At 45.4% G+C, this 120,675-nt stretch overlaps 1 protein-coding gene and 1 pseudogene across 1 annotated transcript; both read left to right on the top strand.

The window, feature by feature from the left end:
* Positions 1 to 1,682: 1,682 nt before the first annotated feature.
* LOC139229692 (butyrophilin subfamily 1 member A1-like) lies at positions 1,683 to 36,099 on the top strand. The gene is made up of 9 exons (XM_070861219.1): positions 1,683 to 1,748; positions 2,134 to 2,225; positions 6,530 to 6,611; positions 9,034 to 9,381; positions 17,664 to 17,948; positions 18,913 to 19,032; positions 32,731 to 32,757; positions 33,660 to 33,686; positions 34,793 to 36,099. Exons 3-9 carry the CDS (start codon positions 6,554 to 6,556, stop codon positions 35,317 to 35,319), a joined length of 1,392 nt encoding a protein of 463 aa, XP_070717320.1. The 5' UTR covers positions 1,683 to 1,748; positions 2,134 to 2,225; positions 6,530 to 6,553; the 3' UTR covers positions 35,320 to 36,099.
* A 2,298-nt stretch (positions 36,100 to 38,397) lies between these two features.
* LOC139230648 (zinc-binding protein A33-like) lies at positions 38,398 to 65,652 on the top strand (annotated as a pseudogene).
* Positions 65,653 to 120,675: the final 55,023 nt, after the last annotated feature.

Below are 120,675 nucleotides of genomic sequence, written 5' to 3'. Positions count from 1 at the left end.
GGCGCGGCCCTGGATAACGTGGACCATTTCCCATACCTCGGGAGCCTCTTATCAACAAGAGCAGACATTGACAACGAGATTCAACACCGTCTCCAGTGCGCCAGTGCAGCCTTCGGCCACCTGAAGAAGAGAGTATTTGAAGACCCTCAAATCTGCCACCAAGCTCATGGTCTACAGGGCTGTAGTAATACCTGCCCTCCTGTATGGCTCAGAGACATGGACCATGTACAGTAGACACCTCAAGTCGCTGGAGAAATATCACCAACAATGTCTCCGCAAAATCCTGCAAATCCCCTGGTAGGATAGACGCACCAAGGTAAGTGTCCTCGGCCAGGCCAACATCCCCAGCATTGAAGCACTGGGCAGGCCACATTGTCCGCATGCCTGGCACGAGACTCCTACAGCAAGCGCTCTACTCGGAACTCCTTCACGGAAAACGAGCCAAAGGTGGGCAGAGGAAACGTTACAAGGACACCCTCAAAGCCTCCCTGATAAAATGCAACATCCCCACTGACACCTGGGAGTCCCTGGTCAAAGACCGCCCGAAGTGCAGGAAGTGCATCCAGGAGGGCGCTGAGCAGCTCGAGTCTCATCGCCGAGAACATGCAGAAATCAAGCGCAGGCAGCGGAAAGAGTGTGCGGCAAACCAGTCCCACCCACCCTTTCCCTCAATGACTATCTGTCCCACCTGTGACAGGGACTGTGGCTCTCATATTGGACTGTTCAGCTACCTAAGGACTCATTTTTAGAGTGGAAGCAAGTCCTCCTTGATTCCAAGGGACTGCTTATGATGATGATAATGGGAAAGCTGTGGAATACAGTACCTGATTGGCTGAGCAGCATCTTCTGCGTTGTATACTGCCGCAGTATACAACTAAAGTCAGTGGACAGCTTCAAGTACCTTGGCAGCACCATATCAAGTGATGGGTTCTTGGACAAGGAGACTGATGCAAGGATCTGCAAAGCCAGTCAGGCACTTGGTCGCTTGCGCACTAAGGTGTTGAGTCACCACCACATCCGACTGTCAACTAAACTGTTGGTGTATAGAACAGTCGTTCTCTCATCTCTCCTTTATGGATATGAGACCTGGACACCCTACAGGCGTCACATCAAAAAGTTGGAAGCTTTCCGCAGTCTCAGATCTATACTCCACATACGCTGGCAAGACCGGGTGTCAAACTTTGAGGTTCTGGAGAGAGCACAATCAACTAGCATCGAGGTGATGATCATGCGAGCCCAGTTCCGGTGGGCTGGACATGTCATCCGCATGGATGAGTCACGGATCCCTCGTCAGCTTCTTCACAGCAGCTCTGTGAAGGTCGAAGACACCAGGGGCACCCCCACAAGCGCGACAAAGATTGCATCAAGGCTAACCTCCAGTACTGTGGTATCCGACCAAAGGACCTCAAGAATACAGCAGCTAATAAAATCCAGTGGCGAACCCTCACAAGGACTGCCTGCCAGACCTTCGAAGGCAGCCGATGTCAACGCCTGCGGGGCATTAGAGATAGACGACATCAGGTGGCATCAGACACATCGAACTTCCCTTGTCCGACGTGCAAGAGAGTATGTGCATCCAGAATTGGCTTATACAGCCACTTGAAGACACATGCCATTGATGATTAGCACATCAACGTCTTTGTTGGATACCACAGACTACCAAGATCTTCTGCGTAGGAACCCTCCCGAAGGAAGTTCGCTGGAGAAGGCCTTCCCAACGGAATCCAGGGCGCTTCAGAAACCACCAGGTAAATTCGTAAAAATTCTCCGGTCGGAGGCAATTGCCCGAGGGAAGCCTCCGACCGGAATTTCAGGGCCAAACATCACCTGGAGACTGGTACAGTGAAGAGAATGATGCACGGGCTGAATATGGAGCTGCTGTTGATTTGCATTGATTCTGAACTTGAGCAAAGAACGATCTTTCAGGTCGTTCTATAACTAAATATGTCCTGTGATTTCAAACATTTGCCATAATGTGCCGACCAATCCCTTGCAAACTTTCACTCTCTCGGTCTCGCCCATTTATTGTATCCATTTTGTGGAATTACTTTCGTTTCTCCCCCGAGCGGCTGCTGTTCCCCCTCCTGTTGTGTACATTAACTCCACATTATTACAAATTGTTCCTGTGCGCAGGTTACAAATTCACCGAAGACGAGCGGGGACAAAGTGCCGGCAGAAAATTCTGGGCCAGGAGGGTCCCGGTGAGAGGGAAAGCGGCTGTTCAGGTCAGTGGGCTCCGGAATATTTACCGCACCGTTGGTGAGAATCACTGGACCAAAGGGCTCACTTTAGGATTTAACACCGGGAATCAGTGAGCGTGAAACCCGCTGCCCTGACCCCCTCCAAATCTTGTGGGTGGAATGATTCAAAAGATAATTGCGGATGATTCAGCACATCTTAGGCAACTATTCAGAAAGAAACCGGAATCGTTTCTTAAATAGCTTCTGGGTTTTCGCCTCCACTACCTTACCCAGAGGTCCATTCTTTCTGTGTGAAGAACTTCTGACATTACTAAAACCGCTATTTAGTATAAAAGACTTGCTTTTCTTTCATGGCCTCAACATTTCGGAGCTTTTGCAACCAATGAAGTATAGTACATCTGAAGGGCTGTTGTAATGTAGGAAACAGGCAGCCAATTTGAGCACAGCAAGGTCCCACAAACAGCAATGAGATAATGACCAGATAATTTTTTTAAAAACTGATGTGATTGAGGGATAAATATTGGCGTGGACACTGGGAAGAACTCCCGTGCTCTTCTTCAAAATCAATGGGATTTTTATGTCCACTTGAGAGGACAGACGGGACCTCAGTTTAACATCTCATCTCAAAGATGGCACCTCCAACAGTGCAATACTCCCTCAGTACCCTGGGAGTGTCAGCCTGGAGGTCCCGTGCAGGGCGTTCACTGGCTTTTATTTAAAGAAACCGCGCTTGTGTGAAAATTTGGTTGGGTTGTGCAGCCAATTAAAGGGTCCGCGAACAAAAAAAACCAGAGGGAACATTGGTCATCACCCCCTCAACCAGGATTCTGTCAAGACCACGATGTCTATGCAGTTATTCACAATGAGCTCGTGGATGACAATGACTTTATTCACAAGGGATCGGACATACTGGAGGGAAATGCGGAGAGGGGCGGTGATAGCTGATCCGCTGGCAGCGTCCACAGGGTCAGCATTGGGAGGGATAAGTGGGACGGGGAGGATATTAGCAAGATTAGCCCCCAGCGGGTGCGTTGAGCGGGAAGGTCAGCAAGAGAGTAAGATGGAGCAGTTGATATTCTTAAAGAGGCAGTGACAAGTGCCTCAATGGGCCCTTTGGAGGATGCTAAAAGATGCACAGCGGGAAGCAGTAGGCTTATCTAAAAGGGAGTCAAGCCTGGGAAGGCGGCAGGAGAATAGGAAGATCAAGGAGTACTGAAGGATTGGGGTAGGGATTTGGGAGGGCAGAGTAGACGAAAAGGGAGAAATGAAAGGAAGCATGACAAGAGGAGAGAGGGGTCTAGAAGAAGTAAAAAGAAAGGAAGAAAAAAATGGGGAAATAGGAGTGGTGGGCTCGAGTGTGGAGCGGCAGCCAAAATACGTATGTAAATGGACAGAGGGAATATTCAACTTACATAGTCCTGGTTACATACAATTATTAGGATACATATATCCTGGTACTAAATGGGGATTAGAGAGAGACAATAGGAGGGAGTCAAGAGTTAAAATCAGAAGTGCTGTGGTGGTATAAACTTGACATAGATAGGGTGGGGTCGGCATGGAGCATTAACAAACTGTTGTCCAAATTCGGTGACAGATGCAGTGGGAGAGTGAAGTCCAGAAGCTATTTGAAGGGTAGAGGATTGGAGGACGCACTGATGGAGGTACTTCCATGGGAATGAAAATCCAGGAGGTGTGCAGAATTGGTTGCAGGGCAGAAAAAAACCTATGGCAAAGTTGGGGGTCACCATAAGATCCGGAAGTAGTGGAGAAATGTACTTTGGCTCAGGGGAGTGAATCTCTGGCCAGGAACCAGAGTGTAGCTGAAGTTGAAAAACCAGTAGAACCAGTTGGCCAGACACAGCCTTGGCTGGGAACAGCAGCAGTGGGGGAAGGGCTGTAAGCCTCCTTAATAAAGTGCAACATCCCCACTGGCACCTGGGAATCCCTGGTCCAAGACTGCCCTAAGTGGAGGAAGTGCATCCAGGAGGGCACTGAGCACCTCGAGTCTTGTCGTCAAGAGCATGCAGAAAATAAGCGCAGGCAGCGGAAAGAGCAAACCAGACTACCCACCCACCCTTTCCTTCAATGACTATCTGTCCCACCTGTGACAGAGACTGTAATTCCCATATTGGACTGTACAGTCACATAAGAACTCACTTTTAGAGTGGAAGCAAGTCTTCCTCGATTTCGAGGGACTGCCTATGATGATGATGTAAGCAATGTTCCCTTTGGGCAGCATGGGCCAGCCCACATTGCGATATGTGTGCGCACTCAGCAGAACTGGTCTCCAGTTAGTCTTGGGTAATCCTTGCCACTGGACCAAAACCTAGCTATGTCAAGCCCGTGTGGTGGCTGGTGTGCAACTGCCACCACACGTTAAAAAAAATCAACGCACAGGCATCTTCCACCCTTCACGATGTAGTTCGGGACCTGGAATATTAGGTCCTTCATTGAAACACCTGTGAACTCATCCTTTTTTGGCGTGGAAGCAATCATCCTTGCTTCAAAGGATTGCCTATGATGATGATGATGTTCCCTTTAAGCTGTGCGGCTGCATAGCGCTCTGCAGGCCCTGCGCAGCTGGTGAGCTGGCTTTTAAATAGAAAAACTGCCCTCACACAGGATTTTGAATGGCCTGAGCAGCCCATTAAAGGTGCCGCTTGGCCAAAATAAATTAGAGGGAACATTGGCTGTAAGCTGATCAAAATTCGTTTAAAACGTAAGCAACAGAGACGCAGATCAGAGACACAGCAGCTCAGTTTTATGGTGTAGTCCAGTGCAAAAGTGTAGTCTTGATGTCCAGAGAAATCTAGGAATTTGGAAGCCAAATTTAAAAAAAGATCTAGTGCTCACTAAGGAAATCACAGAGCAGGCATTGTTTGGGGAACGGGTTTAAACTAGCATTTAACTTGTAGTTAGGGCTAAAATGCACCCACTATTAAAGCCAGGGGAACTTAAACAGTGGAATTGAGGAGAAAGGGCAATGGATGGCAATGGATGGCCAAGGGTAAAGGTGCATAGTAAAGAGCTCCCTAGGAAACTGACTGCCAGGAGCCATCTTCATGTGCATCCATATTGTTGTTGTTTTAAAATGCAACTTACCATTTATTAAATTCTTATACACAAAGGCCCAATTTGAAAACCAGTGATGCTGATCCAACCAAAATGTTGCAATAGTGCAGCACACCATTCTGATGTTGTTAAGAATGAAGTGGAAGTTGACCATTTTCAGAAAGCTCATTGTTCTGCATGGCTTTAGTGTGTACTGAGACCAGAAGCAAGTGAAAGGTTTTCTCTATTAAAATGGGCTGCAACATTCTATCACTGGGTAGTTGAAGGTTTTGTCGAACACTGAATTAGGCGACAAATGGAGCAGAACGTGCTTGAGAAATTTTGTTCTTCTACTGTCCCACTGCCATTACCACTTGTTTGCTGCAGTGCCAAACAGATATAGTTATTTCTTGCCACGCAATCAGCATTTCTGTTACAATAACATCATGTTTTACAGTGAATGTACATTTTGCGAACACATGATTCTGTTTTCCTCTCCCTGTCTGTACTTATCCTTCCTAATCAACGATTAGGGTTTTTTCCATCAATGTTCTCCCTTCCCTTGTTGTGATGTAGTTGTACAGGTGCCAGTCACATCTCACCAAAATAGCCATTATTTATGTGCATTCCTTGAAGGCGAATTTCAGCAGGCTATTTATTTATGCAGATATCACAGCCAGATCTGGTCTTGTTCTCACCGAGAGTCCACAAATGCACTTCTAGCATGAAGATATTGATCAGGAATGGAAACATTGACTGGTTTTCCGCTCATTAATGTAAGACTAGTGAGGCTAATTGTGGTGCTGCACTCACAATCCTGGCTGAGATTAGACAACATATTGCAGGCCTGGGGTTCAGGTATGTGTGGTCACTGGATGAAGTTGGTGTTGAATGTTGAGAATGTGATTGCGGTTGCAGTAATATTAGAACAGTATGAGATTACAAGAGATGCAATAATAGCAGCAGCTTGTTATTCTTCACCTTCTCGATCACTGTGGTAGGTATATTGTATTACTGAGACTAATGGAGGTGAGGTGGTTGGTGAGATACATTGTGTATGAGGAAGGGAGGACTAAGCATACATGGAGCAAGGGAGATGGGAAATGAACAATCAAGGCTTATTGATCTTAAATGTGTTGCAATTCTGCTGAAAAAGCAGAGAGGAATTTCAGAGATTGCATTAATCATTCGTACATTAGCATCCTACAGTTAATTTCAGGGTCACTGATTATTTTAGTAATATCTCTTCAAAAACAATAACTAAGATTTTCTTTTAGGTAACAAATCAATTCTTTACAAAGATGAAAAGAAGATGCTTTGGTATTTTGTTCCTACTCTCTCTTCAAACTGCAATACCAGGTAAGAAATGGCACTTTTACAATAAATCTTACTGATGCCTTATTTTTATACTTGTCATATTTACCAGCGTAACCAAATTAGAGCATAACAGTTTTGGGAACAGGAAAGGATCATTAAACCCAAAGAAAATCATCCTCTTTTGATAGATCAATCTCACCAACCTATAGTCGTATTATATACCTCAGCCTGTTCTCTCTCCAGATCTACTTTTTATTCTGTACTGTCTGCTTCAATGGCCTTCACTAATCATTTATTCCCCGAAGGATGAAAAAGTTCCAACTGACATTCCTCCTAATTTCCTAACTACCAACTTGTGTTCTCTAATATTGAAGTCCTTCAACATTTGGGAACAATGTGCCTGAACTAAACTTCAGGTGCGTAAGCTGTGTGCCCAAATAAATCTTCATATGTTCAGAATTCCAAGACATGCAAAAGAAGGACTTATTCAGTGCATGTTGAAGATGCATGGCCAAGCAGTGAGGTGCAATAGTAGCATTAAAAAATACAATGGAGCCTGCAGCCACACTGTGTCTGGACACTGTGCTGGGGAAGCTGGCTTCACGGTGGGCATATCACTTTGTCAAAGCCCCCAGATGACGAATAGATTAAACATTTGGTGATGAGTAAACCCAGCAGCTGGCATGTGTCTACTTGCCATGGGATCCTTTGATTACACTGCCGGTAAATGTCTGTCACATTGCCAATGAGGAAACACTTGGGATCATTATCATCATCATTATAGGCAGTCCCTCGAATCGAGAAAGACTTGCTTCCACGTCAAAAAGTTCACAGGCATTTCAATGAAGGACCTGAAATTCCAGGTCCCGAACTAAATCGTGAAGGGTGGAAGATGTCTGTGCGTGTAGTGGACGTTGCACACCAGCAACCACACGGACTTGACAGAGCTAGGTCTTGGTCCGGTGGCAAGCATTTACCAAGACAACTGGAGACCAGCTCTGGTGCATGGACCTGAATTCACTGAAGTACCTACCTTTTGTAAGAAGTGAAGTCCGCACCAACTAGAAACAGGTTCAGCTCATGCCTGAAGTAATTCTATGAATCACTGCCCACTGCACGAAAGAAAGACTTGCATATATATACCGACTTTCACAACCTCAAGATGTCCCCAAAGCACTTTACAGCCAATTCATTACTTTTGGAGTGTCGTCAATGTTTAAATGTAGGAAACGCAGCAGCCAATTTGAGCACAAACTGCAATGTGATAATGACCAGATAATCTGTTTTATAGTGATTTTGGTTAAGGGATAAATATTGGCCAGGTTACCGGGGATAGAACTAGAAAGAAAGAAAGACTTGCATTTATATAGCACCTTTCATGACCTTGGAACATTCCAAAGTGCTTTACATCCAATGAAGTACTTTTAAGGGATAAATATTGGTCAAGACACCAGGGATAACTCCCCTCCTCTTCTTCGAAATAGTGTCATGGGATCTTTTACATCCACCTTAGAGAGCAGATGGGGCCTCGGTTTAACATCTCCTCCAAAAGGCAACACTTCCAACTGTGTAAGTCTAGATTTTTGTGCTCAAGTCTCTGGAGTAGGACTTGAACCCACAACCTACTGATTCGAGGCGGGAGTGCTACCCACTGAGCCAGGGCTGACACTGCTCTTCTTTGGAATAGTGGCCGTGAGATCTTTTACTTCTACTCTGAGTACGAGTCTGAGATGGATGATCCGAATGTTTCTTTTACATACCTGCTTTTTTTACATAAAAATTCCACGGGTTCTTCCAGTCTCCCGCTGTAACTTTGGCAGGAAACTTTGTAACTTTGGTGGAATTCCCAGTACAATGGCAAGAACAGCCATTTACACTGTTTCTCTAGACGTTCCATCAATCTCCTGCCAAAGCTATGGCAGAAGACTAGGGGCAAGTCTGGTGGGAATCTTAAGGTCAGTGCACTTACTGTGCAAGTACTTGTGTAAATAATACACAATGTAATGCAGGATGAACCTCCCTTATTCCGGCACCCTTGGGAACTGGCCTGTGCCGAATGAGGGATTTTGCCGGATGCGGGGAGGTCATCGGCCTGAGGGGGTGCAGGGGGGAGGGAGGGGAAGAGGGTCGCCTGAGGTCGGTGGGGGGAAGGTCGCCCGAGGTCGGGGGGGGGGGTGGTGACGGGAGGTTGGCAGCCCCAGCGGGCCCAAGAAGTGTCTGCGCATGCGCCACCCGGCAGTCAGGAATGGTGCTGGACGAGGGGTGATGCTGGATAAGGGAGTCCTGGATAAGAGAGGTTCAACCTGTAGTTATAATTTTTATATTTCTTCCCTTTGCAGTTAATCTAAAGTAAACATCCAAAAATAAATTTCAGTTATGTTTCACTAAATGTTTTAAAGATGTTGCAACTAAAATATTTCAATGGTAAGACTGCTGACGTTGCTGAAATGTTTTATTTTACCAGAAAAGTTTAATGTCATTGGACCAGAACGTCCCATCATAATCTCTGTAGATGAAGATGTTGTGTTACAGTGCCAACTGGAACCAGGTATGTCTCTGGATAACCTGGAGGTTCGATGGTTTAAATCAGACTTTACTTCACCAGTACATTTATACACCGGTGGACAGGATCAACCTAATGTACAGGACAAAGCTTATCAAGGGAGGACGGAACTATTTAAAGAGGAGTTTCCCCGTGGAAATGCCTCTCTCAAACTGAAGAAAATAAAAGCATCAGATGAAGGGACCTACACATGTTTCATTGACTCCAAATCAAACTATGAGGAAGCTGTGATAAATCTGAAAGTTGGAGGTTAGTCTGCTTAGTTACAATATTCATAATAGCAATTTTTAAAAAATCATTAAAGAAGAAGTAGCAAGCTCAGAGACTTAGTTAAAAATGAAAGATTTTTGTTAATAAATCAGTGTTATCTTTCGTAGCACAACCTGGAAATCTGTGCTAGTGTTCAATGAAAATTATTAGTTGTATTATTCATAGTGTAAATACTTTTTAATTTACCTGTATTTTATTTTTTTTCACAGACAGGATTTAGGAATGAGTTATATTTAAGTGCTATTTTAAAACAGTGCACTTGCACAGGATTAGAAAAAAGTCTCAGGCATGCAACATGTACATTAAAACTAGTTGAGCCAGTTTGTGGAATTTTATCAGCTCACTATCTGTTTCAAATGAAAACAGTGAGTGCCAATTGATTCATCTCAGTCAATTAAGCCAGGATGACCTCATAAAATCATAGAAATTTACAGCACTGAACGAGCATTGTGTCTGTGCCGGCCGATCGACCAAGAGCTAACCAGCATAATCCCACTTTCCAGCTCTTGATCTGTAGTCCTGTAGGTTACGGCACTTTAAGTGCACATCCAAGCATTTTTTAAATATGGTGAGGGTTTCTGCCTCTACCACCCTTTCAGGCAGTGAGTTCCAGACCCCCACCACCTTCTGGGCGAAGAAATTTCCCCTCACATCTCCTCTAAACCTCCCCCCAATTATTTTAAATCTATGCCCCCTGGTTGTTGACCCCTCTGCCAAGGGAAATGGGTCCTTCCTATCCACTCTATCCAGGCCCCTCATAATTTTATAGCCCTCAATAAGGTCTCCCCTCAGCCTCCTCTGTTCCAAAGAAAACAGACCTAGCATCTCCAATCTTTCCTCATAGCCAAAATTCTCCAGTCCAAGCAACATTCTTCTAATTCTCATCTGCACCCTTTCCAGTGCAATCACATCTTTCCTGTAATATGGTGACCAGAATACTCCAGCTGTGGCCTAACCAGTGTTTTATACAGTTCAAGCATAACGTTCTTGCTCTTGTATTCCATGCCTCGACTAATAAAGGCAAGTATTCCATGTGCCTTCTTAGCCACCTTATCTATCTGGCCTTCTACTTTCAGGGATCCGTCGAACTGCACTTCAAGGTCCCTTTGTTCCTCTACACTTTTCAGTGTCGTACCATTTAATGTGTATTCCCTTGCCTTGTTAGACCTCTACAAATGCATTATCTCACACTTATCTGGATTTAATTCAATTTGTCATTGTTCTGGCCATTTTATGACCACCTTAGAGAGCCTTGGTTTGACATCCTATCCGAAAGACAGCACCTCTGACAGTGCAGCACGGCTCCCTCAGTACAAGAGAGTCAGCCTGGATTATGTGCTCAAGTCTCTGGAGTGGGACTTGAACCCAACACCTTTTGGCTCAGAGGCTACCAACTGAGCCACAGCTAACATGGTTGTGTCAATAGTGTTTTGTAAGGGAATGGACACCAGATCATAAAGGGAGAGATTAGTAGAAGTAACCTTGATTGAAATGATGGAGCGAGAGGAAAGGAGGCAGATGGGGTTATAGAGGAACTAGTAGAGAACAGGGCTGAGGGGGCTGTGGGCTCTGCCACCAGTGTTTGGGCAGATGCATGAAGCCTGGGGGGAGCGGGAGAAGATATAAGGCTGCAAGGTGCTGCAGAGGTAGATGGAGAAAGGTCATGGGTGGGGGGGGGCGGATTTGAAAGCAAGGAGAATTATTCTAAATTTAATGCACGTAGGATTTGGAGCCAGTGTAAGGTATTGAGGATGGGGGACTGATTGGAAAGTGTGAGTTAGGGGACTGATTGGAAAGTGTGAGTTAATGCGGGACAGGACATATCACAGTGTTGGGCCAGTTGGAGTTTATGCAGAGTTATGGAGGCCAATGGGGAGAATGTCCAGAGAAATCGTCTCAAGGTGACAAAAGTGGGAATAAGGCTTTCATACATGAATGGGAAGAGGTAGGGACTGAACTAAATAATGTTGTGGAGTTTGAAATAACTGTTTTTTAACTTAATTGAAATGTTCCAAACAAGACTCCCACAAAAGTTGTATAGATTGCACCATATCATTATTTGTCAACTAGAGGGTACTAACTTTGTAAAAACAAATCCAAATTCATGGGCTATTTTTTCATCTTTTTGTCAACTTTAGTGAAAAAATGGATGTGTCAATAAAGCAAGGAACACTACTTTATACTTAATGTTAGGCAGTGGCTCAGTTGGTAGCACCCTCACCTCTGAGTCAGAAGAATGTGGATTCAAACCTGTTCCAACTGTCAGATGCCAACTTTCAGATAAACCGATAAATAAACGTTAAACATTTGCTCTCCCAGGTGGAAGTAAAAGATCCCATGGCACTATTTCAAAGAAGAGCAGAGGAGTTATCCCTGGTGTCCTGGTCAATAATTATCCATCACAAAACAGATTATCTGGTCATTAACACATTGCTGTTTATGGGAGGTTTATGTGCACAAATTGGCTGCCGCATTTCCTAAATTACACAGTGACTACACTTCAAAAAGTACTACACTGGCTGTAAAGCGCTTTGGAACGTCCGGTTGTTGTGAAAAACGCTATATAAATGCAAGTCTTTCTTTCTCTGGTCTAGTGTTTTCCGGATGACGACAAATTGGCAGTGTTTGCTGTCATTTTGCCTTTGAAACTTGACTGCAACTTCAGGATTTAGCAGATGCACAGCCAAACGCCAAAGGCTGTGCAGTGGGCATTCCATCCTCCCCCCACATCCGCCAGAGCTGGCAACCTGAAATCACTGATCTGATGGAAAGTTCCCGTTTTCTGAACAAATATCGCTGTTAGAAACCATATTAAAAGTTAGACTCATTCAAATGAGGTATAACTGGGTTTTTAATGGCAATCTGAGTAGTAACTACTGATAAATAGCCATTTTGGCCCTGAAAAACTAATTTTATATTGGTGGAATGTCAAATTTCTCCTTTAAGTTAAAAAATTATTCGATTATAAAATCAGTAGTTTTTTAAAAAGTTTGTTCATGATATTTCAGCTTTTTCCTTAACCCAATGTATTTAAAAAAAATCTTCATTTCACTCTCTGTAAATTTTTTTTTAAGTACTTAATTATTAATGCTTTCTATTGCCTGTTTCCTTGTCTGTGCGAATTCTGCAATGTGATTGGCAGCTTAGACAGCTTGTTGATGTCACAGCAGGTCAGACTATGGGAATCCCACGATACTACACTGAAGTGCAAATCAGAAAGGCCAAATCTCTTGCCACAGAGATTGCAAGAACTTTGTGGGAAGTTTACTTCGGGGCCAGCAGCGAACACCTTTGCTTTGCTGCTGACCGCAAATTACGGGTCATTAAGAGAGTAATAATTTTCAATGATCATGTAAACTTAAATATAGTACTTGTAATGAGATAATGTATAGCGCCCTCTAGTTAGGAGGTATAGGGAGCTGTATTGAGAGAGAGAGAGTCTGTGAAGGAACGCCATCTTAAGCTCCACATGACTGTCTGAGATCTCCCAAATAAATAGAGTTAAGTTGAACTAAGAGTGTTCAAGAGGCTATAAAATACATGGTGTCAGAAGCAGAGACTTCCAATCTTTCGTCGAACACATCTACGACCAAAATATTGGAACTGTAAGACTTTTTCAAGCCAATTGAAATTGACGTTAAGCAGTGCAGTGCAGAGCGTGCTTCCTACACATTGCGCATGGATCCCTGAAGGGTGATGAATAGTCATAAGCTTGTAAAATAATCTAGAAGCATTAGTAAAGTAAACTTGAAGTGGCAAAAGCTATTGTAGCGCCTCGATTGTTAAAGTATTTCTACAAATACATAGCCATGATATTTTACTATTAGACTTGTTCTAGTCCTCTGGGTATTTGAATTGTATACATGTATGTGACAAATTCAAAGTCCTAAACTGTATTGAGCTACCATGGCCACTCCTGCCAACTCCTGCGCACATTCTTCTCCCACCTCCATTGCAGGTGACTGCAAATTTGAAAGCCAACTGGAAAAAATTCAAACAGCTATGGAACAGCTATGAAATTAAACCGAATATTGTGGAAAAATCAGATAGAGTTAGGGTCGCAATGTTTATCACTGCCATTGGCAGCGATGCCCTAGATATCCACAATAATCTTCCCTACAAATCAAAGGAAGTAGAAATTGAGACTATTTTGAAGCTGTGGGAAGAGCACCGTAAAGGTAAAACCAACATCATCTATGAACAGTATCAATTTTACAACTGTGTACAAAAGGGACGAGCAATTTGACAGGTATCTCGTGAAAGTGAGAGAGCTAGTATCGTCATGTGATTTCGGCAATTTGAGGGATGATTTCATCAGAGACCACATAGTCTGCAGAATATCTGATAACACTCTGCGTAAGAGCTGTTGCAAGAATCAAGCCTAACACTCGATAAATGTGTGACTCTCTGTAAAGCTACAGAGGCCATAGTTGCGCAATGAAATCAATAAAGCTCACTAAACAGACTCCGAAGATGTCAAAGCTGTCAGAAATAAACCCTGACCCAAAAAGAAAGAATTCACAGAAAGAGTTCATGAACAATTGCAGATATTGTGGCAAAAGACATAAGCTGTCAAAAACTAAATTCCCAGCAAATGGGAAGCCCTGCAAAAGTTGCGGCAAACTAAATCACTTCTCTCAAAAGTGCAGACAAAGTGGATCGAGGCAGAAGGTTACACATAACCCTAAATATAAGGGCAAGTCAAAAGTTCATGCACTATGAAGAGAGTTATGGTTCGGATTTTGAAGTCACGACTGTAAAGATGCTTGGTAAAGTTAATCGCACAATCAAGTACAAAGCTGACAGAAAGTATCCGAACAAGATTATGGCTACCTTCTCCATTAAAGGCCAAATGGTAAAAATGCAAATAGATTGTGGGGCCACATGCAATGTGCTACCTCTTAGATATTTACCTAAAGGCTTAATGATAAAAGAATCTTAGACAATACTGTCACTATATGACAAGCATGCAACCATTCCAGTTGTAGGGACTTGTAATGTGCCACTGGAAATGACAAAAAACAAGCAAAAGTACGTTGTGCCCTTTGTGATCATTGAGGGTCAAAGTGCACCACTGATTGGCTCACGCACAGCTCAACAGCTACAACTGATAAAAGTGCAGCATCAGAATATCACGGTGGTAAATGAACCACGCGAATCGCAAACTACGAACAAGGCAAACGTCTCGCTAGCGTCAAAAACTGATGTCAACAATGCGTGTTTAAGGGACTTGGACACATGCCAGGGACAGTTCACCTTGAACTTAATGAATCAGTGACGTCAGCAGTAATGCCACCCAGACGGGTGCCAATAACGATCAAACAAATGCTGAAAGACGAACTCGATCGTTTGGAAGAACGACAAATCATCATAAAAGTCGTTGAACCGACGGACTGGGTATCCAGTCTAGTGACTGTACAAAAACCAAATGAAAAGTTACGAGTATATATCGACCCTCAACATCTGAACAATGCCCTGAAACGTGGACACTGACATCTTGCCACAGATGTCAACTGTAAAGGTCTTCACTAAAGCAGACTGCAAGTAGGGTTTCTTGCAATGTGAACTAGACACAGAGTCCTCCTACCTCACGACCTTCCAGACTCCATATGGACGATATCGATATAATAGAATGCCATTTGGCATCAGTCCTGCCCCGGAAATCTTCCAGCAGAAACTAGACTAGAACCTCAAGGGTCTAAATGGAGTCTACAAGATTGCAGGTGATATCTTAATCATTGGACACTGTGAGACACTTAAAGAGGCCAATCACGATCATGACACAAACTTACTCAAATTCGTGCAGAGATGCAGAGAGTGAAACATCAAACTAAACTTCGATAAGTTCAAATACAAGAGCTCCCAAATGAAATGTATGGGTCACACACTGTCTAGTGATGGGACTCAAAGCCGACCCAAGCAAAGTTGTCATAATCAACGAAATGCAGAAACTGCAGGATGTCACAGGTATACAATGATTTGTCGGCATGACAAAGAGCCTCACAAAATTCTTGCCAGTTCTTTCCGACCTCAGTGAGCCTCTGCGACGGCTTACTCATAAAGATACGGTCTGGAAATGGACTGAAGAGCAAGACAAAATGTTTGAAGCTATCAAACAACGCGTGACAGATTCTCTGGTGTTCAGGTACTTTGACCATAAACTTGCAACTGAAGATACTTCAAGCAAGGGTCCTGGGTTCGTCCTTCTGCAACGGGGAAAACCAATTGCATACGCAAGCCGAGCGCTCACTCCAGTAGAAACACGATACTCTCAAATCGAAAAGGAGCTGCTTGCTCAAGTCTTCGGAATGGAACAAAACCATCAATATGCATATGGTCGCAAGATCACTCTATGGACAGACCACAAACCTTTGGTTGGTGTACGACGCAAGCCATTATCTATAGCACCCAAGTGACTACAACGTCTGCTCATTCGGCTCAACCAATGAAGTCAAAATAAAATATCAACCAGGAAAAGAAATGTACCTACCAGACACCCTCTCGCGCACATACCTCAAACGTGATGAGATCACTGACAGAAATTGCAGTGGAATGCATCCAAATGGTGGACTTTCTCCCACTCTCCAAACAAGAACAGACTACCATACAACGCACAACTGCAAGCGACTCCATACTATAACTGGTCATGCAACAAATCACAACAGGATGGCCAGAAACGACACATGAATGCCTGCCTGAAACACATGCACACTTCAAAGTACATGACGAACTCACAACGCAGGATGGCATAGTCTTCAAAGGCTATCTCTGTGTCATACCAAAATCCCTGAGATCCGACATTCGTCAGCGACTTCATGTAGCTCATACTGGCGTCGAGAGCACTCTTCGACGTGCCAGAGAATCTGTTTACTGGCCAGGACTGAACAGTGACATAAAAGACTATGTTTCAAAGTGTGAAACATATAACACCTATCAATCGAGCCAACTAAAAAAACCATTGATCAGTCACAACCTCCCTCAGAGACCGTGGGAAAAGATTGGTTGTGACATATTCACACTTGATGGCAAAGACTACTTATGCACTGTGGGCAACTACTCGGACTATTTTGAGATAGACAATCTGCATCGAAAGAAAGATGCCACTGTCATCATCAAACACCTCAAGAAACACTTCTCTAACCATGGTATTCCAGACAAGGTTCAATCCGACAGTGGACTTCCCTTCAACTCACAACAGTTCACAAACTTTGCCACAGAATATGGATTCGATCACGCAACAAGCTCACCAGAATATCCACAAAGCAACAGAAAGGTTGAGAACACGGTTAAGCTCGCAAAGCAGTTAATCAAGAAGAAAAAGAAAAAGGTGACTTCTACATGAACCTTCTCATCCGGCAAAACACACCAATTGAAGGCCTTAATAGTTCGCCAGCAGAACGCTTATTCGCTCGCCGCACAAAGACAGATATCCCAATCGCAAATGAACTACTCAAACCAAGAATCATACATGACGTCATCGTCAACAAAGAAAGGAATCATGCCAAACAAGCACACTATTACAACAGACTGCAGGATGGGGAAACAGTGAGACTCAAACACGAGAAAGCAAAGAGTGGCAAAAAGTTCAGGTTCAGAAACAAGTTGGTATTTGATTATATCAGGTCATTACAGAAGATGGTCATATCGCAGAAATGGGAAACATCTGAGAGAGAACGCTGAGACATTCATCGAAACTCCAGAGATCTGTGACACCCATACATGATCCGCTGGCTACGCAGCCAACTAACACACGAAACAGCACATCGACAACATGTGAAAACAGGGATATGTTGCCTGATATTTCCCCTCAGAGCACTGATAAAGGGACTAAAGCTATCAGTGCACAGAACACCATTGAAACAACCAGTTTGAGGCAAAGCAACAGAATCTGCACAACACCAAAATAACAGGAACACTATGTACAGAAATAAGAAATCATGGACACTGGACACTTGGATAAAGGATGAATAAGACAAGAGTTTTGTTGTTGTGTGTTAAATTTGAAGTAGTTTAATACATGTATTTATAAACTACCCGTTTATATTGAAGCTAACTTTAATTCATTTTTGTTTCTTATGAAAGAAAAGGTCTAACAAGATAATGTATAGCGCCCTCTAGCTAGGAGGTATAGGGAGCTGCATTGAGAGCGTCTGTGAAGGAACGCCATTTTAAGCTCTATATGGCTCTCTTGAAATCTCCCAAATAAATAATTAAGTTGAACTAAGAGTGTTCAAGTACTGATAATTACATTTACATTGTAGGTATTGGACACCAGCCTTGGATTCATCTGGAGGGAATCAATAATCAAGGAGTTCATCTTGTGTGTAAATCTGATGGGTGGTATCCTGAGCCAGATGTACAGTGGCTGGCTGGGAGTGGACAAGTTGTGACACCACAATCTGTAACAACACACAAGCGTGACTCCAGTGGCCTATTTACTGTTTTGACTCAAATTGATGTAACAAGTGATTCTGTGAACAGATTCTCCTGTCTAATACAAAACAGTTTATTGAACAAAGAGGAAGAGGCCCACCTTCAGATATCAGGTGTGTGAGCAGCCTTTCATTGCTTTATAACAAACCTTCTGTGAAAATTTGTTTCCTCCTGTCTTGAAGGTACTGACTCTGACTGGATATGGTTCCACAGGCATCAGTTCTCCTCTGGTATGTTTTGCTGATGTTATTTGTCATATGTGAAGCCCAGACAGTTGGCTAGTCAAGTATTGGAGTACCACAGCTGAGCCCAATCCTGTCCTCTTCCGGCATCCACAATCCAGCAGAGGTCACAGGCTAGCAATCCACATTAGAAACATTGGCTAACTTTCTTTTCCTCCTTGGGCCAATTGTTTTGCCTCCCCTTCTGCTGCCCTGGCTGTGACCTGCTCACTCAGTGGGAATGAGAAATGGAACCTGGGATCTTCTGGTCGTATGGGTTGCTTACACCCTAGTTTCATCAGTTAAGCCATTGGCAAATCAGTTGCAACCAGCTTTAAATGTAATATGGCCTCCTTTGTGCTCCACAGTTCGGCAGCCATGGTAAGCATGGAAGTCCTCCCTTTCTGTGGAATTTCTTCACCATTGTTTTTTTCCCTTTGTTTTCCTTCCTCATATTTCCCCATTGTAATTGTAATTATAAATACATGGTACTCTTAAGTCTGAATGGTGTCAATTGGCACCAACCTTCAAATCTCCATTGAGGTTGTACTGTTTAATTCCTTACATTTGATACCTAGCCCACACTACTTGTAAGGATTATGTAACTCCCATTGATCTGGTCACCTGAATAAACTGATTTTCCATAAACCCTCAACCCAGGATGAGCCAATACTGGAACAGATGGCCATCCAATTTATGTAAATGTCCTGACCTTAGGACTTCTGATGGGGTTATGGGTGCCTTAGGCTAGCCAGATGGCTCTGAAGACGCCAAAGTAATTTGTGGCACCAAGTTCCATTCCACAACGTTGGGCAGCACAAACCAGACACTGATTCTGTTTTCTTTTACTCTACAGAGGCATTCTTCCCCAAGGTTAACACGTGGCTAGTAATTTTCTGGGTGGCTGCAGTCCTTGTGATTACGGCTATTGCTCTTGATATAATATTCCACAGAAGAAAACTTAGAAAGATTAAAGGTAGGAGAATAAGTAACAGTTCACCATTATTCCAGTAAAAAGGCTGTTAAATGCTTCATAAGAAAATCCTTGGGGGTGAAATTGGATATGGGGCGGAGACGCAAAACAGGCGGTTCCATTGACTTCAATACAACTCAATATTAGGCGTATGGTATGACGGGCAGCAAATACAGTTCTGTTTTGCGTCCCCAAACATGCCCAATTTCAGCCCCTTTGTGTCTGACACACCTAGTGTCCAACTATTAACATAAAGAAAGCCAATTCTTGTTTTTTTATATGATCTTGATATGCTGGATCTCCCCAAGGGCATGAGTCAGAAATAAGCAACAACAACAACGTGCATTTATATAGTGCCTTTAATGTAGTAAAACATCCCAAGGCAACTCACAGGAGTGTTATGAAACACGTCACATAAGAGAGTAGGATAGATGACCAAAAGCTGGTCACAGAGATTGATTTTAAAATAGGGCAGAGAAGTGGCGAGGTTTGCGGAGAGAATTCCAGACCTTTGGGCTTAAGCAACTGAAGGCATGGCTGAAAATTGTTGAGTGTTTAAAATTAGGTTTGCCCAAGAGGCTAGAATTGAAGGAACGCAGAGATCTCGGAGGAGTTGGAGGGCTGGAGGTTACAGAGATAGTGGGTGGTGAGGGCATGGAGGGACTTGAAAACAAGGATAAGAATTTTAAAATAGAGGCATTGGTGGACCGGAAGCAAATGTAAGTGAGCACAGGGGTGATGGGTGATTGGGACTTGGTGCGAGTTGGTATATAGGCAGCAGAGTTTTGGATGAGCTCAAACATATGGATGGTGGAAGATGGGAGGCCGGCCAGGTGAGCATTAGATTAGTCCAGTCTACAGGTAACAAAGGCATGGATGAGGGCTTCAGCAGCAGATGAGCTGAAGCAGGGTTGGAGATGGTCGATGGAGGTGGAAGTAGTCAGTCTTGGTGATGGTGTGGATATGGGGTCGGGATCTCATCTCAGAGTCAAATAGGACGCTAAGATTGTGAATGGTCAGGTACAGTCTCACACAGTGACTGGGAGAGGGATGAAGTCGGTGGCTAGGGAATAGAATTTGTGACGGGGTCCAAAGACAATGGGGCCGAAATTCAGTGCCGACAAAAAGCTGGCACACTTATCGCCTTTTTCCCGCGCTTATCGCCACTATGGTTGCGGCGGGCAATGGATTGATTTTTTTTTGAAAAATGGCATCCAGCGGTAATTACCCTTCTGAATTGGTACTTTGCAGCGGTGTGGATGGGTTAATTGGGGCGCTATTCACATGGGGAAATTCATCCTTATGGTGATTTACAGTTAACAAGCCAGCTGCTCCCTGGCCTTCTTAAAGGCCAGGGTTTGCAGCTAGGCCCTGAGGAGGGAAGGCCTTGCATTGAAGGTCATGGCTGTGCGAAGGAGGGCAACCCGATTTTCGGACATGGAGCTGGAGACCACCATGCAGGGAGACCAAGTCTTTAGTAATGCCTGGAGGGAGATCGCGGGTGAGGTGTCAGGGACCTCCATCTATGATCGGACAGTGACTCAATGTAGGAAAAAGCTGAACGACATCATTCGTTTGAGAAAAGTGAGTACCTGTTCCATCAACTGCTCATCTTACAACTGCGAGCCTCTCCTTCATCCTTCTCTTAATAAATATATATATATATTTATTATGTGTGTGTGTTCGCAATGGAGGCCCTCTCATCTTACATTTAGAGTTGAATGTCAAGGACACAAATTTGTGCTCTCATTTCTGATGCATCATCACGGTGCTGCAAACCACTCAATCTTTGTTTTGCAGGCCAAAGTTACTCATAATCGAATGGAGCAAAGAAGAACTGGTGGTGGCGAGGATGACCTTCAAATCCTCCCACCTTTGGAGGCGAGGGTCGAGGCGCTTGTCGGCAGACATGGTGCCTTCCCTGTGGCCCACGGCACTGCTGATGTGGGTAAGTGAAGGCCCTTCTTTAAAGCTATCTCTCCCTGAATGCTCCAGCACTTTCTCTGAAAGTGTACTAGTTGCAAGCTCCATTCATTAATTCCCCACCTCCCCCTCACGGCAGTCCTTCTGCCATTTATGTTTGCAGATGAGCACCAACCCCCCCGCCCCCGCCCCTCCCCCATGGCCTCCGATACTGGCAATGCCGATGTGGACAGCATGGGTAAGTGAAGACCTTCCTTTAATGCTAATTCTCCATGAAAACGACAGCGCACACTATGCCTTTCCTTCTGAGAATGTGCTAGTTGCAACCTCCATGCTTCAATCCCCTACCTTCCCCTCATAGCAGCCCTTCTCCCATTGATGCTTGCAGGTGAGAGGCCGAGTGGCAGCCATGACGAGGGAGATGCTCCTGCTGAGACACTGTCGCGAGGCCTGGAGGAGAGCATTGGGAGCCAGGGCGAGGGAGATGCTCCTGCTGAGACATCGGCTGCTGAGACACCGTCGCAAAGCCTGGAGGAGACCCTTGATGACAATGAGACAGATGAACATCCTGACACCATAGAGGACATTGAGGGATCCAGCCTTGCTGACACCCTGGATCTCACTCCATCCTTTGGGTATATGTCCCATGAGGAAGAGGACACTGCTCGCAGCACCGCGTCAACCCTTGCATTCACACGCGCTAGCTTAGATACTAGGAATATGCGGTCTGATCTAGTTCAAAAAGTACAGGGGTCTGCATTGGGTGTTGCACCGGGGCCTAGCGGGCTGCAGCATGGTGACGGGGCTAGGCAACCTTGGGTGTCATCTCTCCGGGGGGATCGAGTCCGCACCGGAGTTCTGCTGAGGAGGACTCCGACGAGCCCATCAATGTTGCAGCTTATGAAAGAAGGGTGAAGGCCTTGCATTCCCAGATGTTGGGGGCTCTGGCAAGGGTGCCAGAGAGGCTGTCGGAAGTGGTGAGGAACATGGAGGTGTCCTCCTCCCGCATAGTCGACAGCTCTGCGCACTCTATGGAGCACATCGTTGCCAGCATGCAGGCGATGGTGGACTCCCAGAGAGACTGTGCGGATCCAGCTGTGAAGCTGCAACTCGCAGGTGATGTGGCAGCTGCCATTACAGCACACGTGCAAGGGAACAAGCACATCAGTGCTGCTTTGGAGAGGATGGCCACGGCTCTGCAAGAGTCGATAGAGCGTCTGAGTGCTGTCATATCTGGTAGCTTTGACACTCTGGCTGCTCGCATGCAGTCTCAGGTCGATGCCACCCGACACCTTGCTTTTGCCTTCGCGGCTGGGTCCAACACAGGCCACTGGGGACCTTCCGGTGTGCGCCATAGCACCGACCTGACCTACCTCAGATTGGTAGTGGTGGCCTCGTGCCGCCCCCAGTGAGTGACTCAGGCTCCTTGGACCTGGATACGGATGATGCGCTCCGTCAGGATCGCAGCATTCCTGGCCCCAGACCTGTCACTCCGCCAGTGCCTCCACGCATGGCCTTGCCCGAGCCAAGCCAGACTGAACCCTCCCAAGAGTGTGCTGACCAGTCTGCAGCTAGGTCTTCCAGGCCCAAAGCTGGTCGAGGGCATCCTAGAAGGACATCTACAGCTTCTACACAGGGAACACAGCAGCCTTCCCAGACCCATGAGGCAGCCACAGGGAAGACACTGAGGCGCAGTAGTAGGGTAGGCACACATAAGAGGGATTATATGGAAATGCACAAGGGTGGCAAATGATGTATTTCTGTAACTTTTCTGCACTGATTTTTGTTGTGTTAGTTGTTTGGAGTGAGTTTGATGATGTATTAAATCTTTATTTTTGGCACCTATATCTGGGCAGGTGTATAATGTGATGGGCAGTTATGTATCAAGGCACATTGGGATGGCCATGGAAAGTAGAAGCTGAAGGGTCATGTGGGGATGAAATTATCTGAATCGAGCAGCAATCATATGTGTCTGCACTTCCCTTGTAGGGTTGGGATGGCGAGGACGCGCATCCTGGTCCTCCACCTCCTTCTCCTCCTGCGATGGTATTCCTGGATCGACCTCCAGCTGCTGTCCCCTCATGACAGCCAGGTTATGCAGCATGAAGTAGACGACCACAAAGATAGATTCCCTTTCAGACGAGTACTGCAATGCGCCACCAGAGCGGTCTAGGCAACGGAACCTTTGTTTTAGCATGCCAATGCAGTGCTCAATGATGCACCTGGTGCCAGAGTGAGCGTCGTTGTTGGCATGCTTGGCCGCAGTCCTAAGGTTGCGAAGTGCCGTGAGCAGCCAAGTGGACAGGGGATATCCCTTATCCCCAAGCAGCCACCCATAGTCCTGGCTTGGCCCAGTGAAGAGGGCGGGCACACTGCTCTGGTACAGGATGAAGGCATCATGGCTGCTGGCTGGATACCTCGCATCAACTGCTAGGATCCTTCGCTGGTGGTTGCACACCAGCTGCACATTCAGGTAGTGGTATCCCTTTCTGTTGATGAATATTTCTGGATGGTGTTGTAGTGCCCTCATCTCGACATCTATGCAGTCGATGGCCCCCTGCACCCTAGGGGACCCTGCAATCTGGACAAATCTGGCCTCCCATTCCATCTGTTTCTCCCTGGCCATCGGGAAGGAGATATATTGGAGTCTTCTCTTGTGTAGCCCATGGTGACCTGCCGGTTGGAGCGATGGGCGGAGTATTGTGAGATATTAGATATGTCTGCACTTGCAGACTGGAACAAGCTGGTAGAGTAAAATTTCAGAGCTATGGACAGATTTGTCTCCACGCTCAGAGCTGTCCTCAGCTTTGTGTGAATCTTCAGATATGGCCGTTGGACATTGGAGAGCTCTTGTTGCTGAGCTGAGGAAAACAGCCACCGGTACACCCTTAGACGGTAGGCCCTCCTTGCCAGAGATAAGAGCTGGGCCCCTCCCATGCCAGCTGGCTGAGCGACTTCTCCCTCTTCCTGTTGATGTTGCGGAGCCTCTGTAGGCCCACTATCCGGTGCGGGGTGGTCAGCGTATCTCACCCTCCACCTCATGCCATCGCCCTCCTACCCAGCCTCTGGACGTTAATGTCTGCGGCCATCTGCAGGTCGTTCTACATGTTGGGCAGTTATGGCTGCTGCCTCCCTTGCCCACTGCCACAGGACCCATTGGTGACGGTGATGCCTCCTCCTGCATGCCTCCCTGCCTCTGACAATGTGAAGTCGGTGTTCCCCTGCCGACACTGAGCCCATTATGGCTCAACCCTCACTTGGTGACCTCTCTGGAGCAGTGAATGACGTCCACTGGCCACGACTAATGAGTGAGAGTGAAAAAGGTTTGCTCACTCTGCAAAACTTCTCACAAGTCTGCGACCGTTTTTCAAAGTTGCACAAGAATCCACCAATAGTTCTGAGCACGAAGAACCCAATCACCCAACATGCACCATCTCCAACGGGTCTCCAACGATGCACCGACCCAAAAAGCTGGCGGGGGCACATCACAAACCAGCCAGCCTTTTTTTATACTGAAAATGGGATCCAGAGCGGAGGAGCAGCAGTGTGCACTTTGATTGCGTCATCACTGCCACAAACCCCATACCGCCGACAGGGCGGAAGTGGACACCGCCACAAAACCTCCTGCGCCAAATTTTGGTCGTGGCGGCCATTGGATTCTGCCGCATGGCCACCGCAAACGGAACCCTTAATTTTGGCCCAAATGGCTTTGGACTTTCCAATGTTTAGTTGGAAGTAATTTCTGCTTATCCAGTAAGTAAATAAACTTGCTGAGAATTGAACTATCCATACAGGTAACTCCAGGATGTTTAGTGAAATGCCAGTGGTGGATCTTTTGACAATCCGATTTGTATATTGGCTTGCAGTTTTCAATTGCTGTTCAATCAGGTTAAAAAGGATACTTTCTTATTATCACAATTCTATCTCATTTCTATTCTTCATGAGTGAGACCTCAGAGCATCTAACAGTGGACAGTTCAACTGGGAGTCTTGATAACAAATCCTGTTCCTCTTGTAATCTGACATTCATACGTACTTGTTTTTTATTCGTACATGGGTTACCCATCTCTAATTGCCCTTGAGAAGATGGTGGTTTGCCACCTTCTTGAACTGTTGCAGTCCTTGAGGTGAAGGTACTCCCACAGTACTGTTAGGAAGGGAGTTCCAGGATTTTGACCCAGCGACGATGAAAGAACGGCAATATTCTTCCAAGTCAGGATGATGTGTGACTTCGAGGGGAACATTCAGATGGTGGTGTTCCCATGTGCTTGCTGCCCTTGTCCTTCGAGGTGGTAGAGGTCGCGGGTCTGGGAGGTGCTGCTGAAGAAGCCTTGGCGAGTTGCTGTAATGCATCTTGTACATAAGAACATAAGAATTAGGAACAGGAGTAGGCCATCTAGCCCCTCGAGCCTGCTCCGCCATTCAACAAGATCATGGCTGATCTGGCCGTGGACTCAGCTCCACTTACCCGCCCGCTCCCCGTAACCCTTAATTCCCTTATTGGTTAAAAATCTATTTATCTGTGATTTCAATACATTCAATGAGCTAGCCTCAACTGCTTCCTTGGGCAGATAATTCCACAAATTCACAACCTTCTGGGAGAAGAAATTCCTTCTCAACTCAGTTTTAAATTGGCTCCCCAGTATTTTGAGGCTGTGCCTCCTAGTTCTAGTCTCCCCGACCAGTGGAAACAACCTCTCTGCCTCTATCTTGTCTATCCCTTTCATTATTTTAAATGTTTCTATAAGATCACCCCTCATACTTCTGAACTCCAACGAGTAAAGACCCAATCTACTCAATCTATCATCATAAGGTAACCCCCTCATCTCCGGAATCAGCCGAGTGAATCGTCTCTGAACCTCCTCCAAGGCTAGTATATCCTTCCTTAAGAAAGGTGACCAAAACTCACGCAGTACTCCAGGTGCGGCCTCACCAATACCCTATACAGTTGCAGCAGGATCTCCCTGCTTTTGTACTCTATCCCTCTCGCAATGAAGGCCAACATTCCATTCGCCTTCCTGATTACCTGCTGCACCTGCAAACTAACTTTTTGGGATTCATGCACAAGGACCCCCAGATCCCTCTGCACCGCAGCATGTTGTAATTTCTCCCCATTCAAATAATATTCCCTTTTACTGTTTTTTTTCCCAAGGTGGATGACCTCACATTTTCCGACATTGTATTCCATCTGCCAAACCTTAGCCCATTCGCTTAACCTATCTAAATCTCTTTGCAGCCTCTCTGTGTCCTCTACACAACCCGCTTTCCTACTAATCTTTGTGTCATCTGCAAATTTTGTTACACTACACTCTGTCCCCTCTTCCAGGTCATCTATGTATATTGTAAACAGTTGTGGTCCCAGCACCGATCCCTGTGGCACCCCACTAACTACCGATTTCCAACCCGAAAAGGACCCATTTATCCCGACTCTCTGCTTTCTGTGAGCTAGCCAATTCTCTATCCATGCTAATACATTTCCTCTGACTCCGCGTACCTTTATCTTCTGCAGTAACCTTTTGTGTGGCACCTTATCGAATGCCTTTTGGAAATCCAAATACACCACATCCATTGGTACACCTCTATCCACCATGCTCGTTATATCCTCAAAGAATTCCAGTAAATTAGTTAAACATGATTTCCCCTTCATGAATCCATGTTGCGTCTGCTTGATTGCACTATTCCTATCTAGATGTCCCGCTATTTCTTCCTTAATGATAGCTTCAAGCATTTTCCCCACGACAGATGTTAAACTAACCGGCCTATAGTTACTTGTCTTTTGTCTGCCCCTTTTTTTAAACAGAGGCGTTACATTAGCGGCTTTCCAATCCGCTGGTACCTCCCCAGAATCCAGAGAATTTTGGTAGATTATAACGAATGCATCTGCTATAACTTCCGCCATCTCTTTTAATATCCTAGGATGCATTTCATCAGGACCAGGGAACTTGTCTACCTTGAGTCCCATTAGCCTGTCCAGCACTACCCCTTCTAGTGATAGTGATTATCTCAAGGTCCTCCCTTCCCACATTCCCGTGACCAGCAATTTTTGGCATGGTTTTTGTGTCTTCCACTGTGAAGACCGAAGCAAAATAATTGTTTAAGGTCTCAGCCATTTCCACATTTCCCATTATTAAATCCCCCTTCTCATCTTCTAAGGGACCAACATTTACTTTTGTAACCAACATTTACTTTAGTGACCAACATTTACTTTAGTAGATAGTACACACTGCAGCCACGGTATGTCGGTGATGGGGGGAGTGAATATTTAAGGTGGTGCATCGGGTGCCAATCAAGCGGGCTGCTTTGTCCTGGATGGTGTCAAGCTTCTTGAGTGTTGTTGGAGCTGCACTCATCCAGGCAAGTGGTGAGTATTCCATCACTTTCTCACTCCTGACTTGTGCCTTGTAGGTGGTGGAAAGATTGGGAGTCAGGAAGTGAGACACTCGCCGCAGAATACCCAGTCTCTGACTTGCTCTTGTTGCCACAGTATTTATGTGGCTGTTCCAGTTAAGTTTCTGGTCAATGGTGACCCCCAGGATGTTGATGGTGGGAGATTTGGCGATGGTAATGCAATTGAATGTCAAGGAGCAGTGGTTGGACTCTCGCTTGTTGGAGATAATCATTGCCTGGCACTTGTGTGACGCGAATGTTACTTGCCACTTATCAGCCCAAGCCTGGTCGTGCAGATCTTGCTGAGGAATTATGAATGGCACTGAATGCTGTGCATTCATCAACGAACAACCCCACTTCTGACCTTATGATGGAGGGAAGGTCATTGATGAAACAGCTGAAGATTGTTGGGTTTAGGACACTGCCCTGAGGAACTCCTGTAGCAATGTCCTGGGGCTGTGATGATTGACCTCCAACCACCACAATTATCTTCCTTTATGCTAGGTATGACTCCAGCCAGTGGAGAGTTTTCCCCCTGATTCCCACTGACTTCAGTTTTACTAGGGCTCCTGATGCCACACTTGGTCAAATGTTGCCTTGATGTCAAGGGCAGTCATGCTCACCTCACCTCAGGAATTTAGCTCTTTTGTCCATGTTTGCACCAAGGCTGTAATGAGGTCTAGGGCTGAGTGGTCCTGGTGGAACCCAAACTGGGCGTCGGTGAGCACGTTATTGGTGAGTAAGTGCTGCTTGATAACTGTTGACGTTATCTTCCATCACTTTGCTGATGATTGAAAATAGGCTGATAGGGTTGTAATTGGCCGGATTGGATTTGTCCTGCTTTTGTGGACAGGACATACCTGGGCAATTTTTCCACATTGTTGGATTGATGCCAGCTTGGCTAGAGGCGCAGCTAATTCTGGAACACAAATCTTCAGCACAACAGCCGGGATGTTGTCGGGACCCATAGCCTTTGCTGCATCTAGTGCACTCAGCTGTTTTTTGATATCACATGCAATGAATCGAATTGCCTGAAGACTGGCTTCTGTGATGGTGGGAACCTCAGGAGGAGGCGATATGGATCATCCACTCGGCACTTCTGACTGAAGATGGTTGTAAACGATTCAGCCTTGTCTTTTGCATTCACGTGCTGGGCTACGCCATCATTGAGGATGGCGATATTCATGGAGCCTCCTCCTCCCGTTAGTTGTTTAATGGTCCACCACCATTAATGACTGAATATAGAAACATAGGGCAGAACTTTACTCTGATCCGTTGCTAGTGGGATCGCTTAGTCTTGTTCATTAAATAAATCTGGAATAAAAAGCTATTGTCAGTAATGCTGACCATGAATCTTCCAGATTGTTGTAAAAACCCATCTGGTTCACTAATGTTGAGATTTGAACTTGTGTCTCTGGATCATTACTCCAGGCCTCTGGATTAATAGTTCAGTGACTTTACCACTATGCTACCATTTCTGGGTATTCCTATGGGTGCCACTGCATAGTGATCAGAAGAAACACTACCCAGTTTTGCTCCCCCCATCTTATTTGAAGATGTTGAAATCAGCAAATTCAGTAAAGGCCAGATACACTACAACATCTAGCATTTATATTACATAGAATTACATAGAATATATGACATAGAATCAGACCTTTTGGCCCAACCAGTCCATGCTCCACTCGAGCCTCCTCCCATCCTTTCTCATCTAATTCTATCAGCATAACCCTCAATTCCCTTCTCCCTCATATGTTTATCTAGCTTCCCCTTAAATACATCTATACTATTCGCTTCAACCATTCCCAGTGGTAGTGAGTTCCACATTCTCACCACTCTTTGGGTAAAGAAGTTTCTTATGAATGCCCTATTTGATTTCTTAGACTATCTTATGTTGATGGCCTCGAGTTTTGTTCTTCCTCACAAGTGGAAACACTCTGTGTCTACTATATATCAAAACTTTTCATAATTTAAAAGACCTCTATTCAGTCACTCCATAGAGAAAAGAGACCGGCCAGTTCATCCTTTCCTTATTTGTATAACCTCACAGTTGTGATATTATCCTTGTAAATCTATTTTGCACCCTCTCCAGTGCCTCTATATTTTTATAATATGGTGACCCAAACTGTACACAGTACTCCAACTGTGGTCTAACCAAAGTTCGATACAAGTTTAGCATAACTTCTCTACTTTTCAATTCCTTTTAATGTAAACCTAACTTTTTGAGGTGCTTTCCTATGGATGTACATAAGGAAACAAACAGTGGATCATGGAGCAGATTAGGAATGGTAGCCAGAAGCTTATTCAAAGCATTTCTGCTGTTAAGTAATGACATTATTTTACATTTCATAATCTCAGGAAAACTAGCTTGTAAATGTTTAGATAAGACAGGCTGATCCCTTTATAACTAGTGGTAACTAACAGTGCTGCACAGTAACAAGATTGAACACAGATCTAGTCTACAACCTGTTGACACAAATATACTTCCATTTGTTTAAGATACTGTAATACTGTCTGGCTATTATGCCCAGTTCATTTCTCATTAAACCTCGATTCAAAAATTTAATATCAGTAACATGCAACTAAACTATTATCCCAACATTCCCCATGTTTGATCTGAATTTTACATTGATGGTGTCATGAATTGAACAGAGATTGAGAGTTGTATATAAATTTTACAGAAGGCCGAGGGTTCAAGTCCCACTCCAGGGAATTGAGCACATAGGCTGATACTTCAATGCGTGCTGCATTGTCAGAGATGCCATCTTTGGCGTGAGACTTTAAACCTGCCCTCTCAGGTGGATGCAAAAGATCCCACAACCACTATTCATAGAAGAGCAGGGAGTTCTCCTCGAGTCCTGGCCAATATTTATCCCACAACCAATAGCACTAAAAAACAGATTATTTCATTGCTGCTTGTGGGATCATACTGTGCATAAACTGGCTGTTGCATTTCCTACATTTCAATAGTGACTACACTTGAAAAGTACTTCATTGGTTGTAAAGTGCATTGGGGTATCCTGAGGTCATGAAAGACACTATAGAAATGCATGTCAGTTAGATTAGATTTGTCCCCAGTGAGTCATATGGGATAAGTCTCAGATTCCAAATTTAATGAGGGTTTACACTCCAAACGGTGACTTTTCAAATGTTGGTGGAGCTGATGTGTTTTCCCAAGTTTGAAGTTTTAAATAATCCTAGCAGTATGTTAACAACTCACAAAATGTAACACAACATAAGAGCCAGCATGGTTTTATGAAAGGGAAATCATGTTTGACAAATTTTCTGGAGTTCTTTGAGGATGTAACGAGCAGGTGGATAAGGGGGAACCAGTGGATGTGTATTTGGATTTCCAGAAGGCATTCGATAAGGTGCCACATAAAAGGTTACTGCACAAGATAAGAACTCACGGGGTTGTGGGTAATATATTAGCATGGATAGAAGATTGGCTGATTAACAGAAAACAGAGAGTCGGCATAAATGGGTCATTATCCAGTTGACAAACAGTGACTAGTGGGGTGCCACAGGGATCGGTGCTGGGTCCTCAACTATTTACAATCTATATTAATGACTTAGATGAAGGGACCGAGTGTAATGTCGTCAAGTTTGCTGATGATACAAAGATGGTTGGGAAAGCAAACTGTGAGGAGGACAAAAAGCCTGCAGAAGGATAGAGTCAGGCTAAGTGAATGGGCAAAAATTTGGCAGATAGAATATAATGTGGGAAAATGTGAAGTTGTCTACTTTGGCAGTGAAAATAGAAAAGCAAATTACAATTTAAATGGAGAAAAATTGCAGTATTGCAATACAGAGGGACCTGGGGGTCCTTGTGCATGAAATACAAAAGTTAGTATGCAGGTACAGCAAGTAATCAGGAAGACAAATGGAATGTTGGCCTTTATTGCAAGGGGGATAGAGTATAAAAGCAGAGAAGTCCTGCTATAACTGTACAGGATATTGGTAAGCCCACATCTAGAGTACTGCGTTCAGTTTTTGGTCTCCGTATTTAAGGAAGGATATACTTGCATTGGAGGCTGTTCAGAGAAGGTTCACTAGGTTGATTCCGGAGATGAGAGGGTTGACTTATGAAGATAGGTTGGGCCTCTACACATTGGAGTTCAGAAGAATGAGAGGTGATCTTATCGAAACATATAAGATAATGAGGGGGCTCGACAAGGTGGATGCAGAAAGGATATTTCCACTGATAGGGGAAACTAAAACTAGGGGACATAGTCTCAGAATAAGGGGCCACCCATTTAAAACTGAGATGAGGAGGAATTTCTTCTCAGAGGGTTGTAAATCTATGGAATTCTCTGCCCTAGAGAGCTGTGGAGGCTGGGTCTTTGAATATATTTAAGGTGGAGATATGACAGATTTTTGAGCGAGCGGGCAGGGAAGTGGAACTGAGTCCATGATCAGATCAGATCTTATTGAATGGCGGAGCAGGCTCGATGGGCCAAATGGCCTAATCCTGTTCCTATTTCTTATGTTCTTATGTAAAACGTTAAAAAGTACACAAGAACAACTAACAGCAATTTTGTTTCCGGTATAGCAGATGGTTGCAGTAGAACAGTTCTGGTAACAAAATTACACTTTCAGAATTTTAACCGATGGTCTCCCACAAAGGGGCCATATATTGCATTTAATTTATAATATATCTTCTATGAACAAGGCAACTTGAAGCTACAGATAAACCAAGCAGATACAAAGGTTACAGAGCTACTGGCACAATCTAAATCAGAGTTAGTTAAGTTTCTAAGACCTAGTGAGACCATAGGCAGGTACTCAGGACTCAAATGGTTGTGGGTTCGGGTCCCGCTACGGGGACTTGAACACAAAATCTCGGCTGACACTCCAGTGCAGTACCGAGGTGCCGTCTTTCAGGTGGGACGCTTAAACCGAGGCCCCATCATGTGAATGTAAAAGATCCCATGGCACTATTTTGAAGAAGAGCAAGGGTATTCTCACTAGTGTCCTAGCAAATATTTATCCGTCAACCAACATTTGTAAAATATATGATCTGGTCATTATCACATTGCTATTTGTGGGAGCTTGCAATATGCAAATTGGCTTCCGTGTTTTGAAGTATAGTTACAACAGTAACTACACTTCAAAAGAACTTCATTGGCTGTAGAAGTGCTATGGGACGTCCTGAGGTTGTGAAAGGCGCTTACAAGTTCTTTCTTTAGTCAAGATTTTAAACATCAAGCAAGTTAGAATTTTAAAATGTAATCAATTATTTGTTAGAAGTTTCAGAAGTTAATCTTTAGGATTTGTTTCATATCTATGATGAGAATTATATTGTGTGCTGAACGGGAACCCAGTATTCCTTTACAGGGTGTGACCGTAGCTGCAGAATCACACACTAACACATCCCTGTGTTCTTGACTTTCAGAATTACAGCTGTTTTGCGCTTTGGAAGGTAAGGTATCTCCCAATCATTTCAGACCCCTGATTTATGATGTCTGAATCAGAAAACTCTGCTTTTATTACTGAGAATTTGGGGAATTTTGAGGAACAAATGCTGTGATTCCACATGGTTTCACACATACTAAAAGAAATGATAGAACTAAAGTGGAAAAGGCACCGTGTCCTGATGGCGCGCATCCTACAATTGCTGAGGGAAGTCCGGAGGCCCTAATCACAATCTTTCAAACATCCTTTTGTATGAAAGTTGTGCCAGAGAACTGGGGGGGCTAAATGCTCTTTTCAAAAAGAAAGAGATAAACCAGGTATCTATAGACCAGCTAGTCTAACCTCAGCAGTGGGTAAGCTGCTAGAGTCCATAATACAGGATACAATGAATACTCACCACAAAATATTTGGGTTAATCAAGCTTGGCTAACATGAATTTGTAAAAGGCGAGTTATGTCTGACAAATTAAATATCAGGCATATGGTATACTAGAGGGATGTAAAGAGTAAAGGCTCTTGGGGTCAATGTTCAAACCATGCACAATTATCAAAATTTGCAGATGACACAAAAACGAGAAGCATGGTTAACTGTGGAGAGGACTGTAAATAACTTCAAGAGGTCGTGGAGGGGCAGTTTTTCCTGTTCCTGCACTTGTAGTCATTCGTTTGCTTGGACACAATGAATACAGGATAATTGGACGGAGAGGAGTGAATGCCCACAGGGGGAACCTGCCCTTAAATTAGTGGACAGAGATCACACAGGCTCAATTGAATTTTAGTGTTGCCATGACAATGCAGACTTGTGAGGGGAGAACTCTCTTGATTCCTAATTTGCAAAAGTACAATTGAATAAATTTATTTGGCGATCAATGAGAACTGCAAAGTATGAAAAATGTTTTTTTACCTGCAGGTTATGGCGACCTGAAAATAGATTATGGTAAGTACAGAACTGTAGTACAAAACAACAAAAATTTGTATTAATATATATCACTTTTAATGTAGTAAAACGATCGCAAATGCGCTTCACAGGAGTATTATCAGAGATGAATTGACACCGAGCCACATAGAGTGATATGAGGACAGGTGACCAATAGCTTGGTCAAAGAGTTAGATTTTAAGGAGCATCATAAAGGAGGAGAGAGATGGAGAGGTTTTGGGAGAGTACCAGAGCTTGGGGCCCAAGCAGCTGAAGGCACGGTCATCAATGGTGAGGCAATGGAAATCAGGGATGCGCAAGAGAACAGAACTGGATGATTGCAGGGCTGGAGGAGTTACAGAAATGAGGGCGGGTGGGTGGGGGGGCATGGAGGGATTTGAACACTAGGTTGAGAATTTTAAAATTGAGATGTTGCCAACTGGGAGTCACTGTAGGTTAGCAAGGGCTGCAAATGCAATTTTCTTCAACCTTCTGACTTTGGCCTACTGCACATTCACCCACGCCCGCTCCCTCACCCCGTAAATAAATGAACATCTTTTACTATTCTTCTTACTAACTGTCCTAACTCCTTCCCTCTTCCTGCTCGGCTGCTTTAGGACTTTCATTGCACTTTCATGGTGTCTTTCATACAATCTACTGTTGAAAACACACAAACCGCTGAGTGGTATTTAATTGTAAATTGAGGCGCTTTTGGGCATTTTATTATTTGTAACCCCATTAAATGTCACCGGTTTAAAACCATGAAAATACAAAAAACGTGACACTTCAACCAATCTTTCCCTGAGACTCTGGATGGAACGTTACCCACCTTGTTCGGTGTTCTCCTGTTGTCGGATTTTCATTTCATTTCCCCATCTCGGTCGATTCCTTTTTTGTCTTCAGAAACTGGAAATCTGTTAGAAACACCGCACTCGGTGAAAGAACTGAAATTGCCCAATCCCTGGGATTGAGACCGACAATCTCCAGCCAATTCGAGAAAATGAATTAAATGGGAAGTTCAGATCACAGCAAGCATTCTGTAGCTCTAGATATTGTTGCTGGATTTATTTAATGTATAAATCATGAATGAATCTCTCTAATCTCTAATTTTGTCCTTTCCCTCACAGCGTCTGTGACCTTGGATAAGGAAACAGCCCATCCAGAACTCGAGGTGTCTGAGGATCGGAAGCGTGTGAGATGGATCGGGACAAGTAGGAGTCTCCCAGACACCAACACAGTCTGGCCCTGTGTGCTGGGATCGGAGGGATTCACATTGGGGAGACACTACTGGGAGGTGGAAGTGGCGGAGAATCGCGAGTGGAATCTGGGATTCATTGCAGAGTCAGTCGACAGGAAGGGACTGATCGAACTGAAACCTGAGAATGGATTCTGGGCCATTGGGTTGCTTGGAAACCAGTTTGTAGTAAATTCCTCCAATCCACCTGATATCTCTCTCCACGATATCCCCAGGAGGATTGGTGTTTACCTCAGTTATAAGTCGGAGTCAGTTTCATTTTACAATGCAGAAACAAAGTGTCATCTCTACACTTTCCCTAAGAACACATTCACTGAGAAACTTTATCCTTTCTTGCATACTTCGAAAAATGAATGGCTTAAAATCTGTCCCAGTTCAGTAAAAGGTTTCTGGCATTAAAGTATTTGAAATCTACAATTTAACGTATAAGGGGTGAAATTGGGCATGGGGCGGGCATGCAAAACAGGCGGAATCATAGCGGATGCCCGTTATATGTTCCGCTCCATAGTCAGTTCCCTTGACTTCAATAGAATTAAATATCGGGCGTGTGGTATAACAGGCAGCAAATGCGACTCTGTCTGTTTTGTTTCTCCTTCACCATGTCTAATTTCAATCCCATTCAATCAAAGGAACCCATAAAATTTCTATAAGAAACAATTAAATGCAGAGCCGCATCAAGAATTTGTTGGCTGTGCGTAACAAGAATATTTAGGGGCCTCCTCCTCACCCACTGCACAATATTTCCCATGTCTTCGCTGACATTCTTTCCACAGTCAAATGATGGAACTACAGGACAGGAGCTAACATGGTACATTGGTGGGTTTTTGGGTGCATGGTCTTAAAATTTACAGTGGGATCTCGGTTATCTACAAGAAAGGCAGGCTGGGTTTTCATCAAGTGAGTAAATACAACTGAGTGTAACTGATTTCCCACAGATCCCGGGTTATTGCTGGGTCACTATTCATTTTTACAAAATATTGTTCTCTGGCAGTTTAAAAAATTAGATTTCCTGATTCAACTGGGTGTTTGTTATGAAAATATTACCACGAAAGCGATATGGTACTTTCTACTTATTTTGTTTTCTTTAGAAAGGTAAAAGGTAAGGATTTCAAACCTTGCTCCCACTATTGGATCATACTGTGTTTTCTCCCATTCACTGAATGTCTCCTTTTTGCATATCAACTACTTTAATCATAATTGATGTAAATATTGTAAAACAAATTGTTTTTTACTAAAAATAAAACTATTAATTAACTTTGCTAATTGTAATCACACTATATATTAATAACGAGTCTATTTTAAGCTCCCTGTGATGTATGAAGGTTGGTTGAGTAATGGGTGTTTTAAAAGAAAAGAGGAAGTCATTAGATTAGAGCTGTATCACACACACATTGTAAAAACCAGGTTAATTCATGTTTGCTGCATAGCAACGCAAAAGCTAGATCGCCATCCAATTTTATGGGGTTACTGGCTTACCCAGGTATATAGATGGTACCCACATTACTGGGTAAACCCATACATTGAACCCCCTCAACAGAAAGGTTTCCATTCGCTGAATGATCAGCTTGCGTATGACAATATGCAAAGGATCCTGCATGTCAATTCACCCTGCACTCTTAAAGGAAGAAAAGGATGTCAACGAACAGCTTGTCGGTGATACGAATAATAGCCCCACTACAAGTTGCATGAATGGTATTGGGGGAGTGCTACAGAGGCACATGCCTCTCCCAAAGGCCATTGAGAGGATCAGTATCATCAAGGATTTAAATGGACATTTTTTTCTGTGACAGGTCAGGAAGGGCTGTGCAACATGTTTCAGCTCGTGTGTCCCACAAAGTTAAGCATAACTTCAGCATCCATTCTGGGGACGTGATCATAGCTGCTTTGAGGCAGAAGTATATGATAGAGAGCATCAGGGTGCCTGTCACTCACAGAACTACTCTTGATCAATGCTCAACCCACTCCCTCCCCATTTCTCTCAGCCACCCCCACTACCAACACTCCATGGACCTTCAAGTCCCTGTCTGAGTTTAATTATTCCCCTTCTGCACTCTAACCCGGTTTATCCTTTATATTGCTCCAGGTTTTGCCTCCATGTGTAAACAGCGATGGACATAGATTAGCATATAGTAATAATTCCGAGTATGCAATGAATTTAGTCAGGAAATCATTGAACTGCTGGGACTCCTGGTCAGCCTCCCATCTTCTACCCGCCATAAACTTAATCTCATCAAAATCTCTGCTACCTCGTATCCAAAGTAGCACCAATTCCCGTTCACCCATCACCCCTGTGCTTGTTGATCTACATTGGCCCCTGGTTAAGCAACTTCTTTATTTTAAAATTTTCATCCTTGTTTTCAAATCCCTCCATAGCCTCGCCTCTCTGTAACCTTCTCCAGCTCTTTAAACCTCTGAGATATCTGCGCTCCTCTAATTCTGACCTTTTGTGCTTCTCTAATTTTAATGGCTGCACCATTGGCTGTAGGGGACCTAACCCCTGGAATTCCATCCCTAAACCTTTCTGCCTCGCCTCCTTTAAGACGATCCTTAAAACCTTCCTCTTTGAACAAGCTTTTGGTCATTGAAATTTACAGCATGGGAGGAGGCCATTTCGGCCCATCATGTCTGCACCGGCCGACCAAGAGCTATTCAGCCTCATGCCACTTTTCAGCTCTTGGTCCGTAGCCCTGTAGGTTATGGCACTTTAAGTGCACATCCAAGTATTTTTAAAATGTGGTGAGGCTTTCTGCCTCTACCACCCTTTCAGGCAGTGAGTTCCAGATCCCCACCACCCTTTGGGTGAAGACATTTCCCCTCATATCTCCTCTAAACATCCCCCCCAATTACTTTAAATCAATGCCATCTGGTTGTTCAACCCTCTGCCAAGAGAAACAGGTCCTTCCTATCCACTCTATCAAGGCCCCTCATAATCTTATACCCCTCAAACAGGTCTTTCCTCAGCCTCATCTGTTTCAAAGAATACAGACCCAGTATCTCCAATTTTTTATCATAGTCAAAATTCACCAGTCCAGGCAACATTCTTGTAAATTTCCTCTGCTCCCTTCCTAGTGCAATCACATCTTTCCTGTAATGTGGTGACCAGAACTGCACACAGTACTCCAGCTGCAGTCTAACCAGTGTTTATACAGTTCAAGCATAACGTCCTTGCTCTTGCATTCCATGCCTCGACTAATAAAGGCATGAATTCCATATGCCTTCTTCACCACCTTATTTACCTGGCTTGCTACCTTCAGGGATCTGTGGACCTGCACTCCAAGGTCCCTTTGTTCCTCTACACTTTTCAGTGTCGTACCATTTAACGTGTATTCCCTTGCCTTGTTAGACCTCCTCAAATGCATTACCTCACACTTAGCTGGATTGAATCCCAATTGCCACTGTTCTGTCTACCTGATTAGTACATTGATATCTTCATGTAATCTGTAGCTTTCTTCTTCATTATCAACCACACAGCCTATTTTGGTGTAATCTGCAAACTTCTTAATCATACCCCAAATATTCAAGTCCAATTGTGATATATACCACAAAAAGGGACCCATCACTGAGCACTGTGGAACCCCATCTGACCTAATACCTCCTTATGTGATTTAGTGTCAAATTATGTTTGATAACCCTCATGTGAAGTGTTTTGAGATGTTTTATTGCACAATTACAAGTTGTTGTTGAACTGAGGGTGTTGGCAGCACACTTAAACTGAAAGTGGTTTGAATCAGGAAATGCTGAGTGTGAACATGGTTTCCAGACAGCAAGCTGAGAGTTGGACCGATGAGACAATTTGTCCCATTTGTCTTGATTTCTTCACCGATCAGGTAATAATAGAATGTGGGCACAACTTCTGCCGCTCCTGTATCACACGTTGTTGGGAAAAGAGGAAGGCAAACTCCTGCCCGGAATGTAGAGAGGAGTTTCCGGAAAAAAACTTCAAGGTTAATCGGGCCTTAGCGAATCTGGCCGAGAAAGCTCAAAAATTAACCCTGAATCCGAAAGAGAAGGAAAGTAAACTTCACTGTGAGGAACATCAGGAAGAACTGAAGCTGTTTTGTGATACTGACAAGAAATTGATCTGTATGATTTGTAGTGATACGCGGGAGCACAAATCTCATAACTTCATGGCGATTAAAGAAGCTGTTGGACTCTACAAGGTAAAAGGGAACAGATTTGATCACCTGATTATTTCATCACCTTTTTATGGTATTGTTATTCTGTGATTTTTCTCTCCCAATCCCAGGGTCAGGTGAAATCTTCCTTAGATTCTCTCACAGAGACGAAATTGGCGGTTCTAGAAACAAAACAGCTGCAGAAACAAAAGATTTCCGAAATTAAGGTAAAATGTCCCTGTGCTGATTTTCAAAATTTGAATCGTTTTATTTTGCTTTTATTGCGGATAAATATAATTTTTAACATTTTATTTCGTAGCATCAGTCAAGCAGTCAGCAGACCCGCATCACATCCGAGTTCGCTAAAATGCACCAGATTCTCACTGAGAAAGAACAGCGTTTAATTCGAGATCTCAGGGAACAAGAGGAGAGGATTCTAGAAACAATGGAGGAAAATCTTCGTGAAATTCAAGTGAATTTAAATTCTATTCAGGAAAAACTCTCAAAAAATTGCAAAAACAGATGGAACAAAAAGACGGAATGACTTTTCTGAAGGTGAGTTTAGTTCAGTGAAAGTTCACAGTCACAAAATGACCAAGGAGAATTTTGAAATAAATACAGCATTTCCCCAATAATTTGGCACTGATTTAAACCGGTCAATTGCTTTGTCTATTCCAGAGAGGAACTGTTATTGCCATCAAACTAATCGGCTTACACAATATCTGCAGAATCCCGGGAATACCTGTAACCTCCCCAGGAATGAGTTGCCATGAGCTTGACACTTAGTTTGTAATTATTTCAATGGAGTTTAATATTCTCCTTAGATTACAATCCAGTTAGTTGCATGTTGTGAGTATGTGGGTGTGTCTGGCACAGTGGGTGAGAGTCACTGTGTCTCTGACTGGGACTGTTGTTGACTTCCATACCTGACGGCTGACATACAAAGAATGGCACACACAGGAGGCCATTTGGGACTGATGTTGATTTCCATTAACGCAGTTCTGGTATCATTCTTATAAATCATTGGATACTTTCTCTTGCTTCTATATCCTTATTGTAATATCCTCTTTCTAGCCGTGTGTCTGCAGAAGTGAGAATTTGGAATTACTAGCAGATTGTAACAATCTGGGTATAATTTCTGTTGTCCGGATATAGACGCTCAGTCTCTGGCAACTCAGATTTGTGTTTTATTTACTTCAGGAAGAAACTCATCAGAAGAGGAGGTAGGGCATGCTCTTTATTGAAAATCTGCCAGTTTTGCAAAATAGCTCAGGAAAGTGTTTATGGTCAATTTATAACTAATTGTTTGATATTTGCAGGATTAGCGAGGACGGTTATTTCCTGACATTAGCAGATGCCTCCCTGTTTATCAAAAAATTCAACGGTCCTTTACCGTACGCAGTGTGGAGAGAAATGTTGGATGCCATTAACCCCGGTAAAACTCAAATTTATAGCTCCTGATTTATATCTCATAATTTGATTTGTTATACATGATAAAAATACCATAGAGTATCTTCTGGTACTAAGTAGTTGCAAAGGAATGCGGCTAAAAGCGGGCCTGAATGGAATTTATGAGTTATTCAAGTACCAAATCCACTTTCCAAAAATTAAACCCTTTAACTGGGCAGCTGAAAATGTCAACTCCCCGAACATGACCAACACAGGGACCCTCAGATGAACCACAGCCTCCAGAAGCCAGTGATAATTTGCACAATTGAGCAAGAGGAACCCCGCCCTTCCCAGCTGCACCTTTTCTCCTCTACAATACTCACCCTCCTGATGCAGCTCCACCTTGTGTGCCAGACCCATGTCCATGACCAAGGTGGGGACAGGAAGCCTGGGAACGAGGCTTTGCTTTTTGAGCGAGGAGTGGCGAGGGGTGTGGAGTCAGCTAGTGCTCACTGTGGACTTGGGGACAAGCACTGGATTCCTGAAAGTGTCACCAAGGCTTATTCACTCAACTGACTTGTAAAAACATTCCACTTGCCCAAGACATGTCTTCTCTGCCTCCAGGGGGTGTATCAGGGTAGAGGTATGACAGTGGTGCATTGCATTGAATAGCCTCCACATGCGGCCCCGTACGAAGCCTGTTTGTTTGCATTGAGATATCTGGAAGTTAAGATCTTGGCCAATATTTTCTTGTCAGCTTTGAGGAATAAGTTACTTTTCTACAATGAGCAATGGGTGGTGACCTTTCTGTTCGTATATATCAACATGATTGTGACTAAGTTAATTGTGTCTGTGTCCTTGTCTCCAGCACATGGTGTAGGGGTTTCAGTAGGAGCAGAGTAAACTCCGTGAGTAGGCTCTTGTCAAACTCAGTAGGGAAGTCACTACTTTTCCCCCAAATTGCTCCGTCTGCTTGTCCTAGTGCCCTGTGTCCGCTGGGAGTTTGTCCCATTGGGAGTGAAGAGCACAGTTTAGGTCTCCACCCACAGTCACTGTGCTGTATATACGTGGGACGAGTGTGAGGATTGCTGATGTGGGGAATGTGGGGACACCTCATTCAGGATACAGAATTGAAGCATCACTTTGCGTTCTGCTGTTATTCGAATGTCATTAGGCTGGAACGGCCTCCTTCTCCAGGAATGTGTATCTCCAGATTAATGGGAAGGTTCCTGTTGATTAGTGTGACGATCCTCTGTTCTTGGGTCAGTAGCAGGCGGCCAGCATTGGTCCCACCCACTCACTCACAAACTTGGTGTGTTCTGAGGGCGGTGAGGAGGGTCTCCTGTAGAACTGCCGCTTCCACCTGTCCTTTTAGGTTGATCAGTTTTGCTTTGCCTGATGATGTGCTGCAGTTTGTTCAGATTTGTGGATATAATTTTATTGATGGACTGTATTCAGGATGATGTCGGTTTGCTGTGTCCAGGTGCATTCTCCTGTTGTGGGTGGGAGTGGCGGAGAGGGGGAGGTGTCTCTGAACCTGAGGTCTGCCTGGTGGTTCCAGTTTTGCTTGCATTCCTGTTCAGGTTGTTGGATCGATCGAGTTGTGGGCCACAGCTTCTCATCACCTTGCTTTTCTACTTTTCTCCCTTGAATCCTTTATTCTCTTCCCTTCCTTACCTTTTCCCCTGTGGTAGCTCTTTTCCTCCCTCCTGCTGCAGGGTGTGTTCTTGTTCCAGTTTTGTTTTTGCCCACTAATAGCCTAAATACACATTGGGGTTTTACAGAATAATCTGTATCCGGACCCCTTTAAACAAGCTTAAAAACTTAGAAACAATGAGAGGTCGATTTAATACTTTTAAAATTATATTATTCCACCCATTTTATACAGTGACTGAGATTACTGGTACACATAGATCATACAGTGACTGAGATTACTGGTACACACAGACCATACAGTGACTGAGATTACTGATACACATAGATCATACAGTGACTGAGATTACTGATACACACAGAACATACAGTGACTGAGATTACTGATACACACAGATCATACAGTGACTGAGATTACTGATACACACAGATCATACAGTGACTGAGATTACTGGTACACACAGATCATACAGTGACTGAGATTACTGGTACACACAGATCATACAGTGACTGAGATTACTGGTACACACAGATCATACAGTGACCGTTAGACTACTGGTGCTGACAGATCATACAGTGGCCATCAGATTACCAGTAGAGATGGATACTCACTGGAGGACACATGAGGAAAAGTTGGAAGTGTATAGTTCTAATCTGTTTATGTAGGTCGAAGCTATAAGTCCAAGTCCCACTGAGTGCAGTTTGTCTGAAATCGTCCAAACCAGCACAAAAGATTACAGAATTTTAAATGCAACTTACATTGAGCATAAATCGAGCTTCCGCCATTTTTAACACTGGTTTCAAAAACATTGCTGCATATCGACCCACCAATAAAACTGGCCATGGTGACCATCAGATTACCAGTAGAGACAGATAGAGACCCTTTTGAGGCAGCTCTTCAAATTAAACTTGTTTTTTTTGGATGCATAGCCACTTGAAGGCATGTCTTAAAAGTTTTTAAATATTAAAAAATATTTAATTTACTAAGAAACTGACGAGTGTACATCAATGAAACTAGTAAATGGTTCAGTACAGTTAAAAAAAAGTCATTTTCAGTCATTTGAAATCAGAACACTCACAGGTGGAGGATTAGACACTTGATAAAAATGCTTATTTTTTGGATTATAGAATCATAGAATGATGCAACACAGACGGAGGCCATTTGGTCCATCTACAGCTGTATAAGGTATTGGTGAGGCCACACCTGGACTACTGCGTGCAGTTTTGGTTTCCATATTTATGAAAGGATATACTTGCTTTGGCAGTTCAGAGAAGGTTCACTAGGTTGATTCCGGAGATGAGGGAGTTGACTTATGAGGAAAGGTTGAGTAGGTTGGGCCTCTACTCATTGGAATTCAGAAGAATGAGAGGTGATCTTAGGTGAAACGTATAAGATTATGAGGGAGCTTGACAAGGTGGATGCAAAGAGGATGTTTCCACTGATGGCGGAGACTAGAACTAGAGGGCATGATCTTAGAATAAGAGGCCGCCCATTTAATACAGAGATGAGGAGAAATTTCTTCTCTGAGGGTTGTAAATCTGTGAAATTCGCTGCCTCAGAGAGCTGTGGAAGCTGGGACATTGAATAAATTTAAGATAGAAATAGATAGTTTCTTAAACAATAAGGGGATAAGGGATTATGGGGAGTGGGCAGGGAAGTGGAGCTGAGTCCATGATCAGATCAGCCATGATCTTATTGAATGGCGCAGCAGGCTCAAGGGGCCATATGGCCTACTCCTGTTCCTATTTCTTATGTTCTTATGCCTGTGGCAAGTCTTTGGTAGAGTTATCCAATTAATCCCACTCTCCTGCTCTTTCCCCATAGCCCTGTCATTCTTTTCCCTTGCGTTTTTATCCAATTCGCTTTGGAATATAACCACTGAATCTGCTTCCACTGCCCTTTCAGGCAGTGCATTCTAGATCACAACAACTCGCTGTATAAAAAAGTATTTCCTCATGTTGCCTCTGGTTCTTTTGCCAATCAGCTTAAATCTGTGTCCTCTGGTTACCAACCCTTCTACCACCGGAAACAGTTTCTCCTTATTTACTCTATAAAAACCATTCATGATTTTGAACATCTCTATCAAATCTCCTCTTAATCTTCTCTGCTCTGTGGAGAACAATCCCAGTTTTCCACAGACTAAACTCCCTCATCCCTGGTACAATTCTTGTAAATCTCTTCTGCACCCTCTCCAAGGCTTTGACACCCTTCCTAAAATGTGCTGCTCAGAACTGAACACTATACTCCAGCTGAGGCCTAATCAGTGTTTTAATAAGGTTAACCTCCTTGCTTTTATACGCTATTCCTCTATTAATAAATCCAAGAATCCATATACTTTTTTAACAGCCTTCTCAACTTGTCCTGCCACCTTCAAAAATTTGTATACATAGGGCTCTTTGTTCTTGCACACCCTTTAAAATTTTATCATTTAGTTCATATTGCCTCTCCTAATTCTTCCTACCAAAATGTATTACTTCACAATTCTCTGCGTTAAATTTCATCTGCCATGACTCTGCCCATTTCACCAGTCTATGTCCTCCTGAAGTATGTTACTATCCTTCTCATTGTTTACTATATTTATGAGTTTCCTATCATCTATAAACTTTGAAATTATGCCCTGTGTACCCAAGTCCAGGTCATTAATATATATCAAAAAGAGCAGTGGTCCTAAGAAGGACTCTCAGGGAACATTACTGTTTAATTCCCTCCAATCTGAAACACAACCGTTCGCCACTACTCTCTGCTTCCTGTGTTTTAGCCTATTTTGTATCAATCTACCACTGTCCATTTAATCCTATGGGCTTTAATTTTGCTAACAAGTCTTTTATGTGGTACCTTGTTAAACATCTTTTGAAGATCCATATACACAACATAAACCGTACTATACTCATCAACCTTCTATGTTACTTCATCAAAGTTAGTCAAACACGGGTTGCCTTTAAAAAATCTCTGCCAACTTTAATTTATTAGCCTATACCTTTCTAAAAGCCAATTCATTTTGTCACAGATTTTAGTCTCTACAAGTTTCCCCATAACCGACATTAGGCTGACTGACCTGTAGTTGCTGAGTTTATGCCCCTCTGTTTTTTTTAAACAGGGTATAATATTTGCAATCCTCCAAACCTGGCAACAACCTAAGGAGATTTGGAAGATTGCGGTCAGAACCTCCAGAATTTTCACCTTTACTTCCCTCAGTAACCTAGAATGCATCCTGTTCAGACCAAATGAGGCACCCATATACATGCCCACACACACCCATCCATGTAGACACACACGAATAAACCCATATACACACACCCACCCATATATACACATACCCACACATGTACATGCACACCACCCATGTACATGCACACAAACACCCAGATACACACACCCATACACATACACACACACAGGAAAAAAGGGTAAAAAAAACAAATTTAAAAGCTCTTTGTCTAAATGCATGTAGCATTCGTAACAAAATATATGAGTTGATGGCACAAATAGATACAAATGGGTATGATCTGATAGCCATTACAGAGACGTGGTTGCAAGGTGATCAGGGGTATTTGACAATTTGGAAGGACAGACAGAAAGGAAAAGGACATGGGGTAGCATTGTTAAAGGATGGGATCGAAACGATATTGGCTCAGAGATCACAATGTTGAATCAGTTTGAGTGGAGATAAGGAATAATAAAGGGAAAAAGTCACTGGTGGGCATACACTGTTGGACGATGTATAAATCAAGAAATAATGGAGGCTTGTAATAAAGGAACGGCAATAATCATGGGTGATTTTAACCTTCATATTGATTGAACAAAGCAAATTGGTCAGGGTAACCTTGAGGAGGAGTTCATAGAGCGTTCCTGGATAGTTTCCTTGAACAGAACGTTGCGGAACTAAGTAGGGAGCAGGCTGTCTTAGATCTAGTACTGTGTAATGAGGTAGGATTAATAAATGATCTCATTTATCTCTTAGTAAAAGATCCTCTAGGAATGAATGACCATAATATGATTGAATTTCAAATTCAGTTGGAGGGTGAGAAAGTTGGTTCTCAAACCAGGGTCCTAAGCTTAAATAAAGGAGACTACAAAGGTATGAGGGCAGAGCTGGCTAACGTGGACTGGGAAAATAGACGAAAGTATGGGACGGTTGATGAGCAGTGGCACACATTTAAGGAGATATTTCATAACTCGTAACAAAAATATATCCTAATGAGAAGAAAAGACTGTAAAAGAAGGGCTAACTAAGGAAATACAGGAGGGTACCAAATTGAAAACAAAGGCATACAATGTGTCCAAGACTAGTGGGAGGCCAGAGGATTGGGACACTTTTAAAAGCCTGCAGAGGACGACTAAAAAAAATGATTAACAGAAGGAAGATAGATTATGAAAGTAAAGTAGCACGAAATATAAAAACAGATAGTAAGAGTTTCTGCAGGTACATAAAAAGAAAAAGAGTGGCTAAAGTAAATGTTTGTCCCCTGGAGGATGAGACTGGGGAATTAATAATGGGGAACAGGGAAAAGGCAGAGACGTTGAACAAATATTTTGAATCGGTCTTCACGGCAGAAGACACTAAAAACATCCCAATAGTGGATAATCAAGGGGCTATAGGTAGGGAGGAACTTAATACAATCACTATCACGAATGAAGTAGTAATCGGTAAAATAATAGGACTAAGGCAGACAAGTCACCTGGACCTGATGGCTTACATCCTAGGGTCTTAAGAGAAGTGGCTGCAGAGATAGTGGATGCATTGGTTGTAATCTACCAAATTTCCTGGATTCTGGGGCGGTACCACTGGATTTGAAAACCGCAAATGTAACGCCCCTATTTAAAAAAGGAGGCAGACAAAAATCAGGATACTATAGACTAGTTAGCCCAGCATCTATTGTTGGGAAAATGCTGGAGTTCATTATTAAGAAAGCAGTAGCGACACATTTGGAAAATCAATCAAGAGAGTCAGCATGGTTTTATGAAAGGGAAATCATGTTTGACAAATTTGCTGGAGTTCTTTGAGGATGTAACGAGCAGGGTGGATAAGGGAGAACCAGTGGATGTGGTGTATTTGGATTTCCAGAAGGCATTCGTTAAGGTGCCACATAAGAAGTTACTGCACAAGATAAAAGTTCACGGGGTTGGGGGTAATATATTAGCATGGATAGAAGATTGGCTAACTAACAGAAAACAGAGAGTGGGGATAAATGAGTCATTTACCAGTTGGCAAACAGTGACTAGTGGGGTGCCGCAGGGATCGGTGCTGGGTCCTCAACTATTTACAATCTGTATTAATGCCTTGGATGAAGGGGCCGAGTGTAATGTAGCCAAGTTTGCTGATGATACAAAAATGGGTGGGAAAAAAAATTGTGAGGACACAAAAAATCTGCAAAGGGATATAGACAGGTTAAGTGAGTGGGCAAAAATTTGGCAGATGGAGTATAATGTGGGAAAATGTGAGGTTAACCACTTTGGCAGAAATAATAGAAAAGCAAATTATAATTTAAATGGCGAAAAATTGAGAAGTGCTGCAGTACAGAGAGACCTGGGGTCCTTGCGCATGAAACACAAAAAGTTAGTGTGCAGGTACAGCAAGTAATCAGGTAGGCAAATGGAATGTTGGCCTTTATTGCAAGGGGGATAGAGTATAAAAGCAGAGAAGTCCTGCTACAACTGTACAGGGTATTGGTGAGGCCGCACCTGGAGTACTACGTACAGTTTTGGTCTCTGTATTTAAGGAAGGATATACTTGCATTTGAGGCTGTTCAGAGAAGGTTCACTAGGTTGATTCCGGAGATGAGGGGGTTGACTTATGAAGCTAGTTTAAGTAGGTTGGGCCTATACATATTGGAGTTCAGAAGAATGAGAGGTGATCTTATTGAAACACAAGGTTGATGTAGAGAGAATATTTTCACTCATAGGGGGAACTAAAACTAGGGGACATAGTCTTAGAATAAGGGGCCACCCATTTAAAACTGAGATGAGGAGAAATTTCTTCTCTCAGAGGGTTGTAAATCGATGGAATTCTCTGCCCCAGAGAGCTTTGGAGGCAAGGTCATTGAATATATTTAAGGTGGAGAAGAGACAGATTTTTGAGCGATAAGGGAGTAAAGGGTTATAGGGAGCGGGCAGGGAAGTTGAGCTGAGTCCATGATCAGATCAGCCATGATCTTACTGAATGGCAGAGAAGGCTCGAGGAGCCAAAATGGCTTACTCCTGCTCCTATTTCTTATGTTCTTACATACACACACACACATCCATATACACACACATCCATATACACACACACACAAGCCTATGAGTGAGTTTTTAAGTTAGTAATCTGGTAAGGAGTATGGAAGGTGTTTAGCTCCCAGGTATTGTAACCATCTTTAAAAAAGGGGACATGTCCGACTGTGGCAACTACAGAGGAATCTCCCTGCTAGCAGTCACTGGGAAAGTCGTCGCTAGAGTCCTTCTCAACCGTCTTCTCCCTGTGGCCGAGGAGCTCTTCCCAGAGTCGCATGCGGATTTCGTCCCCGACAGGGCACAATGGACATGATTTTTGCAGGGTGACAGCTGCAGGAAAAATGCAGGGAACAGCACCAGCCCTTATAGATGGCTTTCTTCGACCTTACAAAGGCCTTTGACAGTGTCAACTGCAAGAGTCTATGGAACGTCCTCCTCCACTTCAGATGCCCCCAAAAGTTCGTCACCATCCTCTACCTGCTCCATGATATGCATCCCGTAATCCAACGGATCCATTACAGACTCAATCTACTTCCGGACCGGGGTCAAGCAGGGCTGCGTCATTGCCCCAACCCTCTTCTCAATCTTCCTCGCTGCCATGCTCCACCTCACAGTCAACAAGCTCCCTGCTGGTGTGGAACTAAACGACAGAACCAGTGGGAACCTGTTCAACCTTCGGCATCTCCAGGCCAGGTCCAAGACCACCCCAAACTCTGTCGAGCTACGGTATGCGGACGACGCCTGCATCTGCGCACATACAGAGGCTGAACTCCAGGACATAGTCGACATATTTACTGAGGCATACGAAAGCATGGCCTTACTCTAAACATCCGTAAGACAAAGGTTCTCCACCAGCCTGTCCTTGCCTTACAGCACTGTCCCCCAGTCATCAAGATCCACGGCGCGGTCCTGGACAACGTGGACCATTTCCCATACCTCGGGAGCCTCTTATCAACAAGAGCAGACATTGACGACGAGATTCAACACCGCCTCCAGTGCGCCAGTGCAGCCTTCGGCCGCCTGAGGAAAAGTGTGTTTGAAGATCAGACCCTCAAAACTGCCACCAAGCTCATGCTATACAGGTCTGTAGTAATACCCGCCCTCCGGTATGGCTCAGAGATATAGACCGTGTACAGTAGACACCTCAAGTCGCTGGAGAAATACCACCAATGATGTCTCCGCAAGATCCTACAAATCCCCTGGGAGGACAGAGGCACCAACATTAGCATCCTCGACCAGGCCAACATCCACGGCATTGAAGCACTGACCACACTTGGTCAGCTCCGCTTGGTATGCCACGTTATTCACATGCCTGACACAAGACTCCCAAAGCAAGCGCTCTCCTCGGAACTCCTTCACGGCAAATGAGTCAAAGGTGGGCAAAGGAAATGTTACAAGGACACTATCAAAGCCTCCCTGATAAAGTGCAACATCTCCAGACATCTGGGAGTCCCTGGCCAAAGACCGCCCTAAGAGGAGGAAGTGCATCCGGGAGGGCGCTGAGCACCTCGAGTCTTATCACCGAGAGCATGCAGAAAACAAGCGCAGGCTGTGGAAAGCGCATGCGGCAAACCAGTCCCACCCATCCCTTCCCTCAACGACTATCTGTCCCACCTGTGACAGGGTCAGTGGTTCTCGTATTGGACAGTTCAGCCACCTAAGAACTCATTTTAAGAGTGGAAGCAAGTTTTCCTCGATTCCGTGGGATTGCCTATGATGATGATTGTAACCCCAATTTGTGGTGCATTAAACTGGGAACAGTATTTAGTTGTACATTGAGACTCTAGTTCCAGCTCATGTTCATTTGCTTATCTATGTCCCCACAAAACACTACAGTGCTGAGATGGGCGTGTTTGATCTTTGTTATTTTGAGAAGCTGTGACCACCCACTGTAGAAGTCACAGGATTTTCTGCTGTTGCCAGATCCTTGTTTCCTTCCTCGAACCTGCTCTTTTCTCGTGTTGAAAAATGGAAAATCAAATCAGAAAGGGTGATCTCATTTTTTTTAAATTCATTCATAGGATGTGGGTTTCACTGACAAGGCCAGCATTTATTGACCGTTCCTAGTAGACTCAAGAAAGTGATGGTGAGCTGTCTCCATGAACCGCTACAGTCCGTGTGGTGACGGTAATCACACAGTACTGTTAGGGAGGGAATTCCAGGATATTGACTCAGTGACAATGAAAGATCAGCAATATATTTCCAAGTCAGGATGGTTTGTGACTTGGAGGGCAACTTGCAGGTATTGGTGTTCCCATGAGCCTATGGCCCTTGTCGTTCTAGGTGGTGTAGTTGAGGGTTTGGAAGGTGCAGTTGAAGAAGCCTTGCTGAGATGTTGAAGTGCACCTTGAGTGAATGTTTAAGGTGGTGGATGGGGTATTAATCAAGCAAGCTGCTTTGTCCTCGATGGTGTTGATCTTCTTGAGTGATGTTGGAGCTGCAGTTATCCAGACAAGTGGAGAATATTCCTGTAAAGCCCTGTCCCCTCAGTACAGATTCACACAAGGCATGTAGTGAAGTCAAGGTCACTCTGGACCTGCACCTTTATTTCACAGCTCTGGAATGCTGCACTTGCCTGAGACCTGTCCTTATATACCTGTCTCTTGCAAGTGCACCCCTGGTGGTAAGGTATGCTGGTGGTTACAGGTCATATCTTATTACAGTCATGTATAGCATGTTAGGATACAGTTACATATAATAATGTAAGATACATGACATCACCCTCCCCAAGGTCTTATTGTCTTTATAGGTTCAGTCTCTCAGGTGGTCGATGCTCTCGCGTGGAGCGTCTGAGTTGTGGTTCAGTTGTTTGCCTTGGTGTCTGTTTTTCTTTGGGTGTGGTTGCTGGTATCTAGCCTGGGCTGTCTGTTTCGATTGGTGTGATTGTTGTTGACTCGCCTGGGCTGTCTGTTGGGATTGCTCTTTCCTCAGGTTGTTCCCTCTGTCTGTCCTCCAGGTGTGATGCGAGTTCCACATTGTAGTCTGCCTCTGGTTCCGCAGTGTTGTTGGTAAATCTGCTTTTGACTTGGTCTACATGCCTCCGGCAGGTTTTGCCATTGTCCATTTGTACTACCAGTAGCCTGTTTCCTTCCTTGCCCGTTACTGTCCCCGCAAGCCATTTGGGACCCCTGTCATAGTTTAGTACAAACACTTTGTCCCCTATCTCATTCCATCTCCCCCTCGAATTTCTGTCATGGTACTCAGTCAGCTTACGGCGCTTTGCCTCAATGATTTCGTGCATGTCTGGGAGGATTAATGAGAGTCTTGTTTTTAAAGTCCTTTCCATCAACAGTAGCGTGGGGGGGGATTCCAGTCAATGAGTGCAGACGAGATCTGTATGCCAGCAGCAGTCGCGTCAGGCGACCCCTGCAGCGTGGGACCTTGGATTTTAAGCATGCCTTGTTTAATGATTTGCAATGCTCTCTCCGCCTGGCCGTTGGAGGCAGGCTTGAACGGTGCCGTCTTGACGTGGTCAATTATAAAGTCTTGGAATTCTACGCTGGTGAAGCACGGACCATTGTCACTGACCAATATGTCAGGGATTCCATGCATTGCAAACATGGTTGCAAGGCTCTCCACAGTGGTGGAGGTTATGCTCGAGTTTAAAATGGTGCATTCGATCCACTTTGAAAATGCATCTACAACTACGAGGAACATTTTGCCCATGAATGGGTCCGCATAGCCTACGTGCACCCGCGACCACGGTTTGGTAGGCCAGGGGCTCAGTGGAGCCTCCCTGGGGGCATTGCTGAGTTGGGCACAAATGGTGCACCTTCGGACGCAGAGCTCCAAGTCCGGTCAATACCAGGCTACCAGACGTGGGATCTGGCGATGGCCTTCATGAGAACGATCCCCAGGTGCTCGCGGTGGAGTTCCCGGACAAATGCCTCTCTGCCTCGCAGAGACATGAATACTCAGCTGCCCCACATCAGGCAGTCTGATTGTAGTGATAACTCATGCATGCGCCTGTGAAAGGGATTTAATTCCTCGGGGCAGGCATTGCGAGCTTCTGCCCAGTCACCGGTTAGGACACATCTTTTTACATAGAAACATAGAAAATAGGTGCAGGAGTAGGCCATTCGGCCCTTCTAGCCTTCACCGCCATTTAATGAGTTCATGGCTGAACATGCAACTTCAGTACCCCATTCCTGCTTTCTCAGCAAGGATACTTTCTTACTAAGGATAATGTGGGGTCGCTGGCCGTCCGTCCAGGCTCTGATTTGGCAAGCCGTCATAGGCGAACCTGTGGACTCAAAGGCATTGATTGCCATAACTATCTCACAGTCCTGTTCGTCAGACCCTTCCGTGGTCGCCAGGGATAGCCTGCTGAGCGCGTCGGCACAGTTGTCTGTGCCTGGTCTGTGCTTTAATGTGTAGTCGTAGGACGCCAGCATGAGTGCCCACCGTTGAATTCGCGCCGAGGCGTTGATTGCCTTGCTCTCGGATAGGAGGGACGTGAGGGGCTTGTGGTCGGTTTCTAACATGAACTTCGCCCCGAAAAGGTATTGGTGCATCTTTTTGACACCGTACACGCACGCGAGCGCTTCCTTCTCTACCATTCTGTACCCGCACTCCGCCCGCGAAAGTGATGGAGGCATAAGCTATGGGTTGTAATTCGCCCGCACTATTGACATGTTGCAAAACGCACCCGACCCCATACGCTGACGCATCACGTGTGAGAACTAACTTTTTACCTGGGTCAAAGAAAGTCAAAACACTGTTGGAACACAGAAGGTTGCGTGCCTTAATGAAGGCGTGTTGCTGGGCGTCCCCCCAAAACCAATCGCACCCCTTCCTGAGAAGCATGTGGAGAGGCTCCAGCAGCGTGCTTAAGTTCTGCATAAAGTTCCCAAAGTAATTGAGTAGCCCGAGAAAGGCGCGCAGTTCTGAGACATTCCAGGGCCTGAGTGCCAGGAAAATTGCTTCTGTTTTGGACTCTGTTGGGCGGATTCCATCAGCGGCAATACTTCTGCCCAAAAATTCAACCTCGGGTGCGAGAAACAGGCACTTGGATTTCTTGACTCGTAGGCCTACCCGATCCAACCGCTTTAGTACTTCCTCCAAATTACGGAGATGTGAGTCGGTGTCCCTGCCCGTGATAAATGTGTCGTCTTGAAATACAACCGTCCCCGGGATGGACTTGAGCAGACTCTCCATGTTGCGCTGGAATATGGCAGCTGCCGACCTGATGCCGAATGGGCATCGACTGTGCATGAAAAGGCCTCGATGTGTGTTGATGGTGGTGAGTAGCTTGGATTCCTCGGTCAATTCTTGCGTCATATACGCAGATGTGAGGTCTAATTTTGAGAAAAGTTTTCCTCCAGCCAATGTGGCAAATAAGTCCTCCGCTCTGGGCAGCGGGTACTGGTCCTGTCGGGAGACTCTGTTTATGGTAGATTTGTAGTCCCCACAGATTCGTACGGATCCATCAGGCTTCATGACTGGGACGATGGGACTTGCCCAGTCGCTAAATTCCACAGGTGATATAATGCCTTCCCGCAGAAACCTGTCTAGTTCGTGTTCAATCTTTTCCCTCATCACATAAGGTACAGGTCTGGCCTTGTGATGGACCGGTCTAGCATCCTTTGTGATGTAGATTTTGACTTTGGCCCCTTTGAAAGTACCCACACCTGGCTGAAAGAGATGTTCAAATCGCTTTATAACTGTTGAGCAGGAGGTCCGTTCCTCTAATGACATGGCATGGATATCATCCCATTTCCAGTTTAGTTTTGCCAGCCAGCTTTTCCCCAGCAGTGCTGGGGGGTCTCCGGGGACAATCCACAGGGGAAGTCGGTTCACTGTCTCTTTGTGTGTGACAGAGAGCATGGCGCTGCAGAGGACTGGTACGATTTCTTTGGTATAGGTCCTTAGTGTGGTGTTGACCCTTGTGAGTTTTGGTCTGTCTCTTTTATGCGGCCACAGTTGTTCAAATTGTTGAGCGCCCATGAGAGATTGACTCGCTCCCATATCCAGCTCCATGTTGACAGATATCCCGTTGAGTAGGACCCTCATCATTATAGGAGGCGTCCTGTTGTAGGAGCAGCGGCCATTGATCGTGTTGACCCGCTGTACATCGGTGTCCCGGGTACTGTCCCCACCATCTTCTGGTCCGCTTTCCGACCCATCCGATTCGTATACCAGCCTAGCTGCCGTTTTTTTGCACATGCGGGCCAAATGCCCTGTATATTCACAATTTCTGCAAACAGCCTGCTGAAATCGACATCCCCTTGACGAGTGCCCACCCCCACACCTCCAGCACAGACCTGTTCTATTGTTTAAAGTGTTCCCAAAGAATGAGCTGCGTCTGGCTGATCTCTCTTGAGCTTCTCTCAGTTTGTAGTTGATTACTCGCATTGTGGGTTGATGAGGTGTGAACGGCCGTTCCTGTGGCCCTTGATGGCTTCTGCCTGCTGTCGAGAGTCTGTTCTCCCGGCTTTGTCTGTGTGTGGGGGTAGCAGCTTGTCTAATGCTGTGAACTCCTTGTTCGTTAGTTGTCGTACCTGCATTGTAAATCAACCTCGTTTCTTCTTCCCCTACCAAGAATGTCTGTGCAACCAGTGCTGCTGCCTCTAAGGTCAGGTTCTTAGTCTCTATGAGCTTTCGGAATATGCCTGCGTGGCCTATTCCTTCAATGAAAAAGTCTCTCAGCATTTCTCTCCTCAGTTCATCGGAGAACTCACATAAACTAGCCAACCTTCGAAGTTCCTCCACGAAGTCGGGTATGCCCTGGCCCACACAGCTTCTGTAGTTGTAGAACTTGTGTCTGGCCATGTGTAGGCTGCTCGCTGGCTTCAGGTGGTCTCTTACCAGTGTGCTCAATTCTTCAAACGACTTGCTTGCTGGTTTCTCGGGTGCCAACAGATCCTTCATTAAAGTGTATGTTTTCGAGCCACAGCTGGTCAAGAGATGGGCTCTTCTCTCGTCTGCCTTATCATCGCCTAACCAGTCTTTGGTTACAAAGCTTTGCTGGAGCCTTTCTATAAAGTCCTCCCAACTGTCTCCGCATTGTACTTTTCATCTGATCCGTTGTTCACCATTCTGTAGATTCTGTAATCCTGTAACCCGTCGCCACTGTAAAGTCCTGTCCCCTCAGTCCAGATTCACATGAGGCATGTAGTGAAGTCAAGGTCACTCTGGACCTGCACCTTTATTTCACAGCTCTGGAATGCTGCACTTGCCTGAGACCTGTCCTTATATACCTGTCTCTTGCAAGTGCACCCCTGGTGGTAAGGTATGCTGGTGGTTACAGGTTATATCTTATTACAGTCATGTATAGCATGTTAAGATACAGTTATATATAATAATGTAAGATACATGACAATTCCATCGCACTCCTAACGTGCTTTGTAAATGGTGGAAAGGCTTTGCGGAGTCAGGAGGTGAGAGATTTTCCACAGCATACCCAGCCTCTGACCTGCTGTTGGTGCCTCAGTATTTATGTGCTGGTCCAGTTAAGTTTCTGGTCAATGGTGAACCCCAAGATGTTGATGATGGGGGATTCGCCGATGGCAATCCAATGAATATCAAGGGAAGATGGCAAGACTCCATTTTGTTCATGATAGTCATTGCCTGGCAAATGCATGGCATGAATGCTACTTGCCACTTATCAGCCTGTTGTAGGCATTAGGCACCTGCTGAATATATAAAACACTAGTCATTAGGCACCTGCTGAATATATCTAAACTCATATAAGTTTAAAACGGCCACATATAAAATGGCTGCCCAAGCATGATGGGAACCCCGTTAGTCAAGTAATGAACTGGGACTGACTGAGCAATGACCGAGCAACGACCCTGTGAGGCCCACTACCAGGAATGCCTTGGATACAATGAACCAGTGATTTCACACAGCCGAAGTCCAAGGAAGAGAGATAAGGGGAGAATCTGCCTCACATAACGAGGTCATTAATCAGCCCGAGCTGACAAAACCCGAACATGCAGTTCCTGAGGTATCAGGGAAATTCTATTGGGTTAAAGAAACCTATATGTAATCTATAATCGTTATGATTGGATTCTGTCCAGCCGAAGTGGGCTGAGTTACTGTAAAGAACTATATGTAACTTGAATCATAAAATGGCTACCAGTGAAGGGATTTCTGTTAGCTGAATTAGACTGCATTCCTGGAAACTGAAACTCATTCCTAGCAACACACCTCTTAGCAACACATCTCTTGGCAACACATGAGCCACTTTACGTTTAGAGACTAATGCTATCTATTGGTCTAATATAACTGTAGTAAACTGTTGTATATAACTGTAGTAAACTGTTGTAAAACATATAAAGATCCATGAAACCCTTTGTTCTGCGGAGAGAAGCCTGGATCCAGTCCTGTGACTTCCTCCCCGCTGGCATCAATAAAGGCCGCACTGGCATTGGAACCAACTCCGAGTGTTGAGTGATTCTTCTGATAAACACTAACACTAACAGTGTCATCACAAACAGGATTTCGGGGTCGCTGGACACCCTTGGAAAAACCCGGGTGAGTATAAAAAACGATTTTTAATTATAAAGGGTGCGGAAGGTGGATGCTGGTTGATCGACACGAGGGGATGGTCCAATATCTCAAACACCTAGCCTGAGCCTGAATTAAGAGGACTTTAGTCTCACGTGACGGCCAGGAATTAAGTAGGTGCCGGGAACACACTTGGACCGTGGAATCGTGATACTGAAAGACATCTTCCGGACCCAGTAGTGTAATTTGAGATATACCCCGGCGTAGAACCAAGCGGTGTACAGTGGCTAACGGAATCCAAACCTGTGAACAGGGTCGGACCAACGGGCAGAGCGGTGGTAGGTAGTCGTTAAGGATATGTAGAGCGCTGCGGGAATTGCTTAAACGCGTTTTAAGAATTGTATAAGTTTGTGTAACAGCAGACTTGTGACCTGACAGCAGCCCAGAGATGGTCTACTACAAGTTGTGCGAAGTAAAAGGCAAACCTCTGAGAGTAGATTCCTAACGGTTCTAGTCCTACCCAGGAATGGCCATGAAAGCAAGTATACTCGAGTGGGGATCAGAAGGGTCCATTACCCGCCATCTGGCGGAAAAGCAAAAGAAACTAATCGAGAAAATGATTAGAGCAGAGTGGGATACTCAGGACCTGCCAGCAGCCCAACGGGAATGGTGGGAGAAGGAACGGAAAGTCAAAAAGAAAAAAAAAGGCTGTGGTCTTGATACTGCGAGCCCATGTAAATTAACATAGGAAGTTAATCAATAAAAGAAACTGACGGTGATTGTCTTAAGTGAAGTATGGAAGAGGAATAAAGCCGGCCAAAACAATTAATAGGAAAGAAGAGAGACTTTTGTGAACATCTGTTTCAATGAGACGTGCCTGTGCGATTTTTGACTACGGAATGAATTTTTTATGTTTTCATGTTCCGAAAGCCTGCTTGGAAGAGGAATGCAAGTGTCTGTTTATTTTAGAAACAGAGTGAAAGTCTTTTTTAACCCTTTGTAGTGTCGTCCTGTATGTGGGAAGTTTTAAGACATTTAAGTTAGAAACGCAGGTGTGGATTTATTCGGATGATAAGTTACGGAGCTAGGAAATGTACAAAGGATAGGTTTGTTGAGCAAAAGATTTATTTGATATGCTCACTTACTTGCCGAAAGAAAACATGCAATGATTGATTACATAAAGATTTAAATTACAAAGTTTGAATTGGGATTTTGAGATATTCAGAGAAGGCACAGAAAATACTGAGGTGGATTAAAAAAAAAAATTATTAAATTAAATCTGATCAGGTCAAACTTCTGGACGAGTGGCGAGCTATCTGCGAAGGTGTAAAAGGGACTTTTGGAAAATGTTAAAAACAGCAAGCTTTAGTAACGACTTTGAAACTGGAGCATTTTGAGATAACGAAAAGCAGCCCTCAAACCCTCAAAGCTGGACTCCATTCCAGTTATGGAGAAAAAGAAAAAGATAAAAACGCCACTTTGAAAGTAAACAAATTATTTTAAATTAACAACTTTATGGAGTTACGAACCCTCCGTGTAAAATACAAAACCTAATTTGAAGAAAGAAAAAAAAAGATGTCTCGTTTTATATCAATTTTTAAAAAAAAGATTTCTTTGGCAAGTACTTGAATTAGAAGTTAAGAAAACATTGGAGTTTTAACGGATTCCTAATTTCTAAGCAAGTTTGAAGGCACAAAGACTTTTTTTTCAGATGATTACGTGAAGTCACGTAATGACATCAGGTATTCTTACAAACCTGGAAAGGAGTTAGCTCTTTCCATTGACAGCCGTTTGATACTGAACATTATTAGTTTGGATTTCTTAATAGAAAAAAAAACTCACCTAACAGAGGAAACAAAAATAAAAACAGAACTTGCTTATGTAATAATACTTGCCTGATACAATAAAGAAATAGATACTCAATAAAACAAATTGAAGAGTTAAAATCTAAGATAAACAGGCTGGAAGAGATAACGGGACTAGACGGATAGTGCAGTGCGCAGCCATAGCACCATCACCTATGGCAATAGAGCCAATGTACCCTACGGTGGGTAGGTGTAGTCCACAAACCCAACCTAACGGTAAAGCAGACAACGATGTTCGGAGGAATAGCTTTGGCCTTGGTCATAATAGGAGTTTGGGTAATATTTAAGTGGGTAAAGACACGGGCGCACGCCCCACAGATTCAACTCGAAATGGTTCAATTATAACCTTGTGTTTCTGATTTTGCAGGGTGACAGGGATACTCGTAGAGCAAAACCTAACCCCTGGTGACGACCAGGCCATCTGGTTAAAATTACAGATAATACCTACCAGAATGGGAATACGAACGGCACTCCTCGTAATATGGATAGCCCTGCGACAGGCACGTACCCTGGACGACACCGACGGATTGCAGCGCACTCAGGAAATAAACAACTACATGAACGATGGAGTCTTGTTTAATTTAACGGATGGAATGTGCATCCCAGCAGCCAAGGACTGGAGTAAGGACAGGATTTATTTTAATGCATGGTTACAAGTGAATCCTAATAAGAATCCTAATAAGAGTATGTGTACAGTGCTCCACGGGTATAAGGAGTAGCTGCATTAAACGGAGGATGTCAAAGGGCCTGATGAATGTACTTTCGGCATAATTTGCGCGCCTCCGGGATAATCCCAGCAATCATTCATCCGCAAAAAGAGAATGGGGCTGTGTGGGTACTACGAGGAGGTGGGGGCGGCTGCAATATCATTGTATGTATGCTTCTCACCCCCTCCGACACCGCGCCCCATAAGAACCACTACATTGCCGAGGAACTGCCTTGTCCCATAACTACTAAGGAACCAGAAAATGGGATTGTAATGTACAACGAAGGGGAATTATTGTATGATAATGTTAAACATGAAATTGTGCCTGTCCTGATCAATATTTCAGGCATCCAGATGCCGGAATACTGTACAGAACAGTCAAGGAAAATGTACAATGTATTAAGTAAAATTGTAATGCAGCAGGCTGCCGATGCAATGGGTGCCAGTAGATTCTGAGGACAGGGGTCAGCCCCCAGGATAAAGAGGGAAATAGTTAATGACATTGCTACCGTTTTCAATACAAGGACCTCCGTAGTAAACTCGATAGACATACAAGGGTTAAATGAGAGGGTGGAACAGGTTAGAGGGGTGATGAAGGGGTTAAATGAGAGGGTGGAACAGCTTAGAGGGGTGATGAAGGGGTTATTAGAGAGGGTGGAGCAAAACCAGGAAGACCAAGCCAACCTAGGAAAGGAGGGTGCCGAAATCCAGTTGGATGGCATCTCAGTCCTGGAAGCTCACGCCAAAACTATCAATCACCTCATTGATAGAGAAAAAGAAGATACAGGAAAGCAAAGACAGGGGCAACTCTGTCACGCTTCTGGTCTGTGGATGGTGGGACAGATCCGCCACAATCTCGACCAGATCCAACGCGGGGAAGTACCCGATTGGATAGACAGTTCACATCTGGCTCAGTTGGCCAACCAACTGAGGGGAACACTGGATAATACTGGGATAGGGATAGTCCTGATGATCCCTATAGCCACGCCGGACTCAGGACCGTTCCCCCTATACCAACTAGAGAATATCGGAGTAATACGGGACAATGTCTCCATGCGTTACTATCTGACCACCACCTCCGCCGTTCGTCGAAACAACATACCGGGATTTCCCTAACAGATTGCAAGCAAAGGGGGGAGATCACAGTATGCCCTCACCCGGTAGGCCGAGGTGAGCTAGACGAGTGCGGGTTTAGCCGAACCGACAGGTGTGTACTAGAAATAGTGCCCGCACACAGGCACTTCGCGAGGGCAGGCTATGGAGGGAAGGGAAGATACTGCGTCTCTACCACAGAGCGTTCATACCAGTATAATGACCTGCAGTGCCCTATACCACAGCCAAACTTTTGCTTTACGCCACTACGACCCGTCACGATCGGGCAAGCGCATATCACCCAGGTTAGGCGCCGGAAGTCCGAAGTTATTGAGGTAACCGATCAGCTCCATGATCATTTACAGGATTATGACGAGCCAGATCAGGTCCCTATCCCACATCTAACCGAAGTATTACGAGAGTTGAGGCTCAGAGTGGGTCAATCCGTAAAGCTCTACCACCAACTGCAAACTAAAATCAAAGTATTGGAAGAAGATATCGATGTAGACTTACAAAGTCAGAGTTGGTGGAGAAAGGTCTGGGACTGGGGAATAAATGTGAACATCCATCCTTGGATTCGAATAATTTCACACATACTGGTCGGGATACAATTGATCTTAGCGATAACATGGGGCATAATGGCCTGCCAGGCATGCAGGCACCAAGCACAACGAAGAGGGACCCATGACCGGTCCCCAAATACTAAACAAGCCTGTCTAATAAAGGGGCAGGAGGATTTGGCCTTTGTCAATTTGATTTAAGCAACCAGGACACCTGAAACCGCGTGACTGGCCAGCATGTTGAGGCAGGGAGTACCGGGCCGTGCACAGAATCAATAAAAGTAGAGCGGTCGGTTAAAGGGGGACTAGGACTAGTCCCTTTACCGAAAGGAGGGAATTGTTGTAGGCATTAGGCACCTGCTGAATATATAAAACACTAGGCATTAGGCACCTGCTGAATATATCTAAACTCATATAAGTTTAAAACGGCCACATATAAAATGGCTGCCCAAGCATGATGGGAACCCCGTTAGTCAAGTAATGAACTGGAACTGACTGAGCAATGACCGAGCAATGACCCTGTGAGGCCCACTACCAGGAATGCCTTGGATACAATGAACCAGTGATTTCACACAGCTGAAGTCCAAGGAAGAGAGATAAGGGGAGGTGGGTGGGGTGGATTGACCCATCCACCTCCACGGAGGTGTGTGGGGGGCCTGACCCATCCACCTCCATGGCACGAACCTGGTATTGCAGTACGGTGCAGTGGCTCTCGGCCTTTTGGCTAAGAGCATTGGCGCAGAGTGATCCTTGATGTGTGCAAGGTGACCTCTGGCGTTTGTGATTTGACAAAGAATTGGAAAGATTGGCAATGAAAAATTTAAGGGGAGAATCTGCCTCACATAACGAGGTCATTAATCAGCCTGAGCTGACAAAACCTGAACATGCAGTTCTTGAGGTATCAGGGAAATTCTACTGGGTTAAAGAAACCTATATGTAATCGATAATTGTTATGATTGAATTGTGTCCAGCCGAAGTGGGCTGAGTAACTGTAAAGAACTATATGTAACTTGAATCATAAAATGGCTACCAGTGAAGCCTCATGGGATTTTTGTTAGCTGAATTAGACCGCATTCCTGGAAACTGATACGACTCTGTAACAGGAGTAAGATAAGGGAGGCCCAGGCCATGTTACAAGGCACATGAGTCATTCCTAGCAACACATCTCTTGGCAACACATGAGCCACTTTACATTTAGAGACTAACGCTATCTATTGGTCTAATGTAACTGTAGTAAACTGTTGTATGTAACTGTAGTAAACTGTTGTAAAACATATAAAGATCCATGAAACCCTTTGTTCTGCGGAGAGAAGCCTGGATCCTGTGACTTCCTCCCCGCTGGCGTCAATAAAGGCCGCACTGGCATTGGAACCGACTCTGAGTGTTGAGTGATTCTTCTGATAAACACTAACACTAACAAGCCCAAGCCTGAATGTCGACCAGGTCTTGCTGCATGTGAGCATGGACTGCTTCATTATCTGAGGAGTTGCGAATGGAACTGAACACTGTGCAATCATCAGCAAAAATCCCCACTTCTGACCTTATGATGGAGGGAAGGTCATTCATGAAGCAGCTGAAGATGGACTATCCTGAGGAACTCCTGCAACTATGTACTGGGGCTGAGATGATTGGCCTCTAACAACCGCAACCATCTTCCTTTGTGCTAGATAAGACTCCATTGGAGAGTTTTGCCCCCGATTTCCATTGACTTCAATTTCACTAGGGCTCCTTGATGTCACAGTTGGGAAAATGCTACCTTGATGTTAAGGGCTATCACTCTCACCTCTCCTCTAGAATTCAGCTCTTTGGTCCATATTTGGAACAAGACTATGACGAGGTCTAGAGCAGAGTGGTCCTGGCAGAACTCAAACTCATCATTGGTAAACAAATTATTGGTTGCCACTTAATAGCACTGTCGATGACACTTTCCATTACTTTGCTGATGATTGGGAGTAGGAACGGTAATTGTTGGATTGTTTTTTTTCTGCTTTTTGTGGACAGGACATCCTTGGCAATTTTCTACTCTGTCAGGTGGATGCCAGTGTTGTAGCTGTATTGGAGCAGCTTCGCTAGAGATGCAGCTAGTTCTGGAGCACAAGTCTTCACTATTACAGTTAGGATGTTGTTGGGGTCCATAGTATTTGCTGCATCCAGTATGCTCAGCCGATTCTTGATATCACATGGAGTGAATCAAATTGGCTGATGATTGGCTTCTGTGATGGTGGGGACCTCAGGAGGTGGCCGAGATGGATCAGTCACTCATCACTTCTGGCTGAAGATGGTTGCAAACGCTTCAGTCTTGTCATCTGCACTCACGTGCTGGGTTCCGCCATCATTGAGGACGGAAATTTTCATGGAGCCTCCTCCTCTCATCGATTATTTAATTTTCCACCTCCATTCACGACCAGATGTGGAAGAACTACAGAGCTTTGATCTGATCTGTTGATAGCTCTGTTTATAACATGCTGTTTCCATTGTTCAGCATGCATGTAGTTATGTGTTGCAGCTTCATCAGGTTGGCACCTCATTTTTAGGTATGCCTGTTGCAGCTCCTGGCATGCATTTCTACACTCATTGAACCAGTGTTGGTCCCCTGACTTGATGGTAATGGCAGCGTGAAGGATATGTCAGGTCATGAGGGTACAGATTGTGGCAGTTTAAAATTCTGCTGCTGCTGATGGCCCACAGCGTCTCATGGATGCCCAATTTTGAGCTGTTAGATCTGTTCTGAATCTAGCCCATTTAGTACGGTGGTAGTGCCACACAACATGATGCAGGGTGTCCTCAGTGTGAAGATAAAACTTTGTTTCCACAAGCACTGTGTGATGATGACTCCTACTAATATGGTCATGGACAGATGCATCTGTGATGAGCAATATTCCTGCTAATTTTTGGGGGGATGTGCAGCCCTTTTACTGGGCTGCATGGCCCATTCAATTTCTTGTGCATGCATGGTATTTTCAATTGTAAATCTGTTGAGTGGCCTGTGTGGGACCTCCAGACCGCTGCGCGGCGGTGCAGCTTAACGGGAACATTGGCGACAAGTAGATTGGTAAGGACAAGGTCAAGTAGGGTTTTTCCTTGTGTAGGTTCTCTTACCATCTGCTGCAGGCCCAATCTGGCAGCTATGTCCTTCAGGTCTTGACCATCTCGGTCAGTAATGGTGCTACCAAGCTGCTCTTGGTGATGGGCTTGAAGTCCCCCAACCCAGAGTACATTCTGCGTCCTTGCGAACCTCAGTGCTTTTTCCAAGTAGCGTTCAACAGAGAGGAGTACTGATTCAGCAGCTGAGGGAGGGCAGCAGCTGGTAAATCAGCAGGTTTTCTTGCCCATGCTTGACCTGAAGCCATGAGACTTCATGGGGCCCGGAGTGAATGTTAAGGACTCCCAGAGCCACTCCTTCCCAACTGTATAGCAGTGTGCCGTCACCTCTGGTGAGTATGTCCTGCTGGTGAGACAGGACATACCCAGGGATAGTGATGAAGGAGTCTGGGACATTGGCTGAAAGGTATGATTCTGTCAGTACAACTCTGTCAGGCTTGATTAGTCTATGGGACAGCTCTCCCAAATTTGATACAAGTCACCGAATGTTAATGAGGAGGACTTTGCAGGGTTGACTGGGTTGGGTGTGCTTTTGTCCTGTCTGAATCCAATGTCTAGGTCGATGCTGGGTGGTCCATTTCGTTCTTTATTGTTTTTCCTAGCGGTTTGATACAACTGAGTGGCTTGCTAGGCCATTGTAGAGGACAGTTAAGAATTAACCACATTGCTTTGTGTCTGAAGTCACATATAAGTCAGACCAGGTAAAGCGGCACATTTCCTTCCCGAGTGAATGAACTAGATAGGTTTTTATGACAATCCGGTAATTTCATAGCCAACATTACTAATACTAGCACTTTAGTCCAGATTTATTTAATTAACTGAATTTAAATTCCACAGCCACTGTGGTGAGATTTGAACTCGCATTTCTGGATCATTGGTCCAGGCCACTGGATTACTAGTTCAGTAACATAACCACTTTACATTATGGTGAGAGCATCTCTCCAGATCCCCAACAATCTCGCTCTGGGATTGCCAGAGAGTCTCTCCGGGATTGCTAGCGAGTCTCTCTCTGGGATCTCCAGTGAGTCTCTCTAATTCTCTGCTTTTTCTCCCAGTCTCTGTGAAGTTGGATCAGGAAACAACAAATCTATTGCTTGAGGTGTCTGAGGATCTGAAGAGTGTGCGACGGACTGAGACTGGAAGGAGTCTCCCTGACACGGAGAAGAGGTTTACCTACTGGCCCTGTGTGCTGGGATTGGAGGGATTCACATGAGGGAGACACTACTGGGAGGTGGAGGTAGCAGGGAATCGATGCTGGAGTCTGGGGGTAGCCGCAGAGTCTGTGGAGAGGAAGCAAGGGGTCGAAGTGATACCAGAGGAAGGATTGTGGATCATTGAGCAGTTTGAAGATGCATTTAATGTAAACACCTTCTCTCAATTCTCTCTTGCTGTTGGTCAGATTCCCAGGAAGGTGGGAGTTTATCTTAGTTACGAGTCCGGGACAGTTTCATTTTACTGTGCGGATACTAAGTCCCATCTCCACACCTTCACTGGGAATAAATTCATGGAGAAATGTTATCCTTTCTTCTGGACCTTAGATGTAAATAAGTGCCTGAGAATCTGCTCCGGTTCCGGTCTGGTTCTGTAAAAGGGACGGGCATCGTTCTGGCTCACATCATCCATGACTTGACACCGTGCGAATAGGGACAGGAGCAGAGTTTAGGGGTTGGGAGTCTGAAACCGCCATTAACAACAGGTTCTCACTAAATGTATCCCATGTAATGTCCAATGATACTGTAAATAAAATCCCATGAGACTGTAAATAAAACAAATACAAATAATACGTGAGTCTGGGGTTGGCGAGAGGCCGACAAAAGGCCGCGAGAGGCGTCTGGAGGTGCGTTGGAGAGATGTGAGTCCGGGGTCGGCGAGAGGCCTACAAAAGGCCAGCTGGTGCAGCTACAGGGAGAGGGCAAAAAAGTAGAAAGAAATAGAAAGGTGACGTCACAGCCAAGGGGGTAAGTGATTGGCTGGTGATTGGTAAGTAGTTTTTCTTTTTTCTCTTCTATATCAGTGAGTAACTTTTAGCATTGTTGTTGCCAATTTAAGTTAATCTAAGGGTTAAGTCATGGCAGGAGAGCTCGGACACATGGTATGCTCCTCCTGTACTATGTGGGAAATCAGGGACTCCCCCGGTGTCTCTGACGACTACGTGTGCGGAAAGTGTATCCGCCTCCAGCTCCTGACGGACCGCGTTGCGGAATTGCAACTGAAGGTGGATTCACTCTGGAGCATCCACGATGCTGAGAATTATGTGAATAGCACATTTAGTGAGTTGGTCTTACCGCAGGTAAAGGGTCCACAGCCAGATAGGAAATGGAAGACCAACAGGAAGAGCAGCGCAAAGTAGTGCAGGGATCCCCTGCGATCATCCCCCTGCAAAACAGATACAACGCTTTGAATACTGTTGAGGGGAATGACTCATCAGGGGGGAGCAGCAGCAGCCAAGTTCATGGCACCGTGGCTGGCTCTGCTGCACAGGAGGGCAGGAAAAAGAGTGGGAGAACGATAGTGATAGGGGATTCAATTGTAAGGGGAATAGATAGGCATTTCTGCGGCCGCAACCGAGACTCCAGGATGGTATATTGCCTCCCTGGTACAAGGGTCAAGGATGTCTCGGAGCGGGTGCAGGACATTCTGAAAAGGGAGGGTGAACAGCCAGTTGTAGTGGTGCACATTGGTACCAACGATACAGGTAAAAAATGGGATGAGGTCCTACGAGGCGAATTTAAGGAGCTAGGAGCTAAAATAAAAATTAGGACCTCAGAAGTAGTAATCTCGGGATTTATACCAGTGCCATGTGCTAGTCAGAGTAGGAATCGCAGGATAGCTCAGATGAATACGTGGCTTGAGCAGTGGTGCAGCAGGGAGGGATTCAAATTCCTGGGGCATTGGAACCGGTTCTGGGGTAGGTGGGACCAGTACAAATTGGATGGTCTGCACCTAGGCAGGACCGGAACCAATGTCCTAGGAGGAGTGTTTGCTAGTGCGGGGAGGAGTTAAACTAATATGGCAGGGGGAATGGGAACCAATGCAGGAAGACAGAGGGAAACAAAATGGAGACAGAAGCAAAAGACAGAAAGGAGATGAGTAAAAGTGGAGGGCACAGAAACCCAAGGCAAAAAACAAAAAGGACCACTTTGCAGAAAAATTCTAAAGGGTCATTGTGTTAAAAAGGCAAGCCTGAAGGCTCTGTGTCTCAATGCAAGGAGTATTCAGAATAAGGTGGACGAATTAACTGTGCAGATAGTAGTTAATGGATACAATGTGGTTGGCATCACGGAGACATGGCTCCAGGATGACCAAGGCTGGGAACTCAACATCCAAGGGTATTCAACATTTAGGAAGGATAGACAGAAAGGAAAAGGAGGCGGGGTGGCATTGCTGGTTAAAGAGGAAATTAATGCAATTGTAAGGAAAGACATTAGCTTGGATGATGTGGAATCGGTATGTGTGGAGCTACGGAATACCAAAGGGCAGAAAACGCTAGTGGGAGTTGTGTACAGACCTCCAAACAGTAGTAGTGATGTTGGGGAGGGCATCAAACAAGAAATTAGGGGTGCATGCAATAAAGGTGCAGCAGTTATCATGGGTGACGTTAATATGCATATAGATTGGGCTAACCAAACTGGAAACAATGCAGTGGAGGAGGATTTCCTGGAGTGCATAAGGAATGGTTTTCTCGACCAATATGTCGAGGAACCAACTCGGGGGGAGGCCATCTTCGACTGGGTGTTGTGTAATGAGAGAGGATTAAATAGCAATCTCGTTGTGCAATGCCCCTTGGGGAAGAGTGACCACAATATGGTGGAATTCTACATTAGGATGGAGAATGAAACAGTTAATACAGAGACCATGATCCAGAACTTAAAGAAGGGTAACTTTGAAGGTATGAGGGGTGAATTGGCTAGGATAGATTGGCGAATGATACTTAAGGGGTTGACAGTGGATGGGCAATGGCAGACATTTAGAGATCGCATGGATGAACGACAACAATTGTACATCCCTGTCTGGCGTAAAAATAAAAAAGGGAAGATGGCGCAACCGTGGCTATCAAGGGAAATCAGGGATAGTATTAAAGCCAAGGAATTAAAGCCATACAAATTGGCCAGAAATAGCAGCGAATCCAGGGACTGGGAGAAATTTAGAACTCAGCAGAGGAGGGCAAAGGGTTTGATTAGGGCAGGGAAAATAGAGTACGAGAGGAAGCTTGCAGGGAACATTAAAATGGACTGCAAAAGCTTCTATAGATATGTAAAGAGAAAAAGGTTAGCAAAGAAAACGTAAGTCCCCTGCAGTCAGAATCAGGGGAAGTCATAACTGAGAACAAAGAAATGGCAGACCATTGGTTCGGTATTCACTAAGGAGGACACAAACAACCTTCCGGATATAAAAGGGGTCAGAGGGTCTAGTAAGAAGGAGGAACTGAGGGAAATCCTTCTTAGTCGGGAAATTGTGTTGGGGAAATTGATGGGATTGAAGGCCGATAAATCCCCAGGGCCTGATGGACTGCATCCCAGAGTACTTAAGGAGGTGGCCTTGGAAATAGCGGATTCATTGACAGTCATTTTCCAACATTCCATAGACTCCATCAGTTCCTATGGAGTGGAGGTTAGCCAATGTACCCCCACTTTTTAAAAAAGGAGGGAGAGAGAAAACAGGGAATTATAGACCAGTCAGCCTGACATCGGTAGTGGGTAAAATGATGGAATCAATTATTAAGGATGTCATAGCAGCACATTTGGAAAGAGGTGACATGATAGGTCCAAGTCAGCATGGATTTGTGAAAGGGAAATCATGCTTGACAAATCTTCTGGAATTGTTTGAGGATGTTTCCAGTAGAGTGGACAAGGGGGAACCAGTTGGTGTGGTATATTTGGACTTTCAGAAGGCTTTCGACAAGGTCCCAAACAAGAGATTAATGTGCAAAGTTAAAGCACATGGGATTGGGGATAGTGTGCTGACGTGGATTGAGAACTGGTTGTCAGACAGGAAGCAAAGAGTATGAGTAAATGGGTACTTTTCAGAATGGCAGGCAGTGACTAGTGGGGTACCGCAAGGTTCTGTGCTGGGGCCCCAGCTGTTTACATTGTACATTAATGATTTAGACGAGGGGGTTAAATGTAGTATCTCCAAATTTGCGGATGACACTAAGTTGGGTGGCAGTGTGAGCTGCGAGGAGGATGCTATGAGGCTGCAGAGTGACTTGGATAGGTTAGGTGAGTGGGCAAATGCATGGCAGATGAAGTATAATGTGGATAAATGTGAGGTTATCCACTTTGGTGGTAAAAACAGAGAGACAGACTATTATGTGAATGGTGACAGATTAGGAAAAGGGGAGCTGCAACGAAACCTGGGTGTCATGGTACATCAGTCATTGAAGGTTGGCATGCAGGTACAGCAGGCAGTTAAGAAAGCAAATGGCATGTTGGCCTTCATAGCGAGGGGATTTGAGTACAGGGGCGGGGAGGTGTTACTACACTTGTACAGGGCCTTGGTGAGGCCACACCTGGAGTATTGTGTACAGTTTTGGTCTCCCAACTTGAGGAAGGACATTCTTGCTATTGAGGGAGTGCAGCGAAGGTTCACCAGATTGATTCCCAGGATGACGGGACTGACATATCAAGAAAGACTGGATCAACTGGGCTTGTATTTACTGATGTTCAGAAGAATGAGAGGGGATCTCATTGAAACGTTTAAAATTCTGAAGGGTTTAGACAGGTTAGATGCAGGAAAAATGTTCCCAATGTTGGAGAAGTCCAGAATCAGGGGTCACAGTCTAACGATAAGGGATAAGCCATTTAGAACTGAGATGAGGAGAAACTTCTTCACCGAGAGTGGTGAACCTGTGGAATTCTCTACCACAGAAAGTTGTTGAGGCCAATTCACTAAATATATTCAAAAAGGAGTTAGATGTAGTCCTTACTACTCGGGGGATCAAGGGGTATGGCGAGAAAGCAGGAATGGGGTACTGAAGTTGCATGTTCCGCCATGAACTCATTGAATGGCGGTGCAGGCTCGAAGGGCCGAATGGCCTACTCCTGCACCTATTTTCTATGTTTCTATGTAAATGTCAGAAGATTAAAATAAAAAGTAAATTAAATATCTGGAGGGTGAAATTCCATAACGCTGGAAAATGGACACAGGCACCGCGATGCAAGATATGCCCACTATCGTTCAAAGAGCGCAGGCAGCATGTCAATTTCATGTTGCCTGCTAATTACCATGATCGTAGCACACAGCCTAGCACTGAACATGCTGATTACAGGCTGTGCACTCAGCAGGGGTCAAAGTTCACATTGCTGGAGCGAAAGCTAGCCTGTTCCTCTTCAAGGCAGTCTGCAACTCTTAAAGCTGAGCTACCTTCTGCAGATTTTTTTTTTTAATTGCTTCAGCACTCAGCAGTCTGCACCTCTTAAAGGTGAGCTGCCTTCTGCTGATCAAAAACACTAAAAGTGCTTCAGCACTAACACAAACGACTCAACAGGCTGGGCAAAGGGCAACCAGAGTCTTGGACGCAGCACTCCAGCTTTGTGCATGGGGTCATACTGGAAGAGCAGTCCTCTACTCAGTGGGCCGCACAGTGGCCTGAGCAGTCCTGCTCAGTTCACTAGCTTTTACACTGTAGATACCATGCATGTGCAAAAGTTAGAATGCATTTGGGAAGGCAGGCTGTGCAGGAGGCAGTGCAGCTGACAGTGGACTATGGCCAGGAGCTCCTCCAGAAAGAAAGATGTGTGACCATATCGCTAAGGTGGTCACTGCCAGCAATGTCGCCATCAGGACCAGACTCTAGTGCCCAAAGAAGTTTCATTACCTCATTCAAGTGGTCAAGGTCAGTGAACGCATCTTCAAAAGCTGTCTCCTACCAACTGCACCACGAGCCTCACCCACTGCTCAATGCAAGACTCCCCCTCCAACCCCACATCACTCACCTACTAACAGTATCTACCAAACATGTTAGGTGAGGAGGTGGTACTCAGTAAGATAATGGGACTAAAGATGGATAAATCCCCTGGACCTGATGGCTTGCATCTTAGGGTCAAGAGAAGTAGCGGCAGGGATTGTGGATGTATTGGTTGTAATTTACTAAAATTCCCTGGATTCTGGGGAGGTTTCGGCTGATTGGAAAACTGCAAATGTAATGCCCCTATTTAAAAAAGGAGGCAGACAAAAAGCAAGAAACTATAGACCAGATTTGTGGTTGGGAAAATGTTGGAGTCCATTATTAAAGAAGCAGTAGCAGGACATTTGGAAAAACATAATTCACTCAGGCAGAGTCAGCACGGATTTATGAAGGGGAAATCATGTTTGACAAATTTGCTGGAATTCTGTGAGGATGTAACGAACAGGATGGATAAAGGGGAACCAGTGGATGTGGTGTATTTAGACTTCCAGAAGGCATTTGACAAGGTGCCACATAAAAGGTTACTGCACAAGATAAAAGTTCACGGGGTTGGGGGTAATATATTAGCATGGATAAAGGTTGGTTAACTAACAGAAAACAGAGAGTCGGGATAAATGGTTCATTCTCGGGTTGACAATTAGTAACTAGTGGGGTGCCGCAGGGATCAGTGGTGGATCTATATTAACGACTTGGAAGAAGGGACTGAGTGTAATGTAGCCAAGTTTGCTGACGATACAAAGATGGGAGGAAAAGCCATGTGTGAGGAGGACACAAAAAACCTGCAAAAGGACATAGACAGGCTAAGTGACTGGGCAAAAAGTTGGCAGATGGAGTATAATTTTGGAAAGTGTGAGGTTATGTTTTTGACAGAAAAAAAATCAAAGAGCAAGTTATTATTTAAATGGAGAAAAATTATCAAGTGCTGCAGTACAGCGGGACCTGGAGGTCCTGGTGCATGAAACACAAAAGGTTAGTATACAGGTACAGCATGTGATCAGGAAGACCAATGGAATCTTGGCCTTTATTGCAAAGGGGATGGAGTACAAAAGCAAGGAAGTCTTGCTAGCTATATAGGGTATTGGTGAGGCCACACCTGGAATACTGCGTACAGTTTTGGTTTCCGTATTTAAGAAAGGATATACTTGCTTTGGAGGCAGTTCAGAGAAGGTTCACTAGGTTGATTCTGGAGATGAGGGGGTTGGCTTATGAGGAAAGGTTGAGTAGGTTGGGCCTCTACTCATTGTAGTGCAGAAGAATGAGAGATGATCTTATCGAAACGTATATTATGAGGGGGCTTGACAAGGTGAATGCAGAGAGGATGTTTCCACTGATAGATGGGCCATATGGCCTACTCCTGCTCCTATTTCTTATGTTCCTTTGAGGCACACCTCACATTCCTAGGTTCACCTCACCCCCATGGAGGAGACGGTGCTAGCTATTCGTGGCAAGCGCATCGCTGAGCCATTGGCCAGTGGTGGGGCTGAAAGAATACAGGGTGCCAGTATCCTCATATGTTACTCTCCTTCTTACACTTCACTTCCCCATCATCCCACAATCTCTTCTGATTTACAAGCTGCACATGATGTAATCGTGCACCATTTGCTTTCCCTCCTCCCCTCACCAAGACACTTTGTGCCTTCCTCATTTCAAAAGTCCAAGAAATCCTGCCTGCCCTGCCAGTGACTGACCAAAGAAGTGAGTGAAGATTTCACACTCGATTTCATACTCCTAGGCACCAGCTTCTCGAGGGAATCCTGCAGTGTCCCCTACTAAAAGTCAGCAGCCTTCCACCAGCCATGCAGTAGTCACTGGAGTAGCACTGAGTAACCGCACTAGTAACAGTAACAGCCACACGCAAGAGAGTCGCTGAGTGAATGCACAAGTGATTAGCTGATTTTTTTAATGTAATATTGGATGCATATATAAAGTTGAATTGAAAAGTTTGTTTTGTGGTAGCTTTTATTTCAGCATTGTGGCCAAGAGTCTGTGATGGTCAATAACAGAGAGAAGGTAAGGTATGGGGCAAATATTGAAAGGGAAATTGGGGTTGTGTTCACTGGTACTGCAGATGGATGATTTGATACCAAATATCCCCTCTGAGAATGTCTGGGTTGCCTCCTTCCTTCCACTTCATCCTCTTCTGCTTCGTTCTCTTCTGCTTCCAACTCACTCTGTGATTAGCTTATCCCCTTTGCTCCATCTCCATGTGATGCTGCAGCCCAAGGGGGACTGCAACCAGAGCTCCCAGGACTGGGATCAATCAGTATTCTCAGAGGTCTTCCAGTCAGAACCAGCGCCTTGCAAATGTCCAGCATCACTCCCAACTTTTAAAATGTATTGTACTAAGCCACTACTCCAATAAAATGTAAAGAAACAAGTTCAAAAGCAAAAATCTAAACTTACCTGAAAGTTGTGTGTGTCCCTTTAAGAAGTACTGGCAGCAGCTCCATAGTACTGCGATACACACGTTCTTCCATGCAAGGTTTGGAGAGAGCTTTATTAAGAACACTGCCGTCCAAAATCACAGGTCATGTGACAATTCAAGTGTGCACGCTGATTGATGTCTCGATACGCATCATTTAAATATGGGAAGTGGTTGCCATTTTTTCCTCCAAACCAGTCTCAACAGCTAGTGCAAATGGCTCCAATTCCTTAATTTGCTCCGTGCATCAGTCAGTCAGACCACCCAGTACCATCCTTCATCTCTTCACCTGTTTCCCAGTCTGTACCTGTCATTTCTTCTGTGTGATTCCATTTCTCGCTCTGCACCCAGAACATGAAAAGTCTGAGGGGAAATCCAAATTTTGAAGGGCGAAAATAGTGAGTTTCTAGGGAGTTGGGGATATGATCATTGTAATATTTGAATTTTTACATGAAAAATTGTTTATCTGTTTTAAGCAGTTTTATTTACATTAGATTGTTGATCTTAAAAAAAGAATAATAAGTGACATTTGTACTTTCAACATAGCAACCAGATAAATTCCTCAAAAGTTACTACCATCCACCGTGCCACACCCAATCCCACCATCCAGATTCGTAAAGGTACGCTGCCCCTTCCAGACCCAGTTCAGAGATACTGCAAACCATCCAATAAACTGTCCACCCTTTCACAGAGACACTGCACCTCATCCAACTCCCCACACTCCTTTGGTGGGTGGGCTGGAATTTCACTCAGGACTTGGCGTCACTGAATATTTTGAAGTGTGAGAGGGCAGTCTCCCACTCCGAGCAGCCATGACTGGAAGAGATGGGGTTGGAGGGATGGAGTCACCCATCAGAAATCACTTCCATCTCATCCCCAGTTCAAACTGCTCCTCCATGATGACCGGTGTTTCAGTACACCAAGACCAGCTCCATGCTAGAAATAGAGCCCATATCTGCTGCAAATATCACAGAGTGATCAACAGCGGCTGGGAAAGGGACAACTTTAAATCTATCAAACAGGGTATAAGATGTAGTAAGCAAGGAGGTCTTCCTATGCTGAATGGTATATACTTTAATGCAAGGAGTATAGCGAATAAGGCAGATGAGCTAAGAGCACAGGTAGTCACTTGGGAGTATGACATTATAGCCATTACAGAAACATGGCTGAACGAGGGGCAGGTTTGACAGATCAATATGCCTGGCTGCAGGATTTTTAGACTAGAGAGGGGGGTAAAAACGGGGTGGGGGTGGGGGGGTTGCGGTACTGATTAAAGAAACTATTACAGCAGTGAGGAGGGATGATATGTTAGAGGGATCATCAAATGAGGCCATAGGGGTCCAATTGAAAAATAAAAAAGGGGCAATCACGCTGCTGGGCGTGCATTATAGACCCCTAAACAGTAGGAGGTAGAGGAGCAAATATGTAGGCAAATTGCTGTGAAGTCCAAAAACCATAGGGTAGTATAGTATAGATTGGGACAAATTTAATGCGAAGAGTATAGAGGGTGTGGAATTCTTGAAATGCATTCAAGAGAACTTTTTTAGTCAGTATATAGCAAGCCCAATGTGAGAGGGGCGGTCTTGGATTTAGTTTTGGGGAATGAAACTGGGCAGGTTGAAGGGGTATTAGTGGGAGAGCACTTGGGTGCCAGTGACCATAATTCAGTCAGAGTCAAGTTGGTTATGCATAAGGACAAGAATAAGCCTGGAATAAAAGTTCCGAATTGGGAAAAAGCTAATTTTGCTAAGTTAAGGAGTGATTTGGCCATGGTGGACTGGAAACAGCTACTTGTGGGTAAATCAGTGTTGGAATAGTGGGAGGCATTTAAGGAGATCTGGAAGGCTCAGGCCAAACATGTGCCCTTAAAGAAAAGGGTTGGGAAAAATAATTCTAGAGCCCCCTGGATGTGTAGGGACTTACAGGTGAGGATTGAGAAAAAAAGGGACGTTTATATATCAACGGCTAAATACTATAGAATCTTTAGAGGAATATAGAAAGTTAGGAGGCAAAATTAAAAAGGATATTAGGAATGCTAAAATAGTGCACGAGAAATTCTTGGCCAGTAAAATTAAGGAAAACCCTAAGATGTTCTATAAATATATTAAGAGTAAGAGGGTAACTAAAGAAAGGGTAGGGCCTATTAGAGATCATGAGGGTAATCTTTGTGTGGAGGTGGAAGATGTTGGGAGGGTTCTTAACGAATACTTTGCATCGGTTTTCACAAAGGAAAGGGGCAATGCAGATACTGCTATCGAGGTGGAGTGTGATAAATATAGTAAGAATTAAGGGGTTTAGCAGCTTTGAAAGTAGATAAGTCCCCAGGCCCGGATGAAATGCATCCCATGCTGTTAAGCGAAGTAAAAGAGGAAATAGCAGAGGCCTTGACCATCATTTTCCTGTCCTCTTTGGATCTGGGCATGGTGCCAGAGGATTGGAGGACTGCTAATATAGTACCCTTGTTTAAGAAGGGAGAAAGGGATAGGCCGAGTAATTACAGGCCTGTCAGCCTAACCTCAGTGGTGGGAAAATTATTGGAAAAAATCCTGAAAAACAGGATAAATCTGCATTTGGAAAGGCAAAGATTAATTAGGGATGGTTAGCACGGATTTGTTAAGGGAAGATCATGTCTGACTAACCTGATTGAATTTTTTGAGGAGGTAACCAAGAGGGTCGATGAGGGTAGTGCATACTATGTAGTATATGTGGACTTTAGCAAAGCTTTTGATAAGGTCCCACATAGTAGACTGGTCATGAAGGTTAAAGCCTATGGGATAGAGGGCAAAGTGTCAAGTTGGATCCAAAATTGGCTTGAAGGTAAGAAGCAAAAGGTAATGATTGATGGATGTTATTGTGACTGGAGGATGTTTCCAGTGGGGTTCCGCAGGGCTCAGTACTGGGACCCTTGCTTTTTGTGGTATATATCAACAATTTAGATTTGAATATAAGGAGTATGATTAAGAAGTTTGCAGATGATACTAAAATTGGCTGTGTGGTTGATAATGAAGAGGAAAGTCATGGGCTGCAGGAGGATATCAATCTACTGGTCAGGTGGGCAGAGCAGTGGCAAATGGAATTTAATTCAAGAGAAGTGTGAGGTGATGCACTTTGGGAGGGCTAACAAGGAAAGGGTATATACATTAAGCTAATAGTGTAGATGCACAAAGGGACCTTGGAGTGCTTGTCCACAGGTCCCTGAAAGTAGCAGGCCAGGAGGATAAGGTGGTTAAGAAGGATATCAAATGCTTACCTTTATTGGCCGAGGCATAGAATATAAGAGCAGGGAGATTATGCTTAAATTGTATAATGCTTTGGTTAGGCCACAGCTGGTATTGCATGCAGTTCTGGTCGCCGTATTATAGGAAGGACATGACTGCACTAGAGAGGGTGCAGAGGAGATTTACTAGATGCTGGCTGGAATGGAGAATCTTAGTTAAGAGGACAGAGTGCATTTGTTCTCATTGGAACAGAGGTTGTTGAGAGGAGACCTCATTGAGATGCAAAAAATATTGATGGGCCTGGATATAGTGAATAATAAGTGTCTATTTCCATTGGTGGAGGGGTCTATTACGAGGGGGCATAGTTTTAAGGTGGTTGGTGGAAGGTTTAGAGGGGATTTGAGGGGGGAGCTTCTTTGCGCAGAGGGTTGTGAGGATCTGGAACTCGCTGCCTGGAAGAGTGGTGGATGCAGAAACCCTCACCAATTTTAAGAGATGGTTGGATGGGCACTTAAAGTGCAGTGTCCTGCAGGGTTACGGACCTAGAGCTGGTAATTGGGATTCGACTGGATGACCTTTTGTTGGACGGAGCAGATAGAATGGTAAGTACTGCAGGGAGTACAATATGGCCAGGATGATCTCCTGGACTAGTTTCGATCACCTGGATGGGTCGGAGAGGAATTTTCCTAGATTTTTTCTCCCTAAATTGGCCTGGGCTTTTATCTGGTTTTTTCCTCTCCCAGGAGATCACATGGCTCCAGTTGGGGTGGAGTGTAGAGTGTTTTAGTATAAAGGGTGTTGCAGTTCTAGTGAGGCGGACTGGTTGGGCTGGGTTCTCTTTGCCTTTCCGTCATTGCTCATAGGTTTATATGTAACCTTTAGGGCTGCTGACCAAGGGCCGTGTGGCTCTTTGTCGGCCGCACGGACACGATGGGCCGAAATGGCCTCCTTCTGCGCTGTAAATTTCTATGTTTCTATGTTTTACGATGGGCTGAAATGGCCTCCTTCTTTACTGTAAATTTCTATGTTTTACTAATTTGTCAAATTGCCCCCTGCTCCGCCCAAGACCTTGTTGCAAAACTGGCACTCTGCTTTCTCTCACACCCACATCATTGTGGTACTCCATTCTATCTCACCACTCAGAGACAAGATAGTGAAGTCCCTTCTCCTGGTGTAGGGAGGCTCTGTGACCTCCTGGATGCAGTGTTGGATGGCAAACGGAGATTTCTCGTGCTGCAGATGGGAAGGATCAGATGGCGAAAAAAATTGAAGGCCACGGTGACTTTGAGGGCAAGTCATTGTTGTCCTGCTCTGAGGCAGGAGGCGGCAGAGTTCTGTGACCACCTGCTTGGTGAAATGGAGCCTCCTTATACACTGCTCATAGCTTAAGTGCAGGTAGGAGAAGTGCTCACCGAAGCCCCTAGGTGAGTAAGGCCTCCTGCTAAGATCGCTTTTGGCCCTCCTCCCCCCTCTGCAAGCATCTTCTCTTGTTTTCTGCCTCTGCTTCATCTTCCTATGATAGTCAAGCACATGAGGGACTGCAAATAGAGCACCCATGACTGTGAGAGCAAGTGGAGTGAGCAGAGGCCTTTAAATAAGAAGCAAGACGCTCTCCACTTGCAGCAACACGCCCTGTGAGTTCAGCAACTTTAAACAACTTTAGAAAGCTCCAGACAGTTGCAAAACCTGAAACAGAGCCCCTGCGGCTGAACGTTTGGTCAGTTTGTCGTTTAGAGCGCGTTAAATGGAGTGGCAAATTCCAAAATAGCAGACTTTGCGTCAAATCAGCATTGCTCACTCACTGATGAGACAATTTGCCTAATCTAAATATCTGGAGCAAATGCTGACAACGGTAGCGGTAAGGATGCCCCAAAATGGCGGCTACCGCACGACCCGCCGGAGGTGGGCGGTAATGAGTTGCCACCATTCTTCCTTCGAAATGGCCCTTAATGGCAGGTATTAATCCCTTGAAATTCTAGGCCGCAGAGTTTGGAAATCTTAGGTTTAAAGGACTGAATGTTCACTTTTACTGCCGTGCGGGGTGTAAAACGGGCGGCCGAACCGCTAACATCTATTTTGCGCACAATGGTAAAAGTGAAAATTCACCCCTGAGTGTTTAACCTTGCAGGTCATTGTAATGCCATTTTCAGCCAGATGATGAAGACGAGCTGTACAGAGAGCTGTGAAGTTTTACCGTGCAGTATCACTACCTGCTGGGGAGAAATAAGGAGGGAGAGAAGAAGCAAACAAGATGGTGAATTGTGGAGAGGAACTCACTGCGGAATGAGCTGCCGGAACCCGGGGACCTTGCTGCCTGTAATGTTGCTCCACAGGCGGAAGGTGGCGCTACACCGCCGTGTCTCAGGTGGATTGCCGCTGTCCGGGTCACTCCAGCTGCTTTCCCACCATGGCCATTGGCCACACTTCCCCAGGGGCCGCCAGCTTCACTCACTCTCGGACCAGGGGGTGTCCGACACACGGCTTTGCGGGCCCGACCTCGCCCCGGGAACAGGTTCATCCGATCTGACCCGTCCACTTCCACTCAGAGGCCGACTGACAGTAGGGAAAGGTCCCCGAGTGAACTTCCATCGATGGATTCGGGCTCTGAACCGGTTACCGTTTGCTCCCCGGCGCGCGTGCTCGCCGCTCCTCCAATCACAGCCTCCCTATTTCCCCCGCTCGCGCTTTGACCGTTGGGCTTTGAACGCGCTGCCCCTTCCCCATGCGCATGCTCGCTTCTCCTCCAATCACAGCCTCCCATTTTATCCGCTCGTGCTTTAAGCGTTGGCTTTCAGCTCTCAGCCCCCACGCATGCTCAGCCACTGTCCAATCATGGCGTCCTTATTTCCACCCGCCCCGCCCCGCTCTCTCCCGCTCGTGCTTTGACCGTTGGGCTTTGAGCTCCCGCTCCGCTCGCGCCCGCTCTCCAGCCGCCTTCACTCACTCTGCAGCGGGGCCGCGCTCCTCTGCTCGGCAGTGAAACACCGCTTAAAGTCACACACAGCTGATCGTAAAAGGTGGAGCAGGGGGATGGAGTAGCCCAGGGGGTTCAACGGGGAGAGGTTCAGCTTTGGCCCCACATTAAAATAACCAAAACAGGAAGGCAGGAAAAAGAGAGCTGAGAAAAAGGTGAGAAGCTGGTTGAGGGAAGCGGACAGGATAAGGACAGCGGACAGTGAACTTCCTTCTGAGACCAAATCCAGGGACCACTTAGACAATGAAACCAAATCCAGGGACCACTTACACCGTGAGACCAAATCCAGGGACCACTTAGACCATGAAACCAAATCCAGGGACCACTTACATCCTGAGACCAAATCCAGATACCATTTACACCGAGGGATCAAATCCAGGGACCACTTACATCCTGAGACCAAATCCAGATACCATTTACACCGAGGGATCAAATCCAGGGACCACTTACACCATGAGACCAAATCCAGGGACCACTTACACCGTGAGACCAAATCCAGGGACCACTTAGACCATGAAACCAAATCCAGGGACCACTTACACCGTGAGACCAAATCCAGGGACCACTTAGACCATGAAACCAAATCCAGGGACCACTTACATCCTGAGACCAAATCCAGGGACCATTTATACCGAGGGATCAAATCCAGGGACCACTTACATCATGAGACCAAATTCAGAGACCACTTATATCCTGAGACCAAATCCAGGGACTACTTACACCGAGGGACCAAATCCAGGGACTACTTACACCCTAAGACCATCCAGAGACTACTTAGACCGAGAGACCACATCCAGAGACCACTTACACTGGGATTATAAAGTGAGAATCAGAGTAACTCAGTGTGGATTGCAGCCATGGTGGGAAAGCAGCTGAACTGAAGGTGAAAGGGAGGAGATATCACGATGGGATCAAATGGGATGAAACTGTGTGTTAGACAAACGTAGGTCTGAGAATGAGTGAAGCCTGCGGGCCCGACACCTTGGTGGAAGAAACTAAAAGGTGTTTTGTTAAAGCGGCAGATGAGGCGAAGGATGAAATGGAAATGAAGACCCAGACAGCAAATCCACCGGAAATGCGGCGATGTGGCACCTCCTTCCATCTGTGGAGCAACATTCATCATTAGCATAGGCAGTCCCTCGAAATCGAGGAAGACTTGCTTCCACTCTTATAGTCCAATATGGGATTTACAGTCTCTGTCACAGGTGGGATAGACAGTTGTTGAAGGAAAGGGTGGTTGAGGAATCTGGTTTGAAGCACGTTCCTTCTGCTGCCTGCGCTTGTTTTCTGCATGCTCTTAGCGACGAGACTCGAGGTGCTCAGTGCCCTCCTGGATACTCTTTCTCCACTTAGGGCGGTCTTGGGCCAGGGATTCCGAGATGCCAGTGGGGATGTTGCACTTTATCAGGGAGGCTTTGAGAGTGTTCTTGAAACGGTTCTTCTGCCCACCTGGGGCTTGCTTGCCGTATAGGAGTTCCGAATAGAGCGCTTGCTTTGGGAGTCTCGTGTCGGGCATGCAGACGATGTGGCCTGCCCAACAGCTGGTTGAGTGTGGTCAGTGATTCGATGCTGGGGATGTTGGCCTGATCGAGAACATTCAGAGGCTGAACTCCAAGCCATCGTCAACATCTTCACCGAGGCGTACGAAAGCATAGGCTTTACACTAAACATCCATAAGACAAAGGTCCTCCACCCACCTGACCCCGCCACACAGCACTGACCCCCCGGTCATCAAAATCCACTGTGCGGCCCTGGACAACATTTTCCATACCTTGGGAGCCTACTGTCAGCAAGGGCAGACATCGACGACGAGGTTCAATACCGCTTCCAGTGCACGAACGCTGCCTTCGGTCACCTGAGGAAGAGAGTGTTCGAAGACCAGGACCTCAAATCTGGCACCAAGCTTATAGTCTACAGGACAGTAAAGATACCCGTCCTCCAAATGGCTCCGAGACATGAACCATATACAGTAGACACCTCAAAGCACTGAAGAAATGCCACCAATGCTGCCTCCGCAAGATCCTGCAAATCCACTGGGAGGATAGATGCACCAACGTCAGGAGCAACATTACAGACAGCAAAGTCACCGGGTTCCTGCAGCTGACAGCTCACTTCACGCAGTGAGTCCCTCTCTATAATTCACCATCTATTTGTTTCTTCTCTCCCCTCCTTCTTTCCTCCAGCCCTACAGAGGGCCTCGCTGAACTTTCAGTTCCCAGTTCCCATGCAGGATGTATACCTAGAATATCTCTTTTTTCCCATTCACTTGCTTCACTTTCCCCTGTGTATTTCCAGCATTTGTCGATCAGATTTACAGCTGTATGTTTTTTTATTACTTTGATTGTTCAGAGTGTTGGAATGGTTATTAATTTCATGTTTACTTGTCTCTAGTTCACCAACAATAATAATTTTATGCAAATAGAACAGGAAAATCTTCTTCAGTGAAACAAATAAAGTGAAGAAATTGAGTTGCCAAGAGCCAGCTTGCCACAGTGCGAATTATCCTCAAATTTGATCCCACATCAACTGTTACTGTTTTAGTTTTATTTTATTCTGTGTAAGTATTCAAAGTATTTTTATGTTTGTCACCGGAGGTGTGAAGAGCCAGGGTGGAATTTTACGAGGCCGTGTGTAGGCCTTACATGGTGTGGGCAGCTTATCGGAAAATTGCACTTTCAGTGCTGACGTTTTGCATCAAGTGATGTGAGTGGGAGGAAAATGGAGGACAGTGTGCCCACAATGCTGTGATCAGTGGTGCGCTGCATGGGAGGTCCCACTGGTGAGAGGGACAGCTGGAAATTTCACCTCAAGTGACATCATCCTGAAAAACTAGACTGAATGGGGGTGAAATTGGTCTTTGGGCAGGAGCACAAAACGGGCGATTCGGCAGCCTGCTTTACACCATCCAGCAAGTTTTTTTTCCATTGAAGTGAATTTTTCACTACCGCACAAAACTACGGTAGCGAAGCGAAAACTGTAATTTTGGCGAAAAAAATACCGTTTTAACAAACCAAATTTCTCGCCCCTAGAATTTCATTGTTTTGATTTTTTTGTGTTCTTAACCGGCAGTCACATAACTTTAGAGCAATCTCACTATCTTCATTGTTTCCATTAATCTAACAATTCAAATAAAGCAAATTAAAAGAAAAGACTGTCAGTCAAATCTCTAAATCAGGAAGTCCAAGCACGGGTTACTAGTCCTCATTACCATTTTCTGTAATATCATGGTGAACATTTAGGGGCACAAGCCCAACACATGGATTTCCTCTGGTCAAATTAACTAGCACTCGATTGTTTGTGTATTCTACCCCGTGATCTAAGGCAAGTTCTTTCCAAAAAGTAGTTCAATATACTAAAAAAATTAGAAATTTCAGCAGTGTTTGAAGAGGATGAACATGCTCCCTCCCTGCCATGCACTGGACAATAAAACATACAGAACTTTGCAATGCACCAGACATTACTTCACTGGTGGCCACAGTGCTGTTGGGAGGGAGTTCCAGGATTTTGACCCAGCTTGATCCATCCAGAGAGATCTTAATATCCCCCACTGTACCATTGAATTGTTTCTTAACTGATTCCCGGGTTTTTGTCTCCATTGCTCCATCTGAAACTTCACTCCACATTTGATGACTCATTGGGGTGAATTTTCAGGCCTTTGGCAGGCAGAAGTAAGGTGGACCCCCCAAAAAAATCCAGCACCGAGTCAGGTGTTAGGCCCATTTAAAATGCAAATCAGGGTCATATGATGTACACATGATCCCGATTGCCAATTTTTCACTGAACTGGGCAGAGTGTGCACCATGCACACTCCGAGCACTATCCGTGGTCTTCTCGTTCGAACATGTGTCCCCTATTTCTCCTTCCTCAGCATAATTTAAAGTAGTATTCTAGGTTTATTTTTTCTACACCTTTAACAATCTTACATATTTCCTTATCACCTTTCAGCCACCTACTTTCCAGTCTGAAGTACCCAGACTTTTCTCCTATCTCACGCCTGACACTGGCTCCAGCTTTGTGCTCTTCTCTGCACTCCCTCCAGCCTTTGTATGTCTCTCCTGTTTCATAGTTAATAGAACTTCATGCAGTAAGAAAGATAAAGAGTTTGCATTTATATAGCGCCGTTCACAACCCCAGGACGTCTCTAAGCATTTTACAGGCAATTATTCTCAGACTTGAGAATGTTACTCACTGAGCCAAAGCTGACTATTAAAGATATTCTGACCACAGTACAATACAGGTTGTTTATTACTTCCTCTGACTTATTCTATTATTTAGATACTGTAGTTCAACGTCCTATTAACTCGTTGATTGCTACTCTGTCTGGGTCTCCTACACTGTTCCAGCGAAGCTCAACGCAAACTTGAGGAACAGCACCCCATCTTTCGTTTAGGCACTTTACAGCCTTATGGACTCAACATCGAGTTCAACAATTTCAGAGCTTAGCCGCGCTGCCAATCTTTGGACCCCCTGTCCCCAGCCTGTTTCTTTTTTTCTCTTCGTCTCTAATGGAAGCTGGTCATTATCCCGCCATTCACACCCTATCTTGACTAATGTTTTTCTAACTCCTGGCATCACCATTTGAATTTGGGCCATCATCTCTTTTGTCTCTCTAATCTCTCCTGTCTTCCATCCAATCACAGACCTTCCCTTTTATTCTTTCTTCCCCTCCCCCTTTCAGTGCTTGTTAATCTGTTCTTTCCGAACACTCTCCAGTTTTGACGAAGGGTTGTCGACCCGAAATGTTAACTCTGCTTTCTTTCCACAGATTCTGCCTGACCCACTGAGATTTCCAGCATTTTCTGTTTTTATTCCAGATTCCAGCATCCGCAGTATTTTCCTTTTGTGATTGCTGCTCTGCATTGTTTGGCCAAAATTAGTATATTTGCTCACCTAGGTCTCTTTCAACTCAGCTATTTTAGCCCCATTCACTCAGCCGTCACTCAGTGGGAGCACTCTTGCCTCTGGAAACTCCACAGACTTGAGCACACCACTGTACGTTTTAATTCTCCTCTGCCTCGGTGTCCCGATGCTTCTCGATGTTCTTGAGGTTTTTATTTAAATTTATAGGTGTCACTTTAGCAGTTGCCATGAGTTTGTTCCACAGCAACGATTATACAAACAAATATCACCAACAAGACAATGGGGCAGATTTTGGCATTGGCGTCGTACGTATGGCCAGCATCTGAATAGAATACAAATTTACCGAAAGAGGACTTTGATCCCTGCCTTTCAAGTTATCCGGAACTTGCGATTTGTCAAGTTACAACTTGACAGGTGATTCGCATCGACGGGGAACTACTCATGGTTGGTGCAGGTTTGGAATAATTGCCCACAAACTGTCCAGAAATTGTATCTGAAAATGTAACGGTTAGTGAAAGCAGGCACAGGAGCCTGTTTCACTGCGAAAAGAACCACCTTTCCATTCTTTTACAGGTTGTTTGTGATGATTAATGAAGCCGTGTTAATAAATCCCCTTTAGACGTGGTGCAGCAATAGTTAAAATGCTTCAAGGAGTGTATTTTTAATTTATCAAAAGGTTTATTATTTTAGACATCAGTAATATCATTTGATATCTTGAATAAATGCGGTACAATTTATGGTCAAACCTTTAATTAATGAAAAGAAAAAGCCTAATATCAATTTGCATCAGTCTGCAGCTGGCAGGAGGCAGGGTGAAATTATGCGAAGGACCCATTAGCCATGTTTAACCCTGCAGATTGTCAGCGGTGTGGAGTTTTTCCTGCTATCATTCGGTACGGAATCAAAGATGGGGAAGATTCCCTCAGTGAAAGTGTGGAGATGGGACATGTTGTCCACATTGTGAAATGACACCTGTCCGCCCTCATAGTCCAGGTACAGCCCGATATTCCGGGACTTCACACTCGGGGTGAGCAGGATGATGGAGCAGGTGGTGTAGGCAAATATTCACTTTTGGGATCCAGCCCCACAATCCAGTATCCGGCCTCAAGGCTCAGGACAAATTCCCCTTTCCTCTCTGCAGACTCTCAGGCCACTCCAATCTCCCACTCAGTTTTGTTCCCCACCTCCACCTCCCAGTAGTGTCGCTTTGATGTGAATCCCTCCAATCCCAGGTTATAGGTCCAGCGATTAAACCTCTCTGGGGTGTTAGGGAGCTTCTGCGATTTGTCTCTGAGTCTTACACGGGTCCGGTCCTCAGACACGATGAGCTGGCAATGGGCCGTGTTTGGATCCAGAGTCAGAGAGGCTGGAGCTGGGGGGGAATGGTAAAATAAGAGTTATTTAGGTCGTAGCTGTGATTTATTCAATCATTTTCCTTTTTGAAGTGCCCACTCGGAGGGTTCCCGAGAACTCCTATGTTTATAAAGGGTTCTAGGTCCTGTTATTGGAATCTTCTCCCACTCAGGTGTTTACACTCCTGGAACCACTCTGGCTTCCAAACCAGATAAGTGAAGAGCAGGGATTGAATACATGTTGGGGTAGAAAGTAGTCTTGGGGGAGGGGGGGAGATAGAGTTAAATAGATGGTATTGCACCGGCTGTTCTTATACACCGCGTGTGATATTCAGTTCTTTGAAGGCAATGGAATTGAATATCGGGCTGGGAGTATAATAGGCAGTTGATACGATACCACCCGTTTAGTGTTACCATGCAACAACAATTGCATTTATATAGAATCTTTAACATAGCAAAAAGACTCAAGGCACTTCACAAGTTGCGCTCTCCACAAATTTTGACACCGAGCCATATAAGGAGATATTTGGACAGATGGCCAAAAGCTTGGTTAAACAGGTGGGTTTTAAGGAGTATTAAGACCTTTTTGAGGTTGTAACTGACAGGGTGAGATAAGCGGGAACTAGTGGATGTAGTGTATTTGGAATTTCAAAAAGCATTCGATAATGTGCCACACAAGAAGTTATTACACAAAATTCGGGCTCAAAGTGTCATGTATCTCACACTACTGTACATAACTGTATCTTACCATGCTATACATGACTGTAACTAGAGATGACCTGTAACCACAAACTTACCTTACCACCAGGGGTGCACTTGTAGGAGACACTGGATACCTGTCCCAGACAGGTAGATAAGGACAGGTCTCAGGCAAGTGTGGCATTCGAGAGCTGTGTAATAAAGGTGCAGGTCCTGAATGACCTTGACTTCAGTATGTGCCTCATGTGAATCTGTACTGCAGGGACAGGACTTTACAGTGGTGACGAGTTATGGTATTACAGAATCCACAGAATGGCGACCAACGGCTCAGATGAAAAATACAATGCTGGAGATAATTGGGAGGACTTTATAGAAAGGCTCCAGCAAAGCTTTGTAACCAAAGACTGGTTAGGCGACGATAAGGCAGACAAGAGAAGAGCCCATCTCTTGACCAGCTGTGGCTCGAAAACATATGCCTTAATGAAGGACCTGCTGGCATCCGAGAAACCAGCAAGCAAGTCGTTTGAAGAGTTGAGCACACTGGTAAGAGACCACCTGAAGCCAGTGAGCAGCCTATACATGGCCAGACACAGGTTCTACAACTACAGACGCTGTGTGGGCCAAAGCATACCCGACTTCGTGGCGGAACTTTGGAGGTTGACTAGTTTATGTGAGTTCTCCGATGAACTAAGGAGAGAAGTACTGAGAGACTTTTTTATTGAAGGAATAGGCCACGCAGGCATATTCTGAAAGCTCATAGAGACCAAGAATCTGACCCTAGAGGCAGCAGCACTGGTTGCACAGACATTTCTGGCAGGAGAAGAAGAGACGAGGTTGATCTACACTGCGGGTACGACAACTAACGAAACATCGGAACAAGGGGTTCACAGCATGAAACAAGCCGCTACCCCCACACACAGACTAAGGCAGGAGAGCAGGCCTTCAACAGCAGGCAGTGGCGCCAGAAGCCATCAAGGGCCACATGAACGGCCGTTCATACCTCATCAACCCACAATGCGAGCAATCAACTACAAACTGAGAGAAGCTCAAGAGAGATCAGCCAGACGCAGCTCATTCTTTGGAAACAATGGAAGCGGTCTGTGCTGGAGATGTGGGGGAAGGCACTCATCAAGGGGGTGTCAATTTCAGCATGCTGTTTGCAGAAACTGCGACTATACAGGTCATCTGGGCCGCATGTGCAGAAAAACGGCAGCTCGGCTGGTATACGAATCAGAAGGGTCGGAAAGCGGACCAGAAGATGGTGGGGACAGTACCTGGGACACCGATGTACTGCGGGTCAACACGATCAATGGCCACTGCTCCTACAACAAGACGCCTCCAATTATGATGAGGGTCCTACTCAACGGGATACCCGTCAATATGGAGCTGGATACAGGAGCGAGTCAATCTCTCATGAGCGCTCAACAATTTGAACAGCTGTGGCCGCACAAAAGAGACAGACCAAAACTCACAAGGGTCGACACCAAACTAAGGGCCTATACCAAAGAAATCGTCCCAGTCCTCGGCAGCGCCATGCTCTTAGTCACACACAAAGGGACAGTGAACCGACTTCCCCTGTGGATTGTCCCCGGAGATCTCCCAGCACTGCTGGGGAGAAGCTGGCTGGCAAAACTAAACTGGAAATGGGATGATGTTCACACCATGTCGTCAGATGAACGGACCTCCTGCTCAACAGTTCTAAGTCGATTTGAACATCTCTTTCAGCCAGGTGTGGGCACCTTCAAAGGGGCTAAAGCCAAAATTTACATCACACAGGATGCTAGACCGGTCCATCACAAAGCTAGAGCTGTGCTCTATGTGATGAGGGAAAAGATTGAACATGAACTGGACAGGCTTCTGCGGGAAGGCATTATCCCACCTTGGAATTTAGCGACTGGGCAAGTCCCATCGTCCCAGTCATGAAGCCTGATGGATCCGTACGAATCTGTGGGGACTACAAATCTACCATAAACAGAGTCTCCCTACAGGACCAATACCCGCTGCCCAGAGCGGAGGACTTATTTGGCTCATTGGCTGGAGGAAAACTTTTCTCGAAACTAGATCTCACATCTGCATATATGACACAAGAATTAACCGATGAGTCCAAGCTACTCACCACCATCAACACACATCGAGGATTTTTCATGTACAATCGATGCCCATTCGGCATCAGGTCGGCAGCTGCTATATTTCAGCGCAACATGGAGAGTCTGCTCAAGTCCATCCCGGGGACGGTTGTGTTTCAAGGTGACATACTCATCATGGGCAGGGACACCGATTCCCATCTCCGCAATTTGGAGGAAGTACTAAAGCGGTTGGATCGGGTAGGCCTAAGAGTTAAGAAATCCAAGTGCCTGTTTCTAGCGCCTGAGGTTGACTTTTTAGGCAGAAGGATTGCCGCTGATGGAATCCGCCCAACAGAGTCCAAAACCGAAGCAATTCGCCTGGCACCCAGGCCCCGGAATGTCTCAGAACTGCGCACCACTCTCGGGCTACTCAATTACTATGGGAACTTTATGCAGAACTTAAGCATGCTGCTGGAGCCTCTCCATGTGCTACTCAGAAAGGGGTGCGATTGGTGTTGGGGGGACGCCCAGGAACGGGCCTTCAATAAGGCACGCAACCTTCTGTGTTCCAACAGTGTTTTGGCTTTCTTTGATCCAGGTAAAAAGCTAGTTACATGTGATGCGTCAGCGTACGGAGTCGGGTGCGTTTTACAACATGTCAATAGTGCGGGTAAATTACAACCCATAGCTTATGCCTCCAGATCCCTTTTGCGGGCGGAGCGCGGATACGGAGTGGTGGAGAAGGAGGCGCTCACGTGCGTATACGGTGTCAAAAAGATGCACCAATACCTTTTCGGGGCCAAGTTCGCATTAGAAATCAACCACAAGCCCCTCACGTCCCTACTATCCGAAAGCAAGGCAATAAACACCAATGCCTGGGCTCGCATTCAACGGTTGGCACTCATGCTGGCGTCTTACGATTACACTATAAGGCACAGACAACTGTGCCGACGCGCTTAGCAGGCTACCCCTTGCGACCACGGAAGGGTCTGACGAACAGGACTGTGAGATAGTCATGGCAATCAATGCCTTTGAGTCCACAGGTTCGCCCATGACGGCTCGCCAAATCAGAGCCTGGACGACCAGCAACCCCACGTTATCCCTAGTAAAAAGATGTGTCCTAACCGGTGACTGGGCAGAGGCTCGCGATGCCTGCCCCGAGGAGATCAAACCTTTCCATAGGCGCATGCATGACCTGTCACTACAAGCAGACTGCCTGATGTGGGGCAGCCGAGTAGTTATGCCTCTGCGAGGCAGAGAGGCATTTGTCCAGGAGCTCCACCGCGAGCACCCGGGGATCGTTCTCATGAAGGCCATAGCCAGATCCCACGTCTGGTGGCCTGGCATTGACGCGGACTTGGAGCTCTGCGTCCAACGGTGCACCATTTGTGCCCAACTCAGTAATGCCCCCAGGGAGGCCCCCCTGAGCCCCTGTCCCACCAAACCGTGGTCGCGGGTGCACGTAGACTATGCGGGCCCATTTATGGGTAAAATGTTCCTCATAGTTGTAGATGCATTTTCTCAGTGGATCGAATGCACCATTTTAAACTTGAACACCACCTCCACCACTGTGGAGAGCCTTGGAACCATGTTCGCAACGCACGGCATTCCTGACTTATTGGTCAGTGACACTAGTCCGTGCTTCACCAGCGCAGAATTCCAAGATTGTATAAGTGACCTTGGCATACATCACGTTAAGACGGCACCGTTCAAGCCAGCCTCCAACGGCCAGGCGGAACGAGTATTGCAGATCATTAAACAAGGCATGCTCAAAATCCGATGTCCCACGCTGCAAGGCCGCCTGTCGCGACTGCTGCTGGCATACAGATCTCGTCCGCATTCATTGACTGGAGTTCCCCCCGCGCAACTATTAATGAAACGGACCTTAAAGACAAGGTTTTCATTAATCCTCCCAGACATGCATGAAATCGTTGAGGCAAAGCGCCGTAAGCTAACCGAGTACCATGACCGAAATTCGAGGGGAGGTGGATTGAGATAGGGGACAAAGTGTTTGTACTAAACTATGGCAGGGGTCCCAAATGGCTTGCAGGGACAGTAACAGGCAAGGAAGGAAACAGGCTACTGGTGGTACAAATGGACAATGGCCAAACCTGCCGGAGGCATGTAGACCAAGTCAAAAGTAGATTTACCAAAACGCTGCTGAACCAGAGGCAGACTACAATGTAGAACTCACACTACACCCGGTGGACAGACAGAGGGAACAACCTGAGGAAAGGGCAATCCCAACAGACAGCCCAGGTGAGACACCAACAATCATACTGAACGAAGCAGACAGCCCAGGCGAGATACCAGCAATCACACCGAAAGAACAACAGGCACCAAGGCAAACAACTGAACCACAACTAAGATGCGAGAGCGTAGACCACCTGAGAGACTGAACCTATAAAGACAATAAGACATTTGGGGAGGCTGATGTCATGTATCTCACACTACTGTACATAACTGTATCTTACCATGCTATGCATGACTGGAACTGGAGATGACCTGTAACCACAAGCTTACCTTACCACCAGGGGTGCACTTGCAGGAGACACTGGATACCTGTCCCAGACAGGTATATAAGGACAGGTCTCAGGCAAGTGTGGCATTCGAGAGCTGTGTAATAAAGGTGCAGGTCCTGAGTGACCTTGACTTCAGTATGTGCCTCGTGTGAATCTGTACTGCAGGGACAGGACTTTACACAAAGGATTGGGGGTAATACATTAGCATGAATTGAGCATTGGTTAACAGACAGAAAACAGAGTGTAGGTAAATGGAATATTTTCGGGCAGGTAGGCTGTAACTAGTGGGATACCATAAGGATCAATGCTTGGGCCTCAGCTATTTGTATTTTGAGAAGGCCTTTGATAAAGTCCCACATAAGAGGTTCGTGTGCAAAGTTAAAGCTAATAGGATTGGGGGTAATGTATTGGCATGGATTGAAAATTGGTTAATTGACAGGAAACAGAGAGTAGGAATAAACGGGTCTTTTTCGGGGTGGCGGGCAATGACTAGTGGGGTACCACAGGGGTCAGTGCTTGGGCCCCAGCTATTCACTATATGTATAATTGATTTAGATGAGGGAACCAAATGTAATATTTCCAAGTTTGCTGATGACACAAAACTAGGTGGGATTGTGAGTTGTGAGGAGGATGCAAAGACACTGCAAGGCGATTTAGATAGGTTGAGTAAGTGGGCAAACACATGGCAGTATAATGTGGATAAAGAGCAAGTTATTATTTAAATGGAGAAAGATTGCAAAGTGCCGCAGTACTGGGGGTCCTGGTGCATGAAACACAAAACGATAGTATGCAGGTACAGCATGTGATCAGGAAGGCCAATGGTATCTTGGTCTTTATTGCAAAGGGGATGGAGTATAAAAGCAGGGAAGTCTTGCTACAGCTATGTAAGGTATTGGTGCGGCCACACCTGGAATACTGAGTGCAGTTTTGGTTTCCATATTTACGAAAGGATATACTTGCTTTGGAGGCAGTTCAGAGAAGGTTCACTAGGTTGATTCCGGGGATGAGGGGGTTGACATATGAGGAAAGGTTGAGTAGGTTGGTCCTCATTGGAATTCAGAAGAATGAGAGGTGATCTTATCGAAACGTATAAGATTATGAGGGGGCTTGACAAGGTGGATGCAGAGAGAATGTTTTCACTGCTGGGGGAGACTAGAACTAGGGGGCATGATCTTAGAATAAGGGGCCGCCCATTTAAAACAGAGATGAGAAATTTCTTCTCTGAGGGTTGTAAATCTGTGGAATTCGCTGCCTCCGAGAGCTGTGGAAGCTGGGACATTGAATAAATTTAAGACAGAAATAGACAGTTTCTTAAACGATAAGGGGTTATGGGGAGCGGGCAGGGAAGTGGAGCTGAGTCCATGATCAGATCAGCCATGATCTTATTAAATGGCGGAGCAGGCTCGAGGTGCCGTATGGCTTACTCCCGTTCCTATTTCTTATATTCTTAAATGTGAAGTTATCCACTTTGGTAGGAAAAATATAAGGACAAAGTATTTAAATGGTGATGGCTTGGGAAGTGTCGATGTACAGAGGGACCTGGGTGTCCTTATACATGCAGCAAGCAGTTAGGAAGGCAAATGGTATGTTGGCCATTGCAAGAGGATTTGAGTACAGGATCAAGGATGTCTTACTAAAGTTATACAGGGCCTTGGTGAGACCGCACCTTGAGTATTGTGTGCAGTTTTGGTCTCCTTACCCAAGAAAGGATATATTTGCTGTAGAGGGAGTGCAGCAAAGGTTCACCTGGTTCCTGGGATGGCAGGACTGTCATATGAGGAGAGATTGGGTCGACTAGGCCTGTATTCACTAAAGTTTAGAAGAATGAGAGGGGATCTCATTGAAAGGTATAAAATTCTGACTGAGTTGGATAGACTGGATGCCAGGAGGATGTTTCCCCTGGCTGGGAAGTCCAGAACAAAGGGTCACAGTCTCAGGATACTGGGTAGGAAATTTAAGACCGAGATGAGGAGAAATTTTTCACTCAGAAGGTGGTGAACCTGTGGAATTTTCTACCACAGAAGGCTGTGGAGGCCACGTTATTGAATATATTTAAGAGGGAGATAAAATAGATTTCTAGAAACAAAAGGCATCAAGGGGTATGGGGAAAAAGCAGGAATATGGTGTTGAGATAGAGGATCAGCCATGATCATCTTGAATGGCGGTGCAGACTCGAAGGGCAGAATGGCCTACTACTGCTCCTATTTTCTATGTTTCTATCAATGACTTAGATGAGGGGACTGAGTGTAATATATCCAAGTTTGCTTATGATACAAAGCTAGGTGGGACAGTAAGTTGTGAGAAGGATGCAAAGAGGCTGGAAAGGGTTATAGAGAGGTTAAGTGAGTGGGCAGGAATGTCAGGAGCAATATAATGTGGAGAAGTCAAAAATTATCCGCTTTGGTAGGAAAAATAGAAAAGCAGAATATTTTTTATATGCTGAGAGATTGTGAAATGTTGGGGTTCAGACGGACTTGGGTGTCCTTGTACACGAATCACTGAAAGTTAACATGCGGGTACAGCAAGCTATTAGTCAAGTAAATTGTGTGTTATAACCTTTATTACAAAAGGATTGCAGTATAAGAGTAAAGAAGTCTTTACAATTATATAGAGCCTTGGTGAGACCACACCTGGAGTACTGTGTACAGTTTTGGTCTGGATGAGAAATGTTTTGCGCAGTGAATTGTGATCTGGAGCGCGCTGCCTGGAGGCACGGTGGGAGCAGATTCAATGGTGGCTTTCGGCGGGGGGCGGGGGGTCGCGAAGGAGTTGAATGAATACTTGATAGGGGGGCATTTGCAGGGCTACAGGAGAAAGAGCAGGGGGGAGTGGGACTAATTGGATTGTTCTTTCAAAGCTCACCACAGGTCGGGGCTATAAATAGAGGTGGAGCGCCGGGCCCTGGAATATCGTGGGCAAAGGTGCAGCGAATGAGGGTACGGGGCCCAGAAGAGCCGAGGGCCCAGAGACAGCACGGGCCAGCCCACACTGCGATATGTGTGCGCACTAGGTCCGTGCAGCAGAGCAGGTCTCCAGTCGTCCTGATTCAATCCTTGCCACTGGATAAAGGCCGAGCTCTGTCGAGCCCGTGTGGTGGCTGGTATGCAATGGTCACCACAGGTTATAAAAATCCACACACAGGCATCTTCCACCCCCTCAATTAGCGTTCGGGACTGGAACATTGGGTCCTTCATTGAAACATCTGTGAACGCATGTGGAAGCAAGTCATCCTCGTTCAAGGGACCGCCGATGATGATGATGATGATCTAAGGAAGTTTATACTTGCCCTCGACAGAGTGCAATGAAAGTTCCCCAGATTGATTGTCATATAAGGAGACTAGGCCTATATTTCCCAGAATTTAGAAGAATGAGAGGTGATCTCAGGCCTTGGCTGGGTAGATGCTGGGAGGATGTCTCTCCTGGCTGGGGAATCTAAAACTAGGGGGCTACAGTCTCAGCATAAGGGGTCGGCCATTTAGGACTGAGATAAGGAGACATTTTTTCACTCAAAGGTTGTGAATCTTTGGAATTCTCTATCCCAGAGGGCTGTGGATGCTCAGTTGTTGAGTACATTTAATATGGAGATCGATAGATTTTTGGATATTAAGGGAATCAAGGGATATGGGGATAGTGCAGGAGAGTGGAGTTGAGTTAGAAGATGAGCCATGATCTTATTGGATGGCTGGGCAGGCTTGAAGGGCTGAATGGTCTAATCCTGCTTCTATTTCTTATGGACGACTAAAATAATAAAAAGAGAGAAGATAGATTATGAGAGTAAACTAGCAAAAGATATAAAAACAGACAGTAAGAGCTTCTACAGGTATGTAAAAAGGAATAGAGTAGCTTAAGTAAACGTTGGTCCCTTAGAGGATGAGACTGGGGAATTAATAATGGGGAACAGGGAAATGGCAGAAACTTTGAACAAATATTTTGTATCGGTCTTCATGGTGGATGACACTAAAAGCATCCCAATAATTGATGATAAATAATCAAGGGGTTATGGGAGCGGGGATCTTAAAACAATCACTATCACTAGAGAAAAAGTACTAGGCAAACTAATGGGACTAAAGGTGACAAGTCCCCTGGACCTGATGGCTTATATCCTAGGTCTTAAAAGAAGTGACTGCAAAGATAGTGGATGCATTTATTGGAATCTACCAAAATTCCCTGAATTCTGGAGAGATCCTAGTGGTTTGGAAAACCTCAAATGTATCACGCCTATTTAAGAGAGGAAGGAGACAGAAAGCAGGAAACTATAGACCAGTTAGTTTAACATCTATCGTTGGAAAAATGTTGAGTCCATTATTAAAGATATAGCAGCAGGACATTTAGAAAATCATAATACAGTCAAGCAGAGTCAGCATGGTTTTATGAAAGGGAATTCATATTTGACAAATTTTCTGGAGTTCTTTGAGGATGTAACGAGCAGGATGGATAAAGGGGCACCAGTATATGTCATGTATTTGGATTTCCAGAAGGCATTGAATAAGGTGCCACATTAAAAGTTACTGCACAAGATAAGAGATCACGGGGTTGGGGGTAATATATTAGCATGGATAGAGGATTGGCTAACTAACAGAAAACAGAGTCGGGATAAATGGGTCATTTTCAGGTTGGCAAACTGTAATTAGTGGGGTGCCACAGGGATCAGTGCTGGGGCCTCAACTATTTACAATCCATATTAATGAATTCGATGAAGGGATTGAGTGTAGTGTAGCCAAATTTGCTGATGATGCAAATATAGGTGAGAAAGCAGGTTGTGAGGAGGACGCAAAGAATCTGCAAAGGGATATTCACAGGCTAAGTGGGTGGGCAAAAATTTGGCAGATGGAGTACAATGTGAGAAAATGTGAAGTTATCTACTTTGATCGGAAAAATAAAAAAGCAAATTATTATTTAAACAGTGAGAGATTACAAAATGCTGCAGTACAGATGGATCTGACAGTCCTTGTACATGAAATGTAAAAAGTTAGCATACAGGTACAGCAAGTAATTAGGAAGGCAAATGGAATGTTGGCCTTTATTGCAAGGGGGATAGAGTATAAAAGTAAGGAAGTCCTGATACAACTGTGCAGGGCGTTGGTGAGACTAAAGCTGGAGTACTGCATACAGTTTGGCCTCCTTATTTAAGGAGGGATATACTGGCTTTGGAGGCTGTTCAGAGAAGGTTCACGAGGTTGATTCCTGAGATGAAGGGTTTGTCTTATGAAGAAAGGTTGAGCAGGTTGGGTCTATACTAATTGGAGCTTAGAAGAATGAGAGGTGATCTTATTGAAACGTATAAGATTCTTCGGGGGCTTAGTTTCAGAATAAGGGGTCACCCATTTAAAGCGGTTTTGAGGAGGAATTTCTTTCTCTGAGGGTCGTGATTCTTTGGAATTCTCGACCCCAGATATATGTGGAGGCTGGGTTATTGAATATATTTAAGGTGGAGATTGACAGATTTTTGAATGATAAATGAGTCAAGGATTATAGGGAGCAGGCAGGGAAGTAGAGTTGAGGCCAAGATCAGATCAGCCATGATCTTATTGAATGGCGGGGCAGGTTCGAGGGGCCGAATGTCCTACTCCTGCTTCAATTTCATATGTTCTATGAGAGAGAGGTAGAGAGGCGGAGAGGTTAGTGAGAAAATTCCAGACTTAGGGTCAAGGCAGCTGGAGGCAGTCCGCGACTGGCGGAGCAATTAAAATCTGGTATGCGAAATTGATGAGAACTGGAGCAGCACAGAGATCTCAAAGGGTTGTAGGGCTGTAAAAGGTAACAGAGATAGGGCTGGGATGATGCCATGGAGGATTTGTAAACAAGAATCAGAATTTTAAAATCAGGAAGTTGCTGGACTGAGAGCTAATGTAGGTCAGTGAGCACAGGGGTGATGGGTGAACGGGACTTGGTGCAAGTTAGGGTATAGGCAGCGCAGCTTTGGATGAAAACAAGTTTCTGTAGGGTGGAAGATGGGAAGCCAGCGAGGAAAGCATTTGAATAGTCAAGTCTAGAGGTAACAAGACAGAGGCATGGATGAGGGTTTCAGCAGCAGCTGAGCTGAGGCAGTCGTGGAGTCGGGCAATGTTATGGAGGTGGAAGTAAACCAAGACCAGTCCCGACCACATTGTGTTTTACCATTGCACCACACATTAGAAAATATATATTGGCCTTGGAGGGAGTGCAGTGTAGTTTACCATAATGATACCCGAACTCCAAGAGTTAAATTACGAGGAGAGATTACACAAATTAAGATTATATTCCCTAGAATTTATACGGTTATGGGGTGATTTGATCGAAGTTTTCAAGATATTACGGGGAATGGATAGGGTAGATAGAGAGAAACTATTTCCACTGCTTTGGGAGTCGAGGACTAGGGGGCAAAGTCTAAGAATTAGAGCCTGGCCTTTCAGGAGTGAAATTAGGAAACATTTCTACACACAAAGTGTGGAAAAAGTTTGGAACTCTTTTGCAAACCGCAATTGATGCTGGGTGAATTGTTAATTTTAAACGTGGGACTTATAGATTTTTTTTAACCAAGGGTATTAAGGGATATGATGCAAAGGCAGGTAGATGGAGTTAGGTCACATCAGCCATGATATCATTGAATGGCGGAACAGGCTCAAGGGAGTAAATGGCCTCCTCCTGTTCATAAGTATCCAACACAGAATCGGGCAAAACAAAACTGATCAACATAAAAGGACAGCTGGATGCAACATGTCTACAGAAGACCCTCCTCAATGCCCTCAGAACACACCAAGTTTGTGAGAGAGTGGGTGGGACCAATGCTGGCCACCTTCTACTGACCCAAGAGCAGAGGATCGACACACTAATCAACAGGAACTTTCCCATTACTCTGGAGATAAACATTCCTGGACAAGGAGGCTGCTCCATCCGATGAAATTCGAACAACAGGAGAACCCAAAGTGAAGCTTCAGTCCTGTGTCCTGAATGAGGTGTCCCCTCATTCCCCACATCAGCAATCCTCACACTCGTCCCACGTATGGACAACACAGTAACTATGAATGTAGACCTAAACTGTGCTCTTCACTCCCAATGGGACAAGCTCCCAACAGGCACAGAACACTAGGACAAGCAGCAAGAGCAATCTGGGAAAATGTAGTCAACTGGTTCCACATCAGGTTTTATAAGGCCCTAATCGCGGAGCTTACTCTCCTACTGAAACACCTACACCACGTGCTGGAGACAAGGAGAGACACATAACGTAGTCACAATCAAGCAAAGTATTGCAGGTTTCTGAAGGCAGTAGTAAAATCATCGAGTCCCCAAGAATTGTTGGACATTATGTTTTAATATTTTCTCACTGCAGAAAAAAACTGGAAGCCTGTTTGTGGGAGGGGTCCAGGTACTTTTCCATGGTGTACTTGAATTCCAGACCTGATGGGAGGGGATGGTCTGGAAAAACAATGGCCAGGATAAGGCAACTCACCACAGGTAATGGGCAAATGGAGGGTCCATTGTTAAGCAATGTGAACGCATCAGAGTTAGATATGAACTGATCAGTGATCAGAGCCATTACCTGGATGAGATAACCCTGAGAGGCGGGAAACCAGAACAATAGAAAGCCATTAAGCCCAGACCGGTCGGAAGCGAAAACCCATCACTGGACTCAAAACAGGAAGCCTCGAAACAAGGAAAACTTTATTGGGCCAGAAGAAGACACACAAACAGGAAGCCTCGAAACAAGAACAAACTTTATTTGGCCTGAAAAGGCAAACGGTGTGGGGATATAAAAGGGGCCATGTGGCCACAGCTCTCTCCCTTGCTCTCGCTGGCTCCGCCTCTATAAGAACCGAGCACTCCGCGTGGGACGGAGAGAAGAAACCAGAAGAGCCACGTTTTCACCAGGAGAAGCAGCGAGTAAGCCAACGAATCTGTGAGCATCATCTCTGCCCATGCAATTTTAAGATCACAGTCACGGTGTGAGGGGGTATCGTGTGTTCACCCAACCAATTGTTAGTAAAGGTTTTAAGGGGGAGGTTTTAGACGTCGGGTACTTCGCGATAGGGGCCTGTTTAGACAAGCCAGACTGTGTGTTGTACTGTGTTTGTTTGTATTACACTACCACGGTGTGTTCTGACTGGGTGCAGGTGTGTTTTAACTTGAGTAAAGCATTACAAGTTGAGACCAAGGTATTTGTCTGTGACTCATTTCTCTTGTTCCCTGAGATCTCGGATTAAACGCTGCTCTTTCTCAGTGAGAATCTGGTGCATTTTAGTGAACTCGGGTGTGATGTGTGTCTGCAGACTGCTCAACTGTTCCTACCAAATGAAATGTGAAACATAATTAATGTACCGTGATAAAGGGAACAAAACTAACCAAGATTCCAGAAAATCAGCTCAGGGAGATTTACCTTAACTTCAAAAATGTGCTGTTTCTGCTGCCACTCAGTTTCCAGAACCGCTGATTTTTTCTCTGAGAGACAATCTAAGGAAGATTTGACCAGACCCTGGGATTGGGAGAGAAAATCACAGAATAAAAGTGTTAGACCATGAAAATGTGATAGAATAATCAGGTGATCAAATCTGTTCCCTTTTATCTTGTGGATTCCAACAGCTTCTTTAATGGGCATGAAGTGGTGCTCTCTATGTTCCCGCGCATCTCGACAAATCAAACAGATCAGTTTCTTGTCAGTTTCACAAAACTGCTTCAGTTCTTCCTGATGTTCCTCACAGTGAAGTTTACTTTCCTTCCCTTTCAGACTCAGGGTTAATTCTAGAGCTTTCTTGGCCAGATTCGCTAAAGTCCAACTAGTTCTGAGGTTTATTTCTGGAAACTCCTCTGCACATTCCGGGCAGGACCTGTCTACTTGCAATACTCAGGAAATTATTATACACTAGTCTGTGTTCCATAACCTAGAGCAGTCTAAACATGGTAAGAGGACGGAGGGGGACTATTTGAATCCAGGCGAGAAGAGCGAAGGGATGAGGAGTATTAGCAGTGGGGGATGGGGAGGGAAAGGGGGATTGGAGAGAGGAGACGGATTATGGGCCGGGATCAAGATTCCAGTGCACTTTTCTTCAGACCGAACTCATTGCTGTTGAAACACTGCAAGATATAGATGTATAAACAGAGAGCAGTGGAGAACGGTTGTTTTTCAGACTGGAGGGAAGTATACAGTGGTGTTCCCCAGAGTTCTGTGTTATGTATGTAAACCTGTAATTACCATGTTTAACCACCAGAGGACTTATCCCCTGGAGTCCCAAGGGACCCACAATCCCTTGGGAGCACCTGTATATAAGGCGACCTCACAGGCTGGAGAGGCACTATAAGATCTGTAATAAATGACTACGGTCACGCTGACTTTGAGCTTGCAGTATCTCGTCTGACTCTTTATCCGAGACATAACAACTGGCGATGAGATACAGATGACATAGAAACATAGAAACATAGAAACATAGAAAATAGGTGCAGGAGCAGGCCATTCAGCCCTTCTAGCCTGCACCGCCATTCAATGAGTTCATGGCTGAACATGAAACTTCAGTACCCCCTTCCTGCTTTCTCGCCATAACCCTTGATCCCCCGAGTAGTAAGGACTTCATCTAACTCCCTTTTGAATATATTTAGTGAATTGGCCTCAACTACTTTCTGTGGTAGAGAATTCCACAGGTTCACCACTCTCTGGGTGAAGAAGTTTCTCCTCATCTCGGTCCTAAATGGCTTACCCCTTATCCTCAGACTGTGACCCCTGGTTCTGGACTTCCCCAACATTGGGAACATTCTTTCTGCATCTAACCTGTCTAAACCCGTCAGAATTTTAAACGTTTCTATGAGGTCCCCTCTCATTCTTCTGAACTCCAGTGAATACAAGCCCAATTGATCCAATCTTTCTTGATAGGTCAGTCCCGCCATCCCGGGAATCAGTCTGGTGAACCTTCGCTGCACTCCCTCAATAGCAAGAATGTCCTTCCTCAAGTTAGGAGACCAAAACTGTACACAATACTCCAGGTGTGGCCTCACCAAGGCCCTGTACAACTGTAGCAACACCTCCCTGCCCCTGTATTCAAATCCCCTCGCTATGAAGGCCAACATGCCATTTGCTTTCTTAACCGCCTGCTGTACCTGCATGCCAACCTTCAATGACTGATGTACCATGACACCCAGGTCTCGTTGCACCTTCCCTTTTCCTAATCTGTCACCATTCAGATAATAGTCTGTCTCTCTGTTTTTACCACCAAAGTGGATAACCTCACATTTATCCACATTATACTTCATCTGCCATGCATTTGCCCACTCACCTAACCTATCCAAGTCACTCTGCAGCCTAATAGCATCCTCCTCGCAGCTCACACTGCCACCCAACTTAGTATCATCCGCAAATTTGGAGATACTGCATTTAATCCCCTCGTCTAAATCATTAATGTACAATGTAAACAGCTGGGGCCCCAGCACAGAACCTTGCGGCACTCCACTAGTCACTGCCTGCCATTCTGAAAAGTACCCGTTTACTCCTACTCTTTGCTTCCTGTCTGACAACCAGTTCTCAATCCACGTCAGCACACTACCCCCAATCCCATGTGCTTTAACTTTGCACATTAATCTCTTGTGTGGGACCTTGTCGAAAGCCTTCTGAAAGTCCAAATATACCACATCAACTGGTTCTCCTTTGTCCACTTTACTGGAAACATCCTCAAAAAATTCCAGAAGATTTGTCAAGCATGATTTCCCTTTCACAAATCCATGCTGACTTGGACCTATCATGTCACCATTTTCCAGATGCACTGCTATGACATCCTTAATAATTGATTCCATCATTTTACCCACTACTGAGGTCAGGCTGACCGGTCTATAATTCCCTGTTTTCTCTCTCCCTCCTTTTTTAAAAAGTGGGGTTACATTGGCTACCCTCCACTCCATAGGAACTGATCCAGAGTCAATGGAATGTTGGAAAATGACTGTCAATGCATCCGCTATTTCCAAGGCCACCTCCTTAAGTACTCTAGGATGCAGGCCATCAGGCCCTGGGGATTTATCTGCCTTCAATCCCATCAATTTCCCCAACACAATTTCCCGACTAATAAAGATTTCCCTCAGTTCCTCTTCCTTACTAGACCCTCTGACCCCTTTTATATCCGGAAGGTTGTTTGTATCCTCCTTAGTGAATACCGAACCAAAGTACTTGTTCAATTGATCCGCCATTTCTTTGTTCCCCGTTATGACTTCCCCTGATTCTGACGAACCCCAACGCAACAATGCAGAGAACTGTGGGCATCCTGGAGAAATTTTCAGAGGGAGAGGATTGGGAAACTTTCGTGGAGCAACATGACCAATACTTTGTGGCCAACAAGTTGGAAGGAGAAGGGAATGCTGCCAAACGAAGGGTGATCCTCCTCACCGTTTGCGAGGCACCAATGAATGACCTCATGAAAAACCTGCTTGCTCCAGCAAAACCCACAGACAAATCGTACGATGAGTTGTGCACATTGGGTCTGGGAGCATCTAAACCCAAAGTAAAGCGTTCTGATGGCGAGGTATCGGTTCTACACGTACAAGAGGTCTGAAGGCCAGGAAGTGGTGAGCTATGTCGCCGAGCTAAGGCGCCTTGCAGGACATTGCGAATTTGAAGGACTTATGCTCAGGGACTTCTTTGTACTTGGTATTGGCCATGAAGTAATACTTCGCAAACTTTTGACTGTAGAGACCCCAACCATGAGTAAAGCCATAGCGATAGCCCAGGGATTTATCTCCACCAGTGACAATACCGAACAAATTTCCCAGCACACTAGTGCTGCTGCAAGTACTGTGAACAAAGTAATATTGTTTTCGAATTGAAATGTACATGGCAAGACTTACACGCCTGTAGCTGCACGTCCGCAGATGACTCAGAGTCCGCCATCAAGGGTGGTGAATACAAGGGTGGTGATCATCGATTCCATTCATGCCACTTCAAAGGGTACGTTTGCAAGGATTGTGGAACAATGGGACACCTCCAGCGTATGTGCAGGCGAGCTGCAAACCCTGCAAACCACCATGTTGCAGAGGAAGACAGATCCATGATCATGATGAACCAGAGCCTCAGACTGAGGAGGCAGAGGTATATGGGGTGCACACATTTACCACAAAGTGTCCCCCGGTAATGCTGAAGGTTGAATTAAATGGACTCCCGGTGTCCATGGAGCTGGACATGGGCGCAAACCAGTCCATAATGAGTAAAAAGACTTTTGATAAGTTGTGGTGCAACAAGGCTTCAAGGCCAGTCCTGACTCCCATTCGTACCAAACTCAGAACATACACAAAGGAACTGATTCCCGTAATTGGCAGTGCTACCGTAAAGGTCACCTACAATGGAGTGGTGCACGATTTACCACTCTGGGTGGTACTGGGCGATGGCCCCACGTTGTTCGGCAGGAGCTGGCTGGGAAAGATTCGCTGGAACTGGGACGACGTTCGAGCGCTTTCGTCCGTCAATGACACCTCATTTGCCCAGGTCCTAAGCAAGTTCCCCTCGCTGTTCGAACCAGGCATCAGGAAGTTCCAAGGAGCAAAAGTGCAGATCCATTTGATTCCGGGACACTACCCATCCATCACAAGGCGAGAGCGGTACCTTACGTGATGAGAGAGAGGGCGGAGATCGAGCTGGACAGGCTGCAATGAAAGGGCATCATTTCGCCGATCGAATTCAATGAGTGGGCCAGTCCGATTGTTCCAGTCCTCAAGGGAGACAGCACCTTCAGAATCTGTGGTGATTACAAAGTAACTACCAATCATTTCTCACTGCAGGATCAATACCCGCTACCAAAGGCAGACAAACTATTTGTGACGCTGGCGGGAGGGAAAACATTCATGAAGCTGGACTTGACCTCGGCGTACATGACGCAGGAGCTGGAGGAATCTTCGAAAGGCCTCACCTGCATCAACACGCACAAAGGTCTTTTCGTTTACAACAGATGCCCGTTTGGGATTTGATCGGCCGCGGCGATATTCCAGAGGAACATGGAAAGCTTACTGAAGTCGGTCCCGTGCACCGTGGTCTTCCAGGACGGCATCTTGGTTACAGGTCGGGACACCGTCGAGCACCTGCAGAACCTAGAGGAAGTTCTTAGTCAGCTTAATCGTGTGGGGCTCAGGCTAAAACGCTCGAAGTGCGTTTTCCTGGCGCCTGAAGTGGAGTTCCTGGGGAGAAGAATCGCGGCGGACGGCATCAGGCCCACTGATTCGAATACGGAGGCAATCAAAAACGAGCCACCGAGACCACAGAACGTGACGGAGCTGCGGTCGTTTCTCGGACTCCTGAACTATTTTGGTAACTTCTAACCGGGTCTTAGCACATTGTTAGAACCCCTGCACTCTTTACTGCATAAAGGAGATGAATGGGTATGGGGTAAAAGCCAACAAAATGCCTTTGAGAAAGCTAGGAAGCTGTTTTGTTCACACAAATTGCTTGTGTTGTATGATCCATGAAAACGTTTGGTACTAGCATGTGATGCATCGTCGTATGGGGTTGGGTGTGTATTGCAACAAGCGAATGAATTTGGGAAATTGCAACCAGTTGCTTATGCATCCAGAAGTCTGTCTAAGGCCAAGAGGGCCTACAGTATGATCGAAAAAGAAGTGTTAGCGTGTGTTTACGGGGTAAAGAAAATTCATCAATATCTGTTCAGGCTCAAATTTAAATTGGAAATAGATCATAAGCCGCTTATATCCCTCTTTTCTGAAAATGAGATAAATACGAATGCATCGGCCCACATCCAGAGATGGGCGCTCATGTTGTCCGCTTACAACTACGTCATCCGCCACAGGCCAGGCACAGAAAACTGTGCCAATGCTCTCAGTAGGCTACCATTGCCCACCACCGGGGTGGAGATGGCAGTGTCTGCAGATATAGTTATGCTAATGGAGCATTTGAGAGTGAGCAATCACCTGTTACTGCCCGACAGATTAGAACCTGGATGAGCCAGGACCCCTTACTGTCCTGAGTAAAAAAACTGTGTGCTCCACGGGAGTTGGTCTAGTGTCCAGTTAGAGATGCAGGAAGAAATAAAGTCGTACCAGCGGCACAAAGGTGAAATGTCTATACAGGCAGACTGCCTCCTATGGAGTAATCGTGTAGTTGTGCCAAAAAAGGGCAGGGACACTTTCATTAGTGATCCCCACAGTACCCACCCAGGCATTGTAATGATGAAAACGCTAGCCAGATCCCGCGTGTGGTGGCCCGGTATCGATGCAGACTTAGAGTCCTGTGTGCATAAATGTAATACATGTTCCCAGTTAAGCAATACACCCAGGGAGGCGCCACTAAGTTTATGGTCTTGGCCCTCTAAACCGTGGTCTAGGATTCATGTCGACTATGCAGGCTTATTCTTGGGAAAAATGTTTTTAGTGGTTGTAGATGAATACTCTCCAAGTGGATTGAATGTGTGATAATGTCAGCAAGCACGTCCTCTGCCACCATTGAAAGCCTACGGGCCATGTTTGCCAGGCACGGCCTGACTGATGTCCTTGTAAGTGACAATGGGCCGTGTTTTACCAGTGCCGAATTCAAGGAATTCATGACCCACAATGGGGTCAAACATGTCACATCTGCCCCGTTTAAGCCAGCGTCCAACGGTCAGGCAGAACGAGCAATTCAAACAATCAAGCAGAGCTTGAAAAGGGTAACTGAAGGCTCACTTCAGACTCGCTTATCCCGAGTCCTGCTTAGTTACCGCACAAGACCCCAGTCACTCACTGGGGTACCACCTGCTGAACTGCTCATGAAAAGGGCACTTAAGACAAGGCTCTCGTTAGTCCACCCTGATCTACACGAACAGGTAGCGAGTAGGTGGCTACAACAGAATACATATCATGATCGCGCAAATGTGTCACGCGAAATTGAAGTAAACGATCCTGTATTTGTGTTGAACTATGGACAAGGTCCCAAGTGGATTGCTGGCACTGTTTTGGCCAAAGAGGGGAGTAGGGTGTTTGTGGTCAAACTCGCAAATGGACTCACCTGCAGAAAACACTTGGACCAAACCAAACTCAGATTTACGGACTATCCAGAACAACCCACAATAGACTCTACCTTTTTCGACCCTCTACCACACACACAAGTGGCAACCAACCCAGCGGTTGACCACGAAGCAGAACCCATCACCCACAGCAGCCCAGCAAGACACACCACCCCTAGCATTTCAGCAAGGCCAGCTGCGCAGCAGCCCAGCGAAGGCCCAACAAACGACTCACCAACACCAGCAGTTGCACCGAGATGCTCAACCAGGGAAAGGAAGGCCCTAGATCGACTCACATTGTAAATAGTTACACTATTGACTTTGGGTGGGGGGGGGGGGCGGCGGGGGGGAGAGTGCTGTTATGTATGTAAACCTGTAATTACCATGTCTAACCACTAGAGGGTTTGTCCCCTGGAATCCCAAGAGATCCCACAATCCCTCGGGAGCACCTGTACTTAAGGAGGCCTCACAGGCGGAGAGGTACTCTGAGATCTGTAATAAAGGACTACAGTTACACATTACTTTGAGCTTGCAGTATCTAGTCTGACTCTTTATCCAAGGCATAACACTAACCTTTTGTGTTTCATGCACAAGTACCCCTAGGTCCCTCTGTACTGCAGCACTTTGCAATTTTTCTCCATTTAAATTATAATTTGCTTTTCTATTTTTTTTGCCAAAGTGGATAACCTCACATTTTCCCACATTATACTCCATCTGCCCAATTTTTGACTACCCACTTAGCCTGTCTATATCCTTTTGCAGATTGTTTGTGTCCTCCTCACAACTTGCTCTCCTACCCATCTATGTATCATCAGCAAACTTGGCTATATTACACTCGGTTCCGTCATCCAAGTCATTAATATAGATTGTAAATAGTTGAGGTCCCAGCACCGATCCCTGCGGCACCCCACTAGTTACAGTTTGCCAACCGGAAAATGACCCATTTATCCCGACCCTCTGTTTTTTGTTAGTTCGCCAATCTTCTATCCATGCTGATATATTTCCCCAACACCATGAACTTTTATCTTGTGCAGTCACCTTTTATGTGGCGCCTTATCGGATGCCTTCTGGAAATCCAAATACACCACATTCACTGGTTCCCCCTTATCCATCCTGCTCGTTATATCCTCAAAGAACTCCAGCAAATCTGTCAAATGTGACTTCCCTTTCATAAAACCTTGTTAACTCTGCTTGATTGAATCATGCTTTTCCAAAGTCCTGCTACTGCTTCCTTACTAATGGACTTCAGCATTTTCCCAACGACAGATTTTAGGCTAACTGGTCTACAATTTCATGCTTTCTGTCTGCCTCCATTTTTAAAAAGGGCATTACATTTGCGGTTTTCTAATTCGTTGGGACCTCCCCAGAATTCAGGGAATTTTAGTAGATTACAACTAATGCATCCACTACCTCTGCAGCCAACTCCCCAACCACTCCCTGTCATAAAGAATTCCACACTGTTGAAAGGAATTCCTCTCATTCTTTATTGTTCCTAATTTGACATATTTAATTTTTTATATATATATTTATTCATGGGATGTGAGCATCGCTGGCAAGGCTGGCATGTATTGACTATCTGTGATACAAGAGAATGCCTTACTGGGCCACTTTAAAAAGCAATTAAGTCAACCAGGTTGGCGTGGGACTGGAGTCACATATAGGCCCAGACCGGGTGAACCAGTTGGGTTTGTATGACAATCCCAACAGCTTCATTACAGCAGTTTCCCATCATCATCATCATCATCATAGGCAGTCCCTCAGAATCGAGGAAGACTTGCTTCCACTCTTAGAATGAGTCCTTAGGTGGCTGAACAGTCCAATACGAGAACCACAGTCCCTATCACAAGTGGGACAGACAGCCATTGAGGGAAAGAGTGAGTGGGGAGTCAGGTTTGCCTCACGCTCCTTCCGCTGCCTGCGCTTGATTTCTGCATGCTCTCGGCAATGAGACTTGAGGTGTTCAGCGCCCTCCTGGATACACTTCCTCCATTTAGGGTGGTCTTGGGCCAGGGACTCCCAGGTGTCAGTGGGGATGTCGCACTTTATCAGGGAGGCTTTGAGGGTGCCCTTGTAACATTTCCTCTGCCCAACTTTGGCTTGTTTGCCGTGAAGGAGTTCCGAGTAGAGCGCTTGCTTTGGGAGTCTTATGTCTGGCATGTGGACAATGTGGCCCACCCAGCGGAGCTGATCAAGTGTGGTCAGTGCTTCGATGCTGGGGATGTTGGCCTGGTAGAGGGCGCTAATGTTGGTTCGTCTGTCCTCCCAGGGGATTTGTAAGATCTTGCGGAGACATCATTGGTGATATTTCTCCAGCGACTTGAGGCGTCTACTGTACATTGTCCACGTCTCTGAGCCATACAGGAGTTTCCTACATTACAACAGTGACTGCACTTCAAAAGTACTTCAATAGCTGTAAAGCGCTTTGGGATTTCCTGAGGTGATGAAAGGCGCGACAGAAATTCAAGTCTTTCTTTCACTCTCACTTTTACTAGTACCATCTTTGTATTTCCAAATTTCTTAAAACTGAATTCAAATTCTCAAAGTGCCATGGTGGAATGTAGGAACAGGAGGAGGCTATTCAGTCCCTCGAGCCTGCTCCGCCATTTAATGAGATCCTAGCTGATCTGCGACCTAACTCCACATACCCACCTTTACCCATATCCCTTTTGTTAACCTTTGGTTAACAAAAATCTCAGATTTAAAATTAACAATTCATGGAATCACAGAATGGTTACAGCACAGAAGGAAGCCATTTGGCCCGTCGAGCCCGTGCCGGCTCTCTGCAAGAGCACATCAGCCAGTCCCACTCCCCCGCCCTTTCCCCGTAGCTCTGCAATTTTTTTTCCTTTCGGGTACTTATTCAATTCACTTTTGAAAGCCACGATTGAGTCTGCCTCTATCACCCTCTCAGGCAGTGCATTCCAGATCTGAACCACTCGCTGCGTAAACAAGTTTTTCCTCATGTCGCCTTTGGTTCTTCTGCCAATCACCTTAAATCTGTGTCCTCTGGATCTTGACCCTTCTGCCAAAGGGAACATTGAGCCTTGATTGCCGGACATGGAGGAGTGTTCCAAACTTCTACCACCCTTTGTGTGTGTCAGCTGTGGCTCAGTGGGCAGCACTCTGGCCTCTGGGTCAGAAGGTTGTGGGTTCAATCCCATTCTAGGGCCTTGAGCACAAAATCCAAGCTGACACTCCAGTGCAGTACTGAGGGAGTGCTGCACTGTCGGAGGGGCAGTACCAGGGAGTGCCGCACTGTCGGAGGGGCAGTACTAGGGAGCGCTGCACTGTCGGAGAGGCAGTATTGAGGGAGCGCCACACTGTTGGAGGGGCAGTACTGAGGGAGCGTCGCGCTGTCGGATGGGCAGTACTAGGGAGAGCCGTACTATGGAGCGCCGCACTGTCGGAGAGGCAGTACTGAGGGAGCGCCGCACTGTCGGAGGAGCAGTACTGAGGGAGCATCGCACTGTCGGAGGGGCAGTACTGAGGGAGAGGGACATACTGAGGGAGAGCTGCACTGTCAGAGGTGATACGTCTTTACTATACAGTATAAATGTACCCGAGGCCCATGCTTGAGAGAAGGTCAGTCTGTGACCTGTCCTTTATTCCTTAGCACTCAAGTGCAGGAAGTGGGTGGAGCTTCCCCTTTTATATCTGAAGGTCTTGGTTAGGAGTGTCTCCCACAAGTTCACCACCTAGTGGTCAGTGTTCTCACAGTGTACAACTTAGGTCAGTTTATACATGGGTTACAATGCTGGTTGAATACATGACATCACCTCCCCCCCCCCGCCCCCCAAAGTCTTATTGGGATCACAGGTTGAGTCTCTCTGGTGGTTTACGCTCCCTTGTAGAGCGCCTGAGTTGGGGCTCTGGTTGTTGGGCGCTGTTGAGTGTCTGCTGTTTGCGGTGCCTCAGGCCTGTCCGGACTGCCCACAGTGACTGGGCTCTGCTCCCTTTGGTTCCTGTGTTCGGTCACCTGTGGTGGAGTGAACGCTACATCGTGTTCTTCCTCTGCTTCTTCTATGGGGTTGCTGAACCTCCTTTTTGTTTGATCCACATGTTTGCGGCAGATTTGTCCATTGGTAAGTTTAACTACCAGAATCCTATTTCCCTCTTTGGCAACCACAGTGGCTGCGAGCCATTTGGGCCCTGCAGCGTAGTTGAGGACAAAAACAGGATCATTTACATCAATACATCGTGCCCTCGCATTCCTGTCATGGTAGTCATATTGTGACTGGCGCCTGCTCTCGACAATTTCTTTCATGATGGGGTGTATAAGGGATAACCGGGTTTTGAGCGTCCTTTTCATTAGCAGCTCTGCGGGTGGAACCCCTGTGAGCGAGTGTGGTCGGGATCTATAGGCCAACAGGAGGTGTGATAAGTGGGTTTGTAGGGAACCCCCTTGGATTCTGAGCATCCCCTGTTTGATTATCTGCACTGCTCGTTCTGCTTGGCCGTTTGAGGCTGGCTTGAACGGTGCCGTTCTAACATGGTTAATTCCATTGCCTGCCATGAAGTCCTGGAATTCAGTGCTTGTGAAGCATGGGCCATTGTCGCTGACCAAGATGTCCGGTAGACCGTGAGCGGCAAACATTGCCCGTAGACTTTCTACCGTAGCAGAGGATGTGCTTGAATTTAAAATGTCACACTCGATCCATTTGGAGTAGGCGTCTACTACAACCAAAAACATTTTCCCCATGAAAGGATCTGGGTAGTCCACATGGATGCGTGACCAAGGCTTGGCGGGCCATGGCCAGGGGCTAAGGGGGGCTTCCCTGGACGCATTGCCCAGCTGGGCCCACGTGTTGCACCTGCGAACACGAAGTTCCAGATCTGCGTCTATCCCTGGCCACCAAACGTGTGACCTGGCAATTGCCTTCATCGTGACAATGCCCGGGTGCCCATTGTGGAGTTCTCTGATGAACACCTCTCTGCCCATCTGGGGCATGACTACGCGGTTTCCCCACAGTAGGCAATCGGCCTGAATCGAGAGTTCATCCTAGCGCCTGTGAAATGGTTTAAATTTCTCAGGGCATGCCCTGTACGTGGCTGCCCAGTCCCCATTCAGGACACATTTCTTGACCAGAGACAATAGCGGGTCTCTATTTGTCCAGACTTTAATCTGAAGGGCTGTCACGGGTGAGCCTTCGCTTCCGAAAGCTTCAATAGCCATGACCATCTCAGCAGCATGCTCGGTAGCCCCCTCAGTGGTGGCTAGTGGGAGCCTGCTAAGTGCATCGGCGCAGTTTTCGGTGCCCGGTCTGTGCCGAATTGTGTAGTCATAGGCGGCTAACGTGAGTGCCCACCTCTGTATGCGGGCCGATGCGTTTGCATTTATGGCCTTGTTGTCGGCCAAAAGGGACGTTAGGGGTTTGTGATCCGTCTCCAGTTCAAATTTCCTGCCAAACAGGTACTGATGCATTTTCTTTACCGCATATACACATGCGAGCGCCTCCTTTTCTACCATCCCGTAGCCCCTTTCTGCCTGGGACAGACTTCTGGAGGCATAAGCTACCGGCTGTAACTGACCCTTGGCATTGACATGCTGCAACACACACCCGACCCCATAGGATGACGCATCGCATGTAAACACAAGTTTCTTGCATGGGTCATATAGAGTTAACAGATTGTTGGAACATAACAAATTGCGTGCTCTATTAAAAGCCCTTTCCTGGCTGTCCCCCCAGACCCATTCGCGACCTTTGCGTAGGAGCATGTGTAGCGGCTCTAGCAGCGTGCTCAATTTGGGAAGAAAGTTACCAAAATAGTTCAGGAGCCCCAGGAATGAACGCAGCTCCGTCGTGTTACGGGGTCTGGGTGCTCTCTGGATCGCTTCCGTCTTGGACGCAGTAGGGCTGATCCCGTCTGCTGCTACCCTCATCCCCAGGAACTCTACCTCTGGAGCTAGGAAGACGCACTTCGCCTATTTCAGTCGCAGCCCTACTCGGTCCAGTCTGCGTAGCACCTCCTCCAGGTTGTGGAGGTGTTCTTCAGTATCGTAACCCGTAATGAGGATGTCGTCCTGAAAAACCACTGTCCCTGGAATCGACTTGAGGAGGCTTTCCATATTTCGTTGGAAGAGCGCGGCGGCCGAGCGAATCCCGAACGGACATCTGTTGTACTCAAACAACCCCTTGTGTGTCGTGATGGTGGTCAGCTTCTTCGACTCACTCACCAGCTCCTGGGTCATGTAAGCTGAGGTCAGGTCCAATTTTGAAAAAAGTTTGCCACCGGATAGCGTCGCAAAGAGGTCCTCCGCTCTCGGTAGCGGGTACTGGTCTTGGAGTGACACCCGATTGATGGTGGCCTTGTAATCGCCACATATCCTGACCGACCCATCCACCTTGAGCACCGGCACAATCGGGCTCGCCTAGTCACTGAATTCGACTGGCGAGACGATGCCTTCCCTCAGCAGGCGGTGCAATTCGCCTTCTATCTTTTCCCGCATCACGTACGGCACCACTCTGGCCTTGTGGTGTACTGGCCTGGCGTCCGGGTTTATGTGAATCACTACCTTGGCCCCCATGAAAGTGCCAATGCTGGGTTGAAATGATGAGTCAAATTTGTCCAGGATCTGTGAGCATGATACTCGCTCCACAGAGGAAATTGCATTGACATCGCCTGTCGAAATCTCGACCTCCGAAAAGAATGACTCCGACACTTACAGCTCCGGTAGAAGTTTCTTTAATTTACTTGCTCGCAAGGGGTAGGTTACACTCAGTCAAGGGCTAAGTGAACACCTCCGAAATGGTTCAATTTAACAAGATATTTATACAGTGAAACCAAAGTTATGGCCTCTCCCTGTGTATTGCTCTGTCTCACAGTCAGTGAATACAGATAAAGAGTTAATTACTATATCCTGGTCCTGACATGGTATCCAGATATTTCCTTTTGTCAGGGTTATCAGTTGGCCAGCCGGCCATTACTCCATGAGTCATAGGTAATGGGCTATCACCTGTCTTGTATTGTGTCAGGATTGTTCCAATTTCCTGGTCAGTTTATCTGTTTGCATCAAATGGATGAGGTCTCGGAAAGAAGATAATGGCTAGAAGATAAGGGTGGGGTGATATGGAACTCCTGTAGTGTAGTCAATAGGAGAGCACCATGGGGGGGGGGGGGGGGTTACTTGTCTCAGCATGACTTGTCTCCTAGCTGTCTGATGGCCATCAGCCATCTCAAACCAGGTTTAGCTGTTTATGCAAGCTGACTGCTAAATTGCAGAAAGTTCTGGAAGGGCCAGGACTCCATTTTGATCAAAAGGCACACAAATACCGTATGGTATCAGCTTAGATAAAAATACATTTCCACATTCCCCCATTTTGTCCTTCACAAGGACAACTTAATCCATTCTGATCTTGTCCAGTCTCTCCATTTCCATACAAGAGCCTTCAGCAGTTGTTGCTACCATAACTCTAGCCGTGGTCTCGGTAGGTAACATAGTTTCTCCCACCCTGGCACAGCAACACTTAATGGCGACAAATAATAGATACAGGGCGAAGACTATCAGCAAGAATATGATCAAACCCTGTACTACAGATTTCCCCAGGGCTCCCAGCCATCCTGATGCCCAACCCCACAAGGTGATACCGTCCTGGCCAACTGTCTGTTTATACTCTATTACCTTTTTCCTGATGTTTTCAGCTAGACTGCCGATATCTTCTGATTTATCTGGGATATACGTACAGCATTCTTCACCTATTAATGCGCATGTTCCTCCCTCCTTGGCTAGGAGATAATCTAAGGCCATACGATTTTGGAGAGCCACTGTTCGAATAGCTACCATTTCGTCATTTATCCCTTCAAAGGCTTGGGAAGTTGCGTTGGCTACTGATTCCACTAAGTTAGCCAGTTCCCGTAACTGCCATTCAGTCGATGCTATTCCATAAGGTGGCACCATTACCTTGAATATTCCGTTTAGCCACGTCAAATCCCGTTTCAATCTATGACTTCCATAGGCCTCCCTGAGAGTCCTTACTGATCTGATAAGGGGTACCACATATCCTAAGTAACAGGACCCTGTCCAGTCGGCTGGTAGCCATGTGTAGGCTTTATGGCCACAAATAAAGTAGGTGCAATTATAGGGCGTCAGCTCCTGGTCCTTTTGCACTATCCCTACTCGAGTGGTCTCACCTCCCCACCCTTCACCTGGGGCTTTGTTATGGACCGTTGTCCAGCCAACGGTTGCTATCTTTCTCTCAGTGGGATTAGTTGTGGCTTGCCATTTAATCATTTCGGAACACTTGCTGCGTCCCATTTCTGGTCCTTTAGTCTCATTACTCACTAGGCATATTATACCTTCAGGATTTCCTATTCTGGGAGTAATGCTTAGGAAGGGAGGCTGATGGTTATTATCATAATTGGGCTGGTACCATCCCTGGAAGGCTGGAAGTTTATACCCTGCCGACCTCCATTCTGTTTGCTCCTTCGTTTCTGGCCCCTTAGTTAGTTTTGTCCTATTTTGCACTGTCAACCATTCTACCATTTCTGATTCGTTAAAGGGGACAGATCTCAGGGGAATACCCCCCCTGGAGTGGACAGGTACATGGGAACATATCCAACAACTCGACAAGTTTCTTTCTTGAGCATACCTATGACTCAGTGCCATAAATACGTTTACGTGCAATTCCCTTCGGTGGCGGGTCTGTACTGGTGTAATCAATAATGTGAAGTAAAACCTTGTCAAGCCCAGCACCATCAGTCCCCATAGTCCATACAGTTCGTTATTCAGTCTTCCTTTTTCTGTTCCTCTGATTCCTTCGTCCCTTCCTCCTGGTCGGGTGCCCTTTTGCAATGGGATGCGTGGATCCATGTTGGTCTTTCCTTTACCTTGATTGCAGTATTGGTCGCCAGCAAGACCTGGTATGGTCCTTCGAATCTTGGCTGTAGACTGCTTTTTCTTTTAAAAATCTTGATGTAAACGAATTCCCCTGGCTCCAGGTTATGACACTTCCCTTCCGCTGGCTTGACTTGGGCTTCCTTTACCTGTGAATGAAAGCTGGAAATACATTTGGTTAGTGCAATACAATAATTCAACATATTTTCCTCCATTTTGTGGATGTCCATCTGTTTTGCAGTAAATGGTGCTGTAAAAGGTAGTCATTGGGGACGTCCCATAACTATCTCATGCGGTGACAGGCCTGTTGTTCTGTTGGTTGCAGATCGCATTACCATCAAGGCTAAGGGCAGCAGTTCTGTCCATTTCAGTCCAGTGTCATTGCATAGTTTTGCCAGCTTATTTTTAAGCATTCCATTATATCTTTCAACAAGTCCAGCTGATTGTGGATGATAACTGCAATGAAAACGTTGATTAATCTGCAAAGCTTTACACATTTCTCTTATAACAGTTCCCGTGAAATGTGACCCGTTATCACTAGAAAGCTTAGCAGGGATTCCGAAGCGCGGTACAATTTCTTTTAACAAACATTTAGCAACAGTAGTGGCATCGGCCTTTTTACATGGAAAGGCTTCAATCCATCTAGAGAACACATCTACAATAACTAATACATACTTGAATCCCATACACATAGGTAATTCAATAAAATCCATTTGTAAATGTACAAAAGGCCCGACTGGATTTGGGTGGGAGGCAGATTCTACCTTTTCCGTCTTACCCGGATTCATTGCCTGACAGGTAACACAATTTTCAGAGATTTGTTTTGCAATTGCCGAAATACCTGGTGCATACCAAGTTGCCAAAATATAATCTGCCAATCCCCCTTTGCCTGCATGTGTGAATGTATGCACACATCGGGCAATCCATGGAAGTAAGGATCTGGGCGCCACCACACGGCCGTCGTGGTGAACCCATATTCCTTCTGGATTTTTATAACATTGATCCTTCGTCCAGGTCACCACCTCCTCCGTACTGGCCTGTGTCTGAAAGGCCAGCACGTCATTAATAGTGGGTGGCAGGTCTGAGCAATTATTTTTCCTTAGTGGGAACAATGACACCTGCATCCCCCCTTTTGACAGAGCTGCTGACTTAGCTGCATTATCAGCTCTGGCTTTCCCAAATGCCACCTCATTCGACTGGCCTGTATGTGCTTGGCATTTGATAATGGCGAGTTTCAAAGGGCATTGAATGGCTCGTAGGAGATTTTCCACTTGTTCTGCATTTTTGATAGGGGTTCCTGAAGAAGTCAGGTACCCGCGAATCTTCCAAATTTGTCCATAGTCATGTGATACCCCAAAAGCATACCTGGAGTCAGTGTAGATATTAACTGTGTGTCCTTCAGCCAGAATACAGGCTCGAGTTAACGCAAACAATTCGGCTTGTTGGGCTGAAAAGGAGTCTGGAAGAGAGGCTGTTTCGACAACATTAAACTGAGTTACAATTGCATAAGCCGCTCTAGGTTGGCCCCTATCATTTCGTAAGGCTGATCCGTCAACATAGTACACTAGATCAGGGTTACACATTGGTACATCTGTTATATTGATACGTGGTTTAGTCACTAATTCGGTTACTATTTCACATGAATGGGGTTCGCCGTCGTCTTCCGTGGGGAGTAGAGTGGCTGGATTTAAGGTAGTGCATCTTTTGATGATAAGATTCGGATTTGATAACAGTTCGACCTCGTATTTAATGGTTCTTGCGGAGGTTAGGTGTTGGGTGGCACATTTAGTAAGTAAAATCTCGACAGAGTGTGGGATATACAAAATGGTCTGATGATTTAGAGTTATTGTCTGAGCCTGTTGCATAGCATAATAAGCTGCTGCCAACGAAGGAAGACATCCTGGTAGTCCGCGTGCCACTGGGTCTAGTTGGGTAGTGAAATATGCTACCGGTCGCTGCCTGTCCCCATGTAACTGAGTCAAAACAGATTGTGCAAAACCCGACTTGTGATGCTCAAATAAGTTGAATAGCTTAGTGTAATCTGGTAATCCCAAGGCTGGTGCTGAAGTGAGGGACTGCTTAAGACTCTGGAAAGCATTCCGGGATACTTCATTCCAAATCCTTCCAAGCATTGTGAGAATATAGTAGATTCATTCACAGCTCGTAGGTCATGGACAAACCTCCATTTGTGTGGGCTTCTGAACTGGACGAATCTGTGTGTTACACGGACTTCTCATTTATGCTTATAGTGATTCACAGATCACAGAATGTAAAGTACTTGTTTTCTAATCTTATTAAAAGGCTTCCAAACCCAAGATTTTTCCAATACACCCAAAATGTTGATCAAGGAGATCACCTGAAATATCTCAAAATCCCAATTCAACTATTGTACTGCCATTCTTTATCCAAAAAAAATCCTCTTACTGAGCTAGAAGCTTTTGTACCAAGATTTTACACCAAGGACAATGAGCCTGCACCTCGAGAGACCCACAAAGGCTTTTTTTAAAAAAAAGCATTACAACTTTCAACCACCGGGACCATGTCTCAACAAACCTATCCTTTGTGCATTTCCTAGCTCCATAACTTCTCATCCGAATAAATCCACACCTGCGCTTCTAACTTAAAATGTCTTAAACTTCCCACATACAGGACAACACTATGAAGGGTTAAAAAACTTCACTTTGTTTGAAAAAGTGGGTGGAGCTAAAACAAACAGGCAGCTCCACAACCTTTCCAAACAGGTTTCCAGACACAAGGAAAAAACACAGAAGCACTCTCATTCAAAGACAAGACATTCACGCACCCTCATTCAAAAACAAGACATTCACAAAAATCTTCTCTCCATTCAATAAAGCTTTTTTTTTAGCTTTATTTTTTTTTTTTAATCCATAAGTCACTATCAGGTTCTCTTTTTCTTTATGGACATCTGATTTACTTCCTCTGTTAATTTTACATGGGCTTGAAGAATCGGAACCCAGGCCTTTTCTATTACTTTCCTTTTTTTTTAACCTGGATCTCTGTTTATAAGACACTCCTCTAGACATGTTGTTCTCTCTAAATTAAATGAACCATCGGGTGGAAATGGCCTGTTTTCACCCTTAGTCCACTTTACCGGTTTTTGTTTCTTTGGTCAATTGAAGACTGACCACAATTCTGGAGCATGACATAGGCTGGTGTGCCTTTTGTGGTGTTTTAACTTGCTCCGGCACCTATTCTGGATGATTAAGATTTTCCACAGTTTCTGATCTCACAATCTTTTCGGCCGACCGAGTTCTCTACGCCCACTTCTCCTGGCCGTTACGTGGCCTGAAAAGGCTCTTAATTCGGGCTCAGTCTGGGTGTGTGAGATATGTTGGCACGAACCAACCGTAGTTGATCAATCAGTTACTGTTTCTTTTCTTAATCAATCCTTGTGTTTTTTTCCCGAATCACAATTTTCCCTAGTGACTCTTCCCGTTTCTCTAATGGCAATGACTCACAAAGGTATTGCACACAACAGTAATACAAGGACAACAAACAATATTCTCAGTCTGCGTTGTACGCCACTACAGACCGAGTCCTTAACTTATCCTAATAAAAAACTGATAAAACTTACGGTTCCGTAACCAAACTCTTTGATCGATTGCGCTTTCCTTTTTTTTATAGTCTTATCACATAAGAACCCCTTCCGAATTAAAAACAATAAAAATCTTATCACATAAGAACCTTCGATCGATTAGCGCTTTCTTTTTTTTTATAGTCTTATCACATAAGAACCCCTTCCGAATTAAAAACAATAAAAATCTTATCACATAAGAACCTGGAACCCTTTTCGATCGACTAGCGCTCCCTTACCTACTGAAACCTTCCCCGGGCTGTCTCGAGATTTTTTTCCAGAACCTGTTCTCTTCTGCTGGCGAGCTGAGAAAGAAATTGTTATAAAAAAAATACCTTTAGCTTTTAAATGCCGAGTCTTGTAGATTGCAGTACCTCAGCTGTGGACAACAGATTACATATGCGATTCAACAGTGAAGAAACCTCTTGTGAGCAAAAGGCTCACCTTGTTTGGCCACTGAAGCCTTTCACTGGAGAGGCACTATGCCTGTATCCGTTTTACTCACAGGACAGAGGGTATGCATCTCGGTGGGACCTCCAAGTTATAACTGTCGAAATCTCGACCTCCGAAAAGAATGACTCCGACACTTACAGCTCCGGTAGAAGTTTCTTTAATTTACTTGCTCGCAAGGGGTAGGTTACACTCAGTCAAGGGCTAAGTGAACACCTCCGAAATGGTTCAGTTTAACAAGATATTTATACAGTAAAACCAAAGTTATGGCCTCTCCCTGTGTATTGCTCTGTCTCACAGTCAGTGAATACAGATAAAGAGTTAATTACTATATCCTGGTCCTGACATGGTATCCAGATATTTCCTTTTGTCAGGGTTATCAGTTGGCCAGCCGGCCATTACTCCATGAGTCATAGGTAATGGGCTATCACCTGTCTTGTATTGTGTCAGGATTGTTCCAATTTTCTGGTCAGTTTATCTGTTTGCATCAAATGGATGAGGTCTCGGAAAGAAGATAATGGCTAGAAGATAAGGGTGGGGTGACATGGAACTCCTGTAGTGTAGACAATAGGAGAGCACCATGGGGGGGGGGGGGGACTTGTCTCAGCATGACTTGTCTCCTAGCTGTCTGATGGCCATCAGCCATCTCAAACCAGGTTTAGCTGTTTATGCAAGCTGACTGCTAAAATGCAGAAAGTTCTGGAAGGGCCAGGACTCCATTTTGATCAAAAGGCACACAAATACCGTATGGTATCAGCTTAGATAAAAATACATTTCCACACGCCCCATTTCCAGTTCATGACAGCAAGCCAACTCCTCCCCAGTAGTGCAGGACCGTCCCCTGGGACAATCCATAGTGGCAGTCTGCTCTCCGAATCTTTGTGGGTCATGACTAACGTGGCGCTGCCTAGCACCGGAATGATCTGCTTTGTGTAAGTCCGTAGCTGTGCATCAATTGGCGATATTTTTGGCCTCCTGGCCTTGGATGCCCACAACTTTTCGAACTGTTTGATACCCATTAGGGACTGGCTGGTCCCCATGTCTAACTCCATTGATACTGGGATGCCATTGAGGAGCACTTTCATCATTATCGGTGGTGTCCTGGTGTATGAACTATATACATGCTCCACATGAACTCGCTGAACTTCAGCTTCCAGCGATTTCCCCCAGCGTTCATTTGTGCAATTTCTGCAGGTATTTTGCTCACCTCTGCAAACTCCGGCTGAGTGTGTGCCTTCACGCCTCCAGCATGAGCTGCTGTTTGAAACAAAAGGTCCCTTGCCAGTCGATCGTCCCTGACTGCCCCTGTGACTGTCCTTGAATGCGCCATTAACAGGTGTTGATGGCCCCATTACTGGCCGCATTGTCCCTTGCAATTGCATGAATCGCCGTTCAGCTTGTCATTGTCTCTGTCGAACTCCCCCTCTGGGTTCGACTACATGTTGGGGCATGCCCGACTGCCCTTGTCTGCCTGGAGAATTGTGTGCTGCTTTAACAATGTTGAATCTCTGTCCCAACCATTCCTTAATACAGTACCTCTCGTCTGTTCTGCTAGTGGCCATGCTCGCGTGGTTTAAATCTCAGTTTCTTGTCGCCATTGATACGTCCTTACGATACAGTATAAATGCACACGAGGCCCATGCTTGAGAGAAGGTCAGTCTGTGACATGTCCTTTATTCCTTAGCACTCAAGTGCAGGAAGTGGGTGGAGCTTCCCCTTTATATTTGAAGGTCTAGGTTAGGAGTGTCTCCCACAAGTTCACCACCTAGTGGTCAGTATTCTC

The sequence above is a fragment of the Pristiophorus japonicus genome, chromosome 19, assembly GCF_044704955.1.
Source record: "Pristiophorus japonicus isolate sPriJap1 chromosome 19, sPriJap1.hap1, whole genome shotgun sequence".
In the NCBI taxonomy this organism is placed as follows: domain Eukaryota; kingdom Metazoa; phylum Chordata; class Chondrichthyes; family Pristiophoridae; genus Pristiophorus; species Pristiophorus japonicus.
Note: the sequence above shows the minus strand (reverse complement) of the source record. Positions and strands in the feature narration are given on the sequence as shown.

Excerpts from the sequence above, each read along its gene's own strand:
- LOC139229692 (XM_070861219.1), top strand. The coding sequence starts at position 6,554 with ATGAAAAGAAGATGCTTTGGTATTTTGTTCCTACTCTCTCTTCAAACT. Across the intron at positions 19,033-32,730 it reads AAAACTTAGAAAGATTAAAG|AATTACAGCTGTTTTGCGCT; the intron begins GTAGGAGAATAA and ends CTTGACTTTCAG. Across the intron at positions 32,758-33,659 it reads GCTGTTTTGCGCTTTGGAAG|GTTATGGCGACCTGAAAATA; the intron begins GTAAGGTATCTC and ends TTTTACCTGCAG.